Source organism: Talpa occidentalis, unplaced genomic scaffold (assembly GCF_014898055.3).
Source record: "Talpa occidentalis isolate TD23 unplaced genomic scaffold, MPIMG_talOcc4v2.1 talOcc4.11, whole genome shotgun sequence".
NCBI classification, from domain to species: Eukaryota; Metazoa; Chordata; class Mammalia; order Eulipotyphla; family Talpidae; genus Talpa; species Talpa occidentalis.
Window position 1 is genome coordinate 98,628,740 of NW_023601104.1, and position 143,878 is coordinate 98,772,617.

The 143,878-nt window shown below is 45.4% G+C and overlaps 4 protein-coding genes and 1 long non-coding RNA gene across 15 annotated transcripts in view; 2 read left to right on the top strand and 3 right to left on the bottom strand.

Annotated features, from left to right (window-relative positions):
- Positions 1–8,751: 8,751 nt before the first annotated feature.
- Positions 8,752–17,825, top strand: SERPINA6 (serpin family A member 6). Its single transcript, XM_054692702.1, has 5 exons — positions 8,752–8,778; positions 12,397–13,077; positions 14,498–14,768; positions 16,311–16,458; positions 17,640–17,825. Exons 2-5 carry the CDS (start codon positions 12,468–12,470, stop codon positions 17,823–17,825), a joined length of 1,215 nt encoding a protein of 404 aa, XP_054548677.1. The 5' UTR covers positions 8,752–8,778; positions 12,397–12,467.
- On the bottom strand, positions 11,292–14,943 carry LOC129145361 (uncharacterized). Of its 2 annotated transcripts, none has more exons than XR_008550879.1 (3): positions 14,872–14,943; positions 14,444–14,682; positions 11,292–13,101 (listed from the first exon to the last, which is right to left on the bottom strand). It is a non-coding gene; the product is annotated as an uncharacterized LOC129145361 (long non-coding RNA). The 2 variants fall into 2 exon arrangements; XR_008550878.1 differs by lacking the exon at positions 11,292–13,101 and adding an exon at positions 13,988–14,182.
- A 4,785-nt stretch (positions 17,826–22,610) lies between the features above and the next one.
- SERPINA10 (serpin family A member 10) lies at positions 22,611–28,414 on the top strand. The gene is made up of 4 exons (XM_037501859.1): positions 22,611–23,406; positions 24,492–24,765; positions 26,578–26,728; positions 28,201–28,414. Exons 1-4 carry the CDS (start codon positions 22,611–22,613, stop codon positions 28,390–28,392), a joined length of 1,413 nt encoding a protein of 470 aa, XP_037357756.1. The 3' UTR covers positions 28,393–28,414.
- Positions 28,415–29,582: 1,168 nt separating this feature from the next.
- Positions 29,583–107,036, bottom strand: PPP4R4 (protein phosphatase 4 regulatory subunit 4). 9 transcript variants are annotated; one of them, XR_008550880.1, is made up of 27 exons: positions 106,917–107,021; positions 105,828–105,901; positions 86,107–86,151; positions 84,702–84,804; positions 69,158–69,305; positions 68,599–68,672; positions 66,222–66,328; positions 65,319–65,426; positions 63,065–63,186; positions 59,803–59,925; positions 58,655–58,824; positions 57,919–58,038; positions 55,621–55,698; positions 54,641–54,724; positions 53,843–54,025; positions 53,100–53,205; positions 51,530–51,677; positions 48,784–48,928; positions 47,384–47,425; positions 47,216–47,290; positions 40,880–40,949; positions 40,389–40,472; positions 40,023–40,116; positions 38,932–39,002; positions 34,037–34,184; positions 32,487–32,680; positions 29,584–31,047 (listed from the first exon to the last, which is right to left on the bottom strand). XR_008550880.1 is itself a non-coding variant. In XM_037503978.2 (26 exons), exons 1-26 carry the CDS (start codon positions 107,004–107,006, stop codon positions 31,044–31,046), a joined length of 2,616 nt encoding a protein of 871 aa, XP_037359875.2. In that variant the 5' UTR covers positions 107,007–107,021; the 3' UTR covers positions 29,584–31,043. The 9 variants fall into 9 exon arrangements, 2 of the variants coding, with proteins under 2 accessions (XP_037359875.2, XP_037359873.2); XR_008550884.1 differs by lacking the exon at positions 86,107–86,151 and having other exon boundaries at positions 29,583–31,047; positions 106,917–107,036; XR_008550885.1 differs by lacking the exon at positions 55,621–55,698.
- A 34,092-nt stretch (positions 107,037–141,128) lies between these two features.
- The window catches only part of LOC119239431 (interferon alpha-inducible protein 27, mitochondrial-like), a 5,026-nt gene continuing 2,276 nt past the window's right edge, over positions 141,129–143,878 (bottom strand). For both annotated transcript variants that reach the window (XM_037503984.2, XM_054692738.1), the window contains exons 4-6: positions 143,318–143,347; positions 142,350–142,511; positions 141,129–141,508 (exon numbers count right to left, since the gene is read on the bottom strand). In XM_037503984.2, the coding sequence (XP_037359881.1) occupies positions 141,423–141,508; positions 142,350–142,511; positions 143,318–143,347 (278 nt within the window). In that variant the 3' untranslated portion in view covers positions 141,129–141,422. The remainder of the gene's footprint in view (positions 141,509–142,349; positions 142,512–143,317; positions 143,348–143,878) is intronic.

Sequence of the window (143,878 nt, forward strand, 5' to 3'; positions counted from 1 at the left end):
GCTGGGGCAACAAGGCCTCCTGCAGCAGCCACGGGTGCCAGTGCTCTCTCCCAACGCCTGCCATCTCTCTTCTCAGTGGAATGGAAATACCACTTTGAGCCAAAGCTCACCCGCTGGGGATTCGTCCATGTACATGAAAGGACTGTGGGGCGCGTGCCCATGATGTATCGGCCGGGCTACCCCCAGTCCAGGCGCATAAGGTACTTTCGTCCCGAGGTGCTCCGCCCGCCCCTCAGCTGCGACCTCACTGCCGTCTTTCTGATGCCTCTGGCGGCGTGTTTACCCGAGATCCAAACCACCTGATGATGGAGGATAGCAGTACGTGGACTAAGAACGTCTCACTAAGGTACAGCCCAGCTTCCTCATTCCCACAGCCACCGTCTCAGCCTCAGCAGTGGGGAGACAGACCCTTCTGGTCTTGGGGCCCAGGACACAAGCGGCTGGGGCTAGACCACACCCCAATTAACAGGCAAGATTCAGCTACCTCCGCCCGCCCCACAAGAGATGGTAGCAGGTGTCCCTGCATATGAAACCTGCATCCCCATCAACCCATCAAATCATTCCTCACTTGCTCCTTGAGAGATTTCCCTTCATCTGAGGACCCCAGAGCCTGAGGCAGCTCTAAAGGAGGGAGCAACGTTAACTTGGCTTTGGACTTGAGCGTGGCATGCATTGGAACATCAGGCATGGACACGAGGTAGCAAGCCCGGAAGTGCTGGTTGGGTGGTGGCCAACGACGGGTTTCCCTCTGCGCAGACACTGATGCCTTGTTGTGACCGGAAGGCGACCGGACCCCTCGCACCGGGTCTCGGCCCCCCAGCTAGCGGTATCCCCCGCCCCACTCCCCCGTGCTGGCTCTCCCCAAGTAGGTGAGGCCCCCGCAGCTCTGCTATAGTCTGTGGATCAGCATCATGGGCTTCACCCGGGCGTTTGTCAGCAGTGCAGGCTCTCAGGCCTCATGCTGCACCTCCGGACTCAGAATCTCTAATCTAGCAAGACCCGGGGGGTTCGCATGCTGACTGACCACAGGGAAGCCACGACCTGGGTCCCTGGCAGAACTGCCGCATTCCCCCAACATGACAGATTCCCAAGTGGCAACCGTGTGTTGTCTCCCAGATACCTTCCCTGCACCCTTAACCTCAGCACATTGGGGACAGAGGTGTCAGGTTGGGGGAGGCTGTCCTGTGCATTATAGGGTATTCAGCAGCCCCCCAGTAGCATACCTGCCTCCTCCCAGTCATGACTGTCAAAAACGTCCCTAGACATTGCATCTGCCCCTGAGGGACTGTCCCCCTTGTTCTAGACCGTGAGTCCAGGTGAGGCCGTGGGCTCTCGCACTTTGCCCCAGGCCTCCCAACATGCCCTGAGCTAAGAGCGGGGGTTTCCACCCCCACAGAATTTCTCCCTCCCAGTGCCTTGCCTCTAGAAAGGACTAGAAAATCCCTGGGCTCATGGTGGAAGCAGGGAAGTCAAAGTGGGAAAGACTCGTCTCAATACTGGGTCCCCGCAGCTGTGACTCCAGCGACCCAAGAGCTGGCTGCCCCGCAGTGAGCACCCCCTGCCCCCGCGGGCTTTGGAGCTGGGGGCGTGGGAAGGAGAGCCAGGGAAGCCAAGGCACTGGCCCTCAGCCCTGCCTGCAGCCTGCACGCGGGGAAGCAATCCGGGCAAGACAGACCAACAGACAGACGGATGGACAGAGCTCCGCTTGCGCTGGGCCCGGGGGCAGCCTGGGAGGCCCAGCCTGAGGAAGGGCTTCCGCGGGGGCTTCAGTCTCGCTCTTGAGAACTGTGTGACTTTGGGCGAATCGACTTACCTTCTCTGACTCCCCATTTTCTTGCGTGTAAAGCGGGTGTGCTCCATGCACACACCCAGATCACGGCGAGGACAGAGTAAACACGCCGTGCAAGCCCCCGGCCCGGGTCTGTTTGTCAAAGACGCCAGGGACGCCGCCAGCACTGGCTCGATCCCGTCAAGTTCCCGCGCAGAGAGGCCGGGCCGGGCCGGGGCCAGGCTGTGTCCATTCAGCTGTTTTCTCTTCTCCAAGTAGCAGGATGAGGTTGCTCTTGCCCGGATTCTCCTTACCCTGGCGCGCTCACCTGGACGAGCTCCTGCCCAGGCCTGGCCTCTGGTCCAGCATCCCGGGGATCTCCCCGAGACCAGGGAGAGGAGGCTCTCCACGGTAAGTGGAAACCCCGGCCTGGGCCACTGACAAGTGTTGTCTCTTCTTTCTTTCTCACCAAAGTGCACCCTGTGCTGGGTCCTGGGGTGCGCTGGGCCCCGGCCTCAAAAGGCTCCCCATCCGGTGCGAAAGTCAAAGTTGAAATGGTCGTGACTCGAAGACAGGCTGCGTGGAGGCGAGACATCCTGTGCACCTCTTCCCCCAGCTCCCCACTACGGCGAGCGCCCCGCCTGCCTGCCCGGGCCGCTGGGCAGCCCCGCTGTGGACGGGGAGGGCAGCCGCCGCAGCTGTGCCCCGGGAGAGAAAGACCCGGTCAGTCAGGGGGCTCAGGCCACTGTCCCCGGGAGGGGAAGGCTTCAAAGTCTCTGTGGGTGTGAAACAGCAAGAGACGCCCGAGGCAGCTCTCAGAGGACACAGGGACGGCAAAGGGGAGGGACAGCAGAGCGGAGCACAGGAGAGGCGCTTGGGGGTGGTGGCTGGCTTGGGCTGGGGAAGGAAGACAGGAGGTCGACCCTCTGGGCGGAAGGGGCGGTCATGGCAGCCCCCACGGGGTCTCAGGAGCACAACAGAGAGTCTCAGGAGCAGAGGGGGCCTGGCGTAGAGGAGGGTGTGGTGGGTGCCTTTCTCCATGTGGGGTGAGGGGAGACCAGCTGCAGAGCCCCCTGGGGAGAGCAGCATCCTGGATCCCTCGTAGATGAAGAAACTGAGTCTCCACCAGGGCCGGGATGCCAGGCCCCGTGTCGAAGCAGGACGGAACAGGACTGGATTCCGGGTGGGCGGGGTGCCAGCCTGGGCTCGCGCGGCCACACACGGGCATCTCCACCCCCGACTCACCAGCGTCCAGAGGGTCTGGGCTCAGACGAGGGCCCCGGGGTGCCTCCTGGAGCAGGGCTGTCCCTGCTCAGGTCAGCCCCGTCACCCACCCCTTCCAGGCGGTGCAAGGGGCGGTGATCACTGTGGATGAGACGGGAGCAGAAAATGAGGACAACCTCCTCATCTAGAGATACCCCGTAGCCCTCGCGCCCCACTTTCGTGTGAACAAGCCTTCCTGCTCTTAATTTTGCATGATAAAACTCAAAGCCTGCTCTTCACGGGGAAAGTGATGAATCCTACGACAAAACTACAGCCAGATTTCTAGAGGACACGCCTGCCCCCATCAGCGCCCCAGCAGCTGTGGCCACTCCGGGCTCGTCCTCCTGAGCCGAGTCCCTGCCGCACAGATGAGCGAGCCAGGCCAGGAGGGAGGACGGCCCCAGCAGGCTTGCCACCGCAGGCCTTCCCGGCAGGGCGTGTGGCCCGAGTCCTGCCACCACCTCCCGCCAACTTCCCGCCCTGGGCTTCGTTTTCCCGCACCCTCGCCCCCTGCTGAGCGCAGTCCTCTGGGGAGTCCTCTCAATGCAGCAGCAATTGACACCCTGAGTGAGGCTAGGACTTGGGGAGCCAGAGTGCCCTGGGAGGCTGGGGTGGTCCCACCATCGCCCTGCTGGCATCCCTCAGGCCCAGAGGCTCACGCGGAACCAGCTGGGGCTCAGATGGAGACGGCAGGCTCCACAGGAGCCCCTTGATGAGAAGCTGCTGCACAACTCCAGGTGGAGAGGATGCAGATGCTTGCTCCCCCACCCGCACAGGACGCTCTCCCTCGGGAAACCTCCCCTGACAGAGGCGCAAGGTCATGGAGCTCGCCCCAGGTCTCTACCGGACCGGTCGCTCCAGCCCACGTCAGTCATGAGTCAGCATCACTGATGTGTTTGAGGCGCCGTCCTGAGGTGCAAGATGGAGGAGAGGGACCCCACCCTCCGAGGCGGCCGGCCACATCGCACACCTCCCAGGGCAGAGCCGACTGTCGTCAGCGCGAGGCAGGCTGTCTGCTGCAGATAGGACGCATGTTCTCCCCGGGAGGCGTGTGGGAGGGTATGATGAGCTTAAACCCTCAGAGCTAGAGACCCCCCAAGGTAACATTTAGATCTTTATGAAGTCTTCATCAAGGCCTTCATCATCACCCTCCTCATCACCCTCATCACCCCCCACCCCCAGTTTATCTTCGCTTTAAAATCCTTTCTTAAGGGCCTCCCTGGTGGTGCAGCGGTTGAGCACTGGGTTGCAAAGCTGCCCGCAGGCTCTACAGTGCTGATTCGATCCCCGGCTGCTCCCCGGCCACCGGAGGAGGGTCCCACATGGCGCGCAGACCTCTCCTGCCGCCCGCTGCTCCCCTCAGCAGTGTACTTCGGTCCTTCTGCCTGCTCTGCTCCCCGCTCTGGCTCTGGTGAATTCTCTCACCCTCCCATGCTTCTGACTGTACCCAGTGCTTGTATAAATAAAAATAATAAATATTTAAAAAAATAAATAAATAAAATCCTTTCTTAATTTGAGAAATGTGGGAAGGTAAAAGAGAAATTGTATTATTTTTTTGAACCCAGAAAGTCCTGGCTCTGTTATAATTAACAAAAAATATTTACGTTTATCTCCTCTCACGTTCTAAGTATCAAGAAGCTGACCATACTTCAGCAGACAGCCTGGGAATCCATCAGCTACCAGTTTATTTGGTGTTTCCAATTTTCATATCATGTCAGTGACGGGGCCGCTCAACTTGGCTCCACTATCTAACAAGGATGTCCCTCCCCAGCTGCCTAGTCCCTTGGTCCCCACTTTCCTTGACGTTCTCATCAGCAGCCTCCTCCAGCACCCCCAGGCGTCTACTCAGTCTTTTGAAGGCCTTGTCTTTGCCAACTCACCCTAGACCACTGTGGCACATTTAGGATTTTGTTTTCTAGAAATAGCTTCCAGATACTTCAATCTGCTATAGGCACCAAAGCCAAAAGAATTATCTGAAATCAAGTAGCTTAAAACAGCCATTCATTATGTTTCTGGGTTCTGCAAACAGGAATTCAGACCAGGCACAGGGGACAGCTTGTCTCTATTCCATGAAGACTGGGCCCTCAGCTGGTGGCTTTTAGCATTTTTAGTAAATGGTGACCTCCACAGGACCACAAATAGAATGAGTATCTTTTGAACCAATGGGAGAAAAACTCTCTTTTCAATGCAAAGTAAAAGACAGAAAGAAAAAGAACATATAGTAAATAAAAAGTAGGAAATAAAATGATGGATCAATCCTGACACAACAATAATTAAGATGAATGTAAACTGGCTAGTTTTGCCAATTAAAAGACAGAAATCCTCATTTTTGAATAATAAAAATCAATCCAACAAAATGTGTACATGAGACACTCTTACAACGAGAAGGCAGGAGAAGTCTGGAAGTAAAAGGGTGGAATACATCAGGCAAGGGTGAACCAGAGAAAAGCTAGGAGAGCAACCTCTTAGATTAAGCAGAATTTAAGACAAAAATGCGTGCAATAGCACAGAGATAAAAGGAAAATAAGCAATAAAGAGGATATAATTACCAGAAGTACGTGTGCTTTAATAAGCTCAAAATATATCAAGTCATCCACAGAAACAGTAATTCCAAAGAGCACCTGCACCCCTATGTTTATAGCAGCACATTTACAATAGCTAAGCTATGGAAGCAACCCAAATGCCCAAACATAGATGACTGGATCAAGAAGATGTGGTCCATAGACACCATGGAATATTACTCAGCATTCAAAAAAGATAAACTCATGCCGTTTGCAGCAACATGGATGGTGCTGGAAGGGATCATGCTCAGCGAAATAAGCCAGAAAGAAAAAGAAAAATACCGGATGGTCTCACTCATAGCAGGAATCTAGAAAACTTAAATAAGGGACCAGGAAAATGAATAACTATAAGAAAGAAAAAATCAAAATCAGCAAACAACTACGAACCAGAGACACACTATGGAGGGGTGGGGAGTGGGGAAAGGAGGGATTGGGGTCAAAATAAGAGGGTTGCAATTGTATGGGGAATATAAAAATAAAAAAAAAATCAAGTCATCACTGACAAGAGAGAGAAATGAATGAACAATTGCGATGAAAGATTTTGACATTTCCCATTGAGAAACTAAAAACTCAAGTAACAACACAGATTAAATAGCTGAGTAAAATAATAAAAATTTAAACAATGCTATAGCAACTTGAGCTTATTATTTTGTATTATACATACACACATATACAGACATGCATAGCAAACAGATTGCAGAGGTAATGCCCCTTGTTTTTTTAAGAAAACGAGGAACATGTACAAAAACAAACATATATGATTGTAAAAAGAAGCTCAATAAGTTCCAAATGTTCAATATCAGAGATGACATTCTTTAAAGTAAAAAGTAAAAGTTAATAACAAAAAGTGAAAGTTAATAACAAAGTAAAAGTAGTCTAAGATTCTAAATAAAATGAATGTCATACTATGAAATTAGCCTTGGGCCAAAAATGAAACCATGAAGGAAATTAAATATGTCAATACTTAGAAAATACTGGGAATAGTAAAGTACAATGTTGAAAACTTTTCTCAATACACTTCTACGGATACTGGAACGATTAAAAAAATAAGAAAGCTAAACATTTAACTCAAGAAAACAGAAAAAGAGCAAATAGAAAACCTAGAGAATTTGAAAGGATGGAAAGAAATAAAGATAAAGGCAGAAACCAACAAAACAAAAGTTTTTAAAAACAGCCCTTTGTAAAGATTAATTAGCTAAACAGCTCTCTTTAACAAGACTTCTCTGGCCTCCCTGGTGGCGCAAGGGGTTAAGCACAGCACTACGAAGCAATCCGCAGCCTCTGCAGCATGAGTTAGATCCCTGGCCAGCCAGGGAGCAACCCACATGGCGCGGCAGACCTCTCCTGACTCACCGCCTACTCCCCTCAGCAGTGTACTTCGGTCAGTCTGCTGTTCTGTTCCCTGCTCTGTCTCTAGTGAATCTTCTCAACCCCCACACCTCTGGCCTGTACTCCAGTTCTTGTATGCATAAATAAATAAATATTAAAAAAAAAAAAACAAGGTTTCTCAATGGGGAAGAAGAAAAAGATGTAAATAAAAATAGGGCCCAAGGGCCTCCCCAGTGGTGCAGCAGTTGAGCAATGCGCTGTGAAGCTGTCTGAAGCCTCTGCAGCGCCGGTTCGATTCCCCGCCAGCCAGGGAGAACCCCACATGGTGCGGCAGACCTCTTCTGTCTCGCCTGCTGCTCCCCTCAGCAGTGTCTTTGGTCCGTCTGCCTGTTCTGCTCCCTGCTCTGGCTTTGGTGAATCCTCTCACCCTCCTGCGCTTCTGACCTGTACCCCAGCTCTTGTGTAAATAAATAAATCTTTAAAAATAATAGGGCCCAAAAGAGTTTGAAATAATTACATATCATATTAATATAACAGATTTTTAAAATAATTATAAAAGGACATTATGGATAATTAACTTGAAAACCTAGATGAAGTAGATAAATTCCTAAATACAAATTCCAAAACTCCCCTAGGGATTAAAACCTGCTAAGACCAATAAGCACTAATAAAACTGAAGTGTGCCCAGAACTCGAGACCCAGTTATAGACCCTACTTTCCTCTCTCCTAATGGAAACAGCTCCCCTTGTTCGCAAAGGGAAGTAATGGTGCTGGCAACACAGCAGAAAGTTCAGGACCCTGCTGGGCTTTCACAACGTCATACCCTTTCTGTACTGTGATCAGTCCAGGATGGACAATCATGTCCAGAGTCCTTGGGGGACTGACATGAACACACTCTCTCTCTCTCACACACACACACACACACACACACAGAGACAGAGAGAGAGAGAGAGAGAGAGAGAGAGAAACTTGTTCTTAATATCAAATAACCACCTAGAACCAAATAACCTGGAGCTTCAGTGGCTACTTTTGGCCCCACCATGGAAACACTGAAGCGGAAGACGGAGCCGAGAAAGAGTCTATACAAGAGCCAGAGAGATCTGGATCCAGCCATGCCTGAAGGCCTCTCCACCCTTTTGAACTCTCCATCATGAGACCCAATACCTTTTCTTTTGCTTTAAAGCAAAAGCCTATAATCCAGAGAACCGATGAAGAAAAATGTGGGGCCCACAGACTTTAGAGTTGAATGGTCTTGGATTTGAATCTCAAGAGTAGCTCATTTATGGTCTTATGCCTCAGTTTCTTCATCTAATAAAGAGTGATAACACTATCTTCTTTATAGGGTCATTGTGAAGATCAAATGAGGTAATCCTTTGGGAAAACTTAATCGGTTTCATTCCTTGTCTGTTTCTCCCTCCAGATTGAGGTCCCCTTGAAAGCCAGACCTTGTTGGACTCACTCCAGCTTAGCAGCTGGTTCCTCAGGGGGGTTGTATAATCGTGCTAATTACCTGTGCCTCCTATGCCAGCTGCCACCTGGCAACCACACACACTGATGCAACTCCAGCCACGTTTTAATATTAAAAAACGATACTCCAGGGAATGTACGGAGAGGAAAGTTAATTTGCAGCATTGCTACATTTATTCAAATTTCTTGGAGAAGTCTCCCATTGGTTCGTGACTGGGGGGAGGGGACCACCAAAAGGTGAAAGCCACTGGCCCCCCTCTAACCATTAACCAGCAGGGAACCCAGCCAACAGGATTTAGCCAGTGGCAGCCCTGGCGGCTAACTGTCGGCGAGCTAGAAGCATCCAGCAGGACCCAGCCGCTGTCCAGCGAGTCCCTGTCCCTGCAGGCCGTGAGTAGCGCCCAGGCCGCCCCATCCCTCCTGCTCCAGCTGCCTCCTGAGCAAAGCGATGATGCAGCCGCTGATTTTTTTTTTTTTTTTTTTAACGGGGTATTGAACACAAGGGCAGCCTGGAGGGATATGAGGCAACCCTTGGGAGGGCTTCCCAGAGTCAAGAGGTCACCCACCGGGCTCAGATGTCCCCTGGCCTCCTGCCTGGCAGCAGTTGACATTGAGCTAAGAGTCATCCCCACCGTCTTCGTCGCCAGTGCTGCTCAGCTCACCACCATTACATGCTGCACCAAACGGGGCTGGAGGGCTGGGATGGAGCTGCACGAGGCAGTGCCCCATCTCGGGGACCAGGCTGGGGAGGGGTGCCGGTGGTCCAGGGCTGACTGTGCATTCATTCAACAGTCATACCCCCTCATCAGTGACCTGGGCCCTGGCATGGCAGATAGAAGGGAACTGTCTCCATTACCCCAGGAGTTGTGAGGTCCAAAGGCAGGACCACACCTGCCCCGGGCTGTGGCTGCAGGTTGGGGGACTCCTGTGAGAAATGAGGAGCTAAGAGAGGCACATGGAATGCAACACAGGCACAGCACTGACACGGCACTTTTACTCTGCTGGAGACTTTGCAGGGAGCTGCATTATTTGCCATTTGGCTTTATATGGAGACGCAGAAGGTGGAGCCGCAGGCTCTGAGGCCGTGCAGGGTCCAGCCCCTGCTCTGAGCTGTTGCCTCCCTGGCCCTTAGTGTTCAAATCTGTACAGTGGGCCCAGGATGTGGGCCCAGAATGCCCTTAAGAGAGGCCACACGGGCAAGCCTTGAAGGCAGCTGTGACTGATGTGCACAGCCACCCGTTCGGGGGCAGGGGGCAGAGTTTGAACCTCCTCTTTGGAGGGTTAGCACAGCAGGGGATGAGCTTCCAAATCCCCACAGACACAGCAGGGAAAGTGGGGGAAGTGAGAGCTCCAGTGAGCTGCCCACAGCTCCGGGGCCTCGCCCCAGAGGGATCAGAAGACCAGGGGAGAGATGACAGGGGCCGAGAGAGCACCTTCCTGGAGGAGGTGCCCTGGCACGTGAGTGGCAAGGGACGTGAGGCCGCGAGTCAGCAAGGCAGGGGTGTCTACAGCTCCCAGGCTAGATCCAGGCTCCACAAACATCAGAGACCTGAAGTGACCCAACCTGCCCTGCCCCCGACAGGGGGATGACATGTGGTGGGGGGAAGAACCCCCAGACACCCAGCACTGCGGTGGCTGAGATTTCACAGGACCAGATTGAGGCTGAGGACAGGGTTGTCTCCAGGGATGGGGTCCTGAGGACCCCCTGAGCCACGTCCCTGAGGATCAGCCTGTCTGTGAGTCTTGGGGGCTGGGGCTGGGCAGCTTTCCGTGGGAGCAGGGTAACCAGCTGGAGTTTCAGGGGATGGCTTCAGAAGGGAGTTGGGGTTGGAGGGAGCCGAGCAGGAAGCAGGGAGTCCGGGAAGGGGGTGACTGCTAAATGGTGAGCCCTGAACTTGGGTTGTGTGCTGAGAGGAGAAAACTCCCCCAAAGAGAAGGTAAATGGGCAAAGCCGGGGGTGGGCATCATGGAAGCTGGGGTGGTCTAAGTGGTCTCCCCGAGTCGCGCAGTTCAGAATGGCAGAGCTGGGCTCCCCGTTCATCTGGGGAAGATGCAAGAGAAGGAGCGACGCGTCTGTAGAGCTGGACGGCCGGGGAGGGCCGCAGGGCAGCGGGGCTGCTACCACAGCAGAGAAGGGGGTGGGCCAAGCCACTGCAGAGCTGTTTCCCGGCTCCAGGGACAGAGGGAGGGCTGCAAGAGGCCCCCGGATGAGGGCTGCTGGCACCTGTCTCTCATGAGGTTCTGGGTGTGCAGCACACCCCCACCCTGGGAAAGAGACAGGCAGTGCCACAAAGTGGGATGCAGTCTTGGGGGTACTGCTTTCACTATGGGTCCCCCGACACACACACGGTGGCTGGTTCCCTAGGTGGGGAGTTGCGGGGAGCTCACCTGTCCTGTAAGGCCCCCTTCTTCACCGGAAAGCTGGGGACCCCTCCTTGCGAGCAGAAGGTCCACATGCTGATTTGAGCCTGCCTGGAGGTGGGTTTCTAATTGCTGCCACGAAACATTCTTAGTAAGTTATATTTAATTTTCGCGTTCATTTTTTATTGTGGCTTCAGACCCAAGCGAACCCCTCGAGTGTGTGCGGGGCGTGGCGCCGAGCCCACCCCACCCCCTCGCCGCGGAGCTGTCACCACGCCCACAGCTTTTCCACCTTTCTTGGCTGCAACGCTGCCCAGGAGGCACGGAGGCCCCGTCTGCTCCATCGCACTTAGCGGGACGGGAGTCTGACCCGCGAGGTCCCCCACGCACGGAACCACTCACGCTCTGTCTTCTTCTGTCTTCCCGGAGAGGGTGTGCCCAGGCTGCAGCCCTGTGACAGCCCGCGCCAGAATTCCCTCCCCTCGGGCTCGGCAGTGTCCCACCGGGCGCCTGGCACCCTGGGGCGCCATGGAAGGGGCGTATTGGTCTCTGCCCTGGTTTCCGACACAGAGAGCCTGAAATCCTTGCGATTCCCTAAGTGGCAATGCCCTGGCAGCATCTTTTGTGCCAATGTTTGGTCTTTGACCCCAGTTCCTGACAGAATCCCTAAGTCCCTTGAGATTTACGGGTGATAATAATGTCTCTTGTTCTCAGGAAGAGCCCCTGGGTATCTCCTGGATCACTTCAGGCAGGGGCAGGTCACCAGAAAGAACAGAAGCTGCCCCTCTGGGCCCCATTCCCTGTGCCCGGGGTAGGGGAGAGGCCTGGAGACTGAGTTAATCATCAATCATGCTCAGGTGAAATGGGATGAAGGTATAAAAGTCCCCAAAGCACAGGGGTTCAAGGAGCTGCCGTGTTAGTCCACACATCCCCCGGCAAGAAGGGGTGCACATCAACCACACAGGACAGAAGCTCCTGCCCTGGGGACCCCTCTGGTCCTCACCCTGTGAGTCTCTGCATGTGACTGCTCGTTCAAATCGTTAGTCATCTCCTTTCGAGTAAGCTGGTAAGCTCAGTGTTCCCTGAGTTCTGCGAACCATTCTAGCAAATTCCAAACCCAGGGAGAGGGTTGCGGGGACCTTGATTTCTAGCCCATGGGAAATATGGGTGACACCGGGGGACTTGCAATTGGTGGGTGAAGTGGAGAGAGCAGTGGGACAGAGCGCTTGGCTCATGGGGCATAATGCCCTCTCCGGACGAAGATGTCGGAACTGAGTTCAGCGTAGGACGCCCAGCAGGTGCCAGAAAATTGTTGGCTGTGTAGAAAATCCACACGTCTAGTGTCAAAGCGTGGCAGCGAGGTGCGAGTAAAGGAGAAACAAAGGCATGTTCTCCTTTCACAACCTCATTTCTCCTGTCCACCCTCTGGTGGACATTTGGACTGTTTCCATTTCTTTTGGCCATTGTGAATCATATAGGTAGGAACATCAAGGTCCATCTGCTTGAGCCCCTCACGAATTCGTTTGTGCATACACTCAGAAGTGGAATTCTGAGATCAAATAGTGATTCTGTACTGAACTGTCACACTCTTTGCCACACAACTGCCCATGAGCCACACCCACGCTCTGTATGGAACATCTTTTTCAGCCCCCGCCATTCACACGGCCACGTCAGCTAACAAGCACTCCCGATTCGGCAGGGCCTGGCAACACTGGAAAATGCTGCTCCTTCCGTATACCTGTCTCCTCTGGCTGTCGACCACGGGCCTCTGGACTGTCCACGCCAAGGATGCCAGTGCTGACGTGAGCCCCAGGGGCCCTCACCGGAACCTGGCTCCTAACAATGTGGACTTTGCCTTCAGCCTGTATAAGTATCTCGTGGCCTCCACTCCTGGCAAGAATGTCTTCATCTCGCCTGTCAGCATCTCGATGGTTTTGGCTATGCTGTCTCTGGGCGCCAGGGGCGACACGCGGGCCCAGATCCTCCAGGGTCTGGGTTTCAACCTCAGTGAGATATCTGAGGCTGAAATCCATCAGAGCTTCCGACACCTCCACCGCCTCCTTGGGGAGTCAGACACTAGCTTGGAAATGACCATGGGCAGCGCCTTGTTCCTGGACCACAGCCTGGAGCTTCCGGAGTTGTTCTTGGCAGATACCAGGCGCTACTATGAGCTGGAGGCCTTAAAGACAGATTTCCAGGACTGGGCCAGAACTGACAGACAAATCAAAGAGCATATCAAGAATAAGACCCAGGGGAAAATCTCAGACTTGTTCATGGAACTGGATGGCCCAGCCAGCCTCATCCTGGTCAACTACATCTTCTTCACAGGTACTCCCGATTCTTCCAAGGGCCCTGCCAGGAATAGTAATAGCCATCAAAACCCAAGGGACACGCTTGGGCAAAGACTTTAATTTTACTAAGCACTCCGCTCATAATAATCCTATTTGGACATTGGAATTATACTGGCTTGTAGAAGGTCAAAATGAGATCTAGAAGAATTGAGTGACTGTCCCAAGTTCACGCAGGTAGATTTTAGGCCAAACACCTGCGCAAGAATAGTCTGGCAGCCTCACAGTCTATAAACACTGGCCGAACCCTGGCTGTGAGTCAGGCACTAGGCCAGGGTCTGTAAATACAGCCTAGAGCCGGCCAGATCCCCACCCTCAGGAAGGCCAGCAGGACCCAGACTACCCTGCACACATCCCCGACTGCTCAGTGGGCTCCAGTCAGTCCCTCTTCCCCAGGCTGAGGCAGGATTTTCCAAAGTTGCAGGTGTATGAGCTTTCTGGAGTTCCTAAAAATAATTACCAGGAAGCTTTGCTAATATTGCAAATTCCAGAGTTCATACCAGACCTACTAAAGCAAAATCACCTTAGGAAAGTTCTAGCATTGGCATGTTTAACAAAATCCCTAGGCCCCAATCAACAGACAACTGGGAGAGACATTACCTTGAAAATAAAATCTAAACTCCTTACTGCAGCAGTGGTTCTAAACCCAGGGTTGCCCCAGCCTTGCCCATCACATCACCCCAACCTCTGCTGCTCTCATCACCTCTCCTGCCTTCCCCTTCCAAATTTAAGAACCTTGTGATTAGATTGGGCCTCCCAGGTAACCTAGAATAATCTCCTCATCTCTCAGACAGTTAATTCCCTCTTCCCATGTAACATATTAGCAGGTTCCAGGAATGAAGACACAGACGTCTTTGGGGGACCACTCTGCCTGCTACAGCATCCAAGCCCCTTTTGTCCCCTGGGCCCCCCTCAACTTATCTACTGCCTAAAACTTCTTCTCACCCTTCAAATCTTGGCTCAAAAGTCACCTCCTCTGTGAAGCCTCCCCCGATTCCTTGTAGTAAATCCTTGCTCCTTATATGCATCCTCTGCGGTTTCCCCACGCCTCATTTTAGCAATCATCTTGTTAGACGTGCGATCCACTTGGTTCAATTTCAGTTAATCAGTCACATTCAGAGAAGGGCAGGTGAAATGGGAGGGGAGGGGAAGCGGGTGCAGTATCTGACACCTCCCCCTCGGCAACATCAAGGAAACTCCAGATCATAATCCCCAGCAGAGGCTCCTCATGCAAGGCAGCTCTACACCGAGCCTCCCACCCGCGGCCTCCGCTGGGTGGATCTAGCATCTTTCGAGCCTCCCCCTGCTGTCCCTGGGTCTTTCCCTGTCCATTCTCCGGCACATACCTGGTGCCCCTGCAGAGGCCTCTCCTTGAAAGCTGCCTCCCCTCTTCTCCCCAGGCACGTGGGCACAGCCCTTTGACCCGGAGAGCACCAGGGAAGGGGACTTCCACGTGAACGCGGATCGCGTAGTGACGGTGCCCATGATGTTCCAGTCGAGCGCCATCAAGTACCTGGACGACCCGGAGCTGCCCTGCCAGCTGGTGCAGCTGGACTACACGGGCAACGGGACCGCCTTCCTCATCCTTCCGGATGAGGGAGAGATAGACACGGTCATCACCGCGCTGAGCCGTGACACCATTCAGAGGTGGTCCACGTCCCTGAACAGCAGGTGAGCCTCGCCCTCCTCCGCCCCCCACCCGCCAAGGCTCCTGGCACCCTGTCTGCTGGGGCCGCGAGGGCGTGAGGATCTCTGCCCTGGAGGCCACACTTACTTATCTGTTGTCTACAGACACTGAGATTTTAGGGGAGCGCTCCCTAAAGCAAGGTCCCACCTCCCTGGGAGGTTGATAACCCCTGTTGAAAAACAAAATTCACAAATGTAGAGATGTAATTGACTATTAAATGATTCATGAACTGGACAGCAACCTATCTAGGCGCTCAGGGCTCCCACAAAATGGAGAGTTGTATGGACAGAATGAGGGTGAGATATTGCTATCAGCGAAAGGAAAGATCTCGGGTCAAACCATCTTCCCAGGACTGGGGGGGCCCATAGGGGGCCCGATCGTGCACCTCGCTGGGGCTGACTCGGAACTGCACACAGACCAGCTTATGATGACACTTTTAATTAATTAATTTTGTGTACAAGAACTGGAGTGTAGGCCAGAGGTGCAGGATGGTTGACAGGGGGTCCTCAGAGGCAGGGAGTTTGTGGGGGAGAGGATCACCAGAGACAGAGTGGGGAGCACAGCAGGCAGATGTAGTGAAATACACTGCTGAGGGGCGCAGCGGGCGAGACAGGAGAGGTCTGCTGCACCGGAGGGGGCTGCCGAGCAGACTGATTTGGCTTTGAACTATATGTTAAGCCTGCAACTTCAACCTGCAGGAAGCAGCCCCAAGAGCACAGCTGGAGGGAGGCCTGGCACAAGTCAGACAGGCTGTGCCCAGGGCACCAGCAGAACCAGGGCACCAGCAGCAAGAGAACCAGACCAATTCTCCTTGGCTGAGCTTGGTAATCCAAGAATTTTGTGGGCAGAAAATCCACAAAAAAGCTCCTTTGCCTTATTATCTATGCAGGTTTTACAGTTTATGGGTCGAGTTCTTTGTATTTTGAATTGTACCCTCAGAGACCTACGCCGTGCTGCTGTGTGGGGGGGATTAGCCAGCTGCAGGCACAGCCAGGAAGGGGCAGGCAGGTGGACCTCGCTCCTACGGTCCTATGATTCAGAGAGGTCCCCAGGCTACATGAGGCACTCAGAGGGCATTCCTAGACTCCCTGGACCATCCATGCCTACCCTGAGTGTGCGGGTGCAGGGTGTGGTATGGGTGCCAGGGAGCCTATGTTTACACAACGTAGGGCCCTTTTGCTTGCTCGTCCCCGTGCCGGTGTTGCCCCAGGCTGCCCTGCTGTGTAGACGGGACACCCTCACAGAAAGAGCTGGGACCAAGCTAACATCTCACATGCTGCTTTAGTGGCACAGCGGGGGCTGCTCCCTCCACACCTACCAGGGGCTGCCTGGGGAGCTCCTGGGCTTCTTCAGGGCAGTTTTTCCAACGTCCAATAGTCCAGCTGGGTGTGACAGGGAGAGGTAGAGCCATCTTGCCCTGTCCCTTCTCCTGACCCCAGCAGCAGGCGGGGCTAGAGAGCAGGGGACACGGGAGTCTGCCAGGCCCAGACCCAGAAGGTCTAACCCCCACCTCTTCTCCCGAGCAGTTGGGTAGACCTGTATGTCCCAAAGGTGTCCCTCTCCGGAGCCCATGACCTCAGGGGCATCATGGCTGACATGGGCATTGCTGACCTGCTCAACAACCAGACAGACTTCTCAGGCATCACTCAAGAGGCCCGGCTGGAGGTGTCAAAGGTAAGTGTCTATAGAGTCCATGTCTTTTTTCCTCACCAAAATTCACAATAAAAATAATAATAAGGGGCCTCCCTGGTGGCGCAAGAGGTTAAGCACAGCACTATGAAGCAATCCATAGCTACTGCAGCACGAGTTTGATCCCCAGCCAGCCAGGGAGCTACCCACATGGCGCAGCAGACCTCTCCTGCCTTGCCAGCAGCTACCCTCAGCAGTGTATTTCAGTCAGTCTGCCTGTTCTGCTCCCCACTCTGTCTCTGGTGAATGCTCTCACACACACCCCCACACCTCTGGCCTGTACCCCAGCTCTTATCTGCATAAATAAATAAATCTTAAAAAAAATAATAATCAGGAACAAGGAACAAAGGACGAGGTCCCAGGGCAAGCGGCCCAGGTCTCTCCAAGCCCCCCTCACTCAGGCAGCCCCACCCTCAGGGTCTAAGAGTCCTGTGGAGGACAAAGCAAGAGAGAGAACAAGGGACAGCCTGAGGGCAGCAACCCCCACCCCCAAACACATGGCCTTTGGCCACGTGGTACCTGGTACACAGTAGGTGCCCAATAAAGCGCCAGCTGTGTGAATGTCCACACCCACACAGCCACCCCCCGGCCTGGCAGGGCCTGCCCAGGAGGGTCAACAACGCACGGTACCCACAGAGCCAGCAGGCATCAGACAGACGCAGACCGAGGGTCTGTTTCACGCAAACCTCCTTCCCCAGGGCCCCGGGGGTGCTGGCCGCGCGCCCCAGGACACCGCTCTTGCGGGGGGCCCCAACGGCTTTTCACACGAGCTGCGCGAGCCTTTCGCTGCTCCCAGGGTTCGCTCAGCCCTCAGCTGGAGCACGGCACGGCCTCGCCCTCTCAGAGGCGCCCTCGCCCGCCCTGGCAGGTGCAAGCACCTGGGGAAATTGCACCGATTAGGCGCCCCGAGTGGGGCGGGCCCGGGGCGGGCCAGCAGCGCCGCCTGTGGACGTGGGGCCCGGGGGCCAGGAGCCCCACTCTCCAGCCGGGGCTCCCCCGCGCCCCCTTCCGAGGAGAAATCTGGAAGGAGCCGCGTCCGGAGGGGGCAGACCTTGGCTCCAGGCCACTTGCCTCAGGGCCAGCAAGCGGCCTGCTCGGAGCCTCGGCTCTGCCACCCGCGGGCCCAGGTGCTTGGCCCCGCAGGCGCTCACCTGCCGCCCCCACAGGTGGTCCATGAGGCGGGGCTGCAGCTGGAGGAGAAGGGCGTGAAGGCCGCGGGCGCCCCTCGGGTGCGCCAGGACGAGGGCGCCGAGCCTCGCACCCTCCGCTTCGACCGGCCCTTCGTCGTCATGGTCTTCGACAACTTCACCTGGAGCAGCCTGTTCCTGGGCAAGGTGGTGAACCCCAGCTGAGGGTGCCCGCCCAGAGCCCACTGCGCCCCTGACTTTGGGCACCAGGGCCCCGCCGACCGCCCTGGGCGCGGGAGGGTCCCCCAGGCTGCTCCGGGCTCTCCTGCGGCGCGCGCCCCTGGGCACACCTGGTCACACCTGAGCACGGCGTGCCCGAGGGGAGGGGCGCGCGCGGGAGGCCTGATGACGCGGCTGTTATCCGGTATCCCTGGGATTCCTGGTTCCGCTCGTTCTGCTGTTCTGCTGGGTCACCTGCCATGTGGAGCCTGGGGGAAGGTGTGTGGAAGCAGCACTGTTGTTTTTATAATTTTTTGTAAAGTTTGAAATTATTTCTAAGTGAAAACTAAAACAACGAGAAATCGTGCATGCCAAAACACAACAGAAAGGCATCTTTAAAGTGCTGGGGATGGGGGCTCCGGGGGGGCGCAGCGGTTGAGCGCTGGGTTGAGAAGCTGCCCGCAGCCTCTGCAGTGCCGGTTCGATCCCCGGCCACAGGTGAGGGTCCCGCATGGCTTGCAGACCTCTCCTGCCACCCGCTGCTCCCCTCAGCAGTGTCCTTCGGTCCCTCTGCCTGCTCTGTTCCCCGCTCTGGCTCTGGTGAATTCTCTCACCCTCCCGCGCTTCTGACTGTACCCAGTGCTTGTGTAAATAAATAAATAAATCTTTAAAAAAAAGAATCAATTGTTCATCATCATCTAAAATAAATACATAAATAAAAATAAAATTAGAGCATCTGGGCGAAGGGTTGTAGGCTTCTTGGGGGCCATTCCTGCAGTCTTACTTTTGTTGACCTCAGAAGGCCAGTCAGCTAGCAAAGCCACGGCTGGGGGATTTCCAGAAACCAAAAAGTGGGCAGTAGAGTGAGTTAATGGCCATAGCCAGCTGCACATCTGACTTTCCTCCTTGGGCCCCCGCCCTGTATGACCTCAGAGGACACCCTCAGCTCCACAGGAAGAGGACACCACGGGAGACAGCAAAGCGTTGTGGGTTGTGTAGTTTCTGCGTGAGGTTGTGGTCGCACCGTCCTCTAGCAGGCGACCTGACTGACGGGGGCTTCTGCCTATTAATGCTGACATTATTTGAACTTATTTAAAATATGTTTTATTTGAAATTATTTTAAATAACATTAAATTGTTTGAAATTATTTAAACATTTTTCAAGTAACAATTTAAATAAATATTGACGAGGAACACAGAAGACCAGGGGAAGGACATCCGCAGGCAGCTTGTGGTCAAGGGCAGGGTGTGCGTGCGGGCATGGGTGTGTGCGGGCACCGTGCGTGCAGCAGGATGGCCCCAGTGCCCTCTGTACAATAGTGCCCGTGATTCGCTGCTCACGGACTGACCCAAAGGTCCTGCTTCCCCTCACCCAGGGTCCAGGCCTGTGTCCCTGTGTCCCTGGACTAGAAGTCACGTGGCTGTTGGGGAACTTCGGTTGCCCTCGGGAGGTTGCCTGGAAGCTCCTGAGCCTGCCTTTCTGCCAGGGAACTCCCTCCAAATCCTTCCGTAACTAAGCAACCACGCGCTGCCATCGGCGCTGCCCACACTGGGCACCGGACAGTCCATCTGGCCATCCCTCTGCCTCAGGGGGAGCCGTAAGTAACTCCCCGGCCAGGCTCTGGGTGGAGAGCTTGTCACAGATGTGCCTTCCCTCTGAGGACCCCCTGACTGTGAGGTCACCCCTGTTTATTGTCTCCATTTTAATTTTACTGTCTTAGAGACACGGGGAGGTCAAGGGATTTGCCCAAGTTTGCACAGCTGGTCAGATCCTGTGCTTGACTCCTGCTTGACTCCCAAGTCTCTGTTCTCAGTGATGCCATTGGACTCTATTTCTGGAGAGTTAGTCCTGGGCGAGCCCTCAGCCTTCCTCCCAGCTGGGTGCTCAGCAGGGTGCTTGGCTAGGGTGGTAGGCACCAGGGGCAGGGCAGACCCACCTGGAGCCCACTGTCCTGCTGAGCTGGGGAAAGGCGTGAGCAGAGGGAGCCTGAGGAGTGTGGGCGCCATGGGGTGCCTGCCTTCCTGGCACAGGAGAGAGACAGACGTGGGCACTTGGGGCTGGAGCTGGGCTCCTCAGCGCCTGGTGAAGGAGGAGGTTGAGGCCACGTGACAAGGGCACAGAGAGGGAAAAGGTGCCCTGTCCCCGCAGCGGGACTCCAGAGCCCCAGCCACACATGGAACGTGGGCCCAGCAGCTCTGGGGGACACCAGTAGCCTCGCCCCTGGGACAGCACAGCAGCTGTGGAGTGCTGTGATAGCTAGCGGGGTCCCCCAAACCACTGGAGACCTGACTGGAAGTGGGCAGGGGTGGTGAGCCAGAGAGGGGCCTGGTGACATCACCGCACAAGAACTGGCCTCGAGCTCACGTGACACCTTCCTGGGGAGGCACCTGGCGTGAGCAGGTGGAGGCTGACAGGTGAGATGTGGGCTGTCACCACCCTTGGCCGAAGATGTCCCTGGGGAGGCCGAGGGTGGGCCGCCCAGCCCAGGACCCCACCCTTCCTTCCTTCGCGGGAGCAGCTCACGCCTGGAGCAAGCCGCGCCCCCGATCTGGTCTTGCCAGGACACCACAGGGGCTGAGAAGCAGTGGCTCTCAAGGTGGAATTTCCATCTCTGGGCTGCTCGGGGGTGCGGGAAGCCTTTGCCCCTCCATCTTGGCTTTTCTGGAAGCTCCACACCTCTGAGCAGGACGTTAATGAGTAACAGTCCCAGCGGGGCCGTCATACTTTGGAACAGCAAATATTTGCTGCAGGTTTTCAGCTGCAACCCTGAGCTGTCTTTGCTCTGAATGCGGGACCCTCCCGGCACCAGGGCCACAGGCTGGTAAGAGCAGCGCTTCCAAGGAGACCTTCCAGGTGTCTCACTGGAGGGAGGGGGCGGGGTACTGATGCCCTCTGGCCCTTCCAAGGTGGGGGGCGGGCATCTGGGAGGCCCCTAGCCCTCACACCCAGACTGGATAGGGCAGGGAGGGGGCAAACCCTGGGGGGCCTTCCTCTGGAAGAGGCTCAGCAGGCTTGAGACTGAGCCCACAACATGCCCTGTGCCAGCCGTGCTGGACAAGCTGGCTTTCCCCTGGGGACCCCTGCCCAGGCAGCGGCCTCCCTCTTCCAGGGCTGGGGCGGGGTGGCGGGGAGTGGTTCTCTGGCACTTTCCTGGCTGAGTAGTGGTAGGTGAGCAGTTGATTTCAGGTTCTCTCCAGGCCAACGCCTCCTGCGTGCACTTGGTGGCACCCTAGTGCTTCAGGGGTGTCCCCACTACGATTCTGTCTCTTTCACTAGAAGAAACAAAGACTAACATACCTTGGACTGTCCAGTCAGCCAGGGGCACCTGGGTAGTGCCGGGCTGCCCCTTCAGACTGGGGCACAGCTTCAGGGTAACTTGGCCGTCGGAAGGGCTGACGCGGACTTGTGTGCCAGGACCGGCTCCTGTCGCCAGACTATTCGGGCATGTCCTGCCAGGGGGTGATTTCATTTACTAAGTCATGCTAAATACTGTTTGTGATGGAGGCCCAGACCTGGCACCAGCCTGGTACAGGTGTTACTTACCAGCACGCTCGGTGTTGGGGAAACCTATCAAACAGGCTTGTCACATAAAATGGGACAAGATTCCCTAAAAAGTGACATTTAGGAGACAGAGTTCACTGAGCAAGGTAGCACCCCTCAGACTGTGCCACGAGGGAAGCCTCGAATTCCACATACCCCATTTGGCACAAGCCAGGGCCAATGTCCTGAGTCCTGGGCCGTGTTGCTTTGTTCCAGGCACAGACCAGGCCACAGCCCCTGCATCGGTGGGAGGAACCCTGGGAACTTCACGTGGCCACACGTTGCTTCAGGTGGTCAAAATGAGGTGTCTGCTGATGGGCACTGCAGCTCTCCCCGCCACAAGCACCCATTGCAGGGCCATCCTGCCCCACCCAGAGCAGTGGTTGCATCTCAGGGCCCCCCTCCCTGGGACACAGGCTAGAGGTGCTGAGCACCGGGGACTGAGGATGGAGACAGTGGGGTGGCCCAGCCCATAGGTTTATTCAGACAGAAAATGCACAGGAGCCCAGGAGCAGGCTTGGGGCCACAGGTGTGGGAGCTGGAGAGGGGGCTGGGCGGGGAGGTAGGCGAGAGGAGCCCCTCTGGAAGGCCAGGTCCGCTAGCCTGCGCCCCGGGGCAGAGAGGGTGGGGGCTAGATGAGGTGGTCCAGGCGTGGAGTGTCTACTCCAGGGCAGGCTGGGGAGGGGGTGTGCACGGGTGTGTGTGTGTGAGAGAGAGAGAAAGAGAGAGAGAGGGAGAGATGACAAAATCGGGCAAACTGCGCACCAACCAGACCTCCCAAATCCCCAGCCAAGCAAATCCTCAGACCCAGGCCCCTGCGGAGGTTGTTGGAGCCACATAAGGCCCAGCGCTCAAGGGTAATGAATGAAGCAGATCAGTAAGAGTTAGTGGAGACCCCCCGGCTTGAGTCCCCCAATTTGGCTCCCTGCTCTTCTGGGAAAAGCCAGGAGCAAGCAGGAGCTGCCGGCGGATCTGGCCAGGGGTGGGAGCCTGAGGTTTTGTCTGTGGAATGAGGGTCCCCAGGACCCACACTTGCTGAGGGCTCCCGGAGGCAGTGCTCAGCTGCAGGAAGCCAGGGATAAGATCTGGACCCCGGCATGGGAAGGAAGTGGGGTCCCCAAAGGAACTGTCCCTTGACGTTGTACACAGGGGACGAACCGTACCGGGCATTAAGAACAATCTCTGCTGCTTTTCTCCCGAGGACATCTTGCTGCTGAGGGTCAGTGCGCCCGTGGCCTCCCCGCTGACCCCATGAAGGTGGTGCTGAGCCTCCTGCTCCCCTGTCTCCTGGCAGGGTTGTGGCGGGTGCTCGGCTCGGCTGTGGGCCCCCAGCCCCCAGAGGCCCAGGCAGGGCTGGAGGCGCTGCAGACCCACGCCGCTCAGAACCGGACCGGTGAGGGCGTGCGGGCTTCCTGGAACCAGACCGGCCGTGGCGCGCAGGCGTCCTGGAACCAGACGAGCCAAGGGGTACCAGCTTCCTGGAACCAGACCGGCCAGGGGGCACAGGCGTCCCGGGACGAGGAAGAGGAGTCCTGGCTGGCGGCCAGCAGGGAGCTCTCTGCCAGCACCGCTGATTTGGGGTTCAACCTGCTGCGCCAGATCTCCATGAGGCATGACAACAACGTGGTCTTCTCCCCGCTGGGCCTGGCCTTGGCCTTGGCGACCTTGACACTGGGGGCCGAAGGACAGACCAGAACCCAGCTGGAGAGCGGGCTGGGCCTGGAGGCCCTCCACCAGCACGGGGGGAGCCTGCCTGCCCTCTTCAAGAGGCTCAGAGACACCCTCTCCCACAACCGGGAGCTGGGCCTCGCCCAGGGGAGCTTTGCCTTCATCCACAAGGATTTTGATGTCAAAGAGACCTTCCTCAATGTCTCCAAGAGGTATTTCGATACACAGTGTGTGCCCATGAATTTTCGCAATGCCTCCCTGGCCAAAGGGCTCATGAATCGCTACATTAACAAAGAGACGCAGGGGAAGATCCCCAAGCTCTTTGATGAGATTAACCCTGACACCAGATTAATGCTCGTGGATTACATCTTGTTCCAAGGTATTTGGACACGACGCTCCGCCCTCCCAAAGGCGTGGGTCGACCTCGTCTCCCCATCCCTGGGTTTGGCAGGCACGTGACTCACGCCAAGCGGTTTCCTACGTGCTCCCGGGCCCAGGCTGAAAAAGGCGGTGGGCCCGGGCCGCGGCGGGGCATCTCCCCCGCTGCCCCGCCAGAGGCCCCAGCACAGTTCTCCCCTGAGGTCCTGACTCAGCAGTTCTGAGAGATTTGGGGGTTCATCCTTACTACTTCACTCTCTACTTTTGTGACCTGGGGCCAAGTGACCAGTCTCTTGTCCTCGGATTCTTAATGTAGAAAATGGGGGTGGTGGTGGGGAGGTGGCGCGACTCTCACGTCCTACACGCGAGCGTGAGCTCAGCCCAGGGCTTGACCAAGGCCACGTAATAGACGCAGAGGCCGAGCTCACACGGGGGCTCCCGAACTCGCCCACGTTCTTTCCATCTGGAAAGATGAGCTTGGTGTGGCCGCCCTGTGGCAGGCGGCGGACACTGGGCACTGGGCCCACGGTCTGGGAGGAGGAAGAGCGTCCTGGCAGCCCGGCCGCACACTCAGGAAGGCGGCCTGCCTGGGGGCCTCCGCCGGGCTGTGTGGCTGACTGTCAGCGAAGGGCCCCGGCCTCTGTTCAACCCTCAGCAGCGGGCGGGGGAAGGTCACCATGTTTCCCCTTGGCTCTGCTGGCACCTGGGCGTGTGCCCGGCAAAGTGGCAGGCACAGGGCCCCAGGCAGATGGGGCAGGAAGGCCCGGCCCCCAGGCTGGACCAACACCAGGGCCGGTTGGAGGGCTGTGGGCGCTCAGAGCAGAGCCGGGTGCAGGGGCTGCTGCAGGCGTCTGAGCGGTGAGCACTGTCAGGAGACGGGCCGTGCTCGGATGTGCGGTTCCCACGGGGCCTACGGCAGGCCGCTGCTCCACCGGCTGGGCACAAGGACCAGGACAGGTGGATTTCGGGGGTGCCGGCCTCGGCGGTGGTCAAAAGCCCCTGCAGAGGGAATGCCTGTGGCCTCCATCAGCACCGCGCCTTTGCGGAGGGCGGCCTCTGCAGGGACTTCTTTCCTTACCTCTTCAGGGAAGTGGCTGACCCCTTTTGACCCCACCTTCACTGAAGAGGACACTTTCTACCTGGACAAGTACGAGGGTGTTAAGGTGCCCATGATGTACAGGGCAGGCAAGTTTGCCTCCACTTTCGATGACAATTTCCGTTGCCACGTGCTCAAGCTGCCCTACCGAGGCCACGCCACCATGCTGGTGGTCCTCACAGAGAGGACGGGCGACCACCTGGCCCTGGAAGATTACCTGAGCTCAGACCTGCTGGACACGTGGCTCAGCAACATGGACACCAGGTATGTCCTCCCCTGCCCTGCGTGCTCGCAGCGCCCTTCCCTGGAGAGCTGGGTGAGGCCAGGCGCCCCGGTCCTGCTCTCCCTCCATCCCCATCCACCTCATTCACACTCGGCAGCGCTCCCCGCTCCCCGCAGCTCCCCCACGCCGGGCCCAGGGGCCCAGGCACAAGGCCAGCCCTCACGTGCTCACGTTCTGGCACGTGTGTGGGGAAGGGCGAGGGCGTGCCGGCAAGGCAGGATGCCAGGGAAGGCCTCGAGCAGAGGGCCACAGTAAGCAGACAGGGAACATGGTGACCTGGGGGGTGTCTCAGGGGTGAAGTGGTACAAGCAAAAGAGTGAGCGCTGGGGAGAAGTGTGAGCCCGAGAGAAGCGTGGCCAGTGGAGGAGTCTGCAAGGAGAGAATATGGTCCGATCTGTGCTTGAAAGGGTGACAAGCTGAGAGTAGACCTGAGGGTGGTGAGGGAGGAAGCAGGAGCTGGTCAAGAGGTCACTGTAAGGATCCAGATGGGCAGCAGGGGTGGCAGAAGGATGACGACGGGGCTTGGTCTGCAGGAAGCTCGAGGGGACAGGCTTGCTCGCGGACCACGTGGGAGCGAGGCAAAGAGGAGTGGCAGCGATGGCTGCCAAGTTTTTGGCCTTGGCAACCTGCGGGAAGCACGTGCCTTTTACTGACATGGGAGGAAGAAGTCGGGCACCTTTAGGCGGCCAGCCCGAAGGGGCGCACCAGAACTCTCCCTCAGACATGCGGGGAGACGTCCAGAAGGCAGGCAGATCTGGCGTCCAGGGCAAGGGCCAGGCTGGAGGTGCGAACTGGGGAGCCCCCCGCCTGTAAGTGGAATTAAAGACCCAGGACCCTGGACGAGATGACGCCGGGGCGGGGGTGGCGCAGAGAGGAGGCACAGAGCAGGCGCGCAGTTGTTTGTCTAATTAATCCACCGACTGGGGTCGCAGCAGCGTAAGAACCCAGGGCCTCGCCTTCCACATCCTGACCCTCCAGAGCTGGCGCGGATGAGTCCGCCAAGGCCTCCAGTGTTGCTTTCTCTTCACTGGTCTTTCTCTTTGAGTCCTTGTGTTAGCCAAGGGCCTCAAACACAGCCACCCCTCAGAAAGCGTCTGAGTAGGTTTGTTCATCGATCTTCGAGACGTGCCATGTCCTCAGCTCTACTCCAGTCTGACAGCCTGGCCCACAGAAAGGGGCGTCACGGGGGAGGGAGAAGGGGTGGATGAGAATGCGGGGGGTAGAGGGAGCCACAAAGGGAGTCACCTGTATTAAGTCCCCAGTGCACCCCAGATGCTGTTCTGGACACTTAATGAACACGTACGGAACAATCCCGTGAAGCTGGTACCGGTATTTCTGGTTGCACTTCACACGTTAAGAAATTGGGACTTCCTCAAGACTAATTTAGCACCAATTAGTAGTTTTCATCTACCTTATTGTTGAATCCAGCAACTCACCTTCACAAACACGTCTTTCTAGAGAATTCCAATATATAAAGCAGGTAACATCTCTGCCTACAGACGGGTAGGAGGTAACTCGTCTCCAGGCACCCTGGAAGAGTCTGGGGGACGGAAGCTGCCATGAGCCGGGGCCCTGCAGGATTGCTGGGAGCCACCACTTGCAGGTGGTGAGCTGGGTTGTTTTTAAACCAGAGGGGAATAGACACGAAGTTTGACATTTGCTGCTACCCAGAAAAATGTGCCATCAACAAGGGCGATCCCTTGGGGGGAACAAAGGAAAATAGGAAATGGGCTTTTCGGTGTCGAGTCTCTGCTTTTGTCTGCGTTTCCCCATGATGTGTGCTTGCACCGCAGGAGAATAGAAGTCTTCTTGCCAAAGTTCAAGTTAGATCAGAAGTATGAGATGCACGAACTGCTTAAGCAGATGGGGATCAGAAAAATCTTCTCGCCCTGGGCTGAGCTGAGCGAGCTCTCGCCTACTGCCGGGGACCTCAAAGTATCCACGGTAAGAGAGGCGGCGTGCGGGCGTGCGGGCGAGGGGCCGTCGGACACGCGGGGCCTGCCGGGGTCAAGTGGAAACTGAGCTGAAATTCCCAAAGACTTCAAACAGCCCCCGTGTGGGGTGTTTTAAAGATTTTGAGTTACGTTACTAAAACATTTGTTCGACAACTTAATTTCTTTCCCGTAGAGTCCCTCCCTCCTCCACGGCTCAAGGAACCATTTTCCACTGAAGCAGGTTTGGGTCACAGCTTCATTTAAAACTCCACCACTTTTGAGATGAAAGAAACCCCCACAGGTCATCGGGCCCAACTTCCCTGCAGAACAGCCCTCTAGACTTTTTTTTTAAATTTTTTTAATGCTTCCAGTGACCGGGAACTCACTACCTCCTAGAAAGCAGCCTCATCCACAAATGGTTGAATTGTTGCCCTTAAGGACACACCCAGGTCCGTCCCTCCTACCCAAACCCTACCCTCTGGCCTTCGTGCTGCCTCTCAGAGCCACCTGAGTCGCCTCCTAGCAGGCGTCCCCTCGGCCGCTCCATGTTCTCAGTGGAGGTATTCTCGGTTCCTGGAGGAGCCTTTGCCGTCCCACCCAGTCACAAAGGCCAGGAGCGGCCCCCTTACACCCACGAAAACGGCCGCTGACACTCACGCCAGTCTTGCTTAGCTGCGCGTCTGGCCAATATTGTCCTGTCTGGTTGCATTTTTCTTTAATTTTTTTATTATGGTTGCATTTTTCAATTCTAAGAAAGTGGCATCCACCGAGGAGGGGCCCGGCGGGGCGATCTGGGCCTGCTCTCAGACCTTGTCATCCCAGACAAGACACTTAACAGCCCCGCTGTCTCTCAGACCTGAGAGAAGTTTGGCTGAAAACACGTGAAACGTCGAGGCAACGCGCTGCCTTCCCACAAGCTGTGACCCTCCGTGTGCTGCTCCTCCCTTCACTCCAGGCAACCTGAGTCCCAGGTGCTGCTGGCCGTGTCCACAGCTCCTCTCACAACAACCAGGCCTACTGGGGGGGAGGGGGTTGGCATGTCACATGAGGTTCTTGACAAAGAGCCTCCTAGACACAACAGGTAGCCTGAGCACAGGCGGCCGGAGTGGGGACGGCCCCAGGGACTCCCTCAGAGCAGGACCAGGTGCCAGAAGCTGCAGGGGACAACCGCACCCCTGGCCCCTCCTGGCAGCAGGATGGTCAGCCTCAGGGCTCCAGGGCAGCTTGAAAAGCTTCTTCGAGGAGAACCAGCTCAGCTCGAGAACCGGGGCCACACGCACGCGCGGGAGTGTCTGCGGCTCCACCACGTGGCACCGACGGGCCAGGCGCAGTCCTGGGTCTGAGTCCAGAATGTGCTTGACGCGCTGGGCGGTGCCCAGAGCAACCTCAGACCACTCCTCTCAGCAGGCGAGCCCTGCGCCTCGGCCCAGGGAGCAGGCGCTTCACAGAGACCGTGGCTATCCACGCTGTCTTCTTTTCCAGATTCTACAACGAGCTGTGATTGAGGTGGATGAAAGAGGGACGGAGGCAGCTGTGGGGACCCTGTCAGAAATGATTGCTTACTCCATGCCTCCCGTCATCAAGGTGGACCGGCCCTTCCATTTCATGATCTATGATGAAACGTCCAGAATGCTTCTGTTTCTGGGCAGAGTGGTGAACCCCGCTCTGCTGTGACTCCCGGTGTGACCCTTGGTGCTGAGCCGGGGCGCCAGCCCAGGCAGAGGTGGAAGAAGGCGTCCCCCGTGCCCTCAGCTAGCAACGCAAGCATTAAATGCAAACTTTTTTAGGGAGATGCTTGCATCATCCGTTTGGTGTGTTAAACCTGTTTCGAGGAGTGTGTGTTATTTGGCTGAAGACCAGCGTGGCAGATCTGTTACTCACACATCTGGACTTAAAAAACTGGCGATCAGGACACTTTTTGAAATAAAACCCCTGGGAGGAAGACCCGTGCGTTCCCCATGAGGCCTGCGCTTCACTCTCTTCCCTTCCCTCTGGTGAAAATGAGCACTTTACCTTCTTATCAAGGCTCATTTCTTGCTGGCTTAAATTAGAAAAAAATAGCCATAGTCAGCCCTGCTCGCCGTCCCCGCCCTGGCGCTGCCCGTCCGCTGCGCGGCCTGACAGATCACCCACTGAGCGCAGCTTCAGTTAACACCTTCATTTTACAAGGACAGAAGTGGGGAACCGGACAGGGCCACATAGCGCCTTTGTGGGCGCCAGGCTTCATTATATGCCAACATCTCCAGTTATTTTTTACAACTGTATCGGTGTAAAGAACGGTAAGTTCTGGGTGATGTTTGTCTTTGCGCCAGTGCAGTCACAGGCCACCACCTGTTGCTGTAGGGAGGAAGACACCTTCACGGCCCTGAAAGTACTGTGGACCCCAGCGCTGTGCAAATCCCCCCGCACCTGAGAGAGAGGGAAGCCTCGCCTGGGGTCACCCAGCCGACTCGCCTGACTCCGGTCCCCAGGTCCACTTCTTTCTGTCTAAAACAACTGACAACTGACCGGGTCCAGCTAAACAAGCAGCGTGAACTCAACTCTCAGTTTCCCTCTTTGGTTTAACAAAATGCAGGCACGGGCTTTGTCCTAAGGTGAACGGGAAATTAACCAGTACCCCTGAAACACTGTGAGGCGTCACTGTCTGTCACGATGACAGGAAAACACTTGAGCAAGAAATTCAGAGCCTCGTGCACAGAGCTAACTGGGGTTGGCGTGTCACCTGTGGTGAACAAATGCCTCACTGGATTTCCATCTGTTTGTGTCCGTTTAAATATACTTAAAAGTAATTTATTGATTAGTCACCCTGATTACTAATATAAACCAGAGTAATGTGAACAGGCCGCAGCCATCTGAAGAATAATTTTTCAGCATTCTACTATCAGGGCAGGAATCCATGCCAGTATGCCCTCCAATAGCACTAGTTGGCACTAGTAAGGGCAGGAATTTCCAGGACATAGAAAGGAAAAAAAAATAAAGGGCTAACTCTATTATTCTTAAGTGACCCGTTAGTATTCAATGAGTTAGATTTGTTTGTGGAAAAATAGTAGAAAGACAAATAAAAGAGGGTTCAATCAAATCGCCCACCTTTAAAAAATGAAACTTAGAAAAGAAAGTCTGTGGGAACAACGCCCGCTTAAGGAAACAAGTCAAACCCAGAGGTGAAAAGGCTGAAGGCCTCCCGTCGGCCGCCACAGGCACTATGAAGCACAACGACACCCTGATCTCGAACACATCACTCTCTAAGCCAAAAAAAATGGCCCTATTCACTATTTAAAATGTTTAAAAATATTCCCCCACATATGCTTAAAGAAGCTCCCAAAACACCAGGTTTCAGATTTCCCAGGTATATGTGCATGGTTAAAAAATGCACCTCGATGAAAAATGTCATCTATCTTACCAAGTTTTAACGGGGGGGCAGGTGGGGGTGTGGAGAATTTGATGTCATAAGAAGGCTTCACAGTATTTAAGCATCAGGTTTTATAAACTGCCCCTAAGCAGACACACAGTCACACACTCATACACAGTCACACCCACATGCTACAACTGAGAGCTGAGACTAGATTATTGACTTAATCGAACTCATTTTATCTTCACCGTAAAACTCCTGCTCAAGCTGAAGGGCCTTTCCATTTCGATGCAAACATTCCCTCTACGCCCGCAGACTCAAGGCGAGACGGACCCCTTCCAGAGGAAGGCGCTGAGCTCAGGAAGTCACGTGCTGTGCGGGAGGTTATGGGACGAAAAGTCCGACATGTTCCTTATCTCGCCTCTATTCAGCGGCACCCTTCTCAGCCCTGTCTCCACCTGTCAGGAAACCTGAGCTCGAAGTCTGGTTGTTTTCGCTTACAATACTGACTAGCAAAACTCTAGAACCGATCCTTAAAGAGGGAAGTTTCCACAGCTGACAGACCGATGAAGATGAAGGAAATGCCCCTCTTCCCCCGCAAGGACACACAAGGGAACGCTTTCTCTGTCATGCGTCTAGCCTAGAGCACCTGTTGGATAAATTATTCAAGTGCAAACTCTACAAGAGTATGGGTCTTGTTTCCAGTATAAATGGAGCGAGGGAGGGGTGGGTAGTCACAGGTGTCACCAATTTTTGATACTGTTTTCATGTATCTGTCCTTGAGAGTTAATTTTAATAAATATTACAATTTTAGAAAATTTTCAAGTGCTGTCGGGAATAAAGGCAACTTCCAAAAATCACTCTGATGGGCCAGCTTGGATGATCAGTTTAGCGCCAAGGGCAAGGCTGCAGGTGACTTCTGACCGCCTGAGCTCAGGAGTGGGCTCATTTCTCTGCCAGATTGCTTTCCTCTTCTCTACCTGCAGGACGGAAAATAAAAGCTCCTAACTCTGCTACTTTTCTCATGGGACAAATAAGGGGAAATTCTCCCATTTATCTGCAGCCACAGTCAATGCGGGCCGGGAGTCAAAGTGCCGTGGAGAGGCAAGCAGGTCCCCTCGGCGGGGGCTCCTGATCAGCACAGCTCAGCCTCTGCTGGTGAGGCCCTGGGGGCACACGTCGGAACCGGCACACAAGGCCCAGGAGCGTGCACTGAATTCTCCTGCCGACTTACAACTTTTGTTTAAACTACTGACAAAATAAGTAATTCCGTTTACCTGCCTTTAAATGAAAGATATTGAGAGAATCACTAAAAATAGCCAAAGAGGCCATATGAAAAGAAAAAGGCAAATAGACGGCAAATAGACGCCTGGGGGGTAACACAGTTGATGTCAGGATGCTTCCCTTCCTTGTTACTTAAAAATGAACTGTCGTACTCTTAATTATAGAATAAAAACTGCAGGAAAGTATTTAAAACTGTTCTCACAAACACAGGTGTCTCATTAACCTATGTTTTATTTTGAGTAAATTCATTATTCATCATTTCACATTATAAAAAGTAACCACACACGCATATGCATCCACAAATTAGATCATCTTTATCATACATCAATATACTTTAAAAAAACCAAATATTTTCTAATATCAATATAGTTAATATGCTGATTGCATTTTGAAATAGAGAAGCTGACAATAGCTTCATACGGTATATCTCAAGAACTGACATTGTCAAATTAAGAGCTGTATATGTTCCACAGGCAAATTTGGATGAAAATACTGCATTAGTACCAATAAATGCTGTTGATAGCTTAAGCATGATAGCTTGAAATAACAGCTGATTCAAACTAGATTCATCATTTCAAATCAAGTAAGGACGAATACAATCTAAAATGTAAACAAAGTATTTATAAATTCTAGGAAATAAAGGAAATCATCAATCTATTATTTTTAAGGTAGTTGCAGCGAAACGTTCTCAGAAGTCTTTGTAGAATTTTCATTGCCAAATTTAAGCTTTGGAGTGTCCAGGTACAACATACTGTCACCACAATCACAGGACCAAGACTGCATATAACTACTTGGACCGTCTTCAGTGTGACTTCTCGACTGGGCTTGGAGACACGTGAGAAAATGCGATGCCTTTCTTACCCCAAGCCCCAGTCCAAGCGATTAGCTAGTAGAGCAATTCAGCTGATTTGGACTTTCATGTAATTGTTAAAGGCTAAAACTCTAGAACAATTAAATAGATGGTTTCCTGCACAAATAAATGCAGACTTATTGGAAATTCCTGCTTTAAATAAATGCAGACTTGTGTCTTTTGCAGCAGTAGTTAAAGCACATACCTAAAGTTGTTTTTCATTACATTTCACTATGACATTGGAATTCTGTAACCACATTATTTTTCAAGAAATATATATTATACCTCCTAGGGAATCTAATTTCAAATATGTGAAGTTTAACACCAGCTGCCATTATGACTCTCTTTTCCATTTGTGAAAAGAAAAACAAAGCCGCAGCCAAGCCTTAGAGCTTGTCATCAATCCCATTATCTCCAGTGGTCTTTGTTTTGCCTCCTTTACCAAGCAGACGATTTAAGGATTGGATTTTCTGGATTTTCTTTGTGAAAAACGAAGAGAGAAAGAGAAAGAGAGGGATGGGGGCAGGGTAGAGGACAGAAGGAGGGAGAAAGTAAGAAAAACAAAACATGAAAAATTTAATCCATATAATGCTTACAAAGTAAATAAATACAGGAATAATCTACTTGGAATAAACGTAGTATTTGAATATTCTAATTAAGTGAAAAATGTTTTACACATTAAAGATTACTTGGAGCTCACTTGAATTACCAAATCTTACGTGCATCTAACATAGCATTTGGTTCAATGGTACAATTTTCCCTATTTTTTTAATAACTATAGTGGAAGCTAACACAGGCGTAAATACACCAATTGTCTGGCCTCGGAAGACATAAGAGACAACATGTTTGTTTAAGCAACGATAATCCGGAAATCCCTGGTGGCCGAGGGGTTAAGTCTCAGCACTTCCACCTCAAAGGCCCACCATGGCCCAGCAGACCTCTCCTGTCTCCCTGCTGCTCCCCTCAGCAGTGTATTTCAGTCTGTCTGCCTGTTCTGCTCCCCACTCTGTCACTGGTGAATCTTCTCACCCTGTCCCTGCACCGCTGGCCTGCACCCCAGTTTTCTCTACAAAAATAAATAAAATCTTTTAAAGAAAAAAGAAAAATAAAGAAAGCAATGAAATTCCTGAATACCAGACCTGTCATCTCCATGACACTGACAAGCTGGAAAATGGAATTTTTTGAGAAGCCAAAACTGAGATAATTAATACTTGCCGAAATCATTTCATGGGCTTATTTTATAAGTAAAGGACATGAGTCGGATCTGGTGTGGCCCTGAGCTGTAGACAGCGCGTCACAGACACAAGACAATGCAGACATGGGCCAGCCCACCCAGGCTGAATAGTAGCTATGGTGCAGGATCCTCCTCCTCCTCCAGATTAGTCAGGGGAGGACACAAACGCCACATGAATTTGTCAGTACATGGGCTATTTCTAGAGTCACCTTTTAAAAACAACAATTATATATAATTGATAATATAATTATATATGTGTAGATGCACACAAACACATAGACACACACATACAGTTGCTGAAGGGATGCAATTCTAGCCAGTGTCTTCTCAGAGCTGGAGACCCTGAATTGCAAACATTGCACAGCAAAAGAACAGGTCTCAGATATCAGTGAAGGCTGTTAAAGCTTCTAACTGACTCCCTACGATCACAGTGTCTGTGCCATATATAGACGGGCCTGTATGAAGCGTCTCACGGAGAGATGTGGGGGAGGGATCCCTGTTAACTTATCGCATCTCCCCGTGACATTTTCCATTCTTGGCAAGTATTTAAGTGGGAAGGAATGTGTGGGGTAACACTTAGCATCCACTGCTGAGTACTTACAAGGCAGCCTTCCGAGGCTGTGTGTCTTTACTTCCGCTGCCCTTTGGATCTACAGAGCTCCCTGAGCCTCCGGAGGTGCTTGGGAGGGAAGCGTTAGAAGAAAAGGAAGAAGGCGCATTGCTGGCATTACGAGCCCGGAAGGAATCATCTGGAAGTAAACCGGGTGTAGTCAGACATACTGAATATACGGAGAAAGATGTTAACATAAGAGAAGAAGGATTAATCACAGCTCACTTTTCTCCTTGCAAAATCAATTTTGTTGGTGTAACTTGCATACAATAAACTGCATAAATTTGAGACTTTGACATCTCTCCTGTCAAAATCACAGGCAGCCATCACCACAAGCAAGTGAACTTCAGTCCTTTTGTAGTTCCTCCTTCAGCTACGCACTCCCCCCTCCCCCACCCCACATGCCAGACCACCTCTGCTCTGCCTAATGTCACTGTAGATTAGCTGGCACTTTCTAGAATTCTAGATAAATGGAAGCACACAGTAAGCACTCTTGTCTGGCTTCTCTTACTCAGCAGGGTCATGCCAGGATTCATGCCTGCCGCTGTGCGGGCCACACTTCAGCCTCTTTCCTGCTGGCAGGCATCCCACGGTGTGGACAGCCAAACAGGCCTGTCCACCCCCTGTTGACAGACATTTGGGTTTTTTCCAGTTTTGACTATTATGAAATAATCATGTACAATTCTGTGTGTAGACATACGTTTTAACTTCTCTCCAGTAAAAGCATAAGAGTGGACCTGCCGGACCATATTTCACTTCATAAGGAGCTGCCACATTGGCCAAAGTGCTTATGCCACTTTGCATTTCCACCAGCACATCTGAGAGTCTAGAGGGCGCTCCCTGTGGTGAGCTTTCTCAGGCTTAGACATCCTAGTGGACGTGAAGTGCATTTCCATGCATTTCCAATGCATTTCCATCTGCATTTCCCTAATGTAAGTTTCATGTACTTATGTGTATAGCTTCTGTGAAGTAGATGTTCAAACAGGTTTCTCACTTTTAAATGAGCTGCCTATTAGTTTTAAGGCTTTCTATAAGTTTAAAGATTTTAAAGATTTCTCAAAGTTCTACAGATGATGGATACAAGGCCTGTGTAATGTGAACATTCTCCTAATTAGGACCCTGCCTTTTCATTTTTTAATGCTCTAATTCAAAATGCAGAAGTTTTAAATTTTGATAAAGTCCAATACGTTAATATCATTTATAGTTTGGAGAAATCTCAGCCTATTCTAAAATCATAAATAATTCCCTCTAAATTTTCTTCTGAGATTTCAGAGGTTTTGCTTTTATGCTTAAGTTTACAGTATATTTTTAGTTAATCTTATGTCTAGTATGAGATGAGAATTCAGGTGCAGTTATTTTAATATAGATAACCGATTGTTCCAGCACAATTTTTGAAAATACTCTCCCATCACACTGATTTATCTTGGAGCTTTTGTTGGAAATCAGCTCACTGTATATGTCCATGTGGGCCTTGCGGTCGTGATTACAGGCTCTTTGGAGTGAGTGTTGAAATCAGGTAGTTTGTGTTCTCTAAATCTGCCTTTCTTTTGCAAGATGATTTTGGCTATGCTCTGTTCTGCGCATTTCAATATAGATTTTAGACTCCACTTATAAATTTCTATAAAAAGACTGTTAGAACTTTGATTAGGATTGCATTGAATCACCCAAGAAATTTTCAAAGAAGTGGCATCAGCTGGCTTCTGAAAGCAGCGTGAATGTGCAAGCTGAATAGCATCATTAGTGGCTCTGTCTTCCTCAGAACAAATTTTCGGTCCTGACATAAGCTAGATTGAAATTGCTTTTCAAAACTTCCATAACCTAGAATCGTAGGAGGATGGTGAAACAAGGTGGAGACTCTTAATCAGTGTGGAAAATAAAGGCCAACGTGGATTAACTGAAGGGTCTAAATGAGCATGTGACGTGACCTCTCAGGTGAATTAAAGTGGAGCAAGAGAAAGAGATTTCATTATTTCCCTAACAGAATAAAAAGAAAAAGGACTGGCATCGTAACAACAGTGTTTACCAGTCTATAACATGGTAGATTGCTCCACTTGTGTGGGTCTTCCTTAATGGCTTCAACAATCGTTTAAAGTTTTTAGTGTACTTCTAACATATTTGTCAGATTTATCCCTAATAAGCACTTACTCTTTTTTTTATTCTAGACTTTATGTTTTAAAATAGTCTTAGCTATACAGAAAATCTGAGCAGATAATACAAAGATTTTCTACCGTCTTCCTCTCTCCGTCCCATTCCCCCATTAAGCCCTCACACTAGCACTTGCTGCAGTTAATGAACCAGCACCGGCACATTATCATAAGTAAAAGCCACGGCCCTGGCACGTTTCCTTGGCCTTCCCCTGTCTGGATCCCTCATAACACACCACATGCATTCACTTGTCAGGAGCCCAGGCTTCTGGGTTCCAAAAGTCCCTTAGGCTCCCCTGTTTGTCATGACCTCAGCACTCTGAGGGGACTGGTCAGATATCTTGAGGATGCTCTTCCGCTGGGATTTGCCTGAAACATTTCTCACGAACAGACTAGAGTTTCAGCTATCACATCTAGGGTACCTACTATAACATAGTGTGTTTTGTGCATTTTAATGTGTCCTAACATGTCACTGAAAGCGGGATTTGAGCGAAAGAGTATTTTAAAAAGCGAGGATTCTTGATGGGCGTCACAAAATTACTTTCTAGAATCATCCCATTGGTTTTTATTCCCACTAACAATGGAGACATTGCGATGTTTCCCTGAGTCCTTCCTGGCATCCTCTTCGTAGTCACCCTGTCTGCTGTTGACCACACAGCCTGGACTGAATGCCATAGCTGACGGCAGGCACATGTTGGCAGATGTTAACGACAGGTTCATATTAAGTAAAAGGTATTCAATCTGACCATCCTACCCATGAATTTGACCTTCCCGTTTTACTTAACATGACTCCCTTACACCACTCCACGCTGCAGGGCCCCAGCCAAATTGAACTGCTGATACCCCTTGAAGACACCACCTCTCAGCTTTTGTTTAGGACAGGTCCTCTGCATGGGGCGTTATTCCACACGCATCTGCGGTTGTCAACATCCTAGCTCACCTCCAGGTTCATCGCAAACGTAAGTTATCTTAAAGCCCATCTTCTGCCCCACAGATGAAGGAAATCTCTTCTCTATGTGAACACCTAATACATTTGTTAAAAGACTATTTGCTTCCATTTATCATAAATCAGGCAAGTATATATTCACTCTTTCCCTGGGCTGTTATTATGTAAGAAATAGTAATAATCAGCACGGTTTTCTAGCCCAGAATCTTGGAGCTAATCCATTCAACCATATTCCTTCTCCCCCAAAACAAGACTGAACACTGAAGATGGACTACTTTTCAAGTAAAGGTAACAGTTCTAAATAAACAAGTTAATTTTATAAAGTACACACTTTTATCTTAGACTGGATGTCTCTATGGTTTGTAGGCCATATACGTGCCTTTGTTCTCAAGGTCATTTAAGAATTAGCAAAGTCAAAACACAGAAATTAATGCACATAATTAAAGCTTTTAAAAACCAGTTCTGAATTTAGTGATATTATTAATGATTTAGACAAAGAGATTTCTTAGCAAGAATTCTTACAAGTTTATGAATAAATATCTGCTTTTGTGGAAGTCATCTCTAACAGGCCAGAGAGGACTCATCCACGTTTGAAGAAGCCCTCGCTGACGTTTACAATCACTGCACATTCACTGCAAGGTGAGCTGTTCAAACTGACTTCTATGGACATAGCTGCAATTTTTTAAACATTTTAAAGATGAGGTACATTTAAAGCCATAGATTAACTTTTCTCTTTTTTTTTTTGGGGGGGGGTTTTCTTAGGGAACTTCAAGAAACGCTAGTCTCCCTAGTTCAACAACTAACACCAAATCCTTTCAGATCCTTAGGGTCCTCAGAGTCGGCTGTGCACACCACGCTCTCTACAGTGTGTGAATGTCAGAGTTTAAATATTACAAAGATTGTCTGTCCTGGCAAATAAAAGCATACTGTGTACAGAACAGTCAAGGAGTGCATATATGTTCTTGATGAGAATTAAAAGAACACAATAAGGAATACGGGGAAGACAAAATACTCAAAATTTAACCTCAAAAGGAAATGCAACTCAGTTTTTAAAAAAATTCAGAACTTCAAGTAAATTTGCCATTATTTATACTAAAAAATCATTGTAGGTTAATATTGCAATGTTCTACCAATATTTTCCAGGCAAAAAGTTAAAAATATACTTATAGCCACTAGCAATTTTTAGCAGTATTTCCCCCATATTCATAGTATAACCCTATGTTCTATGATATAAGTAAGAGGTCAGCAAACAACAGCCTCTGGGCCAAATCTTGCCCACTATCTGTTTTTGTACATAAAGTTTCAGTGGAACACAGCCAAACACTTTTACTCAATGGCAAACTTGAGTAATTGTGACAGAAACTAATTTGGTCAACAAGGTCTAAAATAACAGACCCTTTGCAGAAAAAGTTTGCTGACCCTTGGTATAAACTCTCGTGTATATATATATATATCTCACAGATGTTTGGCTATAAATGAGCCACAGTGAAGTCCTACTGCTTTCAGCTGCTTAAACACTTTTAGTCTATGCCTAGGCTGGTCCTCAGACTGCGGTAAAAACTATCCAATTGTTTTGTCCTTTTTCTTGTAAATTATTGAATTCTGGGTCTTGACTAAGTGAAAACAAAATATTCTAGTCAACTATTTTCTCAATACTAGAGAAAAGCTCAACTTCTTGGGCATTTGACCACAGTATACATTTAGGAAAAATACTGTATCTAAAAGTAAACAGGTCATTTAGTAAAATCATTTTAGTAATTTTAGCAATTTTTTGAAGAGCTCAGATTTCTACTCACCAGTTAGAGAAATCATAGAAGTCTTTGCTAACCCTGAGACAGAAGGAGTATATGCCGCAGCAGAGCTTTTACTAGAAAAGAACATGATTTAGTTTAAAATAAAACATTCTTATTTCAATCCGAGTCAGTGAGCATTTGGACTTTGTTAATTTTTTTTAATGCTTTCCTCTAATTCTTGTGAAACATGCTTGATACTGTTATTTCTCTTTTTTTGTTTTACATTTTATACCTCACAACAATTATGTGGCCCATAATTAAAAGCATTTCTGAAACTTCTGCTGTGTCAGAATAACAGTTTTTCTTTTTATGTTCAGTGAAGATAAGTAACATGGATGACACTTTCCTGGAAGTAACCTATCTTTAGTTCTAATGTCTTTTATCCTTCTCGACACCACCCTACTGGCTAGGAACTCTCGGTAGACAGATCCATGGTCATATCTGAAATATAGCTAAAAATTTGAAACGAGCAATCTGTAAAAGAAAAACATGTTTTTCTTGATACATAAACGGAAATTTTTGTTTCCCAAAAATTACTTTGCTTGCTAATTGATATGCAGCTGTTCTATGCAATATGACTATATAAACTATATGCATACAAGAAATATAAAAGATCATGAGCATTTAATTTATGTTATTCTCTCCTAACTGCTTAAAATTTGTCTGCTGAACCAAGGGGGGAAATAGATATTTACCCTTTGTCAAAAGAACTCTGTTGTGATAATTTTACCACTGAAACATGCCAATAGTAATTGGAAGTCCACGGCCAATTAGCAAATGGGGCATGTTCACCCGCATCTGGAAGAGCACGGCACCACCCACCCTCCTCAGCCCTGGATTCCATGCTGCTGTCACGCGGTGTTGTGAGCAGTCCTCCCAGGGTGCCAGGTTACAGAGATGTTCTCATGCACACTGGCACACTGCTGGGTTTTTTCCTAATGTAACAATCTTTAGAAAACTGACAAATTATTTATCTATAAAAAAATTCAAGAGTAATCCCAATTGTCATGAGAATGTAAACATTTCACATAAATAAAGCTCTGTGACTATAAAGTAAGAATTAAGTTAAAATGTAAACAGCTGACAGATCATACCTAGCACACTTGTCTAAGGTGCCATATTTTGCATGAAAAGCTTGATTGTTGAAAGACTGGCTTCGAATCAATTTGGATTTCTTGATCTCTTTGCCTAGAGTGGTAAGCAGAAGGAAAATATAATTTTCAGTTCATTCTTAGCTGCCCAACCCCCAATCCCTCGCCAACTACCACCTGTCAGTAACACTTGGAGGGTCCAGATTCCCTTCCTTAGTCACCCCTACTGCCCATAAGAACCACCACACCAACCAACAACGGAGGCCAAAAGGTGCTTTAGAATAACATATATTGTCAAACTCAGTGACTTTCCCGTCATCAAGTTTTATGAAAGGAAAAAGGGAGACACAAGAAGATGCTGCTTCCTACTTGTGGATGGGGTCCCAGAAGCGGGTCCAGAAACCGAAACAGGCGTGTTCTTGGGCAGAGTTGTCGGTGCCTTCATGTCTCTACCTAAATAAAATAAACTCTGCATTAAGTTCTATAATGTCCTCTAAATGCTTTTCAATCTCTAAAATTATACAAGAGAGTATGAATTAGTATCCCCAGCTAAGCAGCACTCTTTCCCAACTATTCTTTTTTTGTATATTTACCTATTTTAAACCTAGCTACTTGTGATGGGTTTTACAACCTTATTGCTATGATCAAATTTAGGCTTTCCTTTGATGGCTCCACACTGATCCCCACCATTTGCTCATGTATTTCTAAATCTCTACCACATTAAACAACCCATTTTTAAAAAATTTTTCAAATTGAAAGAATTTTCCATATCAAATTACAAACTCAGCATGGTCTTTCAGAATGCCAGGATGCAACATCAGTTGTGTTACTGAACATGCAGATGCAGGCAAACTACTTACGTTTCTTTTCAAAGGTTTTCTCACTCATGGGCCTTCCATCATTCTGTTGCTTCTCTTTCTCTAACTGCTCCTGTTATTAAAATAGGATCTTAGCATTAAAGGTAATCATGAATAGATTTAGAAAATTATTAGGATACCCTGAATAAATATAGTACATAAAAATGCATAAAAACTATTTTTTTTTACAAGTTAGTATCTAAAGAAGTCAAGGTCCTTTCAGATTGGTGTCATTTTTTTTAAAGATTTATTTATTTATGCATACAACAGCTGGGGTACAGGCCAGAGATGTAGGAGGTGAGAGGACTCACCAGAGACAGAGCGGGGAACAGATCAGGCAGACTGAAATCCACTGCTGAGGGGAGCAGTGGGAGAAGCAGGAGGGGTCTGCTGCACCATGTGTGTAGCTCCCTGGCCAGCTGGGGATCAAACTCGTGCTGCAGAGGCTGTGGAGTGCTTCACGGGGCAGTGCTTAACCCCTTGCACCACTAGGGGAGACCCCAGATTGGTGTTATTTTAACATCAACAGAATTACGCCCTTGGGGATTTGGCGTCAGTATTATTGTCTCTGTGAATTTGGTACCAAAGTTATTTTCTAGAAGATAGTTACAGATTCTTGTCAGCAAAATATTTATTACTGGTCATTTCCATTTCTGATTGGTGAAAGGCAAGATAGTTTTTCTAAAAAGGAAATGGTCTTGTAGATATTTTTTAAATGTTTTATTGAAGTATAATATATGTAGAGAAAGTACACAAATTTTAAGTGTAGAGGTCAATGAATATTCCCAAAGCGAACACATCTGTAAACCAGTCCCCAGATCAAGAAACAAAAGTGCTAGCAAAGCTCGGGATTCTCTTATCCCAATACAATAAGTACAGAAGAAGTTCAATAATTACCAAGTTTAAACAAACTCAGCATAACAGGCATGTGAAGAACACTGCACTCAACAACTGGAGAACAAGCATTCTTTTCAAGGGCACGTATAAAAAGAAAAAGATGGAGGAAATAAATAAGGTGACACATTTTCATACAGAATTGGACTGAATGGAAATGGAAATGGAAATTCTGAAACTAAAAATAAAGCACATAAAATATAAAAAATCGTTATGTGAACGCCGACATCGGGATCATCTCTGGGTCTCTTTCCATTGTCTGACTTTTGTCTTGAGTTTAGGTCACTTAGTTCTAAAAACCTTTGAGGGCCTGCTTGTTCTCTGAAGTTTCTTCCCTGGAAATTATGAATTCTAATCTTTGTTTTGGAAAACTGCTGAAATAATGCTCTTTGCTTTTCAGAGCATATCCACTTACGTTTTACTCTCACAGGATAAGAATTCTCTGCAGTGAAAGAGAAAATATAAAAATGAAATAATGGAATTTTAAAACTGAAAAATACAATTGAAAGTAAAAAATATACTGGAAAGGACAGGAAATACACTGAGCACAAAGAAAAGGGAAAGAGCTGGTAACATTGAACAGAAATTATCCACTCACTCTGGGCATAGTTTAAAGAATAAAAGACAAAAAATCAAGGATCTGTGGGACAGTATCAAAAGGTCTAACACATGTGTAAGTGAAGACCCAGAAATAGAAGAATGGGCTAGACTATGTATTGAAGCAATGACTCAATCCTTCCCAAATACGTGGAATGATACACGTTTACAGATTGTGGAAGCACAGCCGTTCCCAAACAGGATAAACTTGAAGTAATCAAAAGCACACACCAAAAGCAAACTGCTAAAAACAAGAGATAAAGGGAAAAATATTGAAAGTGCCAGAGAAAAGCAACACCACAAGCAGAAGAACAATTCCAATGAAAGGTATTTTACCAGATGCTATGGAGATCGGGAGACAGACAGAAACACATACTGAAAGAATTAGGCTGTCAACCCAAAATTCCAAAATGGCCTTCAGGAATGAAGGTAAAATGAGACATTTCAGAAAGGAAATGAGGAGAATTCCTGCACTCTAAGAACTGCTAAAGAAAAGTTCTTCAGGCTGAAGGGGAAAAAATAAGAGGGAAATTTTAATCCGAGCCAATGACGTAACAGCACTGGATATGGTAAACATCTGAGCCAACAGTTTGCTCCCTGGTCCTCAATATATATGACTTAAAGCAAAAACAGTAACACTGTCCGATGGGGTTTTCAAGGTGGATGTCATTCACACAGGAGCTATAAAGAATGGCATGGAATAGTAAAGGGGTCTCTATCACTGCTAAATGAAGTGGTACAATATTAACAATAAGTAAACTGTAAAGATGGATATGTATTTCTCTAAAGAAACTACAAAATAAAAAAATTACAAATTAAAGAAAGCAAGAGAGAAGGAGAACATCAGTCATTAACAATGAAATGGGTACATAAAAATACAAAAATAAATAAATCTTAAAAAAAAAAGAATGAAATGGGTTATTACCATAGATCCTACATATATTAAGATTATATAAGAGTATTATAAACAACTGAATGCAACATATTTGATTTCAATAAGGGTAATTTGTTTTAAAAAAACTTATAAAATTGACAAAAGAAAATCTGAATTGTTTTATGTCTATTAAAGAAAATGAATCAATTATCAAAATCCCAAAATGAAAATGGTAAGCCTTGGCATTTTCATTAATAAATTCTATAAAACACTTAAGGGAAAAAAAAACACCAATTTTATACAATCTAGAAAATAAAGGAAGTGGTAATATTATCCATCTTGTTTTATGAGGCTAGAGTAACTGCAGTACTAAATTTAACTTACAAAAAAAATGATAAAAAGGACATTATGGAATAATTTCATCATAAATCTATGGATATAGACACAAAAATCCCTTTAAAAATTAACCAAGAATTCAATAACAGAGGAAGGACAATATCATCACCAAGTAGTTTACCCTGAAATACAAGATTGATTTACTATTTGGAAAACCATCATAATTGAGGAAATCAATACAAGGAGAAAAACCAAGTATTTCTAGACACACAGAAAAAGCATCTAACAAAATCTAACCATCATTCCTATAAACCTCCCAGCAGACTAGGAGTAAGAGGGAATTTCTTCAGTCTGGTAAAGGGCATTTACATAAATCTGTTGGCATCATCATACCTAATGTTGAAAGAGTGGACTGGATTTTCCTCTGGGCAGCAAAAAGAAGAACACCTGCCTGGCTCACTTTTATTCAACTAGAGGCCTTTTATTATATGGAAGTCTTGGTCCTTGCAATAGCCTTTAAAATACGTATCTTTTTTTGAGCATTTGGGTTGTTTCCAAAGCTTAGCTATTGTAAGTAGCGCTGCTATAAACATAGGGGTGCAGGTGCTCTTTGGAATGGATGTTTCTGTGTCCTTTGGGTAAATACCTAGGAGTGGAATTGCTGGATCCTATGGAAGCTCTATGTTTAGTAGGTCCAGAAATCTCCACACAGCTCTCCATAGTGGTTGGACCCGTTTGCACTCCCACCAACAGTGCAGGAGAGTTCCTTTTTCTCCACACCCTCGCCAACATTTGTTGTTGCTAGTTTTTTTAATATGTGCCATTCTCACTGGTGTGAGATGGTATCTCATGGTGGTTTTGATTTGCATTTCCCTGATGACAAGTGATGTTGAACATTTTTTCATATGTCTGTTGGCCACTTGCATTTCCTCTTCAGAGAAGTTTCTTTTTAGCTCTTCTGCCCATTTTTTGACTGGGTTATTTTCTTTGTTGTTGTTGAGTCTCATCAGCTCTTTGCAGATTTTTGTGATCAGTCCTTTATCATTAGTGTTGTGTGCAAAAAATGTTCTCCCAGTCCGTGGGGTTTCTCTTTGTTTTTGTTATTGTCTCTTTTGCTGTGCAGAAGCTCTTTAATTTGATGTAGTCCCAGCTGTTTATCTTTGCCTTCACTATCACTGCTTTGGGTGATGTGTCTGTAAAGATGTCTTAGATGTGAATATCACGTAGTGTTTCGCCTGTATTTCCTTCTGTGTATTTTATGGTGTCAGGTCTTATGTCTAGTTCTTTAATCCATTTTGAGTTGATTTTTGTGTATGGTGTGAGGTAGTGGTCAAGCTTCATTCTTTTGCATGTAGCGACCCAGTTTTCCCAGCACCATTTATTGAACAAACTTTCTTTGCTCCAATGCATAGTCTTTGCTCCTTTGTCAAAGATTAGTTGACCATAAATCTGTGGGTTTATTTCTGGATTTTCTATTTGATTCCATTGGTCTGTGTGTCTGTTCTTGTTCCAAGATGTGGTACGTATTGTAGGAAAATAAAGTGTTAATGTCGTTTTGCCGGGGACATTGGAAGATGTGCGACCACCTTTTGGCCCCCTGATCCGGGAGCCTGGCCAGCGCCCGGACCAGGAGCCAAAAGATAGGGCTGGTTATGTAACTGTTCGCGATGTCCAGGACCACCAAGAAATGGGTTGGTTATGTAACTCCGGGGCGTCGTGCACAGAAACGTGACCAGCCCACCATGAATCCCTGGGTTTGGATACTGGCCATATCCGACCTTGGGAGATAAAAACACAGTGGTTACCTAGCTGCTGCTGCTTGCAGCTGCTGGACGTGGACATGTCTCCCATGCTGTTCTCCGGAGTGCTGACTTTTTGCCTCCGTGATGCTGTTCTCCAGAATGCTGCCTTTTTGCCTCCATGATGCTGTTTTCCGGAGTGCTGACTCTTTGCCTCCGTGATGCTGATTTCTGAGGAAACTGTACAGTACGTATGCATGATTATCAGTTTGGTCTGGTTTGGGGCACTGTTTATAATTTTGCTTGTGCATCGCCTGTGTTGCTCACAATAAATCCTTTTTCCTTTTAATACGGTGTGGTCATTGAATCCCACAGAATCGAGCCTCCCTCAAACACCTGTGCACAGGGCTAGCAATTATATTTTATTGCTAGCTACACATATACACCATGGAATTATATACTCAGCATTCAAAAAAGATAAACGCATGCAATTTGCAGCAACATGGATGGCGCTGGAAGGGATCATGCTCAGCGAAATAAGCCAGAAAGAAAAAGAAAAATACCGGATGGTCTCACTCATAGCAGGAATCTAGAAAACTTAAATAAGGGACCAGGAAAAAGAATAACTATAAGAAAATGAAAATCAAAATCAACAAAAAAACTATGAACCAGAGAAACTCTATGGAGGGTAGGGGGCGGGGAGGGGAGGAACTGGGGTCAAAATAAGGGGGTTGCAATTGTATGGGGAATATAAAAATTAAATTTATTTTAAAAAAATTAAAAAATAAAATAAATTTGTATCTTGCAAAAGATATAAAAATACATAAATATTGAATCAGAAGAAGTAATCTTCTGCACTTGAAGACAATATAATGGCTTACAGAGAAAACCCTGGGTAAACTTAAGTAACACCTTCTGGACGAGTAAGTAACTTAGCAGGTTTGCAAGATACAAGAATTTATATTCTTATACTCTAGCAACAAAAAACTAGAAAGCAAAATAAAAATTACAGTTCTATTTACAATAATGCCAAATAACACAAAGTACCTAAGAATAAGCCTAACAAAAAATTTCCTTGAATTCTACAACCAAAATTACTAAGAAAAAAGTGAAGAAGACTAAATTAATGGTGTAACAGATAACATTCGTAGATGAGAAGACTCTTATTGTTAAAATGGCAATTCTCCAAATTGGTCTAGAGATTAATCATGATTACCACAATTAAAAAATTAATTAATAGAGCCTTCCCTGGTGGCACAAACAGTTAAGTCACAGCACTATAAAGTTATCTGTAGCCACTGCAGCATGAGTTCGTTTTCCGGCCAGGGAGCTACCCACATGGCGCAGCAGACCTCTCCTGTCTCGCCCGCTGCTCCCCTCAGCAGTGTACTTCAGTCAGTCTGACTGTTCTGTTCCCCACTCTGTCTCCGGTGAATCCTCTCACCCATCCCCACACTTTTGACCTGTACCCCAGTTCTTGTATGCATAAATAAATCTTTTTAAAAAATTAATTAATAAAAAAAAAGCTATGGGCCACATAGAGGCATGGGTAAACTTTTGAGGGAAAAGCAGTATTTGGTATTTTGATTGTGGTGATGGCTTCATGGATGTCAAAGTTCATCAAACCATACACTTTAAATACACACAGTTAATTGTATGTCAATTACACTTCAATAAAATTGTGTGTTGGTTTTGTTTTAATGGTTCCCAAAGGTTGTTTCCCTTCTAGTTCATAAAAGAACAGATTTCAAAACATCAGGATACTTATTCAGTCATTCAGGAAGAAAAAAGTGGTAAGAAATTTTTAAAATAATAAAGTAGTTATAATGATCAGGAGAGAGAGAGAGAGAGAATGTGTGTGAGAGTGTGTGTGTGTGTGTGTGTGCGAAAATAACATACCATTTCCAAAAGAAGTAGTTCTTCTCTTTCTTTCTCTTGATCCAACAAATCTTTTTCATAAAACTTTTTCTGAAACTATTAGTTTAAAATAAAAATGATGCAACATTAATCATGAGTTTCTACCAAGTTTTAAATATTCCTCTTAATTAAGGTAAGGAGAATACTCACAGCATCCATAGACATTTCCATCCTGTCCAATTCTAGTACAGTCTACAAAGAAAATTATGAGACATCATTGCTCAACCCAAGGTAAATTAAACCAGCCAGTCATTTCTCAGAGACGCCTGATTTCCAGAGAGGTTCAAAGAGGAGACTTCTACACTATGTAGAAGACTGCATCAGAAAACCTCTAAGATTCCTTCTAATCGTATCCTGTATTTTTAATCAACTTCTATATAGGAACACCAGGACTTATTCACACTTCTGACAAAGTCTTTAACCTTAAAAGGAACAAGTTTAGAGGAATACTTTAAATACTAAATACATTCAATTTAATTTCTAATAACTGCCACTCTTTTCTGAATTTTCAGAAATAGAATAATATTTTTGCATTAAAAAATAATCTGTTATTTAAACATACATGAAGCAAACTCATTTGGCTAAAAATCAGCCCAGAGAAAAGACTACTCTGAAAGTATTCTCTCGATTTTAATATTTGTCTTTTACAATACTTTGAAATAAATTATTTCAATCAAAGAATGGTCCACATAATCCAGGGTTCTCTCTCTGACAGAGGATGGTGACTTTCCATGAGTCACTCTCATTGAATAGAAAGTAGAATCACACATTCATATCCCAAAGCTATATACTGTAAACATTACATTTATTTGAAGCTTTATTTTTGTGCTGAAATTTATGAAAACTTTATACTTATGCCATGAAACATCCCTTTCAAATAAAATTACTTCCCATCTTAAAAAACTGACTCGGGTAAACTATTCCATTTTTACCCAGAAGCTTTGAATAGATTTCTCAGAAGTTCCCCTATCAGCACCTTAGCTTGATATACATTATACCACAGAATTTTCATGGGACACATTGACTTCATACTCAAAGTAAGAGCTGTACTCCAGAATTATCCAATGTAGATTAATAAGTCTTTAAGTACATCATTTTTATAACCTGTTTCTTGGATTAGCTTCCATTATTGTGAGCTAATAAATTCCTTCATAAAAGTAACCCTCTTGTGTTTGTTCTGACAAGTCAACTCCGTTGTCCAAACTCCTGTAGTTAAGTGTTAAATATCTGGTAGAAACAAACATATGTATATAGTATGTTACATGTAATGTACTATATAAGTGGTGTGTTTTTACATTTCATGTCCAGACTCTGGGTATTTCTGGTTATCCCAGTAGATGAAAGAAAAATAAACCAATAAATACTGGGGGAAAAAAAAAAAAACGTAAGTATTAACTCATGCCAGTTTAGCAAAGATATATTTGAATGTACTGCTATCCTACAGGTAAATTTGAATGTACTGTTATCCTACAGGTAAAGGTAAAATAAGCAGAGGATTAGCACTACCTTGATGCAAGGAATGCAAAGGCGGTGGTGACAGTGACACTTACTCTTTTTACAATGGCCAGGACATCTTTATCTTTTTCTTGACACAGGAGTTTTCTCACACACATCTCTAACTGCTGCAGTAAATGCTTATCTGCAGGAATCTTCAGGGTGGACTTCACTTTGGGCAACAAGCAGCAAAGTTTCATTCTATAACAAATTAAATGGTATTTACTCTTGAGTGAATTTAATAACTAAGGATAAAAGTCACATGAAATAAAGAAAATTCAAATTTTAAATAGCCCAGAATTCATTTATGCATTAGCTATTCTGGGTGCTGAGGTCCAACAGTAAATAAAAACAAATAAAATTCTTCATTCTTGTGGCACTTATTATGCTAGTATGGGGGTAGAGGAAAGAGAAGTTAAAGGTCAGACAGTGGCAAGTGCTGTAGAGAAAAATAAAGTGGGAAGGAGCTGTGGGAGCACAGAAGAGGGGCATTACCATTTTTATGCAAGCAGAGAGGGTTCAGTGACAGTCTCCCTGAAATGATGACATTGAGGCAGAGACCGAAGGGTAATCAGGGAGTAAACCAGGCAAGGGTCTGGAGAACATTCCAGGCAGTGAATGCAGTAAGCATAAATGCCCTCTGAGGTGGGCCTTGCTGGGATGTTGCTTCAAAACAGCAAATTTGCCCAAACCAGCCAGCTGGCAGCAGTGGGTAGACAGAGCAAAGCGAGATGAGCAGAGGCCACGGCCCAGGGGCCGCACCTCCAGGGCCCGCACCTCCAGGGCCCGCAGCCACCGACTGGGGACCGGCTTTTCTTTTGGTGCAGTGAGAAGCCGTAGGAGGGCTTGGCACAGAGAACTGACTTAACGTCTGAAGGGTGTCATCTGGCCAGTGTGAGGATAAGACCTTAGATGGTGAAGGACAGAAGGAGGGACGTAACAAGGGAGGGCCCTGCAATGATTCAGGCAAGAGGTCGGCAGCTTGAACCGGCGCCCGCACTGGGGGCGGCGTGGGGGGCGAGGAGTTGGGCCCCATGTGCTCTGCAAGCTGTGAGATGGGCTGAGGGCGGGGGCAATAGGAAGGAGCCCAGGTGTGGACTTGAGCGAGAGGCGAGATGAAGCGGTTATTTACTGACATGGAAGAGACGGCAGGAGGAGGGTGCGCAGAGGAGGAAGATGGGGTTTGACTTGAGGGAAATTACATCGGGACTGCCTCGGAGGTAGTCAGTCACTGGAAATGCTAAGTGGGCAGTCTGTTTGATGAGCCATTGTCCAGGGCAAGTGTCTGTGCGGGAGAAGACAGGAATCTTGAGGTGAAGTAAATCACGAGACTCGAGGGGCCAGCAAGAATCAGCAAGGCAGAAGGGCAGGCAGGTAAGACAGGAAAGAGAGCAAGAGTCTGCAGTGCCCCCAGTGTAGATAGGGCAGAGCAGACTGGAGAACCCCAGAGGTGAGAGAAAACCCCCCATCAGGAGGAGGCAGTCACAGGAAATGTTCTCCTTGCGGACACGGTAAATTGCAGCGCTGGTTTCAGCGGTGCCGGCCGCATGGACACCCACAGCTGCTGTATTCACTCCTCCGTCTGAGAGCTCCCGATCATGAGCAATTTATTTCTACACCAAAACTTGAACTAGCTAAGTTCCACTCCTAGACTTTCCAGAACGGTTTCTCGGCCAAGCCTTCAGTTAAGGAGACTGGGTAGACAATAAAATGTGCTTTTGATTCAACAGGCAAAGAGAAAGCAACTTCTTCTCCGGGGTTTCCAGCTCTGGTCACAGGCCTAATGGTCTCATTCAGAGTTTACCAAAGATACTACTAAGACTGGTGAGGCTTTCTCAAATTAACAGGTCCCAATTCCCCCGATGAGATGTTTTTCATTTCTGTCAGCAGAGGAGAAGGTTCCTTGGAATACCAAGTCTATTTTCGGCCTCCATACTATCTAGATTCAGTGAAGTTAAAGTTTAAACATTTACTTAAGGAAAGAAAAAAACCCAATTCACAGCCTATGCACACTTCATTCTTTATAACCCAAGGCAGGTCTAGAAAATAAATATTCAGCAGAAGTTACACAAACTATAGTAGTGATTTATGAGAATGAGAATCCTGGTCCCAAGAGATTATAAAGATTTTGAGATTAGGGACGGCACCTTTCTGGTAAATTAACTGTTTATTTACATTATCTCAGGTACTTATTCCTCAGAACACCTTAGGAATCAGATACTAAGGAAACTGATGCACAGAGAGGTTTTATAACTTGCCCAAAGAGACGCAACTGAAGTACAGCTGGAAATCTCTCCTAGGGGTCTGAGTTCAGGACAGAGACACAGAGCAGAGAACACAGAAATTAAACAGTTGAGGGTTTACAATTGTCTTCAACCACTTTCTCTACTTTCTCTCAAGAAGTAGTATATGTACACTCAGTATCACTGAACTGTACACTCGAAAATAGTTAATATGGTGAACTTATGCATATTTTACCACAATAAAATAAAGATAATATGCTTATTTAGGGGAAGAAATAAAAAGGCAGACTTATTTTCTTTTTTCAGTTTCTAAGCAAGCCAGAAAAGCCTGCTGGCTTGGCTCTGAGTAGCGCTGTCAACCCAACAGGCAAAAAGACACAGACAGAGGTCAGTGATTTTGCCTCCAGGTTCAATTAATGCTCCTCAACTAAAACTACAAAGACTTGAAAACAAAAATAAATTCTTCACTTGATGTTTTTAATTGACCTAGAAAAAGATTTTGCATACACCCATTATAGTAGATACATTAAAAATGTATTTTCTTGGCTTGGCACCATACCTCACATTTGCCACTGGATCATGTGTCAGTTCAATAGCAGGTAGAAAGAAATATTTACAGAAAAATGATTTGGAAAAGATATCTATAATAAATTCACAGGTATCCAAAAATCGAAGTCTACTCCAATAACTTTTTCCTTGGCCCAGTTCTAGAAACAAAAAATAGTAAGTTTAATTTTTCTGACATGAAATTACAAGTGACAAGAGTATACAAAGTTCATGACAAAGTTCCTTATATCCACAATTTTTCAAGCAGCTACAAGAGATTTTTAATAACCATATTTTATATGCTCCAAATTTGTAGACTCCAAATTACTGATACCTCAAAACCAGAAAAAAGTTAATTAAATAATGCATTCTGTTCCAGAAACATTTATTAAATATTGAATTCAATATATGTACTATTTTCTGATCATTCACTACATAAGTACTTCACATATTACCTTATTTAATCTTGGAAAAGCAACCCAGTGAGATAAGCATAAATTTAACCCTCCTAAAATAGATACTAAGATTAAGAGAAGTTAGAGTCACAGAGCAAGGAAGAGCAGAAGTTCAAATGCAGCTCTGCAAACATCAAAAGTGTTTAACAAATTAACTGTTTTCCTCTCATTGGATAAAGTCACACATAAACACAGTATTACAGACAATAATTCAGATCATTCTTCAAAGGATAATTATCTCCTTTATTATTCGATGTTCAAAGGCAAAAGTAATTCTTTAAACCATATAGAATCTTGTTTCAAACTGACATCCTAAATATGAGGTCCTACCACTAATAAAAATTGAATTAAAACAGTCTTTAAAAAAGTAATATTAAACTATACTAAGGATAATTTTTCCTAAGCTAATCTTTATGTATTTTAAATTTGTTTTAAAAGTGGCAATCCCTACTTAATATGGTAAACTCCAATTCCATTCCCTTATGTGCTTTATTATATAATTTAATAAAAGTATTAAGACATTATAGTCAAAGCAAGTATACAATATTTAACAAAATCACTAAGTATACATATACTATATCTAGAATTAATAATTACACTAAAGGTCTCTGCCTTGATTTTACATATTGAAAATAAATTATATTTAATTTAAATTTGCACTTGTTAATTGGTTTGATTTTTAAAAGACATTAGAAACCAGTGAGGCTCACTAAGTTCACATATTTATACTAGCAACTCTATTCATGAAAACAATAAAGCCCCTATTCTGTTAATAATTAAAATAGAAACAGAAATTATTAGATTCATGGGTATTCTATTTATATTTCTATTATATTTCTATTATATTTATATTTTAGTTCAAAATTCAATTTTATCAGACCAGAACTAGGTTTTCAATAGAAGTATACGTATTTTAATTTCTCAAGTCTAGAAATGCACAACAGATGGGATATCTGATCCTGTCATAAATCGGAAAATTAACCAACAAAAATCAAATGCAAAAAATACTTTAGATTTGTATCAACATCAGCCTAATTATCCGTGATAAAATGATACAGAAAGTAAATCAGGTTAAACCAATTTGTTTGCATTCTTTTTTTCCCAAAATGAAAGGCGAAGTTTACTTACGTTCAATTAATTTTTGAATGACCTCAAGCCTCTGGTCTTGTTTACGATTATAGCGTAAAAAAATGCATAGAGTTCGTGAAGCTGCCTTTTGGACAGGTAAGACATTCTTAAAGAAATAAGAAAGACAATTAAACTAGACTAATAGTATATGCTCTAATAGTATATACAGTATAATTTGGCTGCATAAATCAATTTGAAGTTATTGGCTGAAAGAGCGAGCAGTGATGTTTGCCTCTCAAACCGCTGTTGAAGTGTCTTCAGAATTTAATGTTAATATCACACAGACACATCAACTAATACATCACATTACAGAGTTAGCTGACTTCAGCACGGTCCTTTTCAAATCATCAGATTTGATTTATATATTTGACTCTCATCACCTTGCCACTTCGTCGTTAAGTGACAGTCACTGATTCCTCTCAGCCATTCCTTGGAACTTGTTAACTCACATATTTGACAAATATTTACAAGAATATACCCAGTGTCAGGTATATCACCAAAATTGTGCCACTTTTAATATATAGATTTATAGATCCCATGATCAGGTATACTTTTTGATCCTTCTGGTTTAATTCTCCCTCTTCAACCCCAATGTCACCTATTGAGATCCCTGGTCCACAAAACAGATAAATCTTAAATTCCAAGGTATATCATATCAGTCAGAAAATCTGTTCTGGGTTAAAAGAGAAGTAAGACATGTAACAACCCAAGCCAATGTATGGATCTAAAAGTGATGGGCTCACATTTGTCATCATGATTGTGAACATTCTCTGTAAGAAACGATAATAAATCTGATCGCTTGATATGACCTGCGGCAGGCAGGCATACTTCTGTAGGAGCTTCTCGTGAGTTCTCCATTTTAAAGAGGCTGCAGCTCGCTGCTCAGCTGCCGTAAGGGCGGGAATCAAGTCAGGCAGAGATGACAACTGAAAGAGACACATCAGAAGCACCCATGAAAACTACATAAACCCACCATGGCATCTGCTCAAATGATTCCGCCTTACAATGCACTGGGGCGGAGGACACGCTTGCTCATTTCAGAACTTGGGAGCCATCTTTGTTAATTATTGGGTGACAACAAATACTTTTTCAAGAATCCATAAGTAAAATGTACAGTTACTGGAAACCTAATTTTGACATAGAGATGAGGACTATCTTTCCTGGCTGATTGATCACACAATAGCAACTCTTCTGCCTAAAGAAAACTGTAACAACATAGTTCACTATCAGCAAACTTGGGCCCTCTAAATCCCACGCTATTGTCCTCACCAGTTGCTACTCTTGGGATAATCATTATTGCTAATAAAAACTGAATGAGAATGTAAACTCCAAGGAGAAGAAATCACAGTCATGGTAACGTAAGAATTAAAGAAGAAATTCAAGCCATTCCAATTCCAACAGGTATTTCCTGAGCACCTACTATGTGGCAAGCACCATTTTAAATGTTCTTCATACGCTCTTTCCTTGATTCCTCACAATAGCCCTGTAGAGTAAGGCAATACTTAAAACATTCAGAAACTGTGTTGATACATGGGACTTGCCTTATTTTCTTGAATACTGCTTTCTCCGCCAGTAGACATAAGTTCCAGGATTTCTGGAAGATGATCTATAAGAGCATCTAGTACCTTTTAATAGAGATATTGATAACTCTTAGAGTGATAACTATGTTTTTCTAATCTTGTATTAGTTAACTTCATCTGTCAATTTCTACACAGAAGTAGTATAATTTACCAAACAACATTGGGGGGGGGGTTCTATTTTCTTACTCTGACATCTTTTTTGCTGGAATATCTTAGCAGCATAATCACCTTCCTTGAGCAAACTACTTTAGAAGAGAGATTAATCCATCTCCCTCTTGATATTGTTCAAAAGGTGTAGATCTGAGCAGCAACTTCCACACACCAACACACTCAAAAACTGCTTCCCAACTTTTGAAAAGTGATTTAAGTCATGTAACACACTCAGTGATTTCTAAATGTTGATAAATTGAGTGTTGACCAGCTGCACATCATCAAGGTGAACAGGATATACTAAATGAAGCACCAAAACAAAGATATTTTCAAAGTCTTCACATGTATACCCCCAAACTATGTGGAGGGAAAAAAAGGCATGAAATGTAATGTAACATATGATTACAGTGGTGCAAAATAAAAACCTTGCTACGTAAAAATATATTCTAAAAACCTTTACATAGAAAAAAATAGAAAATGAAAAATATAACAAAATAGTAAAAGTGATTAGAAGAATAAAGATATTCTTTTATCTGTCTATACTTTGGCATTTCCTAAATTTCCCTTAACAAACATACACATATATTTTAAATAAATATAGATGGTAATCTAATATTTTTAAAAGAGGTTCCCAATTCCCAGTCTATGATATACAGTGGTACACTGACTTAAAACTTCTGGGCCTAGTCAGCTGAAAGAGTTCATATAATTCCTAAGAAGTAGGGAGGAAATGCACTGATATTTGGACTTAGCATAAAAGAAGTAAAAACCAAAGAGTAAGAAGATATTACCTCCAGTGATTCGTCTTGTAATAATGTTATTAGTTCTTTATGAATTAAATATACTCCAGAATTCAGAAGTTTAGACACCTAAAATGTAGCAATAAAGTCTCTCAGATTTGAGACTACTGGACATAGAAAGGTCATAATAATAATTTTTTTTTAAATACATCCCTGTTAAGATACTTCTAAAATGAGACTAGGTTACAACAATCTAAAATTGTATTTCTAGAGAATTTAATGGCATACATAACCAGCTCTTCAGTCTGTTCTGTGACACGCTGGAGCGCATGGACATCAGGCGGTGGGAAGCACAGAAGAATGGCTTTCATTAGCACAAGCAATGCTAACCCAAGGATGTCCCCCAATGACATCTGCAGACACTGAGAGCAGCCAACAGGGTCTGACAGAATATTCCAGGCATAGGAACATTCATCCAGGTCCAGAGCTTCACAACAAGGGCAGGTTTAACGAAGGCCCGCCCGGCTGACTGGGGTGGAGAAGGCCTACGCAAGCAGACCGGCGAGGCCTCCCCTCAGAGACTTTCGTCAGCATGAAAGGAGGGGGTGGGGGGGGGGGCTAACCCAGTTCCTTCATGAGCAAAGTTTTCCTTCCTTCATACTCGGAGCCCACAAAGGTAAATCCACCAGTTTCTAACTTCACCTTTATTTTCACTTTTGGGCTTCTGAGTAAGGTTTTATATGGGTAAAAAAGAAATTTCTGGATAAAGAAAGTGTTTTAAGAAACCTGAGTTCTACAGGGTTGTTTTTGACTTGTTGAAATATATTCAGAATATTATTATTCTGTAAAACAAGAATAAAGTTAGCACTAGAAAGGTAACTATCAAAATCTAGCAGCAGCACTGTAGAAAGACATAAATGCACCGGTGGATTTTCATAATTTAAAAGGACAAAACTGGACTAGCCACTCAGTTTAGAGTAGAATATCATTATTACCCTTCCAACAGGCATGATTTTGAGAATATGGAAAGCAGCCATCCAGAAAATAGCTATATCAACAATTCCCAAATCCACTCCCACCAGTGAAATGTGTCTGTATAACAGGTCAATGTTTAGTTGGTGTGAACATGTTATGTCCACTGTAGAACATAAGTAAAAACGTAATATTAACCAGTTGAGATTCAAAATAAACAGAAACAGAGACTCCAACATTATATAGTTTTGCATTCTCAGACTATAGTCTCGTGCAAACACCTCTGGAGATCACCAAGCTGGACAGAGAAAGCAGGCGTGGAGACCAAGGCTAACTGCCTGTTGAATGGATATTGGAGACAATTATTTCCCTCAGCATCCGGTGCCCTTAATCCTCTTCCCGACTGCAAAATCGCATTTCTAAAGCATAGTTACAAAGGTGATTTGATTGTGCAACACTAAAATTACTTTAATTGATTATAGCATCTTAAGGGAATATGTCCTAGATTTTGCACAATGAAGATTTCATTCACACCAGAAAAAAAGGTTATTCAAAAGAAGCAAAGACAGTCCCCCAACAGCCAAAAAAATCTTAAGTTGACATTTATGATGAAGGTATGAATGTCTTGCACAATTTTAGCTAATCTAACAATATTCTGATGTAGGAACACAGTCCAAGAAAGGGAAGGAAATATTATCATTGGTAATAAGAATGTTTATTATACCATCTATGAAGAAAGGAATTAGCTTATTATGCCACTCAGAAAGATTTTTATGTGGCACTTTCAAAGTTGAAAAGCTACAGTTTTTATGTGTATTTACTATAACTATAGCATAAATGTGCTTAGAATGTATTCAAGAAATCTGCCCAAATTTCAAAAATGTTTCAAAAACAATTTTTTTTAAAGTCAACTGCATTCATTATATAAAAGTTGAAATTCACTTTTGCTCTTACATAATGGGGAGCTGTTGAAACAGTGGAATCTAAAAGCCACATCCATGAAATAATCTATTTGCAGTAAAAATAGTAAATTTAAATAATTTTCCAGCAGTTGCCAAGTTTAGGTGCAAAGTTAAATATAAATATTACAAAGCACATGAAAACTGATTCTACTTCCAAATCTGCAACACACCACATCTACACCATAATGTCTGGTTTAAAGTATTTAGTACAGATATATTGAATAAGGGGATTAATAAATGATAAGTGAAAATGATGCATTTGTGTAAATGAATTCTGTAAATATATTCAAAAGAGAATTGCTGGAATTTTAAAATAAGGTTTAGGAAACGACTAATACAAAATATGGACAAATCTTGTAGTACCCACAGGTAAATCAGCAACAAAAGTAAAACGGTATCACTTCTTCAGACTTACTTCATAAAAGCAAATAGCAATAGTGTATCTGACAGGTACTTCAGGGTCATGGCAAAGGCAGAAGAATGTAGAATAGAGCTCCATGTGGAAGTTTTTCGGATCAACAAAAACAATCATGGCCTGGGGGAGTGGATGGGAGAGAATCAGAGGAAAGTAGGGGAAAAGATGCATCAATACTTGATGTTAACCCATTTCACGGACATAGAAATCATGTTCTCCAAATCATAATTTACTTATAAATGATATTTGAAAAGGCCAATGTATACAAGTAATACAGATTTACAGCAATAAACACAAATCACACCGATATTTACTTGGTACCTAACTCCATATACCAAACGTAACGCTAAGCAACAACTGTCAACATAGCAATATCTTTTTTTTTTTTTTTTAAAGATTTATTTATTTATTTATACAAGCACTGGGTACAGTCAGAAGCGCAGGAGGGTGAGAGAATTCACCAGAGCCAGAGCGGGGAGCAGAGCAGGCAGAAGGACCGAAGTACACTGCTGAGGGGAGCAGCGGGCGGCAGGAGAGGTCTGCGCGCCATGTGGGACCCTCGCCCGGCGGCCGGGGATCAAACCGGCGCTGCAGAAGCTGCGGGCAGCTTCGCAGCCCAGCGCTCAACCACTGCACCACTGGGGAGGCCCCATAGCAATATCTTTTAATGCTATCTATTCACATAGTTTTAAAACATGTCAAAATGTTTAGTCCGTATGAATATATAATTCATTACCGGGAAGTTATAGGCACAGTTCTTTCGCACTGAAATATATTTCTTCTCTTGCTCTAGGATTTGGGGTGGAACCTGGTTTTCATTGTGTCCATTTTCTTGTTGCAAACCCAAGGTACAAAGTTTCTTATAAAACTCCAAAAACCTCAAGTGCTGATCTGGAGTAAAAATTCCTAAAACAAATGTAAAACTTTTGCTTAACATTTTAACTGGAAACAAAAACTAAAAAGAGAAAAGCAAAATACAACAAAAGCATAATTAGAAAAAAAAATTTAAAAATTGCTTGGAGGCCATGAATAAAATTAACAATGAGGAAAGAGTAAGTATTATGAAGAAATCTAACAGGTCAACCCACATCAGTTCTGTTAATTTTAGTAATATTTTCATTTTAATGTCGGTAATATAAACTATGCGAAGCAGGAGGAGGGCCCTCACGCGCCTCCACAACGTGTGTCCTACCACAGGTCACCAACAAGCCACTATATCACAAGATCACAGCCCTTCCTGCGACTGAGGCATGGCAAATACTCTAGAATTGCTTGAGAAGTGACATGCAGATGTGTCTGCTTAAAAACTGAATTTAAAAGACACCAAAGTCAATGCAAAGTGCTTCTGATCCACGCACTGGTTCTCCACATTCATTAACTATCTTGCAGGAATAGGAACTCATTATATGTTGCAACACATTTTTTCAACAGCTTATTAAATGCCTGCAACCCACATTAAAAAAGGCTTTATCATGCCAGATGGTTATACCTTAACTAACGCTAACATTATTATAGTAAGCCAAGAAATGAGTAATATGTTCAAATGCCCACGGTTGTGGGTATAATTCTATATTCGAAGCTGAACTGCTCATACGATATATTAATTATTCCATTAATGATTAATAAGAATATACTGACTATATGACAAGGTGACTAATCCTAAATCTCTATTATCACATACCAACTAATGCATAAATACAAAACACTCAGAAATCGAGAGGGCTATGACTCCTGCCTTCTGTCATTCTTTCAGACAGGTCCTACTAGTGAAAAGGTCATTCCAAAATTTGAAGACCTCTTAAGATTTTACACACTTTAGTGGCTAAGACAGAAGAAAAAGGGACACGTTTTCTATGACCTTCAAATTCTTAGCGTACACCCTACCGTACAGTCCATGGCATAGTTTTCCCAAGTGGAAAGACAACGAAATAAGAATTGACTCATCCGCTTTGAAAGATTTTTCACAAAATGTTTTCACTAAGGGAAGTATAGTTTGACTTCTGTCATCTGCAAAACAAAACAAGAGAGACATAGTCTAGATCCAGTTTCCCATACTACACAGATGGGAACTAATAAATGTACCTAAATTCCAGAAGAAAAATTACTATGTTAACCTCATAGTAATTGAAAGTGTCTGAAAAAAAATACTGCAGGTGTGACAGAGAGAGGTGCGAGGAGAGCTGAGATTCTCCCAAACCTGACTGTTTGGCTGAGGAGTTTGAACTTTGTGCCGCAGGCCACTGAGAGCAGAATGCAGAGGCTCCGGTGTTTCAGGTTGTGAGTCCGAATAGCTAAAAGAATTGACACCGCTAATGCAAACAGGTGAGTAGACAGGAAACCTTCCTTCTTCTCTTGGCGCACACTGCACACCAGGCTGAGGTTTCTGTCCATTTCATCATTGTTTTCCACTGAGGTAGTGTTGGTTTACAGCAAACACTGTATGTTTTAGGAGGACAGCTCTATGACTCTTCAAATGTACTCCTCAAATGTATGTCACCACAGCATGCCCACCACTGAAGTTTTATTAACCCTCCACCCCAACCCAATGCACCCCTCCTCCCACTGCTCCTGACATCATTTCACTTTACTCAAATTCAGTCCATTTATAATATGTTCTGTATATTGAATTATTGAATTTCTTCACTTGTACTTCTTGGATGACAATTCTTTTTTTTTTTCATTTTATACTTTTTTTATATCATTCTTCATTTTTTTTTTTAAAGAGGCATGTATATTTATTTATTTATTTGTTTGTTTGTTTGTACATGCACTGGGTACAGTCAGAAGCGCGGGAGGGTGAGAGAATTCACCAGAGCGGGGAGCAGAGCAGGCAGAAGGACCGAAGTACACTGCTGAGGGGAGCAGCGGGCGGCAGGAGAGGCCTGCGCGCCATGTGGGACCCTCTTCCGGTGGCCGGGGAGCAGCCGGGGATCGAACCGGCGCTGCAGAGGCTGCGGGCAGCTTCGCAACCCAGCGCTCAACCGCTGCGCCACTTGGGAGGCCCTATCATTCTTCATTTTTATACAATGTATGCCTTCTTCTCTCAGGTGTAGTCCCCGTCAAATTCTTTTTTTTTTTTTTTAAAGATTTATTTATTTATACAAGAACCAGGGTACAGGCCAGATGTGCGGGAGGGTGAGAGGATTCACCAGGGACAGAGTGGGGAGCAGAACAGGCAGACTGACTGAAATACACTGCTGAGGGGAGCAGCGGGTGAGACAGGAGAGGTCTGCCGCGCCATGAGGGATTCTCCCTGGCCGGCCGGGATCGAACCCACGCTGCAGAGGCTGCAGGCAGCTTCACAGTGCGGCGCTCAACCGCCTGTGCCACCAGGGAGGCCCCCGTCAAATTCTTTAAAAAGTTAATTGATTTTTTGAGTGTGCCTACTTAGGTTAGAAGTTTCTGATATGTTAGCATTGTTTAAATCTTAATTCTAAATACTGTAAATGTCTCACAGTTCCCTTAAACTTACATAAATAAATCACATATTATTAGGAATCTGATAAAACTAACTAAAATGTTACAACAGGCTTATTAGTATCACTGTCATTACTGTCGTTGTCATCACACTTCAGAACCAGATCTACTGTTTTTACCAAGACATTCATTCAACAAACATGCACTGAATTTCTTACCGAGCAAGCTTTATGTTAAACAGAAAGATGAATATTAAGTGGTCTCTGGACTTGAGAAACTCAGCCCATCAGAGAAGCCAGACAAAAACATAGCACAAGTCACTTACGTAATGTTATTGCAATTAAAAAATAAGATGGAAAAAAAATACCTCACAAGAACAGGTGACTACTAGTTTAATAGCTGGCATATACTGCACACCAGGTTGAGGTTTCTGATAAGTCAGGAGTCTGCAAATTTTCTTTGCAAGTGTTCTAGGCTTTGCAGTCTGTCCATTACACTCCTCAGCCCTATCACTATTAACATCTAACCAATTACAGCCAATAAACCCGTAAACGAGGGGGTATGGCTATGTTCCAAGGGGAGCAGGAATTGACCTACAGGCCATAGCTCGCCAACTGCTACTATAAGAAATCTGATGTCAGAGGAGAAATGATTTAAAATGGGCACTGAAGAAGGAAAACATGTTGACCAGGAGAAAAATTAAGGGAAGGGAGGAAAATAGGAAGAGAAGAGAAAATGTGGACAGGCCAGAGGTGTGAACGGGTTTGATATGCCAAGGTGATGGCTAACGGAGCTGGCGCACCAGCCGGCAGGAAGTGGGCCAGATTGGCAGGGATGAAGCCATGAATACAGGGCAGGCCGGGATCTGTGAAAACCATGTGTGGGCCAGAGAAGAGGGAGGAGTCAAAGATGATGGCAGGGGTTGCCAGGTGCCCCGTTATTAGAACAAGGAGATTGAATCATCAGTTCATCAGGTTACAGTTTTTACTCCTCAGGCTCATTATACAGGCCACAATCACTCCGCAACATCTATGCATAATGACTGTTCACGGTGCAATCATCCTTAACAGAGTTCACTTAAAATGTCATTACTCCAAGTAACACAACCCGACAATTGCACAATAGAGTTTTGCACCAGAGTATCTGGCCTCCCCCCTGCAAATTTCACCCTATCCAACTGGTTAACATTTACTGATAAACTGAAGTCCAACATTAGTCAAAAGCCTTATCAGTCAGTAGAGCAAATAATTATCTTCATGGTTTAATTTGCACAAAAGTAAGAAATCAGTCCTTACTCGTTCTCACCCCAATGTCCCATTCCAAATTTCTCTTCCCATAGCCAAGAGATATCTAGCTTTAAAATATTAAGGAGGGAAAACTAAGGTAGATATTGGTTTAGATAAGATCTGTTTAGTTAGGATCAATTAATTGAGCAAGTTAAAGGCTAATCACCAAGAAAAATGTGTAGCCTCCTAAGCAAGTCAGTTAAATTCTGAGAAGAGAAAAACGACAGGTATGGAATATGCAGCAGTACTGGGCGCTGTGAGGGCAGAAGTGGCAGGAGAGAAGGTGGCAAGAGAGACAGCACCATAAAGAGAGAAGGGAGGGGCTCTCCAGTCCTCATCAAACTGAACATAAGAAATTCTGCCCTTTATTCTTTATTGGTAATACAAAAACACACAGGACAGCACTGCTTTCAAAAGCAACGATGTGTCCACGGAAGATTTACCTGTATCAAAGACGTCAAGCAGATTAACCAAAGTCTCAAAAGCGGCTAGCCGCACGCTGCTGCCTTCATCCCTGGAGAGTTCTATTAATTCAGGGAGCACCACATTTTTTGTAAGTTCTGTCCTGCAACAACAGAAGAAACAGAAGCACAAGAAGAAAATAAATCAAATCAATAGACAAGAACATAGCAAGAAAACTTAGTGGGTTATGCTATGGAAAATAGGAGGGAAATCACAAAGCTAGGGATCCAGCTCTCCAGAAGCCTGCAGTCGGGTTGGGAAAACATGATATAAAAACAAACATGAACAGTCATTACAAAGTGGTTAAACTCCAGTACCCACACCCATATTATTAATATAGCGATCTTAACTAGAAATACATATTAAGCTTTATAAATCACAATATAGTTTTCCACTTGAAGCAACTTCAACAAACGATCTAGACTCATTTAGAAAAACTTACCAGTAGCAATTGTAGAAACGCAAACAAAACCTTTTAACTTAGATTTCAGGGTATAAGTGACTTTTTCATTGACCTAAAATAGAGTATTATAGTAACTGATGTCTATAAAGAATGACATATGACACTAGAGTCTCCCTCTAAAAGAGTGAAGCACATTATAAACCGCTGTCAGGGATAAATGATGTTTATAACACAGTCACAAATGGTTCTGTTATTTGTTATTTTATCTCTGCTTATTCACCATGATAAGACCTCGCTGCAATAGCACACATTCTGTGAGATGGAGGCTGGCTTATGAAGCAACCGGCTTTCTTGGGTAAAAGATGGAAAATGGTATGAATCATAACTTGATAGAATATGAAAAAGTCAGTGCGAGCTGCAGAACACCTATGAAATGCCGGACACAGCACAAAGACTGGAAGACACGGCTGTGAAGCGGACCTTTGTGCTACAAGAGAATGTTTATAATCTGTCCAGTCCACGGAGTAGTCACATGTGCTCCTGAGCACTTAGATGAGATCAGAGTAGCAGAGGAGTAGGTGCTAATTTTACTTAATTTAAATAGCCACATATGGGTCCTCCCTGACAACTAAAAGATTGAATATATGTTTATTAAGCACTTGTATTTCTTCTTCATGAAGTGTCTGTCCCTCTTCTTTGTCCATTTGTCCCAGTACATCCTCCTAATAGATTCTGATCCTAGTTCAGGAGGACAGATCTGATGAGACTGAATAAATAATGGTCCACAATGACGCAGAGTCAGCCCAGCCTTAGAAGCCCCATCAGAAAGCAATCAGCCCTAGGGATTGCGCGCCCTGCTGACATGCTAAGCTTCCAGCACAACACTTAAGTCCGATTCAGCGAGGGTGGACACAGGACACGTACATGGCTCTACCTTGAATCTCTGTGACAATCTAAAGTCTTCCTAAAGCCTTAAATATTGGCCCACACACCTTAAAAACTTCATTATACAAATGGCAACAACCTGACTGTCCTTGCTTGCACAGTAAAGAAGCAGATGAAATCAGTGTGACTTCTACTACAAACAAGAGGGTCAAATAGTTTTAAATAAATTTAGGACAGCTTTTAAACAAAAATCATTTCCCAAGTTGGTGTTTCCATAAAATTCAACATATATTCATTAAGTGAAGATATTTTGCTGACAACTAACAGGTTGAATATATATTTGTTAAGCACCTGTATTTCTTTAATCATACATATAGCTTCACATGAAATGTTTTAACAGGTAAGAGAAGAGACTGTCTGCCCTCTGCTGCTCCTTCCTGTGCTCCAGGCACCCAGAAGGCAAGGGGAGCAGCAAGTAGACAGGGAAGTGCAAAGTTGTACAGCAGAAAACGAAAGGCTTCCGCTGGGCGATGCTATCTGAAATGATACAATAACACAGAGGCCAGTTGTATTGCAGGCATGGATCATCCTGGGACATTTTCCCTCCCTGGATGTAGGTGTTGGGAATGATAAAGTGAAAAGGAGATAAACTAACATCAAGTGAACACGCATCACTATGCTCAGCATCCTCACTTTTATCTTTTTAATCTTTTGGGTTCTCGGAAAAGTCACGATGCATTTTTGCTTGAAAAACATAGAAAAAGTAGGTCATAACTTTTCCGACAACCCAATAGCTAGCTCAGAAAGTACTCTTAGGATCACTTTCAAAGATCATATAAAGTTTAGTCATTCAGTAGCATGTTTTCACGGAACAAGGGATGGGATATGCAGATCTGACAGTGAAGACAGGAGATGTAACTGACATAAAGAATTAAACATGTACTTACCCAATGCCCTGAGCTATATTTTCTAATTGCCGACACATACAGGACCGAACTTCGTATTCTACATCTTGACAGAGTGATTTTACTAAGGGAAGTATTTCTCTTTTAATGCTTGGAGGGGGAGGAAAGAAATATGCAAATGGATGAGTGTTTCAGATAATTAACATTTGCAAACAATCATCATCAAAATCTTAGCTTAATAACAATTATACTTTAATATGAAGCTTTAAAGTTTGCTTTACATTTTATATATGTTATTATATTTGGATGTTATCATCAGCCAATTGCAAATTATGTGTATGTCTGGGTCTTTTTAAAATAACAGTTAATTAGGGATTAGTAGCTAAATGTCTTAGCTAAGATAAAAGGCTACAGGCAAGTGGAATATCTCATTCTAAGAAACATCAACCAAAATATTCTTCAATTCTACAGTTACTCTTGGGTCACAACTATATATCATGCCATTCTTTCTATCACATTCTATTATTTCTATAAATCTATTGGTATTTATCATCCAGGAAGAGAGTAGTTTATGAATTATAAACATTCTCCATAAAATCTTAAAACAAGATACATCAATCAAAAGAATGCTTTCATCACAACACTGGAAGAAAAGATAAAGTCTGTGTCTATGCCATGTTTACCAATTAATGCTATGATATCCTCAAAACTACACTAAGGTGTGTGTGAAACAAGGAAGATTAAGAAGGAAAGAGAAGAAAAGTTAAGCTCATTGATTTTGAAAAGCCACGAGATCAAAGAGAAATGCATCAGTGCAGAATTCTGAGAATTCTAGCTACAACAGCTAAACATACAGAGCATGGAATAATACAAATCTATTATAATTGTCATAGCCATTTTAGATCAATTTAAGAAAGAAGACAGAAATTATATACAAATACTCACGTATGGGCATCAAATTTGTTCGTCAATTTTCCTAAAATTTTACAACTAACTAAACGAGACTGGACTGTTTGTGAAAGTTGTGCCTTGGAAACAAGTGGATTCAAAATCTAAAGAGAAAAGATTTAGAGAACAAATTCACAAAATTTTATATATTCTTGCCACTAACATAAGCTATTTTCTTCAAAGAATACATAAACGTGCTAAATATTTTTAAAGAATTTGAATTATAACTTGAGGTACACGGTTGTTCAGAACCTGGATCATTTTGTTTGTCTTCTTAAAGTAAATATGATGCTAAATTATGCAATTAAACACAGCTGGACACCAAACAAATGAATTAAAGCATGTGGTGAATTCCGCAGTGATTTAAATACATGGAAAGCATAATTTTTAAATACACATTTTCAAAAGAAAAAAAGCAAATTAGTTACCAGATAGTCTGAAGTTTATTTTTATTTCATGCAAATTTTTATATTTCTCCTAAAGGGATGGAAAACAATATAGCTTCAAATGGATTCAATTAAGTAATTCCATAATTTGAATATAATAACCAGAGCGATCCTGTATGGTGCACGTGGCAGGCACTCAGAAACCCAACAGCATGAGAGACTGTGCAAAACTGTGATGGGCAGACCCTGGTTCTGGCCCAAGTTCTTTAATCTGTGAATCTGGGCAAGTAACCTTTCTATTTCTTACCCCCAGGCTTCTCATCTATTTAAGATGGAAATTAAAATATGTTTTACTAAGATCCCTCTGAGTTCTAAAATTCTAGGACTCTAGTAAAACAAAAAAAATCAACTGTTTTTTCTTTTTCCTCTCAACAAAGTAGCCAGAATTGCTGAATGCATGACAAATGTATTTAAAAGTGAAAGCTTTGAAATAAAAGACATATTCAAAATCTTTAAAATCACACATTAAATAATATACAGCATTCTGGAGTAAAACTGTACTACATATCCCTCTTTAAAAAATATAAATAACACATGTTGACATTATGCTAAATACTGCTGAATAATTTAAATATGTGTCATCAGCTAGCTGTTTGGCATCAAGTTTAGAGACATTCTTATTACTGAGTAAATCTTCCCATTTTCAAGCAGGTATGCAGGCATCGAGATAGGACTACCTGCCTAAGGGCAAAGACACTTTGTGGACATGTCACTGACTAATAACATTTTTCAACCAAGACATATTTGAAAGGAAATATATATAGGAAGTGTACTTTAAGAATGAAAAAATCATTTCATGAAAGAATAAATTTCCTTTCTAGTTTTCCAATTCTCTCATCTTAATTTACTAAAACTTTTAGAAAAGGGCATACTGGACAATGTTGAAAATTAAAAAGTAACAAACAAATTGGCAACAATATTTGCAATAAATATTATAAAGGAATGGCAACCTTTATAGATAAATAGCACATGTAAATAGAGATCAAAGTATACAATCAGACAATTCAAAAGCGTAAACAGGATGTTATAAATACAACATAAGAGAAAATATTCAATAACATAATAAAAAAATTCCAAAATAATACAATTCTAGTGGCCCATCAAATTAAATTGGAATGCAATTGCTGATAAGAGTCCAGGAAAGCATGCATTTTCATATATTGTTTGTCAAGAGCCTTAATAGGAATGCCTTCTGATCCAGTAATTCCACTTTTTGGGGAAGCTATAGCTAATGAAATTTTCTGAAAAACAAGAAAAGCTCCACAGAAATGTTCACTGATGCCTTGTTTTGATAGTAAAATACTGAATCTAGGCCTAAATGTTTAACAAATAAAAAAAATTGTAGCCACAACCAGTGATAAATAACAACCACATACAAATTCATTATGATCATTAATGTGGCAAACAACAACCCTATACAGGGAAAAATATGAAATGAAAATATATCAGAATGTTCAAAGAGGCTAAGTACAGAACCATGATATTTTGCCTTTTATTTATAACTCAAATCTTTTTTTCTTTAAGATTTATTTATTTATGCATACAAGAACTGGGGTACAGGCCAGAGGTGTGGGGGGGTGAGAGGATTCACCAGAGACAGAATGGGAAGCAGAACTGGCAGGTCTACTGAAATACACTGCTGAGAGGAGCAGCGGGCGAGGCAGGAGAGGTCTGCTGCGGCGCCATGTTGGCCAGGGGTCGAACTGGTGCTTCAGTGGCTGAGGATAGCTTCATAGGCTGTGTCTTAACCCCCTGCGCCACCAGGGAGACCACTATAACTCAAATCTTGCATAAAGAACATGTGTGGCTTTCAGAGTGGAAAATAAACCTATTCTTAAAATTTTTTAAATACCATTTTAATTTTTTTTAAAGGGGGTTTAAAACAGTTTACTTATTAGTATGTTAATAAAAAAAAAAAGAGGTGTTACCTCATGCCTTAGGGTTTCTTTGGGCAGAACTTCTATCACAGACAAAAGAGTTTCCAGCCAGGCGTTGCTCACACCTGATTGATGGATAGAAAATCAAGAGCTTCACTAACAAAGTCACTTTCAACTCAGTCATTAATAATTACAATAGTACTTAATGATACAGGGGAATAAGTACTTTCATTATTATTACAACAAGTTTCTCTATTTTTCCTCTTGGCCAACACCTAGAAAAGTTTTACACTTTCAAAAATATACTAGGGGGCTACCTATAATCCAAAGTGTGCACTTTTGCTGTACAATACTATCAACATAAAGATTGTATAGGAAGAAAAACCTCAAGAGAAATTATCAATCACGCCATGATTGAATGAATGGGTGTTCAACTTTCAAGGTTCCTGATTTTGCAGTTCTGGTCAGGAAACTGCCATGGCTGTTTTCAGTTGTGCCAATCACCACCACTGGGCAGCGCAGCCTCCTCAGGTGGCCCTCAGATCCAGGTGACGTCACTGTCACATCCAGGGAGCAAGAACATGCCCAGCCGCGCATGCGGGGCCCTGACCTGCGTCCCTGTGCTCCAGGTGCAGCAAGATGAGTTGGAGGAAGGAGTGCGCATAGGTGTGGACCGACACCGACTCTTCCTGGAGGATGGTCAAAAACGACATGGCAGCCGTCACCTGCATCTCCACTCCCGCAACGAGCAGCGCCTCCTGCGTGATCAGAGAGAGTTTGCTATTACAGAGATGAGAGGTCGGAAATGATCCTTTTTAAACATCCCAGGTCAAAGACACCAAACAGTCCTAATTCTACTAGACAACTATATATGACCTTTAAGGATATGTACTTCATTTAAGTAAACTATAGTAATCTATTCCTCCTCATTAAACTCAGACCACATAAGGTTTAAATGTCTTGGGAATTTATGAAAAAACATCTAATTGCTTTTTTGAATGAATATTAGGAAAAATACATAAACCTTTAAATAGTAAAAAGGTATCTGATTTCAAACATCAAAAGATTTCAATTTCTATTTTGCTCTTGGTAGTGTAGTTCGTCATCCTACTAGAACAATAATGCCAAAGCACAGTCATGCGTGTTTTCATTACTTGTATTTCTACTTCTGAAAACAAACACTATACATTCTACTATAAAAAGGAATACCTAAGATTTTGAAATGCATTTTTCCCTTTAAACAACTTGCAACATAAATTAATGTGAGTAAACTGTTTTAAAAAGAAGGAACTTTTAAAATGTAAAAATAGTTCTAAAAATCAATTATATTCCGAGCCATCTATAGTCACCATTTAAAGTGAAAGCCTACATTAGAATATTTGTTTTCAAACCATCAAAGTAAAAAAAAAAAATTACTTTTCATATAAGCCTCATAAAGATATTACCTATACTTTTTAAGATACGTGTAGTGTGAACACAGTTAAAAGTATTACTTAGCTTACTCAGTTATGGGAATTACCCTTGATTGCCTATTTTAGAATTAATAAAGTGGGCAGAACAACATGGAACTTGCGATGTGGATCAATTTCCCTATCAGTGAATTTAAGAAAATTAATCTTTCTGCATTGTTTCCAAATGAATGAATTACAAATTACAGCACTTTTGGAGATAAATTTCAATCATTTTAACTAGATCTTTCACGACTTACCAACGTGCACAAACTGAGCATTTAAATAACGACCCTCATACATCCAGCTGGCTCCAATCAACACAACTCTTGCAAATCTGGAGGGAATCACTCAACTGATCTCTCCCAGAGCTGCTCCCCCTACAATCTTCTTTATCTCAGTAAACAGCAAATGCCAATTCTGCCCTTCCTGTTGAGCTCTGAGGTCACTCTTGTCTACACTCTGCCTCTCACCACAATCAAACGACCACTCAACACTCATCAATAACCCACCCCGCATTACCTATACCACTACCGCCCTGGTCCAAGCCGCCATCACCTCTACACTGGACTATTCCAATAACCTGTGAATTAGTCCCTGATTCCTTCATGGCTGCCTACCGTCTGCTGTCTGCACAGAAGCCAGACAGTCTTTAGAAAAGAAGTCAGATAATATCATTTTCTGCTCAAAATTCTCCAATGGCTTTCCATCTCATTCAAAGAGAGTCACAATCCTTTCAATGCCTTACAAGATATGTTCCCAATGTCCCTTTCCCCAGAAGTCTACATGGTTGGCTCCCCGATATCTTTCAAGTCTCCATGTAAGTATGGTCTTCTTATGAGCTCCCTGATGACCCGATTTTAGACTGAGAGAAACTCCCTTGCCCCTGCTCTCACTGCTTCTCACAGCACCAGTGTCGCCATCATCCAACATCTTCCCTCACTTACGATCTGGAGCATAAGCTTCATGATTGCGCGAACTCTGGTCTGTTTTCACTAGTATACCCCCCACTCTGAGCACATGGTGGGCATTCGGTGAGGAACTGCTGATGACTGAGTATCTCTTACCCTGTCACCTAACTTCCTGCTCTCGCCGCTCTCTTCCTTCACACACACTTTCCACATCTCCTAAAAGGAGGCTTCAAGAGACTTTGAAGTCAGTCCTAAAGATTAGGGATTGGTAGAATTAGACACAAGGCAAAGCAAAAATGGATCACACAGAAATGCATTCTCAACCCGCTTTCCATCCTGTCAGTAAAGAGATGTTCTTCTCTCTCCTACCCCAGCATCTCCGTAATTGTGACTGACATGAGCAGAGCCCAGACTCCTGGTGGGGCCCTGCTGGCATCATGGCAGAGAGAATATCATTCCAGAGCAGAACAGACAGCCCTGGAGCCATCCAGTACTTGGCTGGCCAGTCAGCCAATAAACGGCAACTCTCGCCTGTCTGATGCCAAAGCTAAGCACTGAATTCTCTCCTCACAGCTTCTGCACTTTCATTCACCACTTATTAAGACATAAACCAATCCTCAGCCTTCACACGGGAGATCTGCAGGGGCTTTACTGTGGCGAATGCTCACGTGGTTTGGTTAATACCAGGAGAACCGACTGCAGACTAGACTGGCCGGCTTTCGTTTGGGTTTAAATGTGTCTCATCTCACACACACAAATGCTATTTTAGTTTTTCAACCAACAGTCAATTAAATATCTTAAAAGTTCTTGACTGAAAGAAAAAGAGAAGGATAAGGTGTAAAGCAGAAGCAGCAAATGGTCTCTAACATCAGCCCTCCCACACCCCCGTTTTACTGTTCTTGAAACAAACATTTGATCCACACTAACAAATTTGGATTTGGAAAATGCTTTTCAAAGATTTGATGTGGCCAGAATATATCACTTACAGGTTGCAGAAGGTTTTTATTTTAAAAACAGAAAGAAGTTGGCCAAGAACTATGGAGGCAAATTGTGACAGCCACAGCGTACATTCGGGTCCACATGAGTCTGCTGTTTTAAGTTCCAAGAGATGTAAATCCTGGCCCTGCTGCCAGGCTGGTTTTGTACGTAAGCAAACTGTATGTGAAAGCAGGACATGAGCAGCTCTCCAGTGTCACATCTTCTTACAATTTACTTAGTCTTGGCTCCCGCAGTAACATTTGCCTCAACTACTTTGCAAATAATTTTCGAAAAATCCTCAAGTCTTATCAGGATTTGGGTTTTTCTCTTGTGCTGACTTCAACATCTGGGACTGTCCACTGTTAAGAAACCAGCAGAGACTAAAAGAGTGTATCACTGCTAAAAATCAACTGACCTCTAAACATAATTCTCTGAAACCCAATGCAATAAGAGTTTGATACTTACCATGCAGTGTTCTCCTCCACAGAGTCACACCCTCTGGACAAACACAGTGAGATCCATACTCTCTGGGGAAATAAGTGTGCATCCTCATAGGCCTTGGGAGACACTGAAAAGTAAATTCCTCTATTGCTTCCTTGGCATGCCTTGGTGCCAGTTATGGCTCCTCCTATAAACTATTATATAGCTGACATTCCAACTTGAATCCCTCAAAAATGAAAGGAGACATTTTATGAATGTGTTGATGGTACATTTCCAGATTTAAAAAACTATTCCCATTTGAGGAAGGAGGATTAGACAGGGATGTTTAAATGCATCCCTCAGGCAGCATGAATGATATAAAAGCGCATTTTGTGAAACAACCTAAAGGTCCTTGCAGAGAAGAAACTGCTCTGTCTCTAATAAATCCACTGAGAAAAAATTTCTCTTTACCGATAACATGAAGAAACATTAAATAAGTCACTGGTTGGTTCCACAAGAGAAACTACTTTGGATTCACACATTTGGAACTAATTTAAAATATAAACCTGGTTAAACAAATTTTTATCACAACTGGTGCAAGTAAAAGCTAAGGGAAGCCTAAAATTACAAATTACTTGTTTGCTTTTAGAGCTAGCATAACTGGCTGCTGCTTGAAATTAAATAATAAGGATTTAAATATTAAAATATTGAAGACCTGGGACTTACAAAATATCCAGGGTTTTATGGCCACCATAAGTGTGGGAATTTTCAGTAATTAACAATAACAGAGAAAAGCGCCTTTAACAACAAAACTGAATTTATAAAAGGCTTTTGAACAGAACTTAATATGAGTAATTGGAACATGCCAACTCTAAGAGACTTTTAATACTTAACCAAACCTCACCAAAATCAAGAATGAGGAGAACTAGCAGAGAGCACTGAAAATCCGAATCAGAGAGAGGCAGAGGGGAAGCACATGGAGGCCCTACACGGGAATGCTAGCTCGCTTTAAATCTCCATTTCAGGGATTAGCAAGGTTCATGATGCGGTACACACGAAAACACCCTGAAGATCTCTTTCCAGAAAGGAAGTCCAGACACCAATAGCAGCTGCCGATGACCACCACTAATGTCAACGATGCGCCCAGTCACGCACTCCTCAGCTAATCCACAAGCAAGTACACTTCACAACCACGGTTTTGAAACTGAGCTTCCAGATGGACTACTCTGCCAAGTCACTTTTGCATACCAATAAATTTATTTTGCATATAAAAAATAAATCACAATTTATTTATATTTTAGGTAATTTCATTATTTAGGTTTTAAAAGTAAATTTAAAAAACAATTAAAAACATTGCAAAGAAAGAATGTGCTTACCATGGAAATACTCAGAAGATACCAAGGCTATACCTAAGTATTACAAATGATCCATTGCAGTCATATTTAGTTAGTTTTTGAAAAAATTACAAACTTTTCTTGGAGATGGGGGGAAAGCTACTATAAAGAAGGGGAGGGTTTCTTTCCAATCACTCATAATACTGTTTCCTTCTACCTACTCTCTCCCTAAGGTAGCCCAATGAAAAGCTAATTCTAATAATATAATTTTAGTTGCAGTCACAGTCACTGATTAAGTACCAGTCTCACAGTCAGTGTTCTGGAAACTGGAAGGCAGTCCATTATGTACATTTAAACATTCAGCAAATAATCCTTCAGTTACATGCAGGTACTGTGCTGGGTGCTGGAGACTTAGCAATGGGCAGACCTACCACAGTAGCTGTTAATTCTGTAATTAAGTTGTGGTGAGAGCTATAGATGAGAAGTACAAGATGCCCGAAGAACATCTAACAGTGACCTGATGTACTCACGGGGATGGGGGAGGTAGGTAGACACTGAGAAGCGATAAACTGAACTTCGTGAAGAGAAAGTTCAAAGTAGACAAAATTTGGGCTCAGGGTAGGCACAGCAAGAGGAGTTAGAAGCAAGCATTCTCCACACTAAGAAGCTTAAAGAAGAACACGCAGAGTTAGGGAGGGTGAGGCTCATGAAACACGCAGTGTCCACCTTATGTAGGGCCTCAGATGCATGAGGATATTCTAATTGCATTTTTTTAGTACTTTGAAATATTATGATGATTGCAAAGTTGAAAACAATCAGAAAGGAGGCAGGATGGAATGGGAGGGAGTGGGTGAGCCTCTCTTGGGAAGCTATTTCACTTAGCTGAGCACAGTAGCTTGGACTAAGGTTGGAGAGAGGTCGATGTTGTCAACTAAGGACAAGTCCTTAGTTTCTGACAACAGAATGGCAGTCACCAGAGGAGAAAAGGGTGGGTTGATGAATAGTACAGGCACAAAGAGCTGACTGGGTGGTGGCAGATGGTAACTCGGTCTTTGATGGTAGACAGTATGGTATATATATTTGCTAAGTTGTGAAACTGTACTCTTGAGCTTAAATGGAGTTGCAAAGCAATGTTCCTTAAAAAAAAAAAAAAAAAAAAAACGGGTTGTACAACATAGTAAAAGAACAGATGGTATCAAAGGTCATTCCCCAAATCCTGGCATGTAAACCAGAGGTTCACAGTGTTGCCCATTAGGACGGGAGACACTGAAGAATGTCCAAGTGTTCAGATGGAAATACCAGGAGCTCAATTTTGGATTTAACTTTGACATGCCTTTGAAGCATCTGAATGAGATTACAAAAGGAATTGTATTTATACATTTGATACTCTGAAGAGGACTGCTATAACTAAGAGAATTTCTATTTTTTAAATATACCTTGTATTTATTTATTATTTTTTAAAAAGATTTATTTATTTATTTATTTATACAAGCACTGGGTACAGTCAGAAGTGCGGGAGGGTGAGAGGATTCACCAGAGCCAGAGCAGGGAACAGAACAGGCAGACTGAAGTACACTGCTGAGGGGAGCAGCGGGCGGCAGGAGAGGTCTGCGTGCCATGTGGGACCCTCCTCCAGTGGCTGAGGAGCAGCCGGGAATTGAACCAGTGCCGCAGAGGCTGCGGGCAGCTTCGTAACCCAGCGCTCAACCGCTGCACCACTGGGGAGGCCCGAGAATTTCTATAGAATAAAAAGAATTTCTATAGATGGCATTTAAAGGCATTTAAAGGCAGTCCTGCAGAGAAAACATGGACTGAAAGTTAGATTATCTGTTACTATAAACATAATTTCACCCCAACAAAATGAGAGTTTTGAAGCACTCAGAGTTTAAATAAGTCATCCATCACAAGTGTTTTGGCAAGATACTTAATTTTAAGTTCTGGTTATTCCTAACACATCATTAGAAAACAATTAATTGATCCAGGGCTAGGGGTGATTATTGGGCATGGTGGAGGGGTATATGCAGATATACAATTAAAAACACCTGGGTTAATATCACTGTGTGATTAAATTAAAAAAAAAAAGAATGGGAACTTTCTCCTTTAGTCATGACAGACTAGGAAATTCTAATCAGTTCTCCTGATAAGGATAGTTTAAACAGTCGGACAAAATACAAAAATCTTAACATAAAGAATCAAAATATAGGGCCTCCCTGGTGGCGCAGGGGTTGAGCATAGCGCTGTGAAGCTGTCCACAGCCTCTACAGCATGAGTTCGATCCCCTGGCCAGCCAGGGAGCAACCTACAGGGCACAGCAGACCTCTCCTGACTTGCCCGCTGCTCCCCTCAGCAATGTATTTCAGTCAATCTGCCTGTTCTGTTCCCCGCTCTGTCTCTGGTGAATCTTCTCACCCCCCCCCACACCTTTAGCCTGTACCCCAGCTCTTGTATGCATAAATAAATAAATCTTTTTTAAAAAAAAGAATCAAAATATAAAAATCATTAGCATAAAGGCATATAGAAATTAACAAGCTTACCCATCCAAGTAAAAGACAATGAAAATCCAGAAAGGTGAGCCTAATCTGGGTCCTATTTTTCCTCTGGGAACATGTGCTGATTCTAGAAAAGGGTCCTGAGAGGCTGAAAGCTTAAGTGACTTTTGGCAGCCTTGCAGAGGTCCTGGTAAGCCCCCTTGGGATAGACTAAAGGTAATCCTGAAGCAGAGTGGCCTTTGCAGGGACAGCAGTCCTAGCTTAAAATCATCCACTACCTGAAATTGATTAGGTGAGACTTAACTGCTAGTGCAGTAAAGTGGATGCCAAAAGAAAACACATTCTCTAGAGAGGATATCTCCCCAAGTCTCAACTATTTCTATAAATAATTTTTTAAAGTACAAGATGAAACAAACACACAATAGCATCGAGGCACATGAAGAGATAAGAAAATATGAACAAGAGCCCATAGGAGCAATAGAAAATAGAAACGTACCAAAAGAGTTGTAGGTATTGGTGCCATCTGACAAGAGGTTAAGACACAAGTGAGGATTCAACAGAAAACTACATGATATTTAAAAAAAAATAATAATGCGGCAGATTTTTAAAAGAGCAAAGTAGAAATTCTAGACTGGAAAAAAACATCATAATCAAAATCAGGATAGACACAGATGATTAGTGACTGGGAATACAGGTCATGATAAAACAATCAGGATGAGTAACAGAGAAAAGGACGGAAAAAAAGGTAAAAGACAGAAAATACCATAGGAAGGTCTAACATAAGTGAAAGAGGAGTCCCACAACAGCAGAGAGAAGACTAGGAAGAACATATTTCAAAAGATAATGTCTGAAAATATTCCAACACTAAGAAAAGAAAATAAGCCACAAATTCAAGAAGCTGTGTATAAGCCAAAAAGAAGTCTTCCTACAGGCACAGCAAAATCCTGTTGGCAAGCGTCTGCTTTAAACGAATGTGAAATACATTTTCAGGCCAATGAAAGCTGAGAAAATTTGTCACCAACAGATTTGTACTAAAGGATGTTCAGGCAAAAGAAAAATAATTCCAAATGGAAATACTATAGACAACAGAAAAGACAAACATGTGGGTAAATCTAAATAAATTTTAATTATATAAAACAACAATATGTGCGAGACTTAAAATACATAAATAGTTAAGATATCAGACAACATATAAATCACAAGAAGATTCAGTGGAGTTTGAAAGTGTGACGCTAATATCCAGAAAAAGGGTAACACTACAAATGAATATTCAACTTTGATAATGAGTCTCTGTTATAATCGCTAAGGTCACTTAAAGAATATACAACTTGACCCTAAAAGAATATACAACTTCCAAGTTAACAGAAGGGGGGAGGGGGGGGGAGAAGCAGAGTAATGAAACTATTCATTCAATTTTTAAAAAGGAAATAAATGACAGAAAAAGGAAGACCAAACAGGTGACAAAAAGAAAGACATACAGAATAAATCCTATACGGAGGTGCACATCAACATGACCTCAATCAAAAATATATTTTTTAAAAAAACGTTAAGAGTACAATGACACGTGTAATTACATTAACTATAAAATGGATGAGATTTTCTAATCTAAGCTCATGCAAGACATGCACCTGTAAGAGGCTTTTTGTCTTTTCAGGTATCAGGGTAATACTGGCCTCACAAAAGGAATTATGCTGTTCTTACTTCCTCCTCTATTTTTTGAAAGTACTTGTGTAGAATTTTTATTATTTAATTTACATTTATTCTAATCTTTATCATTTCTGGAGCTTTTTGCCCCTTCATAGAAGTCCAATTTCCATCCAATTTCTGTTTAAAGAAGACTTTCTGTATTTTATCTATCACTTTTAGGTGTTCTGATTTGGAAAACTTTCAAGGATATCTAGTTCACCATACTACAAAAAGTCAGTTAATTCATAAAGTTTTCCAACAAATGTTAGAGACCTTTATTACAATGGGATATTGTGAGTATCTTTTTTGTTATATAGTTTTCCAAGATAAATAAAAATACCTATAAATGGATCCTTCATAATCCTCAAACATCTCGTTAAATACAATATTTAAATAACAGTAGTATCACTCATAGAAATAAAAGTTTTCTAATTAAAGAATTTCACAAGTTCCAGTTCATTTTTATTGTAGGCAGGGTGAAATAATAAACAATTAGGTGACTAAGAAGCACATGTGAAAACATTAGTCTTCACTAGAATTTCTGAAAGGCAATAATTTTCATGTTAGAAATATTTGCTTATGTAATTTTCTGTATATAATCAAAGTAACATAAATTTAGTAAATGTTTCTATCAAATTTAATAATTATTTAAAATAATAATATATATATCTATTTTTCCATAAACACATATAGACATAAAAAGAAAAACCGTAACACAGACACTACTTTTTAAATGCACTATGATCAGTGTACTTTTATTTTTTGAGCTATAAATCACAAAACAGCTATTTCTAGCATCTGCTCATAGTCTCCTTTTTACTTTGGTGAAACAGTTACATAATTTTATGCTTCCTAGTCCATAAAAACTTTCAGCAAGGTCAATTCTGACCCTGATGATTTTTTCCATTAATCTCACTTTATAGAAATTATTTCACTTCACCTTTCTCCACATCAGAGTGTCCCTAAATGCTCAGCCTGTCAACTGAGTATTATATTCTAATGCGGTTTTTCTATAACCTGGAGGGGATCTGGAACATCAAGTTCTGCTAATTATATATAACACTGTTGATTTCACAAGTTTCTTTTGCTTTTCACAGAAATGAACTTTTAACTTAGCTAAGAAAACATGATTACAGTATGACAAGTCCTTTTATTTTGAAGCTTGCAAGCCAAAGTAAAAGGCAATCTGTATTATCTGTTTATGTTCTTCAATCCCCTTAATTAAAACTATTACTTTTTTCTTGGTGAAGTGTAAGAGAAAATTATAAAATGACATGCTTCCTGGAGACCTCCCAACAAAATAATAACAGTTAAGCAGTGAATTTTTTTTTTGGCCTAGATTTCTCAAGTGTACAATGAGTTTGTGGAGAGTTGCTGATAGAAATCTAAAAGGATGTATCTAAAGCATCATGTACAAGGCCTCGACCACTGAAATCCTTCCCCCATTATGTAACCACCTCCCTTCCCCGCCCCAACACAGGTCTCTCTAGGAACCAGGATTACGTTGCTCCACTGTTTTACTTTTCCTCAATAATGCCACCAGTGGGTCTACTCAACGGGCCGTAAGTCTTTCAAGGCAGATACTGACTGTCTCAGAATATAATATCAATCAACGCTCACACTAAAAATCATTCTGGCGTGGCTATCATCTTCAAGCACTGTTCCAGGTTTTGGGGCTACAGTATCAAACTAGACTGACAAAGATTCTGTCCTTACAGAGCACAGAGGTAAGAGTGGTAAGTGAGCAAGTCAGAGAGCCAGAGGGGCTCATTAAAACTGCAGTAAGGAGCTTCACGCCATCTGAAAAAGAAGTCATTTGCATCAGTGTCCTGTGACTACTGTAAAAAATCACCACAAACTGAGGGACTTAAGGCAACAGAAATTTATTATCTCACAGTTCCGAAAGCCGAATCCTAAATCAGTATCACCTAACAGAAATCAAATTACTGGCAAAGCCACAGTCCCTCCCAAGATGCAGGTATAGAATCCTTCCTTGTCTTCCAGTGGCTCTGGCACTCGTGGGTTTGTGGCTGCACCACTCCAGTCTGGGCCTCCATCTTCACAACGTCTGCTCTTTCATGTATATGTCAACTCCTTCACTGCTTTCCTCTAATAAGGACACACGTGATGGCATTTAAGGCCAGCCCAGGTAATTGAGGACAATCTACGGGTCTTAAAATCCTTAAGCACATCTATAAAAATCCTTTTTCTAAAGAAGATAACATTGATTGGGTCCAAGGATAATATCTTTTGGAGCTCATTATTCTGCTGACTAGAGTAGTTTTCATGCAAGAAAATGGTAAGATATGACTGATAATTTTAAAAAGAGCTCTCTGAATAATAAAAAAGCAACAGTAAAAATGAAGAACGTATTAATTAACTTGACCGTGGTAATCCCTTCACAATGTATATATACACATAGCAAATCATGTTGTACAATACAAACACGTAACATTTTATTTGTCAAAAAAAACTGCAGATTGTTCCTAAGTAAATAAAAGATCAGATCTCTGGCTGAGTGAGCTCTGGGGGACAAAGTGGAAGCAACAGGACCAGTGAGGAGGCTGCTGCAGTCACCACAGGGAGAGAACTAACTAAGGCCGGAGAACTGACTGACGATCGATAAATAAAGAGGCTGCGCAGTAAAGAGGGAGGACTTAATACTCAAGACTTCCTGTTCAAACCGAACAGGACCGTTTGCTAGTTCTGTGATTTTGGTGAAGTTAATTTAACTTAAGCTGTTTCTTTATCAAGTGATCCTTGTAGAGATTAAAATGTGTCACGAATTTGACAGCGGGTGGTGCCTGGCACACCCTAGATCTCAGTAACTTTGACATGCAGTTGCTTTGACTTATTCCTGACATTGCACATTTTCTGTTGTATGATTTTATGTCATATATTTTGCTCCAAAATAAGTGAAAAAAAATTAAAAGGATTCAAGGACTCACCAGACACTTTTGCACCTCATTATAAAGGAGAGATTGATGTGATGTGCTGTAATGATATCACTGATCACTGCTACTGTATATGTATATACATGTCTTTATATGTACGTATGTATATCTGTATACACAATAACAATGATATATACATATGTATGCCATATATATAATATCCCAATACTATTTTAAATTTCATAAGGATTACAGTATTTTAGAAATTTATCTTGACAATTTTTTTTCACTTCTATGTAATATCCAAGTCAAATATTAAAATCTGACATCTAAAATTTCAACTTAATATACTGTGGGAAAGAATTCAAACAATCGATAGAACACAGAAAAAAAAATTTTTAAACTTACCCTAGGATCATATAACCCAGATATGTTATAACAACTATATTTAAAATCACATAACCCAGATATGTTATAACAACTATATTTAAAAATGTCTCCATATCTAGGGAATTTAAATTACAGGTCAAAATATTTCCTTTCTGGATTCTTATTTAAATTTAAATTTACATTACCATTCTTTTCTACTCTGGATACAACTTAGTAAGTTGTGGAACTACTATGGATGACCTCACTTCTGATTCTGACTCTGTTTATGCCACTTTATTTTTAGCCTTAAATTCCTTCAAATCTAAAACAGTGAAAACAGCGACTATTAAAAAAAAATTTTAATTGCAAGTATATTAACGAAATAAACATATAATTAGTACAATTTAACATAAGACCAAGCAAAACCTCCATCATCACTTTATCTGATGTTCTTAAAGATAAAGGGAACATTCTAAATGCTGCTTCCACTACTGTTATATACACAGCAAGACTCTTGAGAATGATTAACATCTTACAAAATATTTACAACAAAATATTTATTGTTCATATCTTCAAATTCTCTAAAAGTGTATCATTCCTAGAAGATTAATAAGCTAACAACTAAGATACCCAAACCCAGCAGAACCAGATGGATGTCACAGCCAGAAACAGGAGTCATTCCTTGCTTCCCAGGTCCAATCTGCTACCAAATTCTGTTCATTCTACCTTAATAAACATATCGCAGACTCCACTGTCCTCACCGAAGCCAACCATCAAATATCACAAAGCCCACTGTTGCAGACCTGTCTCACTCCAGCCCACTCTCCATACAATTATTGAAAATGATCATTGTGAAATGTAAATGGAATAAGACACTGCCCTGCTTAGAGACCGCGTGGGGCTCCAGTGCCCTAAGAAAGACCAACAGCTCTTGCAAGCTCTCACACTGACCTGTCTCAAACCTTTTTCCAAGTCACACTCTGCGCTGCCCACTGGATTCCACCCATACCTCTCTCAAACACTGGTAAAGCTGAGGCTCTCTGCAGCCCTTCTGGCTGGACCACTCATTCCTGACTCTTCAAATGGGTATTTGCTCCATTCCCTGCAGTTTTCAGTTTCTCAAAGAGGCTTTCCTTGACCTCCCAAAGCACAGTAATGCTCCCCTTTGCTAGTTCCCCCCTCTGAACTGTACCTGCTTAAGGGCAAGTTCTGTTTTGTTCCCCTCTATTCTCTCAGTGCTTACACAGTCCCTGCCACAAGAAAGGCACTCAGCCAGTATACGTGAATGGATGAGAATGCCATTATTATTAAATGCTCACTTTGAGATGCTTTTCTGCAGAATTAACTAAGAAATTATGGCCATGGCAAAAGTGAATAAAGTGGCTATGTGAGATTTTTGTCATGGTTTGATCACCGAAAACAACCACTTGCAGAAGGCAGGCAGAATTAAAGAGGCTGCCAAATATGAGCACCAATCGATCTGAATGCCCAAGTGAGATGATTTAAAAATGATTTGCACAAAAATATAGGTTTTATAATTTGAAACAAGATTCCTTAAATGTGTAGCTGTCTACATTATATATTAAACCTTGATAAAAGCCACTATTATTGCCCCCCTACAGTCTTCTCCCTTTGCTTATTAGCTATTCAGCATAACAATTACATAATGTCAGAATCACATAATTGAATACTCTGATTCTTCTTTAATAGTTTGACATAGGCCTTTATAACAAAATCTAATCTGGGACTATCATCTACTGTTTCCTATCTTTTTTAGGACCTGGCAAGGAAAATGATTGTTAACTAGCTAAAGAAATGTATGAGATCACTCAGCAACAATAAAGGTTTTTTTTAGTACATATTCTTTAATGTACATTTTCTTTATACCCATTGACTCAGTTAATCTTTTGATTTATGGATTAATTTTAATTAAATACTCATTAAAATCCTATCTTCTATAAATCAGTTATATGGTTTCAACATACACATTTGATTCTTTCTATAAATATGCTCTATAGGTGAGTATGCTACTCTTTACACATTCCCACAAAATTAAGATTTTAAGTATTGTTGTTTAATTGACTTTATTCTTAACTCACTAGAAAAGGATTTTTTCAAAATATTTTAGAGACCTCTGAAATCACTATTGTCTCTCCATCTTTTACTCTTGCTATATGAAATATTCATTATGCTGTCTGGACCAGATTTAGCCTGCTCATTGCAGAATGGATAGTATGCTCAATATTTTCCATTTTTAATTTAAGTCACTAACATACAATAACTCTTTAGTCAACAGGACCTAAGTACCTGTTCTCTTCTGCTATTGTTTAACTGGTATGTCCAGGTGTGGTATGTCCAGGTGTGATGCCAACAAACTTAGGTCATGAATGTCACCAAAGTTGAATATGAAATTAAACCTGGTCATTGGATTATGGCATGTGTCTTTGGAAAACAGGTATGAAAAGCTGATTCACTTTTGAACCACATACTATGCTGAAATGAACATCTTCTCAATATACCATTACAGCCTGTAAAAAAAAATTTGTATTTCCTACACAGAAACATGGGCATCTTGTGAAGATTATGTGTTACATCTCTGATCTAAAGCACAGTAACTGAAACCATGGGTTATAGTCCCAAAATTAATAGCCAAAGAGGCACAAGTACTTTGAACGCATATAAATTTATGAAAAAGTTATAACCAAAGGGAAAGCCAAAACAAAATATGGAGAGCTCACTATGCTCAAACATGATCCCCACTAGGATGTAACTTCCCTGGCACCATTGTAAGTTCCCTGAGGACACATAGACTGTTGTCTATTTTATTCATGCCAGTTATTAAAAGAAACTACATTTTACATACAGGTTTTGCATATCTAGTTTGCAAATAAGTAAAAAAAAGTCATTAAATATTTAATAGTTTATATTAATAATATATGTAATAGAGGAAAGAATTTTCTAGTAGACCAAATATTTGCTTCTAGTAGGAAAACTAATTCTGAAAGAATTTAGAAAGCACAAAATAAGCTAAAATTTATAAAGCTAAAATTGTGATGGCCACAATTCAATCTTTATTTGATGATTCTTCAGAAGTCACCACAGTCATTATCAGGAATCATTAGGAGTATCAGTTAAAAGATATTATCAGTGTTGTAGAGGTACTACAAATATAGCGTTAGGTCAACAGAATTGCCAAATAAAACAGCTATGATTTTATGTGAATAACTGAGACTTTTTAGCTGCTAGAAAGCTAACTTAATTAAAATACCTCTATGGAAAAAATGACTAAAAAGTCTCCATAATTAAGATCTCTATGTCTCCATTTCTATCAGCTAAATTCTCTAAATATTTTCATCATAATTCAAAATACATAACATTTGCCTCCAGTCAGTGATTAGGTCAAAGCTCAGCCATCAAAAGCTCTAAAATTTTCGGCTGACAATGGCAACACACTACCAAGGAAAAATGATAAATTCAGGGGTGGGAATTGTACAAGGACTATAACCAAGAAGAAAATGCATACATTGTGCAAAAATGAAAAATGATTGGAAAAAAGTATAAAATAATGGAAAAAAATGAAAAAAAGAAAAATGATAAATTCATATCTTATTTCACAACAACTTACTCTGACTTTTGGCAAGACTCTCCGAAGTGTCTCAGCAGGATTCTGTCGCATCAGAAATGGAAGATTTGCAATTACACTTGTTCCTTGGATATCTTGACCAGCACTTTCAAAGGAAACACAAATTTACAAGTTGTAAATAAAATGTGAAATCTTGGTTTACAATTATTAATTTAAAAAATGACTTTTTATTGATAAACAGACTTAGGACAAAATTTTAAAGTTCAAGCATATCATTTGGATATAAAAATAAAACCAGAACCAGAACAATTAAGTAAAGGTAGAGCAAAAATACTGACGATCCTAATTATGCTCATACTAAAACAAAATACTCTATACGCATGCCTCAAGTCTAGAAGTCTTAAGACTATTATTACAAACTTACTGCAACACTGCACCTTCTTTCTTTCCTGGGACCTATCAATTTGCTATACTTAATAAAAATATAAATGGTAAACTTTCACTATGGTGAAATGTTACTAATTTTAACAACAACAGAGGTGACAAGATCAACTATAGAATCACAGGACAATGTTCTTCTGGTACAATGGAATTGCCTGTTGCTCTAGGCTGACTCTGTGAGTTGCCAGAAACTTCTTAAAGATACTCCAAGCTTTGCTTGTATGAACAAATTACTTAGCAATAATAAAAAAATCAAATCAGACCATCATTATACTTTCAGAGCAATAAGAGATCAGAAAAGCAAATAATAGTCTGTAGGTGACACAAATTACTATAAATAGGGCATGATGACAAAATGTTTTTCAAAAGTGGATCTAAACTGTAATCACCATGATCTCTACCAAACATAAAATCTAGATTTAATTTCTACAATAAATTCGTGCCTGGCCCTTCTCCCACCTAGGAAGAAAAACAGACGAATTAAATGTAATGTGCTAGGGATTATGACTTAGAAGGAAGCAACTGAGTTAGCTAGTGGTTCACAGCTGGGAGGGAGCCTACCTCCTCCAGGGCACATATGACAGCACCAGAGACACTTTAATGGTCACAACTTAGGGGATGCTGCTCTCATCCAGTGGGCGGAATCCAGTGATGCTGCTGAACAGCCTACGGCACACAGGCCAGCTGCCCACAACAAATGTCAATGTCTCAAGAAAAAATGTCCAAGAAACACTGGTTTACACAAAGTAACTATTAGTTGAACTATATGAAACTGCCAGCATTGGACCATTATGACCAACAAGAATGGCCATTTCCTTTGATTGATCTCAACAGAAATACATTTGCAGAGATTTCAAGGAAATGCATACGGTTGTCATTCAGAGTACTGGTTCTCAAACTTTAGCATGTATCAGAATCATCCTGGAGCACTGGTTAAAATTTGTTCCCAGCCCCAGAGATTCACGTTCAATAGATTTTGGTGAGGCTTGAGAACTGGATTACTAACCAGTTGATGATGTTGCCAGCAGTGAGTTTCCAGAAAGGCTGGGATCTGAGTGGGGGTGGGGGGGCAGAGAGGGAGGCATTAGAAGACAGCAGATTGTTCAGATCGTTCACATTTTTTAAGACTATATAAGTGAGGGCATCCCTGGGAGTGCAAAGGGTTAAGACACAACCTATGAAGCTATCAGCAGCCACTGCAGCACAAGTTCAATCCCCAGCCAGGGAGGAGACCCGCATGGCGCAGCAGACCTCTCCTGTCTCGCCCGCTGCTCCCCTCAGCAGTGTACTTCGGTCAAACTGCCTGTTCTGTTTCCCACTCTGTCTCTGGGGAAATAGAGAGAGAGAGAGAGAGAGAGAAAGGAGGAGGAGGAGAAGTTGGCAGATTCTTCACATTTTTTAAAACTACTCAAGTGCAGTGAGCCAAGTGCACCGTCATAGTTTGCCCGAATAGGGGTGGTCCACCTGGCTCAAAGCATGTGCTCACGAATTCTGTTAGTCCTGGTGAGGGGGGTGCTCTCTGCAAGTACAGCGTGAAGTGATACGGGAACTCTGAACAGTTAGCAGCGGTGGAAGAACACGAGGGGCACCTAAGGGCATTTTAGAGGAACGTCTAGTGTAGATTTTGGGAAAGGCCTGTCTGTGGACGGGACAAAAGAATCAGCATGATTCTAATGGCTACCCATTAGAGTGGGCACTGGGATGTCTTGGATGACGTGAGCTCCTGCTGACATCGGTCACTGTCCACAAACCAAATATGTGTGCATCCCCTGTGCTCCCTCCACTGAATGGACGGCACCCAAAACAGCCAGCATGGTTTTAAGTTAACAGCATAAAATTCATTGTATTGCTATTCAATGTGGCATATATCATTTTTAAATAAATATTTAATCAACGTTATACTTTCTTTTTCTACAAAACACATGCACTAGACTTCACAACCCACAACTTCCACCTGAAAGGCACCGGGAACAAGCATCCTGCCTCAGCACAAGCTGCTCCTTTGGCCCCAACTGTGCTAGTCCTTGGGCATGTTCCTTTCCTATGATGCTCACTCAGAATCAAAAAGCACACAGGCCCACTCAGCAAACATTTTTTTTTTTTAAAGATTTATTTATACAAGCACTTTTATACAAGCACTGGGTACAGTTCAGAAGCATGGGAGGGTGAGAGAATTCACCAGAGCCAGAGCGGGGAGCAGAACAGGCAGACTGACAAAGTACACTGCTGAGGGGAGCAGCGGGCGGCAGGAGAGGTCTGCGCGCCATGTGGGACCCTCGCCGGCGGCTGGGGATCGAACCGGCGCTGCAGAGGCTGCTGGCAGCTTCGCAGCCCAGTGCTCAATCGCCGCGCCACCAGGGGAGGCCCTCAGCAAACATTCTTTTAAAACTAAAAAGAACTGGGTTAATCATGGAAGCTGTACATCTAGTGGCTAAAAAGGAAAGAAGGAAATAAAGACTAGCTAAATAGGTGAATTTAGGACAGCTATCTTTTAAATTCTAAATTAATGTTACTAATTATTTTATTCCCCTTGGGAGATGCACCTATTTTAAAAAGCCATTTATGGTAATATCTTAAAGCAATGAAAAACAAGTCAATCCATGCAAGCATTTCTTGCTGTAATAAAAGGCTTCCCAGTCTTCTCTGACAGGCCGGCTCTTGCCAGTAACAGGCCACTTCTTTCTGCAGGTGGGTGCCAAGTAGCTAGTTTTCACCCCCTCTATTTCAGTAATGTTTTGCCCAAATTTTACATTTTTCGATACCCAGCACAGCATCTGGCACACCATAAGAACGCCATAAATACATGTGGATTGAAACTGAATTTGTCTCTACTTCACACCAGCTACCAGGAAATGCTCCGTCTCTCGAATCTCAGACTCTGTGATGTCACTTGCTGACCATAAACGCTTACCTTTCTTTTTCTGTGGCTAAATTCACTTTTTACCCTCCTCACACTTCTAATCCCCCAATTTCTATTCTCTAGTTTCTAATATTCCTCCTGCTTTCACTTTCTTCCAGGCAGCATGAATCTCCCTAATTATTACTTCAACTGCAATGTCATGAATGTCCCCAACCTTACCTCTTCAATTCGGTTCCTCCAAAACAACAACAAAAATAATATCAAACATACTATTTGCTGGGTGTGATGTTAACAAGCATCTTACAGTCATATTATTTAGATGCCATTATTAGCACCACTGTATAGATGAGGAAATTAGGGCTTAGGAAGATGAAGAAACTTTCCCAAAGTTGCCCAGCCGCTGTTACCCAGCACCCATGTGTTGCCTATCACACTGCGCGGCCTCTCTGTCAACCTGAGCACCCCGGTTGTTTTATCCATCCTAATTAGGTAGCACTACTATAAAAAAAAAAAAGGACTGTAAAACTATGCTGCTTAATGTTTTTAAAAAGCATGCAATTGGGCCTCCCTGGTGGCGCAAGGGGTTAAGACTCAACCTATGAAGCAATCCGTAGCCACTGCAGCACGAGTTCGATCCCCGGCCAGGGAGCTACCCACATGGCGCAGCAGACCTCTCCTGACTCGTCTGCTGCTCCCCTCAGCAGTGTATGTTGTCAATCTGCCTGTTCTGTTCCCCGCTCTGTCTCTGGTGAATCCTCTCACCCTCCTCCCCCGACACCTCTGGCCTGTACCCCAGTTCTTGTATGCATAAATAAATAATTTTTTGAAGATTTATTTATTTATTTATACAAGCACTGGGTACAGTCAGAAGCGTGGGAGGGTGAGAGAATTCACCAGAGCCAGAGCAGGGAGCAGAGCAGGCAGAAGGACCGAAGTACTCTGCTGAGGGGAGCAGCGGGCGGCAGGAGAGGTCTGCGCGCCATGTGGGACCCTCCTCCCGTGGCCGGGGAGCAGCCGGGGATCGAACCGGCACTGCAGAGGCTGCGGGCAGCTTTGCAACCCAGTGCTCAAATGCTGCGCTACCAAGGAGGCCCAATAAATCATTTTTTTAAAAAAAACACAATTAAAAAAAAAGCTGATCCTCAATGATGCCAAAAGAAACAAAATGATAACTAATTTGTGGGAAATCAAGAAAAGGACCAGAAACTCAGCATATTTATTCAGACACAATGTTTCTTGGGTCTCTAAAAGTGTGCTCCTTTATAAAACCCACATACTTATCCACAAAGAGGAAAGTGCATGTTAGAACACACCTAGAGATGACAGCACTTTATTCATACACCTCGCTTCAACCTTTGAGAGCTCAAAATCCAGTAAGGAAGACACAGTCAGACACTAAGAACTCTGACTGTAAAGAAAAAAAGTCCTATCTCTGCCCAGCTAGACAACCCTCATAGGTTATGTCTTCATAAAGCAACTGGAGGGCCTCCCTGGGGGGGACAAGGGGTTAAGCACAGCACTGTGAAGCTATCCGCAGCCTCTGCAGCAAGAGTTAGATCCCCGGGGCCTGCCAGGGAGCTGACACATGGCACAGGGACCTCTCCTGTCTCCCTGCTGCTCCCCTCAGCAGTGTGATTCAGTAGATGTGCCTGTTCTGTTTCCCGCTCTGTCTCTGGTACATCCTCTCATGCCCCCGTACCTCTGGCCTGTACTCCAGCTCTTGTATGCATAAACAAATAATTCTTTAAAAAAAAAAAAAAAACGTAAAGCAACTGGATAGCATAGCAGGGAGCAGATGCCATGCAAAAATAGTAATGTATACAGTCAATCGCTACTGGAGAAATTATTACAAGAACCCTAGCTTTGTTTCTGCTTAATAATGTGCAAGAAATTAAATGATTTCGATATTCAGAGCTTGTGATTCTCATCCTAGCAGCTCTTGTTTCAAAAATCCAAAATACAACACACAGGCTGCTGATACTGTGCTCAAATTTACAAAGATAAAGCAGATGTCACATGGACATAATTATGAGCTCACAATGAAAACGAAACTTTACACAGTTGATATTTAATGACTTTTTTACTCAAAGTAAATTAGAACAGCCTGATTTAATGAACATAGCATATTATGCTAGTGAATTAAACTTCCAAAGACAAAGCCCTCTTTTATGACAAAGACAACTCCAAATCTAAAGTAGCATATAATGAATACCAATCCATGGCCTCAGAAAATTTTCGAAAGTGACATATTTTCATGTCACAACCATAAAACTGATCCTTAATAATGTTAATTAACTCTTCAAACTCCTGCCATAATAGGTTTCTATAGTTAGAGAACCATTTGATCCTGTTTATAGTCATTATGCTTAGAATCACAGAGAAACAAACTATTATTAAGAGCACCAGAGGAAGAGTAAAAGAAAAGTTAACCTCTAAGAGCCTACTGTGTGCCAGACAAGATACTTTACATACATTATCACATTAATCTGCACAGTCTATGAGCAATATATTTCTATCCTTATTTCACAGTTGAGGAGATTGGAGCCCAGGAAAAATGTGACTTGTCCAAAGTCATCCAACTACTCAAGATTAGAGCCAGAACTCCCGCCAAAGATTTCCATGTCCATAACGCAGGGCCAACTGTACTATCCAGGGTCACAGTCCGATCCTAAGTAACTGAAGTATCAACCTAAAAATGTCTCTAAATTGACAACTTTACAAGAGAAAAAACATCGTATAATTCACTTATAACATTCATGTTGCAATAAATTTTTACTAGTAATATCCACTCTATATCTTTTATCACAAAATTTATCCCCATGGCCCCAGGTCAAAATAGCATGCAGAAGTTTCATGTTCATTGTAAAGAGACAAACCCACTGTTTTATTGAAGCAGCATTACCAGTTATATAGAGAACACTCCTTGATAATGGCTTCTCAGTTTCTATATCAAAATCTGAGCCCATTTTCCCCCTCCCTCTTTTTACCAAGAGAGGCACAAACAGTCCTCTCATTCTTGGGGTTTACCTTTTAGAATTACCCTAATCTTCCCCTTTCCCTTCACACCCCACATTCAGTCTCACAGGAATACATAAGCTGAGCATTAGTCTTGCTTGTTCTGGAGTATAATAATCTTACTGAGATCAATAAACCTTTCCAATTCCTTATGCAGTGTTTTTGTACTGTTTATTTTGGGTATTTCTCATATAGTATTTTAGTGTTAGCAAACTTATACCTGATGTTAACTTTGATATGTTTTTATTTCTTCATAGAAGGATAATTAATGTAAAAATTTAGCTTCTATTATATGTATATATACACACACTCACCAACATGTGTGTATTCAGGTCACAACATTTGTTATTGTATGGTAGGTCACAGGAAAAAAAAGTTAGAAATAATTTCTTCACAGTATTTATAAGGAGTCAAGGGGAGACTACCCAAGTCTGTCCTGAGCATATGAGTTATAACAAGAATATTGAGAAATAGAAAAATATTAAGAGGAATAACTATACAAACTTGGAACATTTCTGGAAACATTGTATTCTCACTCATAATTTTTTAAGGCAGATTTTCTATCTCCCCATTAATCAATTGCACAGAAATTCTTTAAAATACTTTTAAAAAAATATACATCTAGTAGGATATAGCAGGGGAAAGTGGGTAGCTGAAAAACTGGGTTCACAAGGCTGCCAAAGCAGCAAGAGAGGAAGCCAGGAGGGAAAAGAGAATAGTGAGCAAATCCCTGCACCTACAGGAAGAGGGTGATAAACACCTGTCAGAGGATGGGGGAAAGATCCGATTCCTTAACTCACAGAAGACAGGTGGGCTGATACATTCAACAATTCGGGGAGTAGTTATGAGGGTTCTGCTGGGAGCTACATACTAGGTCTGGATTCTCCACACAATCGAACAATGCTGTATGTCTGGCCATAGAATTTGTCAGACATAAATGTGCTTGGCAACAAAGCTGAAATTAGCACTCACTATATACTGGGCACTGCATGAGGCCCTGGCAGGGGTGTGGTGGTACACAAGACAGACATGGTCCCTGCCCGACCTCCTACAGCTTCACACTCAGAAAAGACAAGGATAACAACAGGCAATTAAATCATCCTATGTGTGCAAAGATTTATAAAGTACTAAAAGTACTATGGAAAACAAGTGGAATAGGTGTGAAGAGAAAGTAGAAAGAACCATGTGTTCCGAATTCCCATGCTGGATGGGGAAGATTCAATTGTTAAATAAAGACTCCCTAAACACAATTTGCCAGTCACTGTGCTCTGGAGGAAGAAAAAAAAAAAAAATCAAAGCAGAGGACTGACTCCACATTATCTTTTTTTTTTTTAAAGATTTATTTATTTATGCATACAAGAACTGGGGTACTGGCCCAAGGTGGTTGGGGGAGAGGATTCACCAGAGACAGAGTGGGAAACAGAACAGGCAGATTGTGAAATTCACTGCTGAGGGGACCAGCGGGCGAGTCAGGAGAGGTCTGTTGTGCCATCTGGGTAGCTCTCGGACCATGGATCGAACTTGTGCTGCAGTGGCTGCAGATAGTTTCATAGGTTGCATCTTAACCCCTTGCGCCAGCTGGGAGGCCCTCCACCTTATCTTCATTGGATTAGAAAAGAAGAAATGCTTCTTGCAGAAATAAAATCCATAAGACTCAATACAAAACTAATCATTGAGAGAAAAAAGAAAACAAAGGTTTCCCAGGTCACCCTCCAACACTATTTAAAAGGATAGTCAAGCTTCAATAATAAATGAAAGAAATTTAGATAAAAAGTGGTGAGTTCAGTTTTGGACTGAATTTGAACGACATCTGAGAAGCCAGCAAGACATTCTGGAAGAGACTCCTTGGTGAAGGTAGCCAGCAAGCAGGCCTGGCCCAGAGTTCAAGAGAAAAGCTCCAGGCTACAGCCACAGATTTGGAAATTTTATCACAGAGATAATCACTGAAACCCAGGAGTGGATAATATGACCCAGAAAGAGAGTTCCTAATAATACACAGTAGTTCCTGTCTGCTCATTTGACTGATATTACTGCAAATGGGGCACTGAAATTTAAAGAAATGTAACACAAAGAAGTCAGTTATAAAATTTAAAAGTTCATAATCAGTCAACCAAAAATCAACCCGTAAAAGCTATGTGAAATGATGATTCCTTTTCTCTAATGCTAAAGGATCAGATATAATGGAATGCTGGAGCTACAGGGGGCCTTAGAAATATGTCACCTCTTCACATTGTGACAATGAATAAATTGACATCTACAGAAATAATGGAAGTGGTTCCAGGGGGACCACCTTCAGGGCAAGGATACTATCTCCACTGAGCAAGAATCTAAATGAAAACAATAAAACTACTGATCCTGTGAGATCTCGCATAGCTTCTGAAATAACAAATTAATACTGAACATATTTTCTTCTTTAAAACAAACAAAATCAATTTTCTCTCCAATGCCCGTTATAATAGAAGAACCATTTTACACTTTCCTATCATGCTTTTTAACAATACAGGAAACACCGGCCCCCTAGTTATCTTAAAAGAAAAATATCATCTAAGGAAATATAATTATCATTATTATACCATATATCTAACTCAATGAGTAAATATTAATATGTAAGTAAATGAGTGAATTTCCTCTCATATATGAGTATAATATGTTGTCTAAAAATTAGACTTACCATGTGGGAATCATGAATCAAGCAGTGTAATAGATTTTTTTAATATGTAACAATTTTTACTACAAAAATATGATTTGGTAAAATAACAGGCCTTCTTATTTATACACTATTTACAAAACAAAAAATTTAGAGCAACATACATGTTTAAATGTGCAAAAATCTGAACTCTTCAAAACATTTTAGAAAATGCTCGTAAAAAAAAATCAAAACTGACTAGCATATACTGAGCTTTTCTCCTATTAGAGGTAAGTAAATTTTCAAAGGAATAGGGAAAGGAATAGTCACCTGAGATGACTGGGGTCAGTGTCAAATTAAGTTTACAGAATCACAGTGCAAGAATCTTATCAGCATGACCAGTACATGCCCCTCACCTTACTGGCAGAACACAGAGGAGCAAAATGATATTCCCAAGGTCACACAGTTGGCTAGTGGCTATGCTCCATGTTTCTTAGCAACAAGGATAAAAAGAAAAACAAGTTATAAAGCTTGCCTAATGAAAGAAACATAAAATTAGTCTAGAGACTGACTTTATATATATATATATATATATATATGTATGTACACATATTTTTATTCCTGTACTATAAGATACTAGAACTAAATATATGTTTGTTATAACATATATGATCAACACATACAATACAGTATGTAATACATAAGAATTATATGATAATAAGAGATTAAAACTGAACCAATATGCTAGTTTGGAGCATTAAGAACAAGAAGAAAAAGAAAGGTGGTTACATCTATTCATTCACTAGGGTATCAAATGGATGAATGTTTTCCAAAATAAAAACAATGGAATTCTGATCCCACAGCAGATTTCTTTCTAAGTACTTGAAAACCATCTTTACTAGACAAATTTTTCAACATGTGTATCAGAAAACTATAGAAACTTTATGACTGCTCCTATTTTTGCAAAAGAAAGATGTAATCTGCTTATATATCAGGAGTGAGAAACAGGAAAATCTGATTACACTTCTATGTTTTTAACCTGTGACATTCAGAGGCATTGGTGATGACATTTATCTGTGATAAGAAGGCAAACTACACTTGAGCAAAGATCTGAAGGAAGTGACAGAGCTAGCAATGCAGATATCTGAGGGGGTTAAAAACCATTAAAAGGAGAAGGAACAGCAAATGCAAAAAGGACTCAAGTAGATGTATAAATGATGTGTAATGGATAGAAAAGATGGTAGAAGTACACACCAAATGAAGAAGGTAAGTAAAGAAAAATCAGAGTTGTAATGGGGAATAGTAAGGGAAATGAGAGCTATAATGGGGAAGGAAGAAGCAGGTCACAGAAATCAAAGTATATTCTCAAACCATAATGGAACTAAACTAGAAATCGGCAACAAAAAGATATCTGTAAAACTGGCAAATATTTGGAAATAGACTAACAGACTTATAAAAGACTCATGAGTCCAAAAAGTCTCAAGAGAATTTTTTAAATTATTTTCAACCAAATGAAAGTGAAGATACAATATATCAAAAAAGTGTGGGCTGTGACAAAAGCAGTGCCTGGGGGAAATTTACAGCCTTAAAGTGCATATATTTTAGAATAGAAGGAAGATCTAAAATCGATAGCCAAAGCTTCCACCCTAAGAAAGAAAGGAAAACTAAATGCAAAAGAAGCAAAAGTAACGATATAATAAATACCATAGCAGCAATCAATGAAGTCGAAAACAAAAAGAGAGAAACAATGAAAACAGAAAATGGTTCTTTGACAAGATCAATAAAGTTGATAAATCTCTAGCAATGCTAAGTAAGAAAACAGCAAGAAGATGCAAATTACCAACATCCATAATCAAAAAAGGGAAATCATTGGTGGTCCCACAAACATGTACAGGGAACATCAGTGTAGTATAATTTATGCCCACAAATTCAGTAACTTAGATGAAGAAGCGCCAAGTACTTGGAAGACAAAAGCTACCAAAGCCCACTCAAGAAGAAACAGAACCAATTTTAAAGACCTTTCAAAAAAGAAAATTTCAGATCGAGAGAGTTTCATTGGTGAAAACTACCTAACATTTAAGAAAGAAATGCCAATTTCACACAACTGCTTCAAAAAAAATAGGAAACCACTTCCCAAGTCACTTCATGAACATTACCCTAAAACTAGGCAAAGACAGAAAACTGCAGACCAATATCGCTCATCAACACAGATGCAAAATAAAATCCTCAAACATATAAAAAGATCCATACATTACGATGAAGTGGATTTCATCCCAACAATGCAGGACTGATTCAGGATTTGAAAAACATCACTCACCAGACTAAAACAAAACATAGGAGGAACCATATATAAACTATGTATCTAATTAATACATAATATATAATATGAATCACAAGATTAATAAGAAAAAGGTAACCAAATTAGACTACGGGAAACTTCCTTAGCTGAATGGTATCTATAAAATGTCTGCAGTTAACGTAACGGTGACAGGCTGAATGCTTTCTCCCCAAGATCAGGAGTAAGGCTGGGAGGTCCTCTCTCACTCCTACAGCCGAGGAGCCTGACAGATGCGACCTTGATCAATATTAACATCAGGGATAAGTCATCTTGGTAGCACTCTGAAATGATGGAATAAGAAAGGCCCTCTACAGTATTTTCCCCAGAACCCATAACTTCAATCTAATAATGAGAAAACCATCAGACAAACCCAAGGTGATGGACATGCTATAAAATATCTGACCAGTACTCTTCAAAACTCTCAAGATCATGAAAAGCAAAGGAAGACTTGAAAAGTGTCACAGCTAAGAGGAGACGCAGGAGATAGGACCACTAAATGCAATGTGGTAGATCTTGCAACAGATCCTGAAAAGGGGCATTCATGAAACATTTGGTAAAATCCAAATAAAGTCTGGAGTTTAGTTAAAAGTGACATACTAATGGTAATTTCTTAGTTTTGGCAAACAGACCATTATGTTAATTTCTTAGTTTTGGCAAATAGACCATAATTAAGTCAACATTTTAGCTTCAGGGGAAACTGGTGAAAGGTATATGGGAACTCTCTGTACTATCTCTGCCACTTTCCTGGAACTCTAAAATTACCCCAATGAAAACTATTTTTTTAAAAAGTAAAAGGCAGAAAAAGTTATACTATGTAAACACTCACCAAAAGAAGTGAGCATATTCATCTCAAAAGGAGTATATTAATATCAGATAAACCAGACTTCAAAACAAACATCTCTAAGAAAACATTACATAATGATAAAGTCAAATCGCCAAGAAAATCTAAGACCCCTAACTGGATAGGTCCCCAGCTACAGATATCAAAACACATGAGCTATTGCTAAAAGTGACAGATTTCAAAGAAGGAATAGACAAATCCACATTTATAGTTAATATAAATTAAATCCACATTTATATAAGAGCGCAACACTCCATTCTCTGTAGTCAACAGAACAAGCAGACAGAAGAACATCCGGTCTATGGAAGCGTACAGAAGACCTGAAAAATACCATCAACCACTCTGACCTCATCACCATTTACAGAACATCATAAGGAACAGCAGCAGCGTACATATTATTTTCACATGTACATGGAATATTCACCAAGATGAGCCATGTTCTAGGTCATGAAACAAACCTCAGCAAATTTAAAAGAACTGGGACCATTACAGAGTTAAACTAGAAACCATTAACGGAAATAGGACTGAAAAAGTCCTCAAATAATTGGACAATTGTGAGAAGATACACACAATCCAAGTGTGCGAGCCATCCCCCAGCCCCTTCCCCACCATAACCAGAGCTACAAGTGTCCACTCCCCCACATGCCCAGGCTGCACTCTTGTGATTTTCCTTCAGGACTGTCCACTTGTCAAGCAAATATAGTTTTTAATTTTATTACCAAGATAATTCTAAGCAAATACAGTTTATAAAGTTATTATCAAGAGTTTCTATAACAATCCTAAGTCCATCAGACTTCTAAGTTTCATTTTCATACCTGCATGCATAAATATTTTTATGCTAGCCACAGAAATCTCACTTACTCCAAACATCCAAACCAAATCTACAATATACAAAACACTTTAATCAAAAGAAATAAAATACTGTTCAACTCTGATTTTTTTTTTAGTTCAGCAAAATAAACAGTATTTTTGTTTTGATTATAATATCACTGCATCCAATCCTTAATGAAAAACAGGAACCTGCTGAATTATCAGTATCCAACAAATAACCCCTGTTAAGTCCCTGAATTGTCCTATCCAGGGAGTTTCTGCCCTACAGAGATGTGCACCAGCACCGCCTAGTGGAGGAAATAAGGAACTAGGGTTCGACATCTTCCCATCTCTCGTAGACCTGAGGATAAGCTGCTAAAATTTGCTGAAGCAAGATGAAATTCTTAAATTCTATCAGGCCCAGCCCACCATATCAAACAGAGAAAAGAAGCGGAAATGGTGCCTGAAATTTATATGATTTGATCACATAGAAGCTAGCTCCCCTTATTTTTATGATAGCAAAACTGGCCCTTTCTACTGCATACTATAAATTAATTAATTAAAAGATTACACTCAACCTTTATCCTACACCATATAAACCAGACTAAATTTAACTGGAAATGGATCACAGATCTAGAATCAAGAGCTTAAAATCTTTAAAGTTCTAAAAGAAAATACAGGGGAGAAAAATCTTAGTGACCTAGGATTTGGCCAGGATTTCTTAAACAACACACAAAGTACTGACTATAAGGAACGAAACAGGTTTTAAACTAAATTCCTCAAAATTAAGCCATATCAACGTACATTCCTTTTATAATAGCAACAGATTTAATTCTTATAAAGTTATAAGATTTAATTCTTATAAAGTTAAAAGACATAGCCCCCCAAACTAGGAGAAAATATTTGCAAAGAATATACCCAAGAAGAGAGCAAAAGATTTGAACATTTCTAAAAAAGAAAAAGAAAAAAAAAAAAGCTATACGGCTGGTCACAAACTCATAAAGATGCTCAACATTCACTGGTCATTTGGGAAAATTCATATGATAATTGCAGTGAAACAACCACACACCCACTAGAATGGCTTGAAGTTAAAATCATACCAAATGTCAGTCAGTATACAGAGCAATTCACTCCCATGCACTGCTCCCATTTACAGGAAGAGATGTAAAATCAAACAAGCACTTTGGAAACAGTTTAGCGGTTTCTTAAATGTAAACATGCACCTGCTATATGACCCAGCCAGCCCACTGGCTGCTTACCAGAGGAAGGAAGCACATGACCACACTAAAATCTGTACAGGAATAGCTAGAGCCCAAAACTGGAATTTACCCAACTGCCCATCAACTGCTGAATGAATAAACAACTGCTTTATATCCATGGAATGGAATCACTGTCAACAAGAAGGAACAAACTATCGATACATGCAATGTCATGAAATTCAAAGTAATTACGGTGAGTAAAATAAAAACTCACAAAAGGGCACTACTGTATGATTCATTTCTATAAAATCCTAGAAACTGAAAACCATCTGTAGTAACAGGAAGCCAATCAGTGATGGTCAGAGTCGGGGGGATCAGACAAAAGGGAGAGGATATTACAAAGGCCAAGATGTAACTTTGGGGTAATGGTTCATTATCTTAATTGCAGCGATGATTTCACGACTATACACGTATGACAGAATTCATCCAACCGTAGTTAAAATATGTGCAGCACATTGGGCATCAGTTACACCTCAACAAAACTAAACACATGTACACTCACCCTATGACCCAGCATTCCATCCTCAGACATTTATCCAAGAGATGTGAAAACCTATGTCTAGATGTTAGACTCGGAGAAACGAACCTGTAGTGATGAAAAGGGGATTACTGGTTGCCTAGGGGCAGGGAGGGGGGCTGGCTGCAAAGGGGCACCCTCTGGAGAGAAGACCTGGTAACTGCACAAAGTTCCTGGGCGGGTATTTTTCTATACATTCAAGCAAAATATGTTCTCAATTGCAAACAGATGATTTAAAAGGTCAATAATTATTCTTCACTGAACCCAACTCTGCCCCAGGTATGGTGCCTTCCACACACACTCCCTCCACCCTCTGAACAGTCCTACAATGTGGCGCTATTATCCCCACTTGAGTCTAGGAGGGGTAAGCATCTTACCCAAGGTCTCCCAGGAAGTAAGTGAGCGAACCTGGGCCTCCAAGAATAAATCTGGGTCAGCGTTTATAGAATATAAAGTATTTCTGACACACACACACCGCCTCCGCCGTGCTCCGCGTGCTAGTTAACGAGGGGCGACCAGCACACATTTGCTTCTTGACAAGTACTTCTTCTTTGAACCTAAGTGTCTGCTGGTACAATGCCACTCACTCCCCGGAGGATGTCTAACAATAATTACTCCACAAATGCTTTGTTTTAACCTAAACTTGTACGATTTATTCTAAAGTAATTCCTGGTTGTGTTACAATTATTTTCTGTTATTAACATATCTTATCGGAAGGAAAATCACACCGGAGGGCACACAAACGCAAGGATGTAAGACTTGCCATTGTTTCTGAAGCAATTACCACATACCAGAAGAAGGATAAAGCCAAAAGAAATGACTGGAAGCACTAAGCCTGAGTACTTTCTCCACACCTCCCAAAGCTGGGCGCCAACATGGCCAACAGAAGACACCATCGAACACAAAAGAGCCAAGTTGAAAGACGTACAGAGCTGGAGATCACTGGATCTGACTCAATAGTTTAACTACCTTTATGTGGCCCTTATTCTAAGAGAGTTATGGGTTTTGCCATTTGATATAGTCGACACTTTAAGGCTTAATGCGGATACTAAGACGCCACTGCACATATCAACAAGACTGGGAGCCAGAAATTCCAGAGCTGTACTGGGAACCAATTAGTTACGATTTGTGCCAAAATTCAGTCTCACTCCCAAGAGTGCTGGTACGAATTAGCCAGTTCATGAAAACAAATATGTAGACAGAAATATCCACACAGACATTTATCATCTACATATACCCATGTTCTAATATAGCTCCATTGCAGTTACATAACCCATATTTTATTCAAATCTAAATAACCATTCATTTAGTATTATTTTATAGTGTTTTACCACAGAAGTGGATAGGTACCTTAAATAGTTCATTGTTTTAATTACATTACATGTCTTCTGGGGGAGATTTATGCAGGAAAGAGGATTCTAAACTGTAATTATCAGACTCATACTCAAAACAAGATCTACATCAAAAAATTGGAAAGCAAACATATATGTGTATGAATATATACAAATATACACACACTAAAATGACACATAGAAGGTCTGTAGCATTTATGATTCCCCACTTTCACCAATTTTATGAACTAACCAACTAACCAGACCAATTGTGAAGGATTCAAAAAGGCCTCCAGACCTTTCCCCCATGTTCTCTTCCCCTACCCCCCAACCCCACACACACAGACCCCACAAACCCACTGCACTGAAACAGTACCAAAAGTCAGAAGGCATCAAAAAAAGAAATCAAGATAATGGTGAAAGTAAGATAAGTAGGGATACAGAAGATCTTAGCAATAAAGACCTACAAAGGAGTTTTCACACAAATGTTCACTTTTGCATAGCAAATAGGAGCGGTTTTTGCAAAGATAAAGCAGTCAAAAGCTAGTCAAGTAGAAAAGCTGGTCACTGGGATTCTTCCTCCTGACCGCACTGCACCCTAGTCTGGTCTTGAATGCAGGAGTTTCCAGACGCAATGAGCCAGCAGTCAGAGCTTACAGCACCTTGGTTTATTTTCAGATTTGGCTGCAGAAATTCTCACTCTGGTTTCACTAGAGGGAGCACTTACTCCAAAAAAAAATGTGGGGGTGGAGGGTGCGAAGGAAAAGACCAGGGAAGAAGATCCTAAAGATGTCTGAGCATCCCTGGAAGGCAAAGTGCTAAATGTTTTAAAACTCACAGTGCAAAGTGAAGAACAGTTTAAAAGTGACAAGTGAGTTTAAAGTGACTAGTGAGACTGTAAAAGTAAGCAACAGGAAAGTTAGAAGAGGCACATCAACCACTCAACACATCCAGCGCGTAAGGTAAATAGCAAACATTGCTTAAGAGAAAGTCACTTGGTAAGAAAACATAGCTCTGTCACAGGCTGACTTTCTTATCACTCAGCTTAAAATGCTTAATTATAATTTTTGAAAATTCTGGTTTCTGATAAATACTGATAGCAAAAGAAGCTAACAGGTATCACAAACTTCAGCTGATATACTGTATTTGCCTATTACTTAACTAAACCATTGAAAGGCAAATTAATACAAGAGGATAACAACTATCCTTTTGTAAAAGTTTGAAATGGAACGTCTTGTAGCAAGGAAGTAGGTGGCAAGGAAAAGAAGGGTATTAACATTAACTGGGTACCTACTCTGTGCCAGGAGTTCTCCACCTAATTCTAGTTAGTTCTCCACAGTACCTAGTTCTCCACAGCACCCCTGAGAAGCAGAATTGCTATTTCCATTTTATAGATAAGAAACTTGAACGTAAGAGCCATAGTGACTTCTATCAGTCACACAGATAATAAATGGTAGAACAGGATAGAACCAAAATCTCTCTGATTCTGTCTGTGATATTAAAATTTTAAAAAATCACAGGCTGCTTAATTCATCTGGCATTGTGGTCATCTTCAAAATAACAATATACTTTTTTCCATTAAGAGGTAATATTTATATCATGGTACAGTAAACAAAGCAACTACAACATAAAATATGGCTTGTCCTCCAAAAGCTTACTTACACTCTATTAACGAAAATGCACTTACACACAAACACAAGTGCAGGTGTAAGCGCACGCACACAAGCACACACACACACACAAGTTAAGGAATGCAAAGTTGTGGTTCATTGCTAGTTGAGGGAGGCAACCTCTCGATGATAGGGATGCTCAGAGAAGCCAGGGATCCGGGTAGTTTCAGCAGTGAGGAAAGACTTGTGAAAGATGCAAGGTTCCAGCTGGATCCTGGGGATGGAAAATCTTGGCCGGCATCACGAAAGGGAATTCCAGGATGGGGAAAAGCAGAGTTCAGGATGAACACGATGTGACTGAGTAACACCAGCATGACTGCTTCCAGCACAGAAAGACTGAGTGGAAACAACCCACGTGCCCACCAACCGATGAATGAATAGACCCACACATGGAATACCACGCACAGAGAAACAGCAAGTACTGATACAAGCTACAACGTGGATGAACCTTGAAAACACTCTGCTAGCTAAAAGGAGGCCATAAATTATGTAAGTTTATTAATTGACATGTCCAGAATAGGCAAATCCACAGAGACAAAACAAATATTGTTAAGTCCCAAAAGCTGGGAAAGTTTAGAAGGGGTGGAGGGCTGACTGCTAATGGGTACAGGGTTCCTTTCAGGATTGAGGAAATGTTCTAAAATTGACTATCGTCATGGTTACACGACTCTGTGAATACACCACAAGCCACTACTGACTCTGCACGAAACAGGTGAACTGTATGGCATGTGAACAACATCTCAACGGAGCCACTACAACAGAGTGAGGGCCTGGTAGGTTGGCACTGCACAACTAAGCTGGAGTCACTTATGCCAAGCTTTAAGGGTCCGGAATTTACCTGGAAGGCAATCAGAGACGCTTGAGTAAGGATTTATCTAAGGAAACACAGGACGCATCCTTAGCGCTCTCTTCTAACAAAACCGTGCACGTTTCAAGCACATTCTGAAAATATAAGCCAAAATCGCAAAGAAGAGGGGGAACAGGAAAAAGATGTTATGATGTGATTTTGACTAAGCCACAAGCTGTGACTATTAGGAGACTTGTTTTGCTTCAGTGCTAAATGCCACAGATGGGTACATCGGCATCATATTTATGCAAAACTACAAATTCATCTGTCAAACCTTCCAATACCGTAATGTTCTCAACTTAATTATGAAAATAGCATTAGTACTTGGTCTGCTATACTTTAGGAGAACATAATGATCAGAGTAATTTCCTTTTGATTGGATGTATATATTGTATACATCCTGTATATATTGCTTATTCCAATATTAGATTCATTTTAAATGCTAGCAGAACCTTCACTCGTTTAAGGCATTTCCCACAGTGACTTACACATTTATTTGACTCTGAATTCTAACGTAGCATAATATTCCAAAATAGTTTTCATATATGAAATCAGAGAGCTAGGGAAACATCTGATATATAAAAGGAGAGAGAAAAGGCTGGATATTAAATATCTGATAGGTATGAAAGGTGAAACACTCAAAAATGAACCCTCAAAACCACAGAGAGAAAAAAATAAAAGCAGGATTCAGTAGTAGGTTCTATAGCAATGGAAAGAACAAATAAAAAAAAAGAAGAGAAAAATTATATTTAAAATAAAAGGCTCAACAAATGAGAACAGACACGAAGTTTGGAACAGGTGCGTAACCCCAAACCCTCCCTGAATCCCAGGGAAGAAAGGACCTTTCAGGCAGCCTTGGTGCTTTGCCTTCAGAAGCTGACGTCCAGGTGAAATCCCACTTTCCCCCAGGAGGTGGTAAGATGGAAGGAAGACAAGAGAAGAACTCAGCTGGCGAAGCCACAGACAACCAAACTAGTGTTCTCCTTCTGAGCCACCCTGCAAGCCTCCTGCAAGGTATATGAGCCACAAGAAACTAAAGGAGATATCAGATCTCTTAGAACTCTTTTGTCTAAGAATAGGAAGACCCATCTCTCTCTATAAGGGCTTTGTAAGTTCTAGAACTGGATGAAACTATGTTCTGTGTCTGCGAAATAAAGACAATCCAGCCAGCCTGCTTCGCTCACAAACGATAAAAGCAAAATACAAAACAAACAAGCTATCCTAAAAAAGAAGCCTTGTCCTGGATATCTAGAATAAGGGATCTGCTGTCACAAGTAAGTAGAGCAAGATTCTCCAATTCCTAATTGTAAGCCAGCACTTACACTTTAAAAAAGAAAAAAAAGAATTCAATAAGAGTAAGTAGGAGCTCATTTCAAATCATCATCTGTTGTGTGTTAAATGAAACTTATACTAACTTTCATCAATTGTCTACAGACTCCCTAAGAACCATGGGGGAAGAGGTTTACAACTATGCCTCACCACACTGAACATGTTATTAAAGAATATCAAAGCACAATAGGTTAAATGTTGGATTATTCTCTGTGCATATGCGTAAAACATATACTGTTAACTCACACACACATGAAACAGTCTTCTATTGGTAACTAAGTATAACGATGCACACATGCTACCAAAAAAGGAGGGGAAATAACATCAACATAATGCCTAAGATCCAGAGACATCTGAAGTGACAGTGACTGCAGAGAACGGCCTAGACTGTAAGTTGGATGATACTCTGACTGCAGAAGAAGCGGTGCCACGAACAGGCTAAAGAAGAATTAAGAAAGTGGAAGTCATGAAGAAGAGATTTCCTTTAAACAGGATCATTTGGGGAATGAACATGGACTAGAAAGGCGGCTTATCAACAAGAAAGAGAACAAGAAACCTGCCAGCACCTGAAACAGGCAACGCACCCTGAGCGAAGGGACCGGGGATGCCGGACACGCCAGGGGAGCAGCAGCCCCAGTTGTCAAAATCTGCTCTGAAGAAACAAAAAGGAAAACCGACTGGCCCAAAGGGGGAGAAATGTTTCCCAAATCGAAGGACATTTTCAGGCAACTGCACACAAGAGGTCTCAGGGAGATGCTGTCTCGGCAGCGTTTCCCCGGGTCTGCTCATCCACGCTGGCTTCTCAGCAGCTAAACCCCTAACACAATGCTGAAGATCGTTGAGAGGAATCTTTTAAATATTTGCAATAACCATTTGCTTTGAAAGTAATTCTGCAGAGCTGGTAAAACGAAATTTACAAAAGAGCAGGCTCGCTCCAAGTGAACACATCCCTCAGGCCAACTTGAGCGGCTCCGCGGGCCTCCTGCGCAGCGCGGGCCGCCCGGCTGGGTCTCCTTTCCCACACGGGAGCAGCAGGTAAGGGTCCCTCCGCAACCAACACTAACCCGGGGCTCCCTCAGCCTCCCTGGCTCTAACGGGGCGCCTGTGGGGGCCTCGGCCTAACCACCGGCCGTCCTGGCCGTCCTCGCGGGGCCGGGCATCCCCCGACTTCGCCCTCCAGCTCGCAGACCCAGGCCCGGCCCCGCGCTCGCGGCACAGTCGGGCCCGGCGCGGCGCTGGGGGCTCGGGCTGGGCTCGGGCGGCTCCGGCAGCGGCGGGAGGTACCTGAGCAGGTGCACGGCCCTCTCGGTGTCGCTGAGGTCCTCGGCCACCGTCAGCCTCTCGATCTCCTCCGGCGTCTGCGGGGGGAAAGCGGGGTCACGCGCCCGCCAGCCCCCCCACCCGGGCCCCCCCGGAGTGACCCCCACGAGCGGGCGCCGCGGCCGGGCTCCGTCGGGGGAGACCGAGCGGCTGGGGGGCCTCGGCGCGGCGGCCCCGCCGTCTCTGGGGGTCGGGTCCGGGGGTGGAGTTGAGGGTCTGGCTTTGGGTTTGGGGTTCAGCTCGTCCGGCTTCGCGGCGCAGCGGGGTGTCCGCACGAGGGCGACGGGGCGCCCGCACGGCTCGCCCCCCCCAGCTGCTTCTCGGCTTCACGGGGGGGGGCTGTGGGGGGAGATGAGGAGATGACGCCCCCGGCGGGGACGCGGGAGAAAGACGAACCCCGGGGGGGCGGGAGCGGCGAGCCGGGCCGGAGGGAAGCGGAGCCCTGAGGAAGGGCGGGCGGGGGCGAGCGAGGCCGAGGGGTGCTGGGGGCGGGGGGCGGGGGTCCGGGAGGGGGCGCCTCCCGGCGGGGAGGGGCCCCTCGGGGCGGCGGGAGGCGGATGGCCTGGCCGCGGGGGGCGGCGGGGCTGGGGCGCAGGCTGACGCCGACTCAAGGGTTTGGGGGGGTCAGGCCGGGGCCCGGGAGGGGGTGCGCGGTGGCCCGGGACGGGGCGAGCCCGGGGGCTGGAGATCCGGGGCGGGGGCCCCGGCGCGGCCGTCGGGGCTGAGGGGGCCGAGCCGGGGCGCAGGAGCCGCAGCGGCTCTGCCAGGGCGCGGGGCGCGGGGCGCGGACCCGGGTGCGGCGGCGTCGGGGGAGGCCGGGGCGCGGGGTCCCGGCCGTCGGGGGGAGACGGGGCGGCCCGAGAGGCCGGGGTCGCCGCCGTCCCGGGGCTGCGGGGCCGGGGCGGGGCGGGGGGTCGGGGGGGGGGCGGCGGGCCGGGGCCGGGGCCGGGGGCAGGGGCCGGGGTCGGGGGCCGGGGCCGGGGGCCGGGAGCGGGGCCGGGGGCGGGAGCGGGGGCGGGGGCCGGGGGGCCGGGGCCGGCGGGCCCCCCGCACCTTGAGGCTGCGGCGCTCCGGCCTCTCGACGACCGCGAGCTCCTGCAGGTCGTCCGCGTAGCCGAACAGGCTGTTGGCGCCGAAGTCCATCGCGGCGGCGGCGGGCGGCGGCGGAGGCATGGGCCGGGCCCTGGCCGCGGGCCGCAGCGGCCCCGGATGCCGGACGCGCCGCCCCGGCCGCCGGCTGGACCGTCCCCGCGGCGGCCGAGCCGAGGGCGGCGAGCGGCGGCGGGAGGAGCGCGCGCCCGAGGGGGCGGGCCGGGGCCGGGGGCGGGGCCACGGGGCGGGGCCGGGGCCGCGTCGACGCCTGGCCCCGCCCCCCGGCCGCCGGGCGCGCGCGGACCGGACGCAACTGCCGCGCAACGACGCCCTCCTCCGCCCCCGCCGCCTCGTCGGCCCGCCTCGGCCCTTCGCCCCGCCCCGCGGCGCGTGCGCAGAGTCTCCCACCCGGGGCCGCCGGCGGAGGCGGCCCGTGGGCGGGGGCGGAGGCGGGCAGGGGGCGGGGCTATATCCGGGTTGGGCGGGGCCGGGGCGGGGAGTGGGCGGGGCCGGGGCGGGTGGAGAGGCTGAAGCCTTGGAAGGAGGAGCGAGGAGCTGGGAACCGGGAGCGGGGGGCGGGGGGCGGGGGCCGGGGGGCGGGGTGTTGCGGAGGGCTGGCTCAGTCAGGGGCGCCTCGTAGTCCCGGCCCCCGCAGCTGGCGCGCCGCAGCCGCAGAGCCCACTCCAGCGCAGCTCTGCCCCCCCCTCCCCCGGGGGCGTGTGTCCCCAGAATGAGCAGCTGCCACGTGGCTCGTGGGGTGCCCTGGCTGCGGGGGACGCGCAGGCTGGCGCCGGCGTGGGGGGCAGCGGCCGGAGAAGGACCCCCAGGGAGGGGACGCTTGGCCTGTGAGGCCCTTTCGGCCGGAAGCCCAGGCGTGTTGGAGGGCGTGTTGGGGGGCGTGCAGCGAGAGCCTGGGGTTCGGGGTGCGGGGCCTTGGGGGGCTGGTCTGCGCTTGTCTGTGAAGACTGGACGCGGTGGGGACGGGGGGGCCAGCTCGTGGCCCTTAGGGACGGGAGTTATGTTGCCCGTATTCCTCAGCTGCTGAGAGTCAGCAAGGCCCCCCTTAGTTAATGTGTCATTTTCCTCTCGCTCCCTCTCCACACGCCCTGTCGCTGCCCATTTGCACCTTCTCCGCTGCAGACTCGCCTCGCAAGATACTGTTTGGTTCGTGTCTCTGTGTTTCATATTCTTGAAAGGCTTTGTGCTAAGAACTCATCGTGGGTCTTGATACTCCCTCAGCATGATGCACTGGAACTCCTGGGCCTGGATATACCAGGCGGGGGGTTAGTCCAGCCACTACCGGCCTCGGATTTGTGCATGAAACGCATTTTACTTCTCGGTTCCCTGAATGCTGGACAGTTAGGGTCCCAGAAGCCTCTGGCTACCACAGGCGGTGCTGGAACGGCGTGAGGCCTTGTGTCCCGACAGCAAGCAGCAGAATTGCTGGGTCATGGAGTCAACAGGGCTTGTTTTCATTCTGCCAAGTTGCTCCCCAAAATAATGTCAGTTTGTCCTCTTCCCACTCACGCCTGAAGACAGATTCCTGTCTCCCCACTTTATCAGCTAACATTTACTATTATCTGATGTCCTAATTCACATCAATTTGACACTGATTAAAATAGTATTATGTGGTTTTCTCTGTATATGTCCTTGATAATTAGTGGTTTATCATTTTTCCATATTCAAAACTGTGAAGATCAGTTTCCTTCTATGAAGAACTTATTTACTTCCCTTGCCTGTCATTCTGCTAAATTTCCTATTTTTTTCCTGAATGAATTAAAGGAGTTTCTTATATACTCTGAATACTAATCCCTTGTCAGTTTGGCGATTGCAAATCTTTCTCCCAATCTTTTGTGCATGCTATTAACCTTGTGGGGTGGGCTTTATGGTTTTTATTGAAGGCTCTTTTCCTACCCTCGATCATCAAATATTCTCCTACATTTTCTCCTATTTAGCTTCCTATTTTTCCCTATCACAGTTAACCAACAGTTAACTCATCTGGAGTTCATCCCTAACATAGTGCAAGTAGAAATACAATATGATTTTCCGTTCCCAAAGAGTGGGTTTTCCCAGCAGTACCCACCAAACAATCCATCTATCCCCCTGCGGATGCGAGGTGGCGTCTCTGTTGTGCCAAGTCTCCATAGACACAGGTCTCTGCTTCTGGGCTCGCACTGCTGTTCTATTGATCGAAATCTCCTCCTGCACCAGGGTTGCCTTGAATTTATTCCTATGACTTGTTATATGTCCTAATATCTGGTAGAGTGATGCCACTCCTCCCAGTCTATGCTTTTTTTTTTTTCATTGTTGCCTCTGAAGTTCAAAACAATACTGGTCAGTGGTTACCCCCACAGCTGAGATTCAAGTTTTCTCATTCCCACACTGCAAAGGCAGACTGAAGGGAAAAGGGAAGCGCAGCTGGAAGAGAGGAGGTAAAGATGGGGTGGAGGTGTTTTCCCTTAGCAAATACCTTGAAGCTCCATTTTCTGTCAATTCCTGAAATCTTCCTTCTTTCCTTTTTGATTTGTAGCTGATAGTAAATAACACCGGTAAACTTTACTCTGTGTTCACTAAGTACTATCTTCTATTCGGATTTTGTAACAGCATCATCTGAGACCTGATGGCATTTTTTTTAAGTTTTTTTTTTTTTTTAAGATTTATTTATTTATTTATACAAGCACTGGGTACAGTCAGAAGCGCGGGAGGGTGAGAGAATTCACCAGAGCCAGAGCGGGGAGCAGAGCAGGCAGAAGAAGAACCGAAGTACACTGCTGAGGGGAGCAGCGGGCGGCAGGAGAGGTCTGCGCGCCATGTGGGACCCTCCTCCGGTGGCCGGGGAGCAGCCGGGGATCGAACCGGCGCTGCAGAGGCTGCGGGCAGCTTCGCAACCCAGCGCTCAACCACTGCGCCACCGGGGAGGCCCCGATGGCATTTTTAATGAACAACTGAATGTGCAGACATGACTTTGATGTTCACTCTTCCAGGCAGGAGGCTGAGAAGGGAAAATGTTTGGTCCTATAACTGGACTCTCTAACTGCTACAGTTACCAGCCCAGTCTGGCTGCCAGGAAACCTGAGTCCCCAGTCCCAATTCTGCCAGTGACATTGGGCCAATGGGAGGAACGAGACGCAGGAAACAACTTGGGCAACGTTTTCTACCTGTCTCAGGGTACACTCACGGAAACCCTGTTAAACACAGAAAAGCTGTATCACTGTTGCAATTTTACAGATAATGAAACTGAAGCTCAGAAAAGTTATGTGACTTAGGCATGAGCACATTCTAAGGGAAACTAAATGTTTTCGCTTCATTTGTTCATTCAAAGGTAACATGGTCTTTGTGCACATGGTTTGTGGAGCCCAGCTGCCTGCGTTTGAATCCTGGCTCTGCTGCTTCCTACTGGGAGCCAGGTACTTCACTCTGGCCTCACTTTACTCATCTCTAAAATGGGAAGAATAATAATAATAGTATTGCTTAGCCAAATGTTGTGCGAATTAAATGAGATAATATGCAAACAACGCTTGGAGAAATTCTTGTGCATTATAATCACTTAGTGTTTGCTATTGTTATCACCAGACCAGTGCGGCCTGCCCCCTGGTTCAAAAAGGATTCATTACGTTGCACTAAATGCACTGATTATCATGAGAAGCAGAAAAATGCTCCAGGTCCTAATCTTCTAAAGCTGTGAATATGTCACCTTATGTGAACTTCGAAGATATGTCTAATTCAGGATTTGAGATGAGATCATCTTGGGTCATCCCAGATGATTATAATAGAATCATAAGCCTCCTTATCAGTGAAAGAGAGAGTCAGAAGGATCAGGGTCAGATTGGTGGGACACTAGAGAAGCCTGACTGCCTTTGATGATGGGAGGGAACAGCCAAAAAATCTCCCCCAGAGCCTCCAGATGTAGCCCAGTGACACCTTGATTTTAGCCATCAAAACCCAGTTCTAACTTCCAAAACTGCAAAACAATTCATTTTTGTCATTCTAAGCCTGCTTGAATCGGTGATAAATTGTTACAATGGGAAATTCATGCAATTACCTGTATGGGAAAAGGATTTAAATTAGATTTTTACCCCAACCATATATAAAAATCAATGTCAAGTGAATAAAAAACCTAAACATTAGACAGGCAAATCTTTCAAATTTTGAGAAATGTCCAGGCCCTAATTCTGCTGCTCCTTCTGTGCTGTCTTGAGCATCTGAGCACATGACAGGTGGTGTCAGCAGCCGCAGGCCCTGCTGCAGCCGCAGCACTGTCCAAAACCTGCAGCCCAAGTTGGCAGCTGCCTCCTGCAGCTTCCCTCTCTTCTGCTTGGGTTTAGTTGAGCTGATGAGATTCCTATGGGGCCATGGCCGTTGGAGTCTGCCCAGCACCTAGGAAAGGCCCTGTTACTGTTCACTGAGAAAGCGGGGGGGAAGGAAGAGGAGGAGAGACAAGTATGCACAGAGCGGAGGCCAGCTCCTGCCTGGCCTAAGCTGCCATCACCGCGCATGGATTACTGCAGCCTTTGCCTCCGGGCTTCCTCTTTCAAAATGGTTCCTAGCATGGTCAGAATAATTCTGCTCGCACACAAGTCAGACCCAGGTACTTTATTCTCTAACCCAGGCCTTCTCAACTTTATTGCTCTGTGGACCCCCGTAATTCTCTGTGGGAGAGGCTGTCCTGTGCATTGGAGGATATTCAGCTGCACCCCTGGCCTCCGCGCCCCTGGCCTCCATCCACTAGAGGCCAGTATCCTATTCTGACCTCTCCTTCTCGCCCCCTCCCGCCCCCCACCCCCACCCCCCGTTGTGACAATGGGAAATGTCTTCAGACACATTGCAAATGTCCCCTAATGGCAAATCCCCCATGAGAACCACTAAACTCGGCAGTTGCTCCCCATCCTACAACCTCACCTCCCGTCACCTCTCAAATCTCCTGTCCTCTGTCCTCCCTCACCTGTCCTGCCTCCCCATGTGCACTGGCCTCCCTGCTCTTCTTCCAGCACTCGAGCTCAGATCCCCATCAGAGCCATGGAGCCCACCAGGATTGCTCCTCCACCAGGTTTCAGATAATTCACTCCATTTCTTCCTTCAGGATTTTACCTTCTCAGTGACCCCAACTCAGGATCCTTTTATGACATTAAAACCCCACTGTGTTAGCATGCTAGGGTCGGCATAACAAAACGCCACTGGGGGATTTCAGCAACAGAAATGTGTTATCTCACCTTCTGGAGTTGGAGGTCAAGGTCAAGGTGCCGGGTAGTTTGGCTTCCCTGAGGCCTGTCTGCTTGGCTTGGAGGCAACCACCTTCCCATGGTGTCCCTTCTGTGTGCAGTGCCCCTTGGGTCTCTTGGTGTCTCCAAATGTGCTTTTCCCATAAGAACACCAGCAGCGTTGCGTTAACGGCCCATTTTAACTTAATCACCTCTTTATTGCCCCACCTCCAAATACAGTCACACTCTCAGGCACTAGGGGTGAGGGCTTCAGTAGATGAATTTGGGGGGAACACAATTCAGTTCCTAACATCCACCGTCACCACCACTGGTGCTTATTAGTCTAATATGCTGAGTATTTAACTTATTCGCTCATTTAAAGTGTTTTTCTCCTTCAATCTTCCACTCAAATATTGTGTTCCAGATGGGTAAGGATTTTGTCCATTTAACTCGGCACTGCATCCCCAGGATCTAGAACAATGCCTGACATACAGTAATTATTTGTTGAATTATTTGTTAAAGCAATGAACAGGCGCTGCTTCTCCATTAACCAGCTGTGACCTTGGGGAAATCACATTGCTGGATCTCAGCTCCCCATGTCAAAGGAGGGAATTGAGCTATATGCTATAAAATGAGAATTCTGTTCTATTTGAAACTTACTAGGGACTGAGCCCAGGTTCCCTAAAAAACAGCCTAAGGCAAAACTTAACACTTTGTGGTAACACTTCCTTGGAAAATGTAATCCCAGGGCAGCCAGAGCAAGGGGAGCAGAGAGGCTGGGCAGGATAAGGGGCAAATACACAGCCCTGTGCTGCCCAGCTGGGCCCCAGTTCATGAGGAGACACAGCCACCCAGGACAAATCTGGACGGGCTGGACAGAAGCCCCAGACCCCCTGAATGTCCACAGAAAGGACGTGCACAAGGCTCCCTCTGGTCTGCTGCCTCCCAGAAGTCAAAGCTGACTCCTCAGGTAGTTCACCCCCTAGTACGTCAGTGGTCTCACCCTTCAGTAGCCTCTGGGGTGCCTCACCCCAAGAACCCAGTCTGGAAGTGGTGGGGGGGAGTCTAAAGGAGTTGGTCCCAGTCCGCAGGGAACTGAGAAGGAGGGTGATCAAATCAGCAGTCCCTGAGCCCCGGGACAGAGCAAGTGGCTCAGAGCCTGGGAGACTTGACGTGGCCTGTGACGTGTCCAAGACAGGAGGGACGGGGGAGGGATGAGGAAGCAGGTAAACAGCTGCGCGTGGGGACCAGAGGTCAGGTTCAGGTTGGCTGGAAGCATAGCTCAGGCCCAGCAGAGGAGGAAGGTGAGGAAGGAGCTGGGGGGAGCGAGCTTAGCAGCAGACCTAGCAGGCGTGTGGGCAGGAGCTGAAAGGAGCTGGTCCTTTTAAAGTCCTTCTGGGGACTCCATGGCCCCAGCAGCCTGGCCTCATGAAACTGCTCTAGGGCATCCCGGGTCCCTCCCCTGCCAGGTGCGTGGTGGGCGCTGCCCTCAGCGTCCTCGTCCCAACAGGCCCTGGGCATCCAGCTTCCTCCTCTCCTCCTCCCTGTGACTTGCCTCAGTCCCTTTTCTCTCTGTCTCTCTGCAAACTCTTCCAAAACTCCAGCCACCCCCTCAGCTTTCCCTGGAGGGGGAGCGGGGTTCACTGCCATCGCTGCCCGCCTCTGGCGGGGGTGTTTTTCTCACACGTGGGCTGTGTGTTGGGTTGGACCTTCACTCAAGGGCAGATTCCCCCTGCAGAGGTGATGATACACACACGCGGAGCTGTGTGTATCAGACTGTGCGCTGGTCTCCTCCGAGGCGGGGGCCAAGGGGCGCAGCACAGGGTGTGTGAGTGCGGGGAGGGGCGTCTGCAGAGCCGCGCCGGGGTGATGGAACCAGAGAGCAGGGAGCTGACTGTCTGGCTGTCACTGCTATCTGCAGAGGCAGCGGGAGGCGATTACGGGGCTGGGTCCCACGGCCCTAGATGTGGGTGCAAGAAGCTGCACACACACTTGACTGTCAAGGTGGGGGTGATGGTTACCCTGGTGACCGGGCTGGGAAGTGGGTTGGCCTAGCAGGCAGGAATGTTGGAGAAAAGATTTAACTAAAGCTCTGTGCAGGGCTTCTCTCTCTCCCTCTTTTCTTTTATGATAGGAGCACCAGTTAGATGGATCCTTGCCATAAGGAACAAGGGCAAGCATCAGTGGCTAGGCCCACATATCCTGGTCCCCTGTCTCACCTGGTCCCCTGGGCCCCTGGTCCCCTGGTCCCACTCTCACCTCTAAGCTGGGTCTGAGTCCTCACTAGTCCTGGGATCTGGGGCCACTCACTTCCCCTCTCCGGGCTTTACTCAGACCAAGCAACCTCCCAGCTCCTTTTGTGTTCTGAGTCTTGGGCCCCAACCTAGGAATCTGCATTTTAGTCACTCCCCCCACCCTGCCACACACCCAGGTACACCGTACCTGCATTACAAAACCAAACTTGGCATTGAGAGCCCAGGCCTAGGAATCAGACAGACCCAGATTCTCATCTCAGCTCTGCTGCCTCCTGGGGCAATGAACCTATAGCCGCAGCCTCCTCACCTCTGTAATTGGGTGGAGGGGGCCACCAGCCGCTCAACTGTAGATGAGCATCGGAGGAGATGAGTCTGCAGTCCACAGCGCAGTGCCTGGCACGTGATGAGGATCCAGTGTGCGCGATGCTTTTTCACTGATTGTTCTATATAAATTTGGAATCTCTCTCCTACCTGCTCCCCCTTCTGAGCAACCCCCTTCCGTCTGCTGGTTCTTCTCCGGCCAAATCCCACATCCAAGAAAACAGTCACTGTGATAAGCAAGGAATCCTGGGGCTAGAACTCAGGCAGAGAAGCCAGCAGCGCTCACAGCTGGGACGCTCGCCCCTGGCTCCAGCTCTGGTTCATCCGTTGCCATGACGACTCAGAGCTCCCCAACCTCTGTGGGGGTAAAATGACCTTTCCTCCAGCACCCAAGGGCTCTGGATGTGGTCGGTCACTTTACCCAGGCACCAGGACCCATGTCCCCTCCCAATCACCACGGTTTCATTTCCAGGTGAACTGAGGGTTCCGGGATGAGACTTGCTTGGATTTCACTTCAGAACCCCAGCACCTAGAGCAGTGCTCACTGTCAGCACGCACCGGAGAAATGCTGGTCACGTGAAGAGATCCACGTGGTGTCGATCTGATTCTCTTGCATCTCCTCATCATTTAGAAGAGAGGGAAGATGGAATTAGGCCACGGAAGATCCTGCTGTTGCCAAGGGCTGCTGCCCCGCCCCACGTCACCATTATCCTAAGAACCTGCGCCCAGAGTCTCCCTTCTCACATCTTGACAAGTGGGGAAGAAGGCAAAGGCGGGGGAGCTGCTGCGTTGTGGCCGCAGCTCTCCTTCCCCGCCAACCCTCATGCTCCACTCTCAGGAGAAGCTCTCTCCTCCAAAGCCTTGAGGCTGCCCAAATATGTGCCAATTAGCATGTGGTGAAGACCTGGCAAAGGTGGTTTTCATGCTCCGTGCAATTCTGCACCATCCTTATCAACAAGGCCTTGTCCTGAAGGGGCTGACGGGCCCCGCACAGGTGTGGGGGTGCCTTTGGAAAGCCGCAGGCTCAGTGGGCAGGGTTCGCATCTGCCAGGTCATCATCTCCATCAGCGCGGAGCTACAGAACAAGCGCATATAATTGAGGTACCAACACAGGGGCAGGGCCAAGCCCAAGTTCTCTGGCTGCCAGAAAATCCGCATCTCCAAAAAGTGGAGATTTACGAAGCTGGATTCGGATGCACTTGATGACGTGGTGGTGGAAAAGTGGCTCATCCCAAATGAGACGTCAAACACACCCCCACCGCCACCCCCTGGATCAACAGTGGGCTCATGAGAGTCTTGGAGCTGTTTCTCCCTTAGTCACACTCAAATAAAATCTAATTTCTATTCCCTCCCCTCAAAAGAGATGGCGTTAAGACTCCAGGCCCCTTCATTTGATTTCTTCCCCACCTCTCCTGGGTGGGCAGACTGCCTCCCACCTCTGTAATGGCATTTATTCACCTTGGCATCAACACACTACCTGACCCCTCCCGAGACAACTCAACAGCCCCCAACTTTTGAAGTAGTGCTGCCTCAACAAATTTGCTCATCTAAGCACTTCTGAACCATCTTTCTCTCTCGAGAAGTGACAAAGTTCACGATACTTAAATCTGCTCCACACCGCAGCTGAATAACAAATCTCATGTGGAAAAAAAAAATTCTTACATTGACTCAACTCAAAAGTTTTTTACAGCTTATCTATTAAGATGAATATATCTATTTCGTCTGCCATTTATAGACAACAGAGCTTTGGGTGATAAGGCCTGTGCTTCATAAGTAACACGTCCACTCGTGAACCAAATATTTATTGAATACTTAACTGTGGGCCAGCCAGGGCCAGCTTTGTGGATCCTCAGATGCTCACACGGGGAAGCCCGGAGCTCCAAAGGGCCCCATATTTAAGGTTTAATGCTCCCCCCTCATCATGATATTCTTGCCAACTTTATGTTTGAACTTGTGCTTTGTAAGTGGCCTGACATCACGCTGAGCATGCGCACGAGCAGAGGAAACAGCATGGTCTGTGTGCAGACAAGCTTCCCTCGGTCACCAGTTTCGGAGGCCGGGCTTCCGTGTGTTAGCCATTGCCATGTTGTTTTGTTTTATGAGACAGATTCCAAAGCTTCGAAGGGAGGCGGTGCTACCCAGTCCTGTCCAGCCTCACCACCTCACCACTCCCCTCCGGAGTGAGCACCTCCCACATCTGCTACTTGCTGCGTTTTTCATCAGTTGTCTGGGTTTATTCATCAGTTCCTTCAACGAGCAGCATGGACAGCTGCTCTGACTTCCTGCCCTGTGTGCTCCCCTCTGGGCCATAGAGGAAGTGACTCCTTTTTCAAGCCCAGGGTGAAGAACATATTTAATCTAACAGAATTATTTTTATGAAACCCATAATTTTCTGGTTTATTCTTTTAAAAATATTTGTTGATTTTTATTCTAACACCACATTCCCTTGTAACCCTCTGGCCCTTTCTCTCTCCCTCTTGCTCTCAGAAGCCTCACTTTGTTTACTTGTTTTATTTTTTTTAAGATTTATTTATTTATGCATACAAGAAAGAACTGGGGTACAGGCCAGAGGTGCAGGGGAGGGGGGGGCGCTGAGAGGATTCACCAGAGACAGAGCAGGGAACAGAAGAGGCAGACTGAAATATACTGCTGAGGGGAGCAGCGGGCGCGACAGGAGAGGTCTGCTGCACCATGTGGGTAGCTCCCTGGCCAGGGATCGAACTTGTGCTGTAGAGGCTACGGATAGCATCATAGTGCTGAGATTTAACCCCTTGTGCCACCAGGGAGGACCATGTTTTATATTTTTTATAAACATTTTGCTTTATGGCTCATCTGCCATGTATATAAATGTCCAATAGTTGTCTCTGTCACTCTGACTTTCTTTACTGCACGTCATCCCTCAATTCCTTCTACTTTTCTGTAAATGACAACATTTCATCTTTCCGATGGTTGATTAATATCCCATAGTGTAGGTTAATAAAAATGTTTATAAAACATCACTTCATGGGCCTCCCCAGTGGTGCAGCGGTTGAGCGCTGGGCTGCAAAACTGCCCGCAACCTCTGCAGCACCGAATCGATCCCCGGGCACAGGCGAGGGTCCCACATGGCGCGCAGACCTCTCCTGCCGCCCGCTGCTCCCCTCAGCAGTGTACTTTGGTCCTTCTGCCTGCTCTGCTCCCCGCTCTGGCTCTGGTGAATTCTCTCACCCTCCCGCGCTTCTGACTGTACCCAGTGCTTGTATAAATAAATAAATAAATAAATCTTTAAAAAAATAAAATAAAAACATCACTCCGCTTCCCTGGCCCCACACTTGGAGCTAAGGCGGGCACGTGTGTAAATGAGATGCCTGCCCACGCAAGCCTCTGAGCTGAGCAGGGAAACAGGAGACACAAACTTCCACCACGTGCACCTCCATCTAATGACCACATCAGTGTTTGGGAACCCACAACTCATTACAATTATTCCAGAGTTACTTCTAAGAGAAGCAGGCCGGGAAGAGGGGTGCCATGTAACTTACGTCCATGGGTGAATTAATTCGTTATACTACTCACTCCTTCCCCTTAAAAAGACCAACGGGGAGGGATGGGGGAGGGGGCAGGAGATCGTCTCAATGGCTCCTTAACCTTCAAAAGTATCTCTTGAGTCATGGGGAGATGGCGAGGGAATGCAAGTCTCCCCCTTTGAGGGGGCAGGGGAAAGAGAAGATGGCTCAAACAAAGGTACAGAAATGGAAAGACTTTTAAAAGATAGTGATGTCATGTATACGATATTAACTTGTTGGCATCGCTGAGTGTAAAGAAAAAATTGCCAGTAAATCGTCGATAAAATCTGCCCCACACACAAGACCCCAGTCCCATGAGTGGAGCTCCTGCACCATGAAGAAAACATTTTACATCTGCCAGTGTGTCTGGTTTTTGGCAAGAAATTGATGAATATTTATTATAAGAGAAGAAATAGAAGAAAAGTATAATGAATAGAGCCAAATGAGAGTGTGGGCACCAGTCTGCTCGCAAAGGGATTTGCCAGCCCTTACATCTGGGTACAACTTGCAGACACCGGACGTGCCAGAGGGGCTTCCAGGGAGTGTGGGATAGATGGGGGGCGTTCATTAGTCTGTACTTGGAGACCCAGCGGTAAATAGAGGCTGTGGCCCCAAAGGCCCAAAGCACCTCACAGTCAACCTGTTCAGAATGGCTGGCATTCGGGATGGACTGGCCTGAATTCCTGGACACCACTTCCCAGGAGGCCACGTCGGGGTGTCTGTGGCCGGGCGCCCTGAGCGCATTTGTCTTGGCACACAGTGCTCTCGGCAGCCCTTTGCCACCTGTTTTTCCGCAACACCCGCTCCTGCTCCTTCCTGACTCACAGGGCTCACTGTTTCATAAGAGGGGGTAGCTTGGTTTCTCTCCTGTGTCACCACGTAATTACTGAGAACAATAATTTGAACAATGAGAACTTATAATTCTCTGGTAACATGCAAAAGTACTATCGTTTCGCAACAAAATAATCTCCTGAGTCTTGGGTAATGGAAACCATTATGCGTCAGTTCATCCGGTAAGTGGAAGCTTTGCCTGCAAATGGAATTAGCATCACTCATTCATTCATTCAACACATATTAACAGAACACCAGTAACTGGCAAGCGAGGTCCACCATGGAGACCAGAGTCTAGCCCTATTTATTACCTCCCACATCTTCATCCACAGGTCCAGAACAATGACTGACATTCAGGATGGACTGGCCTGAACTCCTGGACACCACTTCCCAGGAGGCTAGGCTCTTGGGGAAGGACAAGAAACATCACAGACACCCAAGAACATACTAGATACCATCTTTGAGGGGACATACTGTAGGAACTCAAGCCAGAAACCCCCTAAACATACCACAGACATGATACAACGGGCTGATCTGGGTCTGAGTCCTTGTCTTGCCCCTCACTACCTGAGTAAGCATGTGTCTTCTCCTTTCTGGATCTCTACTGCAGGAGGTAAAAAGGAAATACTGTGCGTCCTCTAAGATCACTCAAGCAACAGAAAACAGGAGGATTGATAGATCTTAAGGCAGAGCTTAAGAATAGATATTCTATGCAGCTCCAAGCAAATCATTATGACTCAAAGCATAGCACATATTACCTGGCAGGCATAAACAGACAAGATTAGTTCCTCTTAAAATTAGCTCCAATCCCATGAAACAATTTTGAGAACACTAGCACTTTCAAGCTCTTTGTTAAGTGACTACATTGGAATAGAGTCGGAAGAAGAAATCAACGCACGCACAAAATGTCCATCCACATTCAATAGTGACTATAGCCCGTGATACACATGAACCCAGATACAAACAAGACCTACTTAAGAGTTTTTAGTTTGTTGCTAAGAAACCACGACTGCCTGGTATGAGTATGTGGCCACTCTGTCTTGTGTCAACTCATTATGCCAACATAATTAGAGTGAACTTAACATTGGAGAACAGAATGTGGGATTGCATTTTTCATCACCTATACAGTTAGTCCATTAATGTCCAGAGGCCTCAAGAATATTTTCCAGAACCAGATAAAAGAACGAAGAAGGCACCAAAGAATCAAGATTACATGGAGGGAGGAAGGAAATATGATTCTTTACATGACAATCCACAAAGGTCCCCCAACTGGGTGGCAGCCATTCATCCGGCCTTTTCTCCTTTCAAATCCTGCACTGTCACACTGGTCAAGTCCACACACCTGGAGCCTGATGCCATGATGCAAACAGGTGGAAAGAGGAAGGGCCAACATTTCCATGGTCGTGGTCATGGTCATCATCACCCTACACCCTCCCTTCTCCCAGTCCTAGGAGAACAAAGGCTGGCGGGAACATGGCGTCACTCTCTTACCCAAAGGTGACTGGTGATTCCTTCTCATAGTCCGTCCCACTAGCCAGTCTGCCCCAGATGGTTGGGTCTCCATCAGCCTGCTGGTGGCTACAGCTTCCCAGAATTCCACAATCACCCTGGAGCCCAGAAATACATGAGGTGTTTGTTTTCTGGGCATATGGAGGACGATGGGTAAATCACTCTCGTAGGAAAGCAAATGCTCACCAGATAACTCAAAATTATCCACTCCCCCCGCTGGATTTAAATTCACTTACCCCACTTCACTGGTGATCAGTTTTTAAAAACACTAATCCATGGGATGACTCACTAGAAAGGGAGGCAGATTAGTTAGCGAATGACAATTCAGCGTGGGAGCAAAGGCTCGGTATACGTGCACGGGCTGTGGGTTGCACACAAAGCACCTATTCCGGCATGGGACCGCTGTGTGTGTGCGAGAGGGGGCCCTTGAAGAGGTGGCTCCTCCCCTTGAAAGTAGATACACCTTTGCACCTTCCCTAGGCCTCGCACAGAGCCGCACGGTTGGCGTGCGATAACCATGGCCCTGGGCTATCACCCACTCGGGCACCTCAGGTGCTCCCTCCCACCTCAGCCATTGGTTTCCTCGTGCTCCACCTGCTCATCCCTTGAGCCTTAGGGTAAATTCAGGTTTGTTTGTTTTAACTTTGATTTGACGATTTTATGAAAAACCAATTGAAGTCAGCATCCAGGCTCTTGCCACGCCTGGGAAGGGGAGCTCTTCCAGGGGTCTAAGCAGAGCCTGGCACCCTGGGCCATTCCAGGCATCAATCCCCTGAGGCTCCACGGATCAAGCCCTCCTCTTCTGCATCTGTGGAGGGTTGGGGCCAGACAGGAGCCAGGAGACAGGCTCTAACTCCAGCCCCCATTAGGTCCACTGTCAGAGCCACAGGGTTCCCGTCCCCAGATGTGGCAGCGGCAGGAAGGCCACAGTGCAGGTTTTCTGTGATTGGAGCAGACGGGTAAAGGAGGAAAGTCCTGGAGGCCTCGGTAGCTTTTTCAGGCTTTCATTGAGTTTACCAGGTACACGGCAGGCAGGGGTGCCAGGGGGCCGGGAGGCTGGCAGGCAAGTCTTCACTCTTTCTGGGCTCTCTGGCATTCTCTTGTGGCCTCTGCCTCTCTGCTGGTTCTCTTCCAGTCTCTCTGCTTGTTCCGTTCCGTGACGCCGCCCTTATAAACCCCGTCTCAGCCCAGGTGAATTCCACCTACGTATGCCAACACCCCACTCCAGGTGCCCGCCATCGGGCATGCATTCGGGACCGCAGGGATCCATCATAAATCCTAATGGTGGGAGGGCAGAAAAGCCTGGCAATCATTTACCCCACATGTGGGCACACACGTGCTCAGAGGTTTTGTTGCGGGCAGTGGTTTTCCAGAAAAGGAATCCAAGTGTCAGTTAAATCTATTGTCAGAAAAAGGAAAAAACTACTTTAAGTGTTAACTACACCTGGAAAGACCGTCCTCTCTAAAAGACACCCTGGGCTGCGGGGGAAACTTGGACGCTGTCAGAGTTTAAAGGTTACCTGCTAATACCCAATGTGCCTGGCTGAACCAAGTGCATTCTTCAAAGTCCTGGAGGGGGAAGTAATCTGTGTACCTTGGATTTTAATCTTCTTTAATCACTGCTTTCATCATGTCACTACTCTGTAGACGAACTTGAGCTGATGCCTGAGTCCCACTGAAGCCAGTCCAAAGTCTCAGGCCCTGGGCGTTTCATGGCAGTCTTTTCCCTCTTAGTCTCCCCGCTCTATCCTGGACTGTCGCTTCTGTTGGTGCCATAAACCATGTTCATCCTGCCTCCATACATGCACTTACGCAGTCGCCTCTCTGTGAATGATCCTGTCCCTTTCTCCACTAACAGTAAATCACCTTGACCTTCGAAGTTCAAGTTATTCTGCCTTCCCCCTGGAACCATGCCAGACCACCTTAACCCTCCTCCTTCCTCAGTGTAGACAATCCGCATCCCTTAGGCACATGGTCTGTTCTAGTGTTCTACCCACCAGCATTTTGTGTGTCTGTTTCAGACGTGGAAAGCAACATGGGATAATAGGAATCTCATTGGGTTTGGACTGAGGCTTAGATTTGGCACCTATGGAGCTGTGTGACTTCAGGCAAGTTACTTAGCCTCTCTGGACCTCAGTTACTTAACTTCCTCATCTATTTTTTTTTTTTAAGTAAAATAATGTCCACTTTGCTGCATTATGGTGACTGCTAGTGCTGATGGGCCTAAATAAACTTGGCATACAGGTTGCTTAATAATGATGCCACCATTAGCATTAAGCATCTCCCCGGCCACCTGCTTGGACCTGATCTTCTCAGAGGGCGTGAATCCAGAAAGCTGGCTGGGCCGTCAGGCTGACTTCCTCCTGATCTCAATCCTGTCTGAACATGCAAACCCTTCTCCCTCCCATCTCCCCTCCTTCCTGCCACAAACAAAATACCCCCAAGGTCTATTGCTAGCTCCCGAGATAAATGGTGCATTTTGACGCGGGAGTGTTGACTGCTCCTCTTGTGTGCATTTCCCAGAAAGGGTCTTCATCAAGCAACTCCTTTCCATTGAGCCCAACTCAAAGCCACCTCTCCCTCAGCCCTTCAATCAAAAGTCGCTTGAAATACCTTGGAATCCTCACCTCGCTTGACATGTCTTAATCCTGAGGATGGATTGCATTAACTTTTTAAGTCCTTAGACTAATTCCTGGTGCAAAGCGAGCACTATGGAAGTGTTGCCTTTTATGATGAGTATCTTTGTCCTCCATCACCCACTGTGCTAGATGCCGTCTGTCTGACCATCCGTCCATCTGTTCATGTGCCTCTCCCAACGCAGTCCCTGTCCCTGAAGCTGACACCCAGAGGCCTCAGGACCTGGCCCTTGGCTGGAACTTGCTAATGAGGGATGGCGGCCGAGGGCCACAGGAGGCTTGCATGTGCTAGTCTCCTTCTCTGGATTCTGGTAACACCCCCTCAGCTCGCTGAGGTTACTAGCCCAAACTACTTGGGTAGCTTTACCAAATTCTCCTGAAATTACTCAGATCGGCTATGCCATCTATTACCTGCCAGCACCCTGGTGGAGAAACCTACTTTCTAAATATCATCCGTAACCATGTTCTTTTTTGGCCAAAAGTCACAGTGGGTCCGGTTCTGCGGGGCTCTTCTGAATTTACTTATTTAAAGACTATTTTAAATATATGTGCCCTTTAAAGACCATTATTAATAGGGCTTTAAGAAGTCATACTCTGGCCTCCCTAGTGGCTCAGGGGGTTGAGCACAGAGCTGTGAGGCTGTCCGCAGCCTTTGTGGTGCAAGTTCGATCCCTGGCTGGCTGGGAGCAACCCACATGGCGCAGCAGACCTCTCCTGTCTCGCCTGCTCCCCTCAGCAGTGTATTTCGGTACATCTGCCTCTTCTGCTCCCTGCTCTCTCTGGTGAATCTTTTCACCACCACCCCCACCAAGACTCTGGCCTGTACCCCGCTTCTTAGTAAAGAAAGAAAAAAGAAAAAGAAGTCATACTCACTTTATATCTGTAAACTCAAGGTTCCCAGAGAATATGTGAGGTACCAGGTGTGAGGGCTCCTGGCAGGTGCCACACACACCCCTCAAGCATGGCAGCGGGAAGACGCTGAGCAGCCCTACAGTGCAGGCCAAGGCCGGCGGGCCAGGGGCAGCGTCTGTGGCACCACCATCTTCCTTCCTTTCCATCCTGGCACCTCGGGGCTCCTCAGAGAATACAGGACCTGCCCCGCTGTTGTACCTAACACAAACATCACACAATACCTGGCGTCTCTCACCCTTCATGGCTCCAGACGCAGAAGCAGGTATGAGGAGGAAGCCCCACAGCCTGACGGACAGTCAGCCTGTCCCAGCCTGGCAACTCCAGGCCAAATTTGATTTGTGTCCAAAAACAATAATAACAAAGAAACAAGACACTTCTTCGTGGTTGTGGCACGGTCACGGTCACCCCTCCCATTTTGTAGGGAAGGCTCAGAAAGGATGCTTATTTCCCAGACTCCTTTGCAGTTAATGTGAAAATTCCAGGGCTTGCCCTCCAGGAACGGCCACAAAGAGGAGATTTAAATTTACAGATTGAAAGGGAGATGTACCGGCTCTGTCTGTGCAGCCTCAGGGGCCCGTGCGCCTTCTGTCCCTAGTCTATGGCCTTCATCTGCAGGGTGACCTGCGCTCCCTGACAGACATTAATGTCTGCATTCTAGTGGCTGCTGGTGGTTCGAGATGAGGGATGAAGATGACTACAAATCTGTCACCCATTAACTGTGTCCTATTATTCAGAGTTCTTATTATCCTATATCCTATAGGTCATTGGTTCCTATTATCCTATAGGACAGTACAGAAAAAAAGACAGGAGGGAGTCTACTGGAGTGATGAAACTATTCTGTGTCGTGATTATGATGGGAGTTACACCCACCTATACATGTGTTAGCATTCACAGAACTGTACACCACCAGGTAGATATTTATGGTATATACATATTTTCCGCATTATACCGTATCTAGTGTTTCCTTGTGTGCCTGCTGCACAGAATACTCTGGCTCAAGTCCCTCAATATGTGGCCGCAGACCAGCAAACCACAGTTATGGTTGGGGTCCGCGATGACACAGGACCTCACCTTAGAAAGCCAATCAACTGCTTTGTTGAGCACACACAATAGGCTGTAACTGTCTTTTCTGTTTCACAGTGGGACTCTCAGTGAAGTTAGCGGTGTGCTGATTTACTTATGCAAATTCTTATTATATCAAAAGCTCCTCTTGTAGAAGCAGGCAAATACTTTGATTGCACTGTTCTAGAAAGCAGAGCTGTAATATATTCCTGTTATTTACATAAGAGCTCATAACATTTGCCCCTGACGGCAGAGACTTACAGAATTAACCTTTAAGTGACCTGCTGCAGAAGAAAACAAGAACCTAAGAGAAGAATGACTTGCACACACAGCTCATCCACTCATAGTGCCGTGGCTGTTGGCAGGGAATAGAACACATGCAGTCATCCAAGCAAGGCATGTTGAAATGCCCACTCAATAGCAGTCCAAGAGAGTCCAGCACCGGGACCAGGACAAGCTGTAGGAATGTGCATCTTGCATGTCTGAGATTTTGCCTTTTTCAATCTTCACCCCCCGTATAAGTCTGTCTCTCCAGGGCCCTGCAGTCCGCTGCCCTACTGCCACCTGCTTAAAGCCCAGACTCCCTTGTTAGACTTAAGAAAAATCAAACATGATCTGGTCCATGAAAAGGTGAAGAGGAGGAACAGGGGGGACAATTTGAGACTGCAAGTCAGAAAGCAGCACCCTGGCCCAATGCCGCCCACTTAAGCTGGGTGGTCTGGTCAATTGTCCATGGGAATCTGTTTCCCTCAACTGCCCAGCATGTCACCCTGCACCTGAAATTCTCAGATTTATTGGAGCTGAACAGCAGGTGGGCTGAGCTATCACCCCACACCCTGACATTCTCAGATTTATTGGAGCTGAAATCATCACTCATCTACTGGACCCTTTTCACTCTTCTTGCCCAAGATCTGCAACTCGGAGTATGTTGGTTCTTTGCCCAAGTCCAGCAAGCTTTGACCCCAGAAAAAAAGTATGTGTCCCTAAGGGTAGGAGATGCAGAAGCTGAGGCCTAGGCCTCTCCTGCACCTGCCCTCCCTTCAAGAGTCTCTCAGTGCCGCTGCCCTCAGTTCCCAGCAAAGGAGCACATCATCTCTCCCATCACAGGCCTCCTGGCAGATTGCAGCAGCCTCTTTTATTTCAATGTATAATTTATATGGCCCATTTCCACCGCCAAGGACGGCCCACAAAGCACACTTGATCCTGCGCAAGGAGAGAGCGATCTCTGCCTTGGGAGAATGTGTGCCCTCCACCTACAGCCACGCACGATTCTTCTGAAGTCTTTCACTTTACTGGGACACCTCACTAGGCCAGGAACAATGGGACTTGAGAATAATAGGACAGTCGCCACAGTTTCAAGGCTGCTCACCAGGCAGGGGTGTGGGTGACATTGAACCTGCAGGGTGGTTTGCAAATGCTCAGAGCCAAACCCAGCGGCGGAGCACACAGCTCACACAGCCGAGCAGCCCGGGGATCCAGGCCTCCGGCTCCTGGCAGGACCTGCTTCCATTTTCTTGAGGCTGCCTGCTCCCCAGGAGGCTTCAAACACATCATGCCCACTCTCTAGATTTGGCCTCCTCGACTGTGAGATCGGAGAACTGGGCTGTGGCAGAGATCGAGAGGGTTGATGCAGGCAGACGTGCCCTGGAGATCACGACAGTCGGGGTACTCAAAGTGTGGTCTGCCAACCAGCAGCATCGGGGTCACCTGGGCGCTGGAGAAATGCAGGGTCCCCTCTGCACACCTGCTGAGTCAGCAGCTGGCTTTTAGCAAGCCCCCCAGGTGACGTGTGGGAGACGCAGCACGTGGGCAGGGGCGTGCCGCCAGGTAGCCTGGAGTGACTCTCTGGGACTTGGCTGCCGCTGGCTGGCTCTGTGGTCTTGGGAAGGAAGGCACTGGAGTCTCGTTTCGCCCACTGGAAGGCAGTGTTGCACCCCTGCAGCACACGGGTGCGAGGGGACAGCACGCGGAGGGAGGAGTGGGGGGCGAAAGGAAAGTCGGGGGCCAGGGAGGTCCTCGGTAGCCAGACAGGAAATGGAGGAAGCCAGGAAGCAGCCCCTGCCTCCTGCTGCCTGCCCTGCGTCACCACCGGCCCTCCTCCCCGCCCACCAGGGCCTCTTCCCAGGGACTCTCCAGTTGGCATCGACCACGGAGAGCTGAAGGGTGGACAGCGCCCCCGGTTTGCCAGCTGCCCGGCAGGGACAACCAGGAGGAGCAGAGGGGCCGGGGGCCGGGACTAGGAGGGTCCCTGTTTCCTCCAGGGGGCCGGAGGGTTTCCACTTTCCCCAGCCCGAGAGCTTGGGGGGTGCTGGAGACCCAGGATTGGGGTCAGCAAGGGAATGGGAAGCCTCCTCCTCCAAGGTGCAAAGGGGTGCCGGGGTGGGATGCCCCAGGCCGCCTAGCAGCGCCCTGCCTCTGTGGTGAGTGGTAGTCTCGTCACGCTGGACTCCTAGTCAGCCAGCTCCCGGGATCGCTTGAAGGTGAGGGTACTTGTTTCCAAATTTTCCACCAATGCTGGGAAATGGGCTGCGTCACACTCCACAAAACTCCATCCGAGTAATTACCCAGGGAGAGGACTCATCATCGCACAGATGCAAGTGCTCCATTTTGTGGGTTTAAAAATACCCACGTCACAGGGCTGTGTTGAGCATTAGCTGAGATTCCACAGGGCCCACTGCTGGCACAGCCTCCGGGCTGGTCTTGCCCCCCCACCCCCCCACCCCCGTCCTGCAGAGGAATTGAAAGAGTCTCTCTGGCCCTGAAGCCTCAGCCTTGGCCTCGGCCTTGGCGGCTGCCTTCTAATGAGCCTAATAATCGATGTCTCAAGCCCATGATGATGGAGCTCCAGACCCTGATCCTAAAAGCCCCGGCAAGTAGAGTTCTTTCCAGAAAACAGTTGATCTCTATTTTTCAGGTAGCCCCCTAGGCCTCTGTGCTTCCCGGAGCTGTGAGTGATGCCATGAGGAAATTTAGTTAAAGTCCTAGGAGACAGTGGTCTTGAATGTCTCTGGATGCCCCTTATAGACTAGGGAATATGTACGTCAGCCTGTGGAGTACATGGAAGGAGCACACGGGGTGCCGACCAGCTGTGTGAGGTTGAATGACTGCCCCCTCCACCCCCCTCCCTATACCCACACTCTGCCCATGGCCTCACTTGGGACAAAGTAATTCCATGGGCCTCGACGTGGGGCTTGGCCACCTGACCTGCTTTGGCCAAGGGAATGGAGGGCTATGGCAGTAGGCGGTTCCCGGCCTGGGCCTTAAGAAGCCTCATATGCTTCTGCCATTGCCACAGAAAAACTCCCCTGGGTAGCTGCTGCCCCGTGGGCTGGACTCCAGAATGTGCACACAAGGAAAGAGCTGCCCCCCAAACTCCCCCTCCACCATCCTCCAGTAGGAGCCTGAGCTGCTATGCTCCCCCCGCCCCCCAGCCTGGCCTAGGTCAGCTTAGCAGTCCCAGAAATAAAACCACATGAAATAAAACCACTGGTAGTTTTAAACCACTGTATTTGGGGATAGTTCATTATGTGGCATTAATGTGGCTATAGCAAGCCAGGACACTCAGTGGTAGAATTGAAAAACTAAAATGGCAGGAAAAGAAATGAGGAGGAAGGAAAGAAAAGAGATAGAGGAAGGGGCCCTCATGCTGTGTTAGCTCATCCTGACTCAAGACCGATGTGGACGTGGCACGTTCTCAACCCCAGGCTCACAGAGAAAACACACCCGAGGTCATACGTGTGGCCTGGTCATACCATCTACACTTCATGCTGGGAACCCAGCTAAAGGCCCAGCAAGAAGGAAAGGGAGTTTGCAGGGACGCTGGGAAGCAGCTGTAGAGCTAGGAACACTCAGGACCTCGGGTCAAAAGGACAAGTTCTGCACTGGAGGCGAGAGGAGGTCAGGGGCCTAAAGTGTGACTGCACCGGACATGGACGCAGCTTTGGAAAGTCAGGGCTGGTGAGTCTTAGCCAAAAATCCACCCCATTTCCCATGAATGGAGGCTGTCAGGGACAAGGCAGATGTCAGGTTTTAAGAGACAGGAACTTGAGAGAGCAGGAAGGTGTCAGATAGGTAGATTAATTGGGCCTCTCCAGAGAAACAGAACCAGATGATCGACAGATGGGTGGATGGATCGACAGATCACTTATTATAAGAATTGGCTCATATGACTGTGGAGGCTAAGAAGTCCCAGGGTCTGCCATCTGTGAGCAGAGCTGATAGTGTTAGGGTTAGGGATAACAACTTACAACAGCTGATAGACGGAAACAAACTAAATGCCCCAAATCAGATGACTGGATCAAAAAGATGTGGCATATATACACGATGGAGTACTATTCAGCCATCAAAAAGATAAACTCATGCCATTCGCAGCAACATGGATGGAGCTAGAAGGAATTATGCTCAGTGAAATAAGTCAGAAGGAAAAAGAAAAATATTGGATGGTTTCACTTATAGGAGGAATATAGGGGAACAAAATAAGGGGGTCAGGAAAAAAAAAGACAAAACCAGGAGTCAAAATACAGAACTGATGAGACATACCACAGGGGAGGCAGAGGGAGAGAGGTAAAAGAGGGGCAGGAAGAGCAAAAGAGACCATGGTGACAGTTCATGGATATCTTGGTGGTGGGAATTTTATGGGGATTACACCTGAGATGAGAAATCAAACATTATACAAAAATGAACAACGATACAAATAAATAAATAAATGAAGCAAAACAAAGGCCTGAGAACCAAAACCAGTGCTCAGGGGCAAGAGAAGATGGATGTCTCAGCCCAAGCAGAGACCAGATTCTCCTCCACCTTCCTCTCCCAGTCAAGGCTCAGCAGAGGGGGCGGTGCCCACGCACACTGGAGAAGGTGATCTGACATTCTCCACTCAGTCTCATTCAAAGGTCAATTTCTTCCTGTAACAAGGACACAACCAGAAATAACGTTTTCCTGACTACCTACACCTCTCTTAGCCCGGTCACACTGACACAAAATCAGCCATCATACAGTGCACCCCGTGATGACAATTCCCTGACCTTGGTGGGGGGCGTTGGGTATCGGCCCACTCTAGTGGCTTGAATGGTGACCCCCAAAAGATAAATCCACTTCCTACCCCTGGCATCTATGAATGTGATCTTATTGGTAAGAGGATCTTTGCTGCCGTCATGGAGTTGAGGGTCTCAAGGCAGCATCTGGGATCTGTGCACAGGTGGGGGGTTCTGTGGGTGGCCCAGGCCCTCAGCCTGTGACCATATGCCATGGCATTGGAGGGTAGTCTTTGTTATATCAAAACACTATTTCTCTTAGTGTGGCTTCTATTCAAATAAGTTTGAGTGTCACTGCCAAACAGTTATAAAAAAAAACAACAGGTTTCTTCAGAGTTCAGCAAATAGCTCACTTCCTTCACAAGGCTTTTGTGACAGAAGAACAAGCCGAAAAAATAACTCCATCGTGAAAAATTAAAACAAACCAAAGAAACAACTATTTTTCAATATTAGTTGTCTTTATCAAACGCAGGCTCGTGAAAGGTGCCAGGAGGGCACTGCGCGTCCACAAGGCAGGAGAGTCACATGAAGGCAAGGCGGATCCCTTGAATTGCTTAATGTGCAAAGATCTGGGCAGGTCCCTGATTGGCCTGGAGGTGAGCCCTAGGCCTAGTCCACAGCGGTCTCCCCGCCCCACATATCCACAGTTCTCCTTGGCTAAGAGGGGGTCTGAGGAAGGGGGAGGTCTCTCCTCTCAACCAAGGGGAGACCAAGCCCATCTTTCAGTTCTCAGACTCCTGCGCAAAGAGAGATGGACACTCCTAAAAGAAATCAAATGGGCAACACCCTGGGCAATACATAGCCCAGCCTGTTTTGGAGAGAACACCCCTTCTCCCTATTAATACACCCCAATTGCTGCCAAGAACCCAGATGTACAATCTCCAGGGGGTGTGGATGTTTTGCAGTTGTAGAGTCTCAAATAAGTCTCCCCAGGCTCCCCAAATGAGTGCCAATGTCCCATTATTGCGTTTTAGACACGTGGTGGCATCATAACACACACTTAAACCCCTCCAGTCGTTCCTGACCTAACTCAGGGCAAAAACCAAAGTCATCTGAATGCCCCCCAGGGCTGTGCCTCTCATCACTGCCCCCCACACACAGCCCATCCCCCTCACGGCTCCCTTCACCCAGCTGACCCTACCATCAACACTCCCTCCTCTGACCGCTCACTTCCTTGGCGTTCTTCAAACACCTCGTGCCTCAGGACCTCTGTACTTAGTGGTCTCTCTAGCTCATGCTCTTCCTCAAATTGCTACATGGCCCCCTTTGCTTCATCAGTTCCTTTAGGTTGTCGCTCAAGTCCCACCTTAGCAGAGAAGCCTCTCTTAACCACATGCCTACAGCAGCAGCCCCCACTCCAACACGCCCTGCCCTCTTCAGAGCATTAACACCATCTGGGATGTTCTCTATGAATGTGATTGTATGTTGCTCATCTCCTCTACATACGAGCAAAGTTTTCATTTTGTTCACTGTTCTTCTCCCAGGTTCTATAGCAACACTGGATAGGTAGGAAAAGTCAGTACTTACTGCAATAATAAACAGATGAGTGAATGCATGCAGGCACCAAGATGGGGTGTGATGGGACTTCAGGTAGCTTAATACATAAGGAAACATAAATAATAAGTTTAGGAGCATCTCAGAACCCAACCTGGGTTCATCCAGATCTCAAGGGGGTCTAGAAATGAGAATACAGAGACAACTCTGTCTCTTGCTCTGACTTCTTTTTTCATATTTGGTCCTTTTTTCCTTAACAGCATTCAGCTTTTTCCCTTCCTTGGCCCATGTTATCATGAAGATATCAAAGAAGAATGGAAAAGTAGCTGCCTCATGTTCTCTAATATAGACCCAAATATCCAGTTCGTATCTCTGTGTCTCTCTCTTTCCAACTGTCCAGAGAAAGAAACCTAGCTGGTTCTGATTTACCAAGTGCCCATGCCTGGTCCTATCAATGTGGTCCAGAAAGTGAGGTCATGTTAACAATGTGGTTTCCTGGAGTCCAACCCGTGAAATAGGAAGAAACAAAGTTAATGGCATTGGTGAGAGCTCAAGAGATAGCCTCAACAGAATGTGCTGGAAAACCTCTTCCAATGGAAGATCTCGCTTGCCCAATATCAAAGTTTACTCTTATAAAGGGAGCTACCATTGCAGCCCTTTCAATATGAGACTCATGACAAACCTGCTACATTCCTCAAAATAAATCTCCACCCCCAAAAAGATGGGTGCTATTGTGTGTTAACCAGTCCAACTGCCACTGTGCTTGCATTTGAGATGCTAGCACTAGAGGGCGTGCAAAAGCAAGACTCTAATTCTCCCACAATCCTCTCCTCAGAATGGAACTGCAATAACTCAGCTAACTTAGCTGTAGGCAGTCTGCAAGGCTGACCGAGACTGTGGGGGTGGGCCCCTCCATTCCAAAAATCTTGGCCTGCTGCCCAGCATCACCACGTCTCTTGAAGAATGGCATGTCCCATGCAAATTCATTTTGTCGATTTGAGTTGGATTAGTTCATGACCCCCATAGAATTTCCCAAAGAGCAACAGGAAGAGGAACCCACCAAGAATATGTGATTCTCCCCAACACTTAGTATCGTGAGCCCATTTAGCTTTAGCCATTCTGGTATGTGTGTGAAGTCGTAAGACATTTATGTTTTCATAGATTGTATTTTTTACTTTCATGATTTAATTTTAGTCCTTTTTTAGAGCATTCATCTCTCTCCTAAAATTTCCAATCTCTTCAATCATATTTATACTTTCTTCTAGATTCTTCACCATATTTTTCATAATTAAAAGACATACCCAACATATGAGTCATCTGTGAACTGTTCCATTAACTGATTTTTTTCTTGGCTATAGATTACATTTTCCTGATTTGTTTGTAGTTCTCCTGAATTTTTTTTTTTTTATTGAATGTTGAACATTGTGTCTAAGAAGGACTGATCTCTTTCTAGTTTGGTTATTCTAGATTTCTTGTCCATACTTTCTTGATGACTTTAAAGCAGAGGTTGGCCAACTACGGCTGACAGTTCAAATGCAGCTAACAACCAGTTTTTGTACAGATCATGAAATATTAATGGTTTTTAGAGGGAGTGATATTGGCATCATATAAGATGCCATGTAAGAGGCAGCCTCTACTTCAACTCCTTAATCTACAACTAATAGATCAATTAAAACTCAAGGTTTCCTCTACTCATTGGACAAGAACCCACACTGATCCATAATCCTGTGACTCATAAAAGGAGCAGAGCCAGGGAGGAGCAGAGATAGCCGGGCCACCAGTCCCTCCAAGGCCCTGATGAAGGGAAAGTAGAAAGAGGATAGAGGCCCGCAACCTTAACCCAAGCAAATTCCAAGGTGCTACAGGTAAGGTGCCCTACATAGGCCAGGACCACAGTGAGGAGGGAAGCAGAGAATGTGACTACAACTCCCCCTCCTACCCTACCATTACATTGGTGACAGCACCCCAAAATGTGCTGACAACAAGGACTCAGACCCAGGACCCCAAAGAGAGGCAGCAGTGGGGCCACACACTTGGACCAGATCTCTATACTCACAGGAAACAATGCCTAACACCCTGCACACCCTTTCTCTCCCCATCAACACCATTATAAAATGTGGGGGTTGCTCAGCCATACCCAGGTGGTCAGCTGTGATACTGGCAGAGCAACCAAACCTAGAGCCATAGTGCCACCTGCTGGAGGAAAAGAGAAGCATCTTATTAGTAAGTTGCTGATCTAGAAGTCAAGCAAATGAAAAATGACAAAACTATAAAAGGTATAAGACACACCAGATGCAGTGTATATAACAACAACCAACAAGACCTCAAGGTAACAGGACATCACAGAGAGAGAATCACAACTCTTCAGAAACCAAAGTGAGAGTTTAAAGACATGGGTACTATGAGAGAATTCAAAATAACAAACTCAAAAAGATAAAAGAAAATTCAGGAAGACAATTCAGTAAGTTCATGAATAAAATTAATGAGCAGAAGAGACTGACTAAAGAGACTGAAGCTATAAAGAAGAACCTAACAAGGGTCTCCCTAGTGGTGCAGGGGTAGAGTCTCAGTGCTATCAAGCTATCGCCAGCCACTGCAGCCTGAGTTCAATCCCTGGCCAGGGAGAGGACCCACATGGTGCAGCAGACCTCTCCTGTCTCGCCCACTGTATTTCAGTAGGCCTGCCGGTTCTGCTCCCCACTCTGTCTCTGGTGAATCCTTTCATCTCCCTCGCCTCTGGCCTACACCCCAGTTCTTGTATGCATAAATAAATTATAAAACAAATCTTAAAAAAAAAGAACCTAACAAGATTCAGGATTTGAAGAACTCAGTAAATGCAATGAAGAGGGCTACAGAAAGCAATGGAAAAAGAACAGATATGGAAAGTATATTTGTGAGCTCAAAGATGGAAGTCGTGAAAAAATCCAAGGGTAACTTGAGATCGATAGATGTAAAGTAATGAAGAAATCTACAAGGATTTTCCGATTTCATTAGGAAATGTAATATAAGGATAATGGGCATCCCAGAAGGAAAAGACAGAGAAAAGGAAGCTTATTCAAAGAAATAATAGCTGACAACTTTCCAAAACTGGCAACAGAACTAAAGACACAAGTCCATGAAGCTAATGGAATTTACCTATAATCTAAATGTAAAGAGATCTATATCAAGACTCACAATAATAAAATTGTCAAAAGTCAATGATAGGAAAAGAACATTAAAGGCTGCTGGCTGGGATGGGGGCGCAGGGGAAGAATGTAACTTGTAAAGGTATTCCCGTTGCATTATCACTACCCATCTCAGAAGAAATTCTGCAAGCCAGGAGAAAGTAGAATAACATATTTAAAATACTCAAAGATTAAAAACTACTAGAGTTTTTAATCCAGCAAAACTCTGGATAGAGTTTTCCATCCAACAAAGATATTATTCAGTTATAAAGGAGGAAAAAAGACTCTCCCAGACACAAAAACTGAAGGCGTTTACCACCATTACAAGGAATGTTGAAAGAGTTCTTCTATTTGAAATGAGAAAACAAAATACACAAAAATTTAAGCAAAGTGATAAATAGAAAGTTACAACTCTATCTCAGAATAGAGTATTAAGCAGTCAGTTATAGACTAAAGTCTGATGACAAAAGCAATTAAAGTACTTATATATACTTTAATTTGATTGTGATCTTGCAGTATGAAAAGGGATAAATGGTGGGAACATAAATATTGACAGGGAGAATGGAAAGGATAGAACCTATATAAGCAAGTGAAAATCAGTCTACACTAGCAGAAAAGGGACTATTTGAGGCATGAGACATTCTGTAAAAACTTCATTATAACAACGAAACAAAAAGGTCTGGAGCATAGACACTAAAAATAAAGGGGATATTGAGAAAAACATTGAAATCCACAAAAATCAAATGGTAGGTGGAAACTCAAGGAAAGGGAAAGAAGGGATAGATAGAATAACCATGAAAAAATAACAAAATGGCAGTAGTAAATCCTCATAGATCAATAACCCTAAATGCAGAAGGATTGAAATCACCGGTCTAAAGGCACAGAGCAGTTGCATGGATTTAAACAAACCCAGCTATATGTTATCCCCAAGAGACGCAATTCAACTCTAAAGAAAAACACAGGCTTAAAGTAAAGAGGTGGAAAGCAATTCTCCAAGTGAACTAAAACAAGCTGGAACCACTATAGCTAGATCAGATGAAATGGACTTCCGGTCAAAACAGGTAACAAGAGACAGAGATGGAGATTATCTGGGGATTAGGGAGGAGGTCAATCCATTGAGAAGCTGTAATGAGAAAATATAGGCACCCAACGAAGAGCACCAAAATATATAAAGCAGACATTAACAAACCTAAAGGGAGACACTAACGGCAACACAATCATGGTGAGGAACTTTCATTTCGCACTTCCAGCAATGGCTAGGTCATCCAGACACAAAATCAACAAGGAAACAACAGCCTCAAATGACACATCCCATCAGATGGGTTGAATAGATACATACAGAACCTAATCCACACAGCAGATCACACATTCTTCCCAATAATATATGGAACGTTCTTAAGGACAGACCATATGTTGGGACACAAAACAAGTCTCTATAAATTTACAATTATTGAAACCAAGCATTGTTTCCAATCATAATGGCATGAAACTAGAAATCAACCAAAAGAAAAAAGGAGAGAGATGGGAGAAAAAAATAGAGAGAAAATGTACTATATGAGGAACCTAAACAACACGCTACTGAACAACTATTGGGTCAACAAGGAAATCAAAAGAGAAACCAAAACTACTTGGAGACAAATAAAAACAAAAACACGAACAGCCAAAACCTATGGGATGTAACAAAGGAGGATACCAAGAGGGACATTTATAACAAGACAGACCTAACTCAAGAAACAAGAAAAATCACAAATAAATAATCTAATGTTACATTTCAAAGAACTAGAAAAAGACGGGGGGAAATGCAAAAGAGCAATGAAATCAAGAACTGGTTCTTTGAAAAGATAAACAAAATAGACAAATCTTTAGCTGAGCTCACATAGAAAACAAGAGAGAAAACGCAAATAACATCAGAAACAGAGAACTTATCGTACTCAACAGTAAAAACAGTAAATTAAATTTCAAAATATAATGCAGAGCTGTACAAAAATCCAAGAGTTTTATAGGCAGAAGAAAGCAGGAACAAGGAAGTTACACTACCCTAAAAAGTAGCTTGGTTATTGCAAGATCATTTTTCTTCAGGGGACAGGACTTTATCAGGCAGATTCCCTGGCGAGTGCTCCTCAAGAAATTCCTGATTGCCTGGCTGAAGATTCCATTTCTGGGAGAGCCAACACTTGTATTAAGTTAAATCTCAGATTGGCAACATAGGTTTGGCATATGTCACACATTTTAGACCTGTAGTCTTATTTTTCAACACATGTAATCAGTTTTTTCTAAACATTCCATTGCTTCTAATAAACCTTTCCATACACATTATTAAATCTTATTAAAATGATGAAATCAATTTATCCAATTTTGAACTTTAATTTTTCATAAGCAATGTTTGTTTCCAATTTTGTTTTTTTAATCAGCCAAATAACTGTAATATACACCATTAGGAGAGGGGCAGGTTTGCCTGTTTTTCCTTCTTGCAATGCAGACCTAAGAAGCAAGGTATTTTATTGGATTTGCATCATTTCTTTTTTTTTAAATAAATTTTATTTTTATATTCACCATACAATTGCAACCCCCTTATTTTGACCCCAATCCCTCCCCTCCCACAGAGTGTCTCTGGTTCATAGTTTTTTGTTGATTTTGATTTTCACTTTCTTATAGTTATTCCTTTTCCTGGTCCCTTATTTAAGTTTTCTAGATTCCTGCTATGAGTGAGGCCATCCGGTATTTTTCTTTTTCTTTCTGGCTTATTTCACTGAGCATGATCCCTTCCAGCTCAATCCATGTTGCTGCAAATTGCATGTGTTTATCTTTTTTGAATGCTGGGTAATATTCCATGGTGTCTACGGACCACATCTTCTTGATCCAGTCATCTATTTTTGGGCATTTGGGTTGTTTCCAAAGCTTAGCTATTGTAAACAGAGCTGCGTAAACATAGGGGTGCCAGGTACCCTTTGGAATTACTGTTTCTGTGTCCTTTGGGTAAATACCTAGGAATGGAATTGCTGGATCCTATGGAAGCTCTATGTTTAGTGGGTCAATAAATCTCCACACAGCTCTCCATAGTGGTTGGACCAGTTTGCACTCCCGCCAGCAGTGCAGAAGAGTTTTTTTCTCCACACCCTCGCCAGCATTTGTTGTTGCTAGTTTTTTTTAATATGTGCCATTCTCACTGTTTCCAATTTTTTTTTAATAAATAGAACGTTTTTCAACCTTATTATCCCATGATTAAATCTCTTACTGGAGCACACCATTAAAACAGGAATCACGACCTGATCTGTCCAAAATGCCACAATTTCATGCACAAGTTAAATATTCAAATTAAACATTTTATTAAAATAAGACATTTCTTGGTTTTATTTATTTTATTTTCCTTTACATAATTATAAGCGGTCCTAGATTTTGAAAGTCACATTCTGTTTTACCAGGGATGTTACTGCCCCTACAGGACGTTTTGGAAACTTAACAGTCTGCTTTCAGCCATCACAGATGAAGGGGTGTTACTAGAATCTAGTATCTGGAAGCCCGGGAAACCTGATGTCTTAAAGCGGGCAGGACAGTCTCACACAGCAAAAATTTATCTGTACAAATGCCACAGGTCCCTCCATAGCAGCCAAAACTCATGATTTTCTGAGCCTATAATTTCACCACTTTTTTCATGCATTTTTTTGTCTGCTTTTTTTGGTCTACTTTTAATACAGATTGAATTTTTAGTAATTGCATTTATCTGACAAAACAGGGAGCGATGGCTCTTTGAGTTGTTCTGGATGTTACCAGGAGTTACTTGCCACTCAGGATACTGTGGCTTACAGTAAATGTATATTTTGGTCTTCATTTGATGTTCCTGGCTCACGGCTCCCCAAACCCTTGGAATTTACTAATCTGTAAGAGCAACAGGAGCCCCATTTACTATATTTGGTCTCTTCTGCTCCATTCCTGAAGTCACTTCAGAGCCACAAAGGTTAAATGGTGACTTCTCATACGTAACGGTAGGGTAAGTGAATTGAATGCCACAAGCCTCCACGGTATCACCTGCGGCCTTGATCCTGTTGATGCAGAAGGCGCTTAGGAGTGTGGGCTCAGGGCAAGTGTGCCTGATTATGGACACCTGGTGTGTGGGTGTGGGCAGGTGTGGGTATGCACACCTGAGCCTAGATACCTGGGATATAAGGGCGGCAGCACTCAGATTCTGACACCAGAGGACAAGCAGCATGACTACAGAAGAAGGGAGACTATGAGGGAATGCAAGAGAGAGCCCAGGGAAAGAGTGAAGATTCATGGGGGGCTAGGAGGCTTAGTTGCCACCTGCCTTGCAGTGCCCCACAGCACCACCCCTCCCCCCTCTGTGCCTGTCTCCTTCCATGCCAACCTCCCTGGCTGGTGTGCCTGTGTACCTGGTTCCCTGAGAGCATTAAAACCTGGAAAATACACCGGGGGCTCCAGGACTCTCCTTCATCTGCTGAACCTGCCTGGTGGGTGCTTGCACAACAACCACCCACGGCTGAGATGAAGTGAGAGGCATGCCTTGGAGAAATACCCCAAACATGGGAGAGGGTGGGAACTTTCAGGTGGGTCCCCTGGTTACTTGGGAGAGAACAGGGCTCCGAGGTTGAGTCAGTCACCACCAGTTAATGAATTCATCCATCATTCCCATGCAGTGGAGCCTCCTAGAATCCCAAAATGAAATGTGGAGGGTTTCTGGGACAACGACCCAAATGCTTCCCCGCGCCACCTTCAGGGCCCCAAACCCAAGAGAGAGAAGCGCCTTTGTCTGGAACCTCATCCTCTGTGTGTCTTCACCCCTTCAGCTGGGGGCAGATTTGTATCCTCCATCATCCTTTGTGATAAATTGATAATCTGGAGAATAAACGGAGTCTCTGTGAGCCGCTCTAGCAAATTAATTGGCCAAGGAGGGTCTCAGAGCCTTGACTCCCAGCCCGTGGGGCAGCAGCCCCGGGGAGAAGCTGGCCATGGGGCGGGCAGGGATGGGGCTGTGGGCTGAGCACTGGGCGGGGATCTCATGCTGCCTCGGGCAGACGGTCCGGAGGGAGCTGAGCTGCTACAGGCCACCCATGGGTGACCCACAACTACTTAGGTGGCTGGGGAGAAACCCCTCACGTTGTATTTTGTCCCAGAATTTGCCGCTTCACAAAATCATGGCGCCAGTAGCAAGTCACTCATGATCTCCAGTCAGCGTTTGTGACTCTCATTCGGTAGAGACAGATCTTTGTCTCCGCAAGCGTTTGCTCCAGAAGGACCCAATGGGTAACAGTGTTGATGATTTTCAATGACTATTGCCTCAAAGAGAAAAGCAAACGGGCACAGGGTTTTCTGGTAGAATCTGGTATAACCATCGGGGGCACATCCTTAGCAAAATACACACTATTCTATGTTCAAGTAACTTCCTGTACCTCTGTTTTGTACTGCAGTTTGGGCAGTATCTTGTGTTAACTGGGTGACATGATCTGCCAGTTTCATTCTGGGAGAGTAGAGGTCACTGCCAAGGTCACGCCACAGAGAACACGCGGCCTGGAGGCGGCTCTGCTGCTGCCGAGTGTGTCCTGCGAGGGGAGGACACAGACCTGCTTCCTTGCTCTCTACCCGAGAGGGGCCAGAGGTGAGGAGACCCCAGTAACAACAACACCCCTCCCTGGCGGGGTCTAATCCCACGCTGCCATAGAAGGACCCCGGGCCCCACCCCAGGACTGGAACATGAAACACACAAAATGCCTGGGCGGCAGCTTACGGCGCCAGAAAGGAGTGTTAAACACACACTCCCACGGCGTCCGAGACACTGCAGGGTCGAAGGAACTTTCCCTGCTGGCCTTGTGGACAAACAGCCAGGGCGGGCAGTGAACTTCACCTTGCGGTGGGGCAGTGATGGCTCAGGCCTGAGCTTTCTTAGCCTGAGCCAGGCCACTGAGGGACCACGCTGAGCGCTGGTGTGGGGTGAGCGTGGGGCCAGGTAAAGGAGCACCTGTGTCCTTGAGGCAAGTGGTGCCTAAGCCCGCAGCCAGTCCCTCAGCAGGATCGGAGCCACCCAGCCTGGCTGGGTCCCTGATCAAACGCAGGCCCAGAGGGAGGCGATCTGCCAGGTTAACCGGACAGCCAGAAGCTGGGGAGGGGCAGCTTCCTGGCTTCCTGGCTTCCTGTTGGGCTCCAGGTGTTCCTCACCCCCCAACTTACTGATGCGCGTGACACGTGGTTGGTAAAGAAAAGTCAGCTGAACTGTGAGCAAGAAAGGAAAGGTCCAGGAGGGTAGCAGAACCATTTTTATTGCTGGTCTTCCTGGGGGCAGCGAGGACACATGGTGAGCAGGATGGGCCCTGCTGTGTGGCTGGGGCCTTGACGTGTAGGCTGGGGCCTTGCTGTGTAGACTGGGGGGCCTTGCTGTGTGGACTGCGGAGCCTTGCTGTGTGAGCTGGGGGGCCTTGCTGTGCGGGCTGGGGACCATAAGTGCAGGGTTGGCCTCAGGTCTCCTCCAGCATCTTGTCTGCAGGGGGTGCCAGGGAGCTGTTACAAGGCCATCACAGCGCCACCAACAAGGGCAGAGCCAGTGGAGCCCAGCAGCAGTTTGGACGACAGGGAGAGTCCAGCAGCGCCTGAGGACAAGCACAGGGAGAACAGCGTCAGGTGGTCAGTGCAGCTCACGTAGGGTCACAGAATCCAGGGCCCTCAGGAGGGCCTGAGGTGGAAGCTCCACCCATCACCTCCTTCTGAGGCCCAAACACCCACCAGTCTCCCAGTGAAAGCAACACCTGGAGCTTCCAGCGGGGGAAGACAGAACTCCAGGTGGGGGGAGAGACCCCCAGCCTCTCTGCTCTGGGCCGGGTAGGCCGGAACCGGCACACACCCAGGCCAGAGCGCCGCCACCTGCTCTGATGTCCCTCAGAAAAACCCAGAGAGGGCCTCCCTGGTGGCGCAGGCGGTTGAGCGCCACACTGTGAAGCTGTCGCAGCCTCTGCAGCACGAGTTCCATCCCCAGCTGGCCGGCGAGAATCCCAATGGCGCTGCAGACCTCTCCTGTCTTGCCTGCTGCCCCCTCAGCAGTGTGTTTCGTCAGTCTGCCTGTTCTGCTCCCCACTCTGTCTCTGGTGAATCCCCACACCCTCCTGTGCATCTGGCCTGTATGCCAGTTCTTGTATAAATGAATAAATCTTAAAAAAAAAAAATTTTTTAAAACACACAAAACACAATTTTTTTTTTTTTTTTTTGTGGGACCCCCGCCAGTGGCCTGGGAACGAACTGGCGCTGCAGCCTCAACCGCTGTGCCACCAGGGGAGGCCCACAAAACATAATTTTTAAAAAAAGAAAAATAGAAAAACCCAGAGAGGGAGGCAGAAGGTGAGACAGGAGTGAGACTGCGGTCAGGGCCTCCAGTGGGGCCTGGACACTGAGATTAGTTCCTCTCTCCCTCCACAGCCAGCCCCCAAGGACACTGACCTGCAGACTGCAGAATGGCCACCAGGCTGCCGGCCGGCACTCCACCCCCGTTGGCGATGGCCACCAATGACATCATCTTGGCCGCCAGGGAGGACGCAGCGATTCCGGAGCTGGTGAAGCCCAGGGCGGTCAGGACTGCAGGTGCAGCCGTCACAGACACAGCTGGGGAGACAAAAGTTGTGTCCATGGGAGGCTCAGGGGAAGCACCACTTCCCCAAAATCATCTCCACCACACATACACACATGGAGTCCAGCCCGAGGACCCAGGAGGACTGGAAAGGGGCACACTGGACTTCAGGCCACAGGCATGGCCACGGGGAGGGGGGAAGCAGAGGGGTGACTGGGGATCCCTGGGCCCTGGGCGGGCTCCCGTCTGCAGATCGACCATCCTAGGGAAAGTCGCCAGCCCTCGTGGCCTCGTGTCTGCTGGAACCTGCATGTGTGCAAGCTTCGAGCTTCACAGACAGAACCTTTACCACCAGCAAGTCTTCCCAGGGGCCTAGTGTCAGGGAGGACCAGGTTCTGAGCTGGAGCAACCCGGGGTCCGTGGCGTCACGACAGACCTTCGGGAGGCCCTGGACCCAGGTCTCCGGGCTATGGCGTCTCTCTGACGCCCACCACCTTCATGCTCAGTGCCCAGTTTGGCCGTGGAGCCTCACCATGACCCTGATTGGGCAATAGGGGTGGTGTTTCAGGGGAGGAAGCAGGACTCAGAGGAGCTCAAGGGCACAGCCAAGGTCACACAGGCTATGCCAGAGCAGTTGGGCCCTGCAGTACCGCCTCCATGGCAGAGTCCATGGCACTCCGGGCTTCGCCTCCCTGCCCTTGGGTCCACTCCTGGCCACCTGCTGGTCTCCATCATCTCCTTCCCCCCTGACCACCTCCATGAGGCCTGGAGCAAAGATGGGCATGGACAAGGCCCGTGGCTCCCCCAAAAGGGCTCAGAGCCCCATCCCTCAGATACTCACCTCCTCCAAGTACAGCTGCAAGAGCCTTGACTGGAAAACAAAGGGAGCTTCTGTGAATGGATCACACTGGCTTCCCCTCCACTCCGAGTCCCTCATCTACTATGATTTGGGAGTGAACACAGGAGGGCAGGATCCCTAGCCCCTCCTCCAGGAAGCCTTCCCAGAGTTTCCCAATCAGACTCGTCCTTATCCCTCTGACTGAAGCCACACACAGCCCTGGAGCACGCTAAGGTGCTTATGAGCCTGAGACCCACACACTGGGGGAGGGGAGAGCTGGGGCGGGATGGTGGGGAGGGACAATCTGGTCATCTTAAAACGACCTGTAGATGGGCCCGTGGGTCAGGATTCCCCACCATGCACAGAAGGAGGCGCTCAGCCACTCCCCGGGGTGGTGGTGGGGGAAGGAGAGATGGGTGTGAGCATCAACCACCCAGAGCACAGAGGGTCCCCGGCCTGCTGGAGCCAGGGCTCAGAATGCAGGTAGAAGAGTTTGCTGCTCCGCTTTGTGGACGGGGCGTGGGGGTGGCTGGGCTGGCCGGCTCAAGGCCTACCTGGGTGAGC

Coding starts and splice junctions, on each gene's coding strand:
- SERPINA6 (XM_054692702.1), top strand. CDS start 12,468: ATGCTGCTCCTTCCGTATACCTGTCTCCTCTGGCTGTCGACCACGGGC. Junction 13,078..14,497: donor CAACTACATCTTCTTCACAG/GTACTCCCGATT, acceptor TCTTCTCCCCAG/GCACGTGGGCACAGCCCTTT. Junction 14,769..16,310: donor TCCACGTCCCTGAACAGCAG/GTGAGCCTCGCC, acceptor TCTCCCGAGCAG/TTGGGTAGACCTGTATGTCC.
- SERPINA10 (XM_037501859.1), top strand. CDS start 22,611: ATGAAGGTGGTGCTGAGCCTCCTGCTCCCCTGTCTCCTGGCAGGGTTG. Junction 23,407..24,491: donor GGATTACATCTTGTTCCAAG/GTATTTGGACAC, acceptor TTACCTCTTCAG/GGAAGTGGCTGACCCCTTTT. Junction 24,766..26,577: donor CTCAGCAACATGGACACCAG/GTATGTCCTCCC, acceptor CTTGCACCGCAG/GAGAATAGAAGTCTTCTTGC.
- PPP4R4 (XM_037503976.2), bottom strand. CDS start 107,006: ATGGACTTCGGCGCCAACAGCCTGTTCGGCTACGCGGACGACCTGCAG. Junction 86,152..105,827: donor AGGGCCGTGCACCTGCTCAG/GTACCTCCCGCC, acceptor ACCCCCACTCAG/ATCCCAGCCTTTCTGGAAAC. Junction 59,926..63,064: donor GCTTGACGTCTTTGATACAG/GTAAATCTTCCG, acceptor TTTGTTTTGCAG/ATGACAGAAGTCAAACTATA.